The 131,929-nt window shown below is 43.6% G+C and overlaps 3 protein-coding genes across 5 annotated transcripts; all 3 read left to right on the top strand.

Moving 5' to 3' along the window:
• The first annotated feature begins 34,077 nt into the window (after positions 1 to 34,077).
• nck2a (NCK adaptor protein 2a) lies at positions 34,078 to 92,697 on the top strand. 2 transcript variants are annotated; one of them, XM_071354624.1, is made up of 4 exons: positions 34,078 to 34,305; positions 71,833 to 72,077; positions 90,080 to 90,879; positions 91,094 to 92,697. In XM_071354624.1, exons 2-4 carry the CDS (start codon positions 71,849 to 71,851, stop codon positions 91,310 to 91,312), a joined length of 1,248 nt encoding a protein of 415 aa, XP_071210725.1. In that variant the 5' UTR covers positions 34,078 to 34,305; positions 71,833 to 71,848; the 3' UTR covers positions 91,313 to 92,697. The 2 variants fall into 2 exon arrangements, with proteins under 2 accessions (XP_071210725.1, XP_071210726.1); XM_071354625.1 differs by lacking the exon at positions 34,078 to 34,305 and adding an exon at positions 65,471 to 65,656.
• Positions 92,698 to 97,245: 4,548 nt separating this feature from the next.
• LOC139547206 (otospiralin-like) lies at positions 97,246 to 105,834 on the top strand. 2 transcript variants are annotated; one of them, XM_071356292.1, is made up of 5 exons: positions 97,246 to 97,327; positions 102,211 to 102,346; positions 104,197 to 104,274; positions 104,472 to 104,510; positions 104,778 to 105,834. In XM_071356292.1, exons 2-5 carry the CDS (start codon positions 102,211 to 102,213, stop codon positions 104,978 to 104,980), a joined length of 456 nt encoding a protein of 151 aa, XP_071212393.1. In that variant the 5' UTR covers positions 97,246 to 97,327; the 3' UTR covers positions 104,981 to 105,834. The 2 variants fall into 2 exon arrangements, with proteins under 2 accessions (XP_071212393.1, XP_071212392.1); XM_071356291.1 differs by lacking the exon at positions 97,246 to 97,327 and having other exon boundaries at positions 102,063 to 102,346.
• Positions 105,835 to 125,188: 19,354 nt separating this feature from the next.
• On the top strand, positions 125,189 to 131,168 carry ecrg4a (ECRG4 augurin precursor a). The gene is made up of 4 exons (XM_071354623.1): positions 125,189 to 125,435; positions 127,752 to 127,799; positions 127,896 to 128,065; positions 130,511 to 131,168. The coding sequence occupies exons 1-4, from the start codon at positions 125,366 to 125,368 to the stop codon at positions 130,658 to 130,660; spliced, it is 438 nt and encodes a 145-aa protein (XP_071210724.1). The 5' UTR covers positions 125,189 to 125,365; the 3' UTR covers positions 130,661 to 131,168.
• The last annotated feature ends 761 nt before the right edge of the window (positions 131,169 to 131,929 follow it).

Here is a 131,929-nt window from a genome sequence, read left to right as displayed (position 1 = left end):
TACGTCGGGACTACCGGCCGTGGTGACTCCTTGCTGTCCCCAGTCCGCCTGGCCTTGCTGCTATTCCAGTTTCAACTGTTCTGCCTGCGGTTATGGAACCCCTACCTGTCCCAGACCTGCTGTTTTCAACTCTTAATGATCGGCTATGAAAAGCCAACTGAGATTTATTCCTGATTATTATTTGACCATGCTTGTCATTTATGGAAATTTTGAAAATCTTGGCTCTCTCTAATTTTCTCCTTCTCTCTTTCTTTCTCTCGGAGGACCTGGGCCCTAGGACCATGCGTCGGGACTGCCGCCCGTGGTGACTCCTTGCTGTCCCCAGTCCGCCTGGCCTTGCTGCTATTCCAGTTTCAGCTGTTCTGCCTGCGGTTATGGAACCGCCACCTGTCCCAGACCTGTTGTTTTTCAACTCTTGATGATCGGCTATGAAAAGCCAACTGAAAATTATTCATGATTATTATTTGACCATGCTTGTCACTTATGAACATTTTTGAACATCTTGGCATAGTTCTGTTATAATCTCCACCCGGCACAGCCAGAAGAGGACTGGCCACCCCTCATAGCCTGGTTCCTCTCTAGGTTTCTTCCTAGGTTTTGGCCTTTCTAGGGAGTTTTTCCTAGCCACCGTGCTTCTACACCTGCATTACTAGCTGTTTGGGGTTTTAGGCTGGGTGTCTGTACAGCACTTCGAGATATTAGCTGATGTACGAAGGGCTATATAAAATAAAATTGATTGATTGATTGTAGCCCCCTTTCTCTCCCTATATCCCCCTCACTGTATCCCCCTCGCTCTCCCTGTAGCCCCTTCACTCTCCCTTTAGCCCCCTCTCTCTCCCTGTAGCCCCCTTTCTCTCCCTGTAGGCCCTCTCTCTCCCTGTAGCCCCTTCACTCTCCCTTTAGCCCCCTCTCTCTCCCTGTAGCCCCCTTTCTCTCCCTGTAGGCCCTCTCTCTCCCTGTAGCCCCTTCACTCTCCCTTTAGCCCCCTCTCTCTCCCTGTAGCCCCCTTTCTCTCCCTGTAGGCCCTCTCTCTCCCTGTAGCCCCTTCACTCTCCCTTTAGCCCCCTCTCTCTCCCTGTAGCCCCCTTTCTCTCCCTGTAGGCCCTCTCTCTCCCTGTAGCCCCTCTCTCTCCCTGTAGCCCCCTCTCTCTCCCTGTAGCCCCCTTTCTCTCCCTGTAGGCCCTCTCTCTCCCTGTAGCCCCTCTCTCTCCCTGTAGCCCCCTCTCTCTCCCTGTAGCCCCCTTTCTCTCCCTGTAGGCCCTCTCTCTCCCTGTAGCCCCTCTCTCTCCCTGTAGCCCCCTCTCTCTCCCTGTAGCTCCCTTTCTCTCCCTGTAGGCCCTCTCTCTCCCTGTAGCCCCTCTCTCTCCCTGTAGGCCCTCTCTCTCCCTGTAGCCCCTCTCTCTCCCTGTAGCCCCCTCTCTCTCCCTGTAGCCCCCTCGCTCTTCCTGTAGCCCCCCTCTCTCTCTCTCCCTCTATCCCTGTATCCCTCTCTCTCTGCCTCTATCCCTGTATCATTCTCTCTTTCTCTCCCTTTATCCCTGCATTCTCCTCTCTCTCTCCCTCTATCCCTGCATCCTCCTATCCCTCTCTCTCGATCCCTGTATCCCCCTCTCTCTCTCCCTCTATTCCTGCATCCTCCTCTCTCTCTCCCTCTATCCCTGCATCCTCCTCTCCCTCTCTCTCGATCCCTTTATCCCCCTCTCTCTCTCCCTCTATCCCTGCATCCTCCTCTCTCCCTCTATTCCTGCATCCTCCTCTCTCTCTCCCTCTATCCCTGCATCCTCCTCTCCCTCTCTCTCTCTCGATCCCTTTATCCCCCCCTCTCTCTCCCTCTATCCCTGCATCCTCCTATCTCTCTCTCTTTCTTTCTCTATCACTGTATATATCAGATCTATCAGATCCAGCTCTACTTATTCCCTCCCTTTTTTAATATTCTGATCCAGTAACCCTCTCCATCCCTCCCTCAATCCATCCCTTTTCCCTGCCTCAATCTAATCCCAACATCCTTTCATCCCTCCACTAACTCTGTATCCCATTTTTCATTTAAACAGTCATTTAAACAGTTTAGTCTTGCTTCTAATGGTGTATAATATACCACCAACACTGTCCTCGTCTGAGAGAAAATCTCTCTCTCTCTCTCTCTCTCTCTCTCTCTCTCTCTCTCTCTCTCTCTCTCTCTCTCTCTCTCTCTCTCTCTCTCTCTCTCTCTCTCTCTCTCTCTCTCTCTCTCTCTCTCTCTCTCTCTCTCTCTCTCTCTCTCTCTCTCTCAATTCAATTCAATTCAATTCAATTCAAGGGGCTTTATTGGCATGGGAAACATGTGTTAACATTGCCAAAGCAAGTGAGGTAGATAATATACAAAAGTGAAATAAACAATAAAAATTAACAGTAAACATTACACATACAGAAGTGTCAAAGCAATAAAGACATTACAAATGTCATATTATATATATACAGTGTTGTAGCAATGTATAAATGGTTAAAGCACACAAGTTAAAATAAATAAACATAAATATGGGTTGTATTTACAATGGTGTTTGTTCTTCACTGGTTGCCCTTTTCTTGTGGCAACAGGTCACAAATCTTGCGGCTGTGATGGCACACTGTGGAATTTCACCCAGTAGATATGGGAGTTTATCAAAATTGGATTTGTTTTCGAATTCTTTGTGGATCTGTGTGATCTGAGGGAAATATGTGTCTCTAATATGGTCATACATTGGGCAGGAGGTTAGGAAGTGCAGCTCAGTTTCCACCTCATTTTGTGGGCAGTGAGCACATAGCCTGTCTTCTCTTGAGAGCCATGTCTGCCTACGGCGCCCTTTCTCAATAGCAAGGCTATGCTCACTGAGTCTGTACATAGTCAAAGCTTTCCTTAAGTTTGGGTCAGTCACAGTGGTCAGGTATTCTGCCACTGTGTACTCTCTGTTTAGGGCCAAATAGCATTCTAGTTTGCTCTGTTTGTTTGTTAATTCTTTCCAATGTGTCAAGTAATTATCTTTTTGTTTTCTCATGATTTGGTTGGGTCTAATTGTGCTGTTGTCCTGGGGCTCTGTGGGGTGTGTTTGTGAACAGAGCCCCAGGACCAGCTTGCTTAGGGGACTCTTCTCCAGGTTCATCTCTCTGTAGGTGATTGCTTTGTTATGGAAGGTTTGGGAATCGCTTCCTTTTAGGTGGTTGTAGAATTTAACGGCTCTTTTCTGGATTTTGATAATTAGTGGGTATCGGCCTAATTCTGCTCTGCATGCATTATTTGGTGTTCTACGTTGTACACGGAGGATATTTTTGCAGAATTCTGCATGCAGAGTCTCAATTTGGTGTTTGTCCCATTTTGTGAAATCTTGGTTGGTGAGCGGACCCCAGACCTCACAACCATAAAGGGCAATGGGCTCTATGACTGATTCAAGTATTTTTAGCCAGATCCTAATTGGTATGTTGAAATTTATGTTCCTTTTGATGGCATAGAATGCCCTTCTTGCCTTGTCTCTCAGATCGTTCACAGCTTTGTGGAAGTTACCTGTGGTGCTGAGGTTTAGGCCGAGGTATGTATAGTTTTTTGTGTGCTCTAGGGCAACGATGTCTAGATGGAATTTGTGGTCCTGGCGACTGGACCTTTTTTGGAACACCATTATTTTGGTCTTACTGAGATTTACTGTCAGGGCCCAGGTCTGACAGAATCTGTGCAGAAGATCTAGGTGCTGCTGTAGGCCCTCCTTGGTTGGTGACAGAAGCACCAGATCATCAGCAAACAGTAGACATTTGACTTCGGATTCTCCCTCTCTCTCTCTCTCTCTCTCTCTCTCTCTCTCTCTCTCTCTCTCTCTCTCTCTCTCTCTCTCTCTCTCTCTCTCTCTCTCTCTCTCTCTCTCTCTCTCTCTCTCTCTCTCTCTCTCTCTCTCTCTCTCTCTCTCTCTCTCTCTCTCTCTCTCTCTCTCTCTCTCATTTATTTATTTATTTATTTATATATATATGATGATGATAGCAGGTTTTCCTGGTCACTGTCCAGAAGGGAAGGAATGGGATCCCCTTGTGTGACTCAAGTGCTATATTTGTAAACTACTTGTGGGGCTTATAGATGTTAATCAACAGGAGGTGTGTGTGTGTTGATTATGGCCAACAGTATCACTGATGGACCGTGGGAGCGTATCGGGGAGGTAATGTCCAAATAGAAATACTAAGGTTCCAAAAACAAACCCACGTTTTATTCGTAAGAGAAATTTGAAGTGTTTAAATGAGCAGGCTTTCTTTCATGATTTGTTTTATTTTGACTGGAGCAAGATTGAGCTTATCCCTGATGTGGAAACTGCCTGGATATTCTTTCATGATGTTTTTTTCCAAATAGTAAACAAACATGCCCCATTCCGCAGGTTCAGGGTTAAAGGGCGGGATAATCCATGGTTTTCTTCTGAGCTGTCTTGTATTATTCACGACCGTAATCTAGCCTGGGCTAAAGCAAGGAAATCTTGCTCCTCTGTCTCTGTACAACCCTGTGTGGATGAACCAGTGTCCTCTGTCTCTGTCCAACCCTGTGTGGATGAACCAGTGTCCTCTGTCTCTGTACAACCCTGTGTGGATGAACCAGTGTCCTCTGTCTCTGTACAACCCTGTGTGGATGAACCAGTGTCCTCTGTCTCTGTACAACCCTGTGTGGATGAACCAGTGTCCTCTGTCTCTATACAACCCTGTGTGGATGAACCAGTGAGAGCTAGTCAAACTTTTAGCTTTTTGCCATTCTCAGTGCAGGTGGTACATAAAGCCCTGAAATCCTTAGATCAAAGAAAGCCTGCATCTTTTGGATCCCTGCTTTTTAAATCTGGCAGCTGATTTCATAGCTGAACCACTTACATATCTGTTCAATCTAACCCTGGAATGTAATGAAATTCCAAAGATCTGGAAATCAGCATTTGTCCTACCACTTTTAAAAGGGAGAGATCCAACTCTTTTAAATAATTATAGGCCAATCTCAAAGCTGTCACCCCTGGTGAAAATACTTGAAACCCTTGTAAGTGAACAGCTAAAAGAGTTTTTATTTACTAACTCTATTTTATCAATGTACCAATCGGGCTTCAGGAAGAAGCATAGCACAATTACAGCAGCCATGAAGGTTTTAAATGATATCACTGAAGCCCTTGACAAAAAACAGCACTGTGTCTCACTTTTTATTGATCTCTCTAAGGCTTTTGATACAGTTGATCATGCTATACTAAGGCAGAGATTGTTGAGTGTAGGTCTTTCGGAGCATGCAGTTGCATGGTTTGCTAACTATCGGTCTGATAGAACTCAGTGCACTCAATTTGATGGGCTTATGTCTGTTAAATTGTCTGTCCTTAATGGTGTGCCCCAAGGCTCTGTACTTGGTCCTCTCTTATTCACTATTTATATAAATGATTTAGACACAAATGTCTAAAATGCACAACTTCATTTTTATGCTGATGATACTGTTATTTACTGTTGTGCCTCGTCTCTTACAAAAGCTTTCCAGAACTTGTAAACTGCTTTTTATACTGTTCAACATACCTTGTGTCAATTGAAGCTTATCCTCAATACTGACAAAACTAAACTAATAGTGTTTTCTAAAGCAAGAAATAGATCTCTGAACCTTTCACCTATTACTACCTGTCAGGGCAAGGAGATTGAAGTTGTAACCTCATATAAATATCTTGTAATTCTAATTGATGACGGCCTCTCTTTTAAATTGCATATTCAACAACTTACAAAAGAATTGAAGCTGAAATTGGGATTTTATTTTAGGAATAAGGCCTGTTTTTCTTTTGAAGCCAAGAAGGAGGCTAGTATCAGCTACATTTATGCCTTTACTAGACTATGGGGATATTTTATATATGAATGCTTCCGCTCAGTGTTTGAGATCAATTGACACTCTTTACCATGGCACTTTGAGATTTATTTTAACTTCTACTTGCTACCAAACCCGGATCCGGGAGCACCACCCACAGTAAAAAAGCTGACTAGCATAGCCTAGCATAGCGTCACAAGTAAATACTAGCATCTAAATATCATTAAATCACAAGTCCAAGACACCAGATGAAAGATACAGATCTTGTGAATCCAGCCATCATTTCTGATTTTTAAAATGTTTTACAGGGAAGACACAATATGTAAATCTATTAGCTAACCACGTTAGCAAAAGACACCACTTTTTTTACTCCACCAGTTTTTTACTCCATCAGTAGCTATCACTAATTTGACTAAATAAAGATATATATAGCCACTAACCAAGAAACAACTTCATAAGATGACAGTCTGATAACATATTTATGGTATAGGATATGTTTTTTTAGAAAAACTTGCATTTTTCAGGTATAAATCACAGTTGTACATTGCAGCTGCAATCTGAAATAGCGTTGGAAGCAGCCGGAATAATTACAGAGACCGACGTCAATTACCAAAATACTCATCCTAAAACATTTCTGAAAAATACACAGCCTACAGCAATTGAAAGACAAAGATCTTGTGAATCCAGACAATATTTCAGATTTTCTAAGTGTTTTACAGGGAAGACACAATATGTAAATCTATTAGCTAACCACGATAGCAAAAGACACAACTTTTTTTCTCCACCATTTTTTTCCTGCATCAGTAGCTATCACTAATTCGACTAAATAAAGATATATATAGCCACTAACCAAGAAACAACTTCATAAGATGACAGTCTGATAACATATTTATGGTATAGGATATGTTTTTTTAGAAAAAATTGCATTTTTCAGGTATAAATCACAGTTGTACATTGCAGCTGCAATCTGAAATAGCGTTGGAAGCAGCCGGAATAATTACAGAGACCGACGTCAATTACCAAAATACTCATCCTAAAACATTTCTGAAAAATACACAGCCTACAGCAATCGAAAGACACAGATCTTGTGAATCCAGACAATATTTCAGATTTTCTAAGTGTTTTATAGCGAAAACACAATATATCGTTATATTAGCATACCACATGAGCTAACATCACACCAGCATTAAATCAAGGCAAACCCCTAAAAAAATAAAAATTAAAATAAAATTTAAAATTAAAAAGAACAAAAAAAATCAAGGCAAAGGGGGCGATAACGTTATTGCCACCAAAATATATTAATTTTTTCACTAACCTTCTCAGAATTCTTCAGATGACAGTCCTGTAACATCATATTACACAATGCATATAGAGTTTGTTCGAAAATGTGCATATTTAGCATCACAAATCGTGGTTATGCAATGTAATCTGTCAAAACATGGCATGCATTCGGGCCGGCGCCATCTTGGAAAGGCACCTATGTTTACGATTATTTATCGATTAGATTGACTAAAAAAATACAGGTTGGACAGCTAATGAAAGATGCATTGGTTATTAATGCAACCGCTGATTTAGATTTTTAAAATGTACGTTACTAGACATACATTGTGAGTTACAGCCAGACTAGTGCCGCAAAAAATGGCTGACAACTGCGTTTACATTTTTCCACATAAATACGGAATAAAATCATAAATAACTCTTACTTTTGGACGAGCTTCCATCAGTATCTTGGGCAATGTGTCCTTTGTCCAAAAGTATCGTTGCTTTGTTGTAAAACGACCTCCTCAACTTCAGAACTAGCAGCTAACGATAGCTACACGGCACACACATGCCCAAATCGTCAAACGCAATACTAAGGAAATTCAGAAAAATAGCAATATACTCGCATAAACTGATATAAATCGGTTTCAAATAACTTCGTTATGATGTTTCTAACACCTATATCGAATTAAATCACAGACGGATATATCTTTGATCAATAACGAGAGCTTTTGAGCATGCAATTCTGATGTCCTCCCTTGCGTCCTGGCGAGCGTCAAAAAGAAGGGTCATCTCACTCCATTCCCTTTTATAAACTCTGAGAAACACCTAGAGACACCATTCCACTTCTCATTGGTTACTGACATCCAGGGGAAGGCGGTGCAGTTCATTTCGATCCATAGGGCATACACAGAGCTTAAAACTGATCCGAGATCAGAGACTATTTTTCAGAGCTTCGCATGTCCTGTCATGAGTTTCGCTGTAGAAAGAGTTCTGGTTCACCCACAGACATAATTCAAACGGTTTTAGAAACTAGAGATTGTTTTCTATCCAATAGTAATAATAATATGCATATTGTACGAGCAAGAATTGAGTATGAGGCAGTTTAATTTGGAGACGATATTTTCCAAAGTGGAAACAGCACCCCCTGTATTGAGAAAATTAAACTGCAAAACCCTTTTGCACCACTGCACTTTGTATACCAGGGTTGGCTGGCCTCTAGTCACTCGTAGGCTCAGTCACTGGTATACTTTTATTTACAAAGCCATTTTGGGTTTACTACGTTTTTATTTGGGCATTTTTATTGTTCAGAAATGTGGTGGGTACTCTCTTCGTTCGTTGGACTTTATCCTGCTAACTGTTCCAAATGTCCGAACTGAATTTGGTCAAAGGGCTTTTATGTACTCTGCGCCATCATCTTGGAACACCTTACAAAATAATTTTAAACTGGAAGAACTTGTCCCGATTGGTGTTTTTAAATCACTGATGAAGGATTTTGAGGCCGATTCCCTGACCTGTCAATGTTTTTAATTTGCTGTTTTTGATTTTGTTATACTCTTGTGAATTCAATGGTTTTTACTAGATTACTTGTAGTTTTTCAATGCAAATAGTCTGGGTAGCCATTTGATTAGCTGTTCAGGAATCTTATGGCTTGGGGGTAGAAGCTGTTGAGAAGCCTTTTGGACCTAGACTTGGTGCTCCGGTACCACTTGCCGTGCAGTAGCAGAGACAACAGTCTATGACTAGGGTGGCTGGAGTCTTTGACAATTTTTAGGGCCTTCCTCTGACACTGCCTGGTATAGAGGTCCTGGATGGCAGGAAGCTTGGCCCCACTGATGTACTGGGTCGTACGCACTACACCACCATGTTGAGGATCAACGTGGCGGATGTGTTGTTACCTACCCTTACCACCTAGGGGCGGCCCGTCAGGAAGTCCAGGATCCAGTTGCAGAGGGAGGTGTTTAGTCCCAGGGTCCTTAGCTTAGTGACTAGCTTTGAGGGCACTATGGTGTTGAACGCTGAGCTTTAGTCAATGAACAGCATTCTCACATAGGTGTTCCTTTTGTACAGGTGCGAAAGGACAGTGTGGAGTGCAATAGAGATTGCATCATCTGTGGATTTGTTGGGGCGGTATGCAAATTGGAGTGGGTCTAGGGTTTCTGGGAGGATGGTGTTGATGTTGGCCATGACCAGCCTTTCAAAGCACTTCATGGCTACAGACCTGAGTGCTACGGGTCGGTAGTCATTTAGGCAGGTTACTTTAGTGTTCTTGGGCACAGGGATTATGGTGATCTGCTTGAAAGATTTTGGTATTACAGACTCAGACAGGGAGAGGTTGAAAATATCAGTGAAGACATTTGCCAGTTGGTCAGCGCATGCTCGGAGCATACGTCCTGGTAATCCGTCTGGCCCTGCGGCCTTGTGAATGTTGACCTGTTTAAAGGTCTTATTCACATTGGCTATGGAGAACGTGATCACACAGTTGTCTGGAACAGCTGATGCTCTCATGCATGTTTCAGTGTTACTTGCCTCGAAGCAAGCATAGAAGTAATTTAGCTTGTCTGGTAGGCTCGTGTCACTGGGCAGTTCGCAGCTGTGCTTCCTTTTGTAATCTGTAATAGTTTGCAAGCTCTGCCACATCCGACGAGTGTCGGAGCCGGTGTAGTATGATTCGAACTTAGCCCCTTATTGACGCTTTGCCTGTTTGATGGTTCGTCGGAGGGCATAGCGGAATTTCTTATAAGCTTCCGGGTTAGAATCTCGCTCCTTGAAAGCGGCAGCTCTACCCTTTAGCTCAGTGCAAATGTTGCCTGTAATCCATGGCTTCTGGTTGGGGTGTGTGCGTACAGTCACTGTGGGGACGACGTCATCGTTGCACTTATTGATGAAGCCAGGGACTGATGTGGTGTACTCCTCAATACCATCGGAAAATCCCGGGAACATGTTCCAGTCTGTGCTAGCAAAAGAGTCCTGTAGCTTAGCATCTGCTTCATCTGACCACTTTTTTATTGACCAAGTTACTGGTGCTTCCTGCTTAAATTTTTGCTTGTAAGAATTATGGTCAGATTTGCCAGTTGGAGGGCGAGGGAGAGCTTTGTATATGTCTCTGTGTGTGGAGTAAAGGTGGTCTAGAGATTTTTTCCCTCTGGTTGCACATTTAACATGTTGCTAGAAATGAGGTAAAACAGATTTAAGTTTCCCTGCATTAAAGTCCCCGTCTACTAGGAGCGCCGCCTCTGGATGAGCGTTTTCTTGTTTACTTATGGCCGTATAGAGCTCATTGAGTGAGGTCTTAGTGGCAGCATCGGTTTGTGGTGGTAAATAGACAGCTACGAAGAATATAGATAAACTCTCTTGGTAAATAGTGTGGTTTACAGCTTATAATGAGATAGGAGCATATCAGTGAGGTAACGTGGTGTGTGTGATGGAGCGTATCAGTGAGGTAACGTGGTGTGTGTGATGGAGCGTATCGGAGAGGTAACGTGGTGTGTGTGTGATGGGAGTGTATCGGAGAGAACTTGGTGTGTGTGTGCTGTGGGAGCGTATCGGAGAGGTAACGTGGTGTGTGTTTGATGGAGTGTATCGGAGAGGTAACGTGGTGTGTGTGTGTGTGTGTTATGGGAGTGTATTGGAGCGCTAACTTGGTGTGTGTGTGTGTGTGTGATGGAGCGTATCAGTGAGGTAACGTGGTGTGTGATGGAGCGTATCGGTGAGGTAACGTGGTGTGTGTGTGTGTGTGTTATGGGAGTGTATTGGAGCGCTAACTTGGTGTGTGTGTGTGTGTGATGGAGCGTATCAGTGAGGTAACGTGGTGTGTGATGGAGCGTATCGGTGAGGTAACGTGGTGTGTGATGGAGCGTATCAGTGAGGTAACGTGGTGTGTGATGGAGCGTATCGGTGAGGTAACGTGGTGTGTGATGGAGCGTATCGGTGAGGTAACGTGGTGTCTGTGTGGAATTAAAGTCACTGTGTGGAATTAAAGTCAACCCGACTACCACACTCACTAATAGATGTTCTGTCATGTTTCATTGCTGCCAATGCCAGGATGCTTATGTTGACATTATATTATATTGACACAATTCATCTCGCTGTCACTCCTAGCCCCAGCCCCAAGCTCCAGCTCCGGCTCTGGCCCCAGCGCTTGGCTCCAGCCCCATTCCCGGCCCCAGCCCTTGACCCCCTTCCCAACCCTCAAATCCCCATCCCCACCCCATCTCTTCGCCCAGCCCAATGCGTCCTCGTTCCAGCCCTAATTCCCTCCCCACACCATCCCCTTTCCCCCATGCTACTCAAACCCCCCTCAACCCCCCCCATCCCATCCCTGGCCCCCATGTATCCTCATCCCTGGGCTACCAGCCCAGTCGATAAGCCCAGCCAGGGGGCGGGGGGGGGATAACGCTGCAGCTGTCTGGGCACTACCAGGGTCCATGGTGCTGTTAAAGCCTGGTGCTTACCGATGCCGCAAATACAGGCAGGACGGAAAGGTCAGGTCGCCCAGCCCCCGTCATCACCAGACCACCGTTAATAATTTCCCCCCCAACAGGCCCATGGAGCCAGACCCTCCCTGGGTTACACCAGAGCCCAGCTGATCCTTTGAACCGGCCAGAGCTCCAGCACACTGACATGGATCCCTTGATAGAGATTGCTTTGATGGACCGGCCGTGACACAAGGTCACCAGGAGGAGGGACCCAAATGAGCAATCAGAGGTAACGGAAATTGAGGGAGACATTTTGGAGAACATTGAGAGAGCTGTTATGGATGCAGGCTTTTGTTCTAGCCAAGCATTAACATACACACAGTATTAGTCAAAAGGTTGGACACACCTACTCATTCAAGGTTTTTCTTTATTTGTACTATTTTCTACATTTTCTACATCTCCTCTCCAGGGTTGACCACAACAGAGAGGACATCAATACTGAAATGGGTATACCCAAGAGGATACTCGTATATCATATACATACATCTCCTCCCACCGGCTTCCTCTGGTGTTAATGCATACTGAGCATGTTATCCACCTCTCGCTTCATGCCATAGCTGTTGTTCTCTCTGTACAAATGTGTCTCATAAGTTTAGAGGGAGCGTGCAATTGGCATGCTGACTGCAGGAATGTCCACCAGAGCTGTTGCCAGAGAATTGAATGTTGATTTCTCTACCATAAGCCACCTCCAATATCGTTTTAGAGAATTTGGCAGTACGTCCCACCGGCCTTACAACTGCAGACCACGTGTAACCACGTCAGCCCAGGGCTTCCACATCCGGCTTCTTCACCTGCTGGATCGTCTGAGACATGCCACCCGGACAGCTGTTGAAACTGTGGGTGTGCACAACTGAAGAATTTCTGCACAAACTGTCAGAAACTGTCTCGGGGAAGCTCATCTGCGTGCTCGTCGTCTTCACCATGGTCTTGACCTGACTGCAGTTTGCCATTGTAACCAACTTCAGTGGGCAAATGCTCACCTTGTGGCCATTGGCACACTGGAGAAGTGTGCTCTTCACGGATGAATCCCCGTTACAACTGTACCAGGCAGATTGCAGACAATGTTTATGGCATCGTGTGGGCGAGCGGTTTGCTGATGTCAACGTTTTCAACAGAATGCCCTATGGTGGTGGTGGGGTTATGGTATGGGCAGGCATAAGCTACGGACAATGAACACAATTGCATTTTATTGATGGCAATTTAAATGCAGAGATACCATGACGAGATCTTGAGGCCCATTGTTGTGCCATTCATCTGCCGCCATCACCTCATGTTTCAGCATGATAATGCACTGCCCCATGTCGCAAGGATCTGTACACAATTCCTGGAAGCTGAAAATCTCACAGTTCTTCCATGGCCTGCATACTCACCAGGCATGTCACCCATTAAGCATGTTTGGGATGCTCTGGATCAACATGTACGACAGCGTGTTCCAGTTCCCACCAAATATCCAGAAACTTCACACTTCCATTGAAGAGGAGTGGGACAACATTCCACAGGCCACAATCAACAGCCTGAGCAACTCTATGCGAAGGAGAGGTCACGCTGAATGAGGCAAATGGTCGTCACACCAGATACAGACTGGTTTTCTGATCCACGCCCCTATCTTTTTTTTTAAGGTATCTGTGACTAACAGATGCATTATCTGTATTCCCAGTCATGTGAGAACTAAAGATTAGGGCCTCTTGAATTTATTTCAATTGAATGATTTCCTTATAGGAACTGTAACTCTGTAAAATCATTGAAATTGTTGAATGTTGCGTTTATGTTTTTGTCACGATGGAAGCAGCCAATATGGGCACCTCATATGACTGCCTTCATTGAATGTAACTTGATTTAGTTTTATCTGTAAGAATGTGTGCCATATATAAACAATTGAATTACCTTGTTTCCAAGGATAACTCCTAATCATCTTACAAACACAACACAAACTAATGTGACAATTAATTCATTCATTATGGAACTTCCTCTAAATGTCCCTAATAGAAATTCTCTAACAATAGATTTGAATGATATCCTTATCATTGAATGTATGTATGCTGTAAATAAACTGTGCTTTCAGGGTTGAAATGGGTATACCCAAGAGGATACTCATATATCATATACACACATCTCCATATCTGTTTTCTAGTCAATCCTGTTGTTGTGACGATGCAGTAAAGTGATGTAGGTCTATGAGGCAGCAAAGCCCTGGTCATTTAACCCAGTGTTGCGTTTCCTGCCTTAAATCCCTGGACAGGTTGGTGGAATGGTTCCCCCAGACTTCTATCGTTGGTTTGGGTGCTTTATTTGGAAACCACAGGGCTGATAATTACTGTAGGTTTGTTCCCTTTGTCAGATTCAAGAAAGAGGTCCACATGTATTAGGACATCTCTCTCTCCTCTGTCTATATCCCTGTATCGTCTCTCCTCTCATTTCTCCTCTTCCCTTTCTCGCTTCATTTCCACTGCCCCAGTCCTCCTCTCTCTCCCCTTCCCCAGTCCTTGTCTCTCTCCCCTTCCCCAGTCCTCCTCTCTCTCCCCTTCCCCAGTCCTTGTCTCTCTCCCCTTCCCCAGTCCTTCTCTCTCTTCCCTTCCCCAGTCCTTCTCTCTCTCCCCTTCCCCAGTCCTTGTCTCTCTTCCCTTCCCCAGCTTTCTCTCTCTCCCCTTCCCCAGTCATTCTCTCTCTCCTCTCTCCCCTTCCCCAGTCCTTGTCTCTCTCCCCTTCCCCAGTCCTTGTCTCTCTCCCCTTCCCCAGTCCTTGTCTCTCTCCCCTTCCCCAGTCCTTGTCTCTCTCCCCTTCCCCAGTCCTTGTCTCTCTCCCCTTCCCCAGTCCTTGTCTCTCTCCCCTTCCCCAGTCCTTGTCTCTCTCCCTTCCCCAGTCCTTGTCTCTCTCCCCTTCCCCAGTCCTTGTCTCTCTCCCCTTCCCCAGTCCTTGTCTCTCTCCCCTTCCCCAGTCCTTGTCTCTCTCCCCTTCCCCAGTCCTTCTCTCTCCCCTTCCCCAGTCCTTGTCTCTCTCCCCTTCCCCAGTCATTGTCTCTCTCCCCTTCCCCAGTCCTTCTCTCTCTCCCCTTCCCCAGTCATTGTCTCTCTCCCCTTCCCCAGTCCTTGTCTCTTTCTCCTTCCCCAGTCCTCCTCTCTCTCCCCTTCCCCAGCCCATTTCGCTCCCCTGTCCCAGACCCCAGCTTTCTCTCTCTCACCCTTGCCCCAGTCCCTCTGTCTTTCCCCTGTCCCAACCCTCTGTCTGGGCCAGCAGCACTACAGCACTGCCGTCCCATCTGACCCATCTGTCTGGTCCAGAGGGTAACCAGGCCCCTTCGCTTCGGCCTGAGTTTATCTAACTAATTCTGTCTGCTGGAGGGCGAGGACAGCTGGTGCGGTGACACGTGGGGAATGGGATCCAACGCAGAGGATATGGATCCCCCAAAGCTATGGCAGTGATTAGAGAAGGGGGAGGAGGGGTGGATGAGAGAGAGGGGCAGGGAACTGGACAGGGGGTGAGGGGTGCCATTTCTTGTGCCTGTCATCGAACGACTACCCCTCTTAACTCCCCTGCTATTTTAGTGGAGGGTGTGGAGGATGGTCTGGGGGGATAGTTTTGGCCTCAGACCACCCCTCATTATTATAATGTTTCTTTGTGTTCTTGTGGTGTGATATCAGCACGTCATTGGAGACTGAAACACTGTATTGTTGTTGCTTGAGAGTCTTACCCAACAGAAAATCAATGACAGATGAGATACTGTGGTCCGGGAGGTCTGCTGCTGATCACATTAAGTCTGCCTCTCCATTGGAGGTAAAAACACCACCATAAAGGTCACCATTGATTAGGATCACCACCCTAATTATTGGTCAGTCATGGGGGAGAGCTCAAATGGAAAGGTCACATACAGTAGCATAGCATTTCCCTTTTCCTCAAGTCCTTACCCTATCCCCATCCCCCTCTCACTAAACAGACACCACGCTTCAAAGCATTGTGTGGATGCAACGTCTTTGTGCATGACTGATTGATCCAGTGTAGGGTCTGTTGTGGTGTATTCATGTATGGACCATCGACAGTCTTCAGCCATGTTTCAGTACTTTCAGAAGTCATTTTTCTTTCTCCCCTCCTGGTTGTTACTGGTCCAACATGATTGAAGAGTTGTAACTAAGGATTCCAATACATAGTGTCATGACAGTAGTTGTGGAACTTGTATGGTCAATCCTTGGCTTCTAGAACTTTTTTTGTTCCAAGAAAATAGATTTGAGCACGTTCAGGAGAAAACATTTCAGACTGAACCTGCTGACTATCCCCCTGACCAGAAACTGGTCATTTCAACCCTAAATAATCTGTGATAGTACCTTTTTTTCACCCAACTTTTAATCAATGACATGGTGACATTTTTTGTTGAATTCAATAGTTGAAAACTCAACCAAATGTAAATCAAAACTAGACGTTGAACTGACGTCTGTGCCCAGTAGGATGTTACTATTGTTCTCCTCAGAATGCCACATTTACTGTGCAAGTGCACCTGAATCCAGTTCCTACAGGGGCCCAAACTAATTAAAGGTCTAGACAGGTTTGCTGAAAAATAACCCTACCCCTAACTCTCATCAGCTAATTAGTCTTGTTTTCTTGGAGCTAAAACACCGTCACATTTTACCAATGTCTTATCACTTTTGAAGAAAAGGTGGCCACAAGCGTGTGACAATTTATGTTCTAAAGTCATGTGTCTGTGCTTGCGTGATGCCTAGTTCGTTCAACGCACTATTGGTGGCCTATTTAGATGATGGTCTCTTTGTTTGATGATCTAGTTGTTTGTTTACTTGTTTTGATGGGAAGCACTCACTCACTGACTAGGGGAAGTATTCTGACTCCAATTATCTTTAGTTTCCCATTGATGTTGATGAATGATTTCCAAGAAAGTCAGAATCAGCCCCCAGGAACATAACAACGGCTGTCTTATAGTTATACAGTTGACTGACACTGCTTTTCCTAACTATGTAACTTTCCTACTGAGTTCCACTCATTTTGATTTCATGCTTTTCAGTCTTCAAGAAAGGCCTGGTCTTGATAATTATATTACAGGTCTCATGTGCTTCTCATATACAGTACCAGTCAAACTTTTGGACACACCTACTCATTCAAGGGTTTTTCTTTCTTTATACTATTTTCTACATTGTATAATAATAGGGAAGACATCAAAACTATGAAATAACACATATGGAGTCATGTAGTAACCAAAAAAGTGTTAAACAAATCAAAATATAGTGCTTGATTTTTGCGATTGGACTTGAAGAAACTTTCAAAGTTCTTGACTGACCTCCATGTGTTAAAGTAATGATGTACTGTCGTTTCTCTTTCCTTATTTGACCTGTTCTTGCCATAATATTTATTAGTATTTTGTTTAACTAGGCATGTAGTCGTGTGTGATGGACAGACACGGTTTGGACATAGAAAAGACAACCACCTTAACATTATGTAAGTGGGCCAGAAGCAACACTGTCACGTTCGTCGTTTGGATGAAGAGAGGAGGACCAAGGCGCAGCGTGATATAAATACATTCTTCTATTTATTATAACGAAACGAAGAATACTTAAACAGACTTACAAAAACAACAAACGAACGTGAAGCTATATCATGACAAGTGCAGACACAGGCAACTTACACATAGACAATCACCCACGAACTACCTAATGAATATGGCTGCCTAAATATGGTTCCCAATCAGAGACAATGATAAACAGCTGCCTCTAATTGAGAACCAATCTAGGCAACCATAGACATACAAACACCTAGACATGACAACGCCCCATAAACATACAAAACCCCTAGACAATACAAAAACACATACATCCCCCATGTCACACCCTGACCTAACTAAAATAATAAAGAAAACAAAGAATAACTAAAGCCAGGGCGTGACAAACACAGACACATGCACAGCCAGTGAAGTATATCAACTTCCCTTCTTTTCCATTGATTGACTCCAATCAGTTCCGTCTCGATTTAATGAATGAATAACGGAAATATTCCAATCACTGTAGTTGATAATATTGGACTTGGTGTAATCAGATATGCAATATTATCCAACCTCGAGGACCAATTTTACATAAAGACTTCCATGAATGAGTGTTTTGTGTGAGCAACTAGACTTTCAACAGAGCCTTTTACCGTGCACTCTAGACTCCAAATTCCTACATACTTTTATTTACATTTTATTTATCCAGGCGAGTCAATTAAGAACAAATTCTTATTTACAATGACGTCCTGAAACGGACATTCACATGATCCTATTGGTTGCTTCATATGTGTACACAGCCACACCATATTGGCGTATAGCCTCTGCAACCAGAGGAGCTCACTGACACTAGAGCTTAAAATGAATTGATATTTTCCATCTGCGCAAGGACAGCCATGGGATCCCCTCCTGCAAACCCACAGAGGGGCGGAGACAGGAGGTGATCATTTGAGGCCATCCCTGGAGATGAGGGTTAAGGAATGGGGTGAGTGGGGTACTGATGGATGGGATTTGGAGGGTTGTGGTTTCATATTGGAGTACATTTCCAAGGAGATCTTATTAAGAGTTCCCCAGAGCAGGAATAAGACTGGGGTAGAACCATAGACCTCAGAACAGGATAAAGACTGGGGTAGACCCGTAGTCCTCAAAACAAGAATAAGACTGGGTAAACCCATATACCTCAGAACAGACATAAGACTGGGGTAGACCCGTAGTCCTCAAAACAGGAATAAGACTGGGTAAACCCATATACCTCAAAACAGGAATAAGACAAGGGTAGACCCATAGACCTCAGAACAGGAATAGGACTGGGTAGACCCATAGACCTCAGAACAGGAATAGGACTGGGGTAGATCCTTAGTCCTCAGAACAGGAATAGGACTGGGTAAACCCATATACCTCAGAACAGAAATAAGACTGGGGTAGACCCATAGACCTCAGAATAAGAATGGGGTAGACCCATAGATCTCAGAACAGGAATAGGACTGGGGTAGCCCCATAGCCCTCAGAAAAAGAATAAGACTGGGGTAGACCCATAGACCTCAGAATAGAACTGGGGTAGAACCATAGACCTTAGGACAGGGGTAGAACCATAGACCTTAGAACAGGAATAGGACAAGGGTAGACCCATAGACGTCAGAACAGGAAAAAGACTGGGGTAGACCCATAGACCTCAGAACAGGAATAAGACTGGGGTAGACCCATAGACCTCAGAACAGAAATAAGGCTGGAGTAGACCCGTATGACTCAGAACAAGAATAAGACTGGGGTAGACCTCAGAACAAGAATAAGACTGGAGTAGACCCATAGACCTCAGAACAGGAATAAGACTGGGGTAGACCCATAGACCTCAGAACAGGAATAGGACAGGGGTAGACCCATAGACCTCAGAACAGGAATAGGACAGGGGTAGACCCATAGACCTCAGAAATCCCTTGCTATGGTGGTATTGTAAGATAGAGAAGAGGAGTCTGAGATGGGGGAGAGGCGTTGATATTTTACTCAAGGAGGTATTTCACACCATTTTATTCTCCTCCATATTCATCCCCATTCTCCATCTCGCTGTACAGATAAGTGGAGTGACGACAGGTATGAGGGTAGGTATGGAGTTACAGAATATTCTGGTCTATTTTGATGTGTAGCTCATAGTGGATATGTTAGTCAAAGTCAAGGCTGTCACATAGGGCCACACTAATGATCCTCACTATCTCATGACAGAATGAAACACTCTTATAGTTACAAACTGTTGACTGTATGTAGGCAAACTCTGTTTTAGTGTAGTTTTTCAGTTCCATTTTAATTACATAAACTTTATCTGCTCCTAATAGTGTCACGCTCCAATTTAGTGCACACTATCACAAATCCGGACAGTCCCGAGACGTTGATCACGAGTCAACTTTACTGATAAACGTTTAAAACAAAGACAGGAACGGTTCTAAATCTCTGAATCAGAGCAATCAAGTACAATATGTTACTAGTCTAAACTTCGCCCAGTAATGTTTTTGTTGTTGTTGAGGGATTGGAAGTACCCCCTTTCATCAATTGGAGGTACCCATCAGATATCAGTCCTATGGTTTTGTTTCCTGAGTTGTTTGTACTGTATGTATTTTGGCCGAGCCTATAGATGTGGTATGATACCTTATCCAGGAGCATTCACTTGGTGACCTGCCACAAGACATTCTTAAGTTGGAACACTATTCAATTACCAAATTAAATCTTGTGCTAAATTTAATTTCACCCAGTCCTTCCCAAACAAATAATTCAGAGAACTGCAGTACCAAGTAATTGTGAGACGGGTTGTTCCAGGAAATGCCTGCCTTTTGCATCACTTCGATATTGTAGTCCTTTCCTGCAGTCAAAGGACCAAGTCGCCCTCTAGTGGCCTCATGGGTGGAACGTTATTCATAATTAATTATTTCATAATTAATCAACTATTTTTTACAAATAAATGCCCAAAATCTGGTGTTTCTATGTCAAACAGTTTTGTTATATTTCAGTTTTCTGTGATGTAAATAAAGTGTAATATTGGGTTGCAAACTCAAAATGTAATACATGTCTACTCTATATCTGACATGGTATAGATTTCTTCTTTTTGTTAAACCCATAACCATGTGTGTGAGGTGTATACTTTTGTTTCAAAGTAAATTTGTTTAAGACTACCAAGAAACACTCTGTGAGACCCCGATTTACCCCACTGCAGTAAACGTTTTAAGTGGAAATTGTACACCAATACTGCATTATAAAAGCCTGTTATATTAAATGAAGTGTCAATTAGTATTAACCACATGGAGAATTAAATACATGTTAAATATGAATAAAGGCTAAAATACATGTCCCTCCTTGCACCCGCTGTGACTTTTAGGAACATTTTAACCCACTTAACCCAAGTTTTCACCTTCATTGTAAAGCCCTAGTTTTGTTGAAGGCAGCAGCACACCACCCTGCATCCCACTGCTGTCTTGCCTCAGAAGCTAACCAGGATTGGTTCTGGATGGAAGACCAGATGCTGCTGGAAGGGATGTTGGAGGGCCAGTAGGAGGCACTCTTTCCTCTGGTCTAAAAAGATATCCCAATGCCCCTTTAATTTTCTATTTAATTATAACCCATTGAGATGGGAAAACTTGTTTTTTTAATGAAGTTGAACATGTGCTCTTTGTGACAGGATGTTAAAATGAAGTGAAATCAAACTTTTTTTTCTCTGGATTTTCACTTCTTACTGGACACTTTGTGACCTTTGTCAGTCCATAGCTCAAATGTATGCTTTACATCAAATATTCTGCCATGTGCCGTTTGTCATTACTGGGAACTGGAGAAGGATCCTCCTCCAGTCCAGTAAATCCTATCATATTCAGTCAGTTGTTCCCATTGGGACAGGGTGTCACCACCCAAAGACATATGGGTGCCTTGGTGCCAAAACAGGGGCCCAGCCTGCCAAAGCAATATGTCTAGCTGTAGTTAGCCGCTGGACTCCCAGAAGTCAGTGAGGTGATTTGGAAAAGCTGCTGACTGAGTGATGGATCGTTGGTCTGAAATGGAAGACATCCTACTATAATACAGTCATGGGAAAGCAGGTGTTGACATGGGTCAAATTAGTTATTTAACTATGATTAATTGGTTGATCCCTGACAGGTTCCTCAAGATAGAGGGCTGAGGGGGGTGAGAGGGGCCACCTTTATGACTCTCACAACACACCAACTACATCAATATTAATTTATGTTCATGAATGTTTCATGTGTTTCGTCCCAAAATGAACATAGTTGGTTCAGAGCTTGTTTGGACATTTCAACCTGTGTGTCCTGATCTTGTCTGGTGTGGATGGACAGAATCAACAGGTGCGCTATGTGCACCCGCGTGCCCGGTCTAGTCATCATGTAAGCACACACACCAACTACACACCAACTACACAGAGTCGTGGGTAGTAGTTTGGGGGTGGAGGTGCTGCGATGTTTTTAGTCTGGGGGGGAGAACGAGTGGAAAAATAGTTTTGCCTGCACTGCAGACAGTTATATCGGTCTACTAATACAGGACTATTAAAGGGCCAGTGCACTACTTTTGTGAAAAAAATATCCATTTAGATTTGTTTGATTTTTCAGGGGGTGCTGTAGCAACCTCTGCACCCCTACTTCCCACGGCTATACAGCTACATCAGTATTAGTTTGATAAATCAACCAATTATTTGCTTTAGTTGTCGCTCTATGAAACTATTGTAGTAAAATTACCTCTAGAAAATATGCAACAGGACATGGAAATAAAAGGACATAGAAACAGCCCAATGATAACAACAAGATCTAATCATCCTAGCCTTCCCTGTCAGTGATTCTGGTATACCTGTCAGTGATGTATCGTGTGCAGAGTGAGCTGGTCCAAACGTTGCTTTGTTATGCTTTAATAACGTTTACTCTTTCTCTTTTCTTTTCTTTACCCCACCCTGAACAACTATAATCTCTGTTTACAGTTAAGAGTACAGCGCACTCTGAAGCCATTGGTTTAAATTATACCAAATATTGTAAATGCTCTTTCGAGTGTACGTATTATTAGTGTATTCTGCAGAGACTGAATAATGTAAAAAGGCATCAGTATGTTTCAAAGGTGCTGAGTTAATTGCATTGAGGTTCAATAGAAACAGAAAAAGTGTTGTGATGTTTTCGAATCATTTGATTGTGTGAATATAGCAGGTTCTGGTATATCTCCAGCCATCGCTGGTGTAAAGATGTATTACAAGTAGGGTCCTGAGTTTTTCCTGATCACATGACATGACCAGCGAAAACGGAAAGTTTTTTTTTTTAAAGCAGAGGCAAGGGACTCGAAAAAGAAGACACCGAGCATCACTGCAGGGAGGGGTGAAGGGGGGAAGGGGGGACGAGTGTGAGTATTTATTACAAACACATGTGGGCGCTTTTGGACAAGAAACATATCGGTAGGTGAGAAGCCAGGGTTGAAAAGTCACCTCTTTTTCAAAGTAGGCTACTGCAGTGTTATTATATTATATTTGGTGATAATGCTGTAATCAGAATAACTCCTCAGAACAACTAAAGTGTCATGTCACCCTAGTCAAAAAATCCTATAGGATCAACAAAAAAATCTAATTAGAATCCCCCAAAGAATCTGATCAGATTTTGGAGCCTATCCTTTAGGATTGTATTCTATAGGATATAATCATATAGGATAGGACCATTAAGGATAGCATCATATAGGATAGAATCATATAGGATAGGACCATATAGGATAGCATCATATAGGATATAATCATATAGGATAGAGTCATATAGGATAGAATCATATAGGATAGGACCATATAGGATAGGACCATATAGGATAGAGTCATATAGGATAGCATCATATAGAATAGAATCATATACAGTGGGGAGAACAAGTATTTGATACACTGCCGATTTTGCAGGTTTTCCTACTTACAAAGCATGTAGAGGTCTGTAATTTTTATCATAGGTACACTTCAACTGTGAGAGACGGAATCTAAAACAAAAATCCAGAAAATCACATTGTATGATTTTTAAATAATTAATTTGCATTTTATTGCATGACATAAGTATTTGATCACCTACCAACCAGTAAGAATTCCGGCTCTCACAGACCTGTTAGTTTTTCTTTAAGAAGCCCTCCTGTTCTCCACTCATTACCTGTATTAACTGCACCTGTTTGAACTCGTTACCTGTATAAAAGACACCTGTCCACACACAATCAAACAGATTCCAACCTCTCCACAATGGCCAAGACCAGAGAGCTGTGTAAGGACATCAGGGATAAAATTGTAGACCTGCACAAGGCTGGGATGGGCTACAGGACAATAGGCAAGCAGCTTGGTGAGAAGGAAACAACTGTTGGCGCAATTATTAGAAAATGGAAGAAGTTCAAGATGACGGTCAATCACCCTCGGTCTGGGGCTCCATGCAAGATTTCACCTCGTGGGGCATCAATGATCATGAGGAAGGTGAGGGATCAGCCCAGAACTACACGGCAGGACCTGGTCAATGACCTGAAGAGAGCTGGGACCACAGTCTCAAAGAAAACCATTAGTAACACACTACGCCGTCATGGATTAAAATCCTGCAGCGCACGCAAGGTCCCCCTGCTTAAGCCAGTGCATGTCCAGGCCTGTCTGAAGTTTGCCAATGACCATCTGGATGATCCAGAGGAGGAATGGGAGAAGGTCATGTGGTCTGATGAGACAAAAATAGAGCTTTTTGGTCTAACTCCACTCGCCGTGTTTGGAGGAAGAAGAAGTATGAGTACAACCCCAAGAACACCATCCCAACCGTGAAGCATGGAGGTGGAAACATCATTCTTTGGGGATGCTTTTCTGCAAAGGGGACAGGACGACTGCACCGTATTGAGGGGAGGATGGATGGGGCCATGTATCGCGAGATCTTGGCCAACAACCTCCTTCCCTCAGTAAGAGCATTGAAGATGGGTCGTGGCTGGGTCTTCCAGCATGACAACGACACGAAGCACACAGCCATGGCAACTAAGGAGTGGCTCCGTAAGAAGCATCTCAAGGTCCTGGAGTGGCCTAGCCAGTCTCCAGACCTGAACCCAATAGAAAATCTTTGGAGGGAGCTGAAAGTCCGTATTGCCCAGCGACAGCCCCGAAACCTGAAGGATCTGGAGAAGATCTGTAGGGAGGAGTGGGCCAAAATCCCTGCTGCAGTGTGTGCAAACCTAGTCAAGAACTACAGGAAACGTATGATCTCTGTAATTGCAAACAAAGGTTTCTGTACCAAATATTAAGTTCTGCTTTTCTGATGTATCAAATACTTATGTCATGCAATAAAATGCAAATTAATTACTTAAAAATCATACAATGTGATTTTCTGGATTTTCGTTTTAGATTCCGTCTCTCATAGTTGAAGTGTACCTATGATAAAAATTACAGACCTCTACATGCTTTGTAAGTAGGAAAACCTGCAAAATCGGCAGTGTATCAAATACTTGTTCTCCCCACTGTAGGATAGAATCACATAGGATACCATCTTATAGGATAGCATTATATAGGATATAATCATATAGGATAGAATCCGAGGGGGCATATGTGAGGAGGAGTCGGGTGCTTAGACCAGGACACTGATACGATTTGTTCTATATTCTTGTATATAAAATCATATAGGATAGAATCCTATAGGAGTCCAATAGGATTGGTTCCAACATCTGATATGATTTTTCTATTGGATTCGAAATGGATCCTTGTATTGGAATCTTATAGATATTTACATTACATTCTAAAGGATTTGTCCACCCTTGAAGACATTTTTTTTGGTTCCAGGTAGAACAGTTTTGGGTTCCAGGTAGAACCCTTTCCACAGAGGACTCTACATGGAACCAAAAAGTGTTTTCCTTTTTTCTAAGAGTGTAGTTAACTTGGCTACTTAATATATGGAGCACCCATCCTCCAAACCTCCAACCTCCAAACCAGACAATTACCTATGAAGGTGGACATTGAAATAAAATTGAAATATGACATTTACATAAGGTTTCAGACCCTTTACTCAGTACTTTGTTTAAGCAAGTTTGGCAGCGATTACAGCCTCAAGTCATCTTGGGTATGACGCTACAAGTTTGGCACACCTGTATTTGGGGAGTTTCTCCCATTATTCTCTGCAGATCCTCTCAAGCTCTGTCAGGTTGGATGGGGAGCGTCGCTGCACAGCTATTTTCAGGTCTCTCCAGACATGTTTGATCGGGTTCAAGTCCGGGCTCTGGCTGGGCCACGCAAGGACATTCAGAGACTTGTCCCGAAGCCACTCCTGCGTTGTCTTAGCTGTGTACTGGGACCTCGCCCCCAGTCTGAGGTCCTGAGCACTCTGGAGCAGGTTTTCATCAAGAATCTCTCTGTACTTTGCTCCATTCATCTTTCCCTTGATGTTGACTAGTCTCCCAGTCCCTGCCGCTGAAAAGCATCCCACAGAATGATGCCGCCACCATCATGCTTCACTGTAGGGATGGTGCCAGGTTTCCTCCAGACGTGACGCTTGGCATTCAGGCCAAAGAGTTCAATCTTGGTTTCATCAGCCAAGATAATCTTGTTTCTCATGGTCTGAGAGTCTTTAGGGGCCTTTTGGCAAACTCCAAGCGGGCTGTCATGTGCCTTTTACTGAGGAGTGACTTCCGTCTGGCCACTCTACCATAAATGCCTGATTGGTAGAGTGCTGCAGAAATGGTTGTCCTTCTAGAACGTTCTCCCATCTCCACAGAGGAACTCTGTAGCTCTGTCAGAGACACCATCGGGCTCTTGGTCACCTCCCTGACTAAGGCCCTTCTCCCCCGATTGCTCAGTTTGGCCGGGTGGCCAGCTCTAGGAAGAGTCTTGGAGGTTCCAAACTTCTTCCATTTAAGAATGATGGAGGTCACTGTGCTCTTGGGAACCTTCAATGCTACAGAAATGTTTTGGTACCCTTCCCCAGATCTGTGCCTCAACACAATCCTGATTCTGAGCTCTACGGACAATTCCTTCTACCTCACGGCTTGATTTTTGCTCTGACATGCACTGTCAACTGTGGGACCTTATATAGACAGGTGTGTGTGTGCCTTTCCAAATCATGTCCAATCAATTGAATTTACCACAGGTGGACTCCAATCCGATCAAAAACCTATAGGATCCAATAGGATTACTTTTGATTTCCAGTAGGACAAAAAATAGTCCAATAGGATTCTGATAGAGGTGACACAAAATCCTATAGGATTTTTCTTGACGAGGGCAAGTTTCTACACACTGTACTACCACTACTGAAAACAAGCTAAAAATGCAGGGTTCTGACAAATGCTCAGTGCTATTATCGAGAAAACTTCAAATATGAACTGAAGATGTCAGCTGAAAAAGAAAACAGAAGGTCAGATCTGTTCATCCAAGTAACAAGGAAAACAGCTACTTGTTTTTCTCAGACGGTTGAGATTCAGCGCATGACGGTCACAGAATACATTACATTGTCATAGCAGATGCTTTTATCCAGCAAATTCCTTTGTATTAAATTATGCCTTAAAGGGATACTTCGGGAATTTGGCAATGATGCACCTTCATCTACTTCTCCAGTATGAAGGAAATAAGTTAGAGGTAGTTTCATGAGCCAATGCTAACTAGCATTAGCGCAATGACTGGAAGTCTATGGGTATCTGCTAGCATGCTAGGCATTGTGCTAACGCTAGTTAGCATTGGTTCGCAAAACTACCTCTAACTTCCTTCATACTGGACACCGAGACATACAAATGGTATCCACAAGTTCATCCGACTCCAGGGAAGTAGATAAATGGCCTCATCGTTAAATTCCCGAAGTATCTCTTAAAGAGACCAGTTGATCAGTTACCAGTATAGATTGTTATTCTGTCTGGAAAGTAACGGTAGTAAAGAGACCAGTTGATCAGTTACCAGTACAGATCGTTATTCTGTCTGGAAAGTAGCGGTAGTAAAGAGAGATCTGAAGCACTCTTCAAATCTAATAGTCTCCTCAATCAATTCTTCAAAGCACTTATTATCTGTTGGCCCTATATTGCCACAATAGGGATCATTCATTAAGGAGAGAACTGGTTCAGTCTAATTGAACCTAATGAATTGTTCTCCCATTTTGGAATGGCTGCATCCACATTGTCTTCCTTAGAGGAATTCACTTGTTTCCTTCCTTTTGCATTGTATCATTGTCATGTCTGTTTAAGCTTTGAGGTTAAAAGGAGCATGTAATGCAATTACTTACTTCTAAAGTACCAAAGTCAAACCAGAGAGAGAAATGGAAGGGCAACAGAGAGATAGAGTAGTTTGTTGTTTTGTATTTACACAGAGAAAAGTTGACTTACTGGAAGTAAGCTGGTCACAGGCAGCTACTTTGTCCCTCTATGGTGATGTCGCTTTACCTTCCTGAGACCTGGGTCACATTCAGCGGCGAGAAAAGTAAAACATTTTGAAACAGGGAGATACAACACCTGAACTTGTTGTTTTTGTTCAACATTGCAAATCAATTTGCTCAGGTACCCTAGTACTGAAGATCCCTGTGGGTTACATTCAGTGGGAACAAGCTCCCTTTAGTTGGTTTATTAAAATCAAACTTCCTCAAAATAACGACTGATAAAGGTTTCATAAGGAAACAGAACTGCAGAATAAACATTGAACAAAGGTCAGATTGGAGTGTTTGTCCTGGCTTCCAGTCAAAGGCAGCAACGTGTCCTTTACACAGCAACCTGGAAGCTCAATATGTCATGCATAAAGCAAGTTGTTATATCACTGTGTAAATTGATTCCATTCCAGATAAGACATTTAAATCTCGGCTGTTTGAGTTGGCTCTTTGACTCAGGCAACTTCTGAATGAAAAAGAACCAGTCACTAGTCAACAAGGTATATGAGTAATAGAAGTGTCACACCACCCATTGTCCCTTGACTCTCCATCACAGCCAAGCCAAGCCGGCAACACCCAGTTTTAACTAAATGTTAGAATTTACTTTTCGTAGCAGGGTAGGAGAGCTTTCTGGCTAACACCTAACTCAGAGTCTGAAATGGCTCTTTGATGTTGTAGGCACAATTGTCCATAATGAAGGGGGCTGTGCTCTTACTGGTTGGCTTTCTCACTCAAACACCCACACACACGCAGAGCCCCCGAGCGCTACCCAGGTCCATTACAACAGTTGGCTTTCTCACTCAAACACGCAGAGCCCCCGAGCGCTACCCAGGTCCATTACAACAGTTGGCTTTCTCACTCAAACACGCAGAGCCCCTGAGCGCTACCCAGGTCCATTACAACAGTTGGCTTTCTCACTCAAACACGCAGAGCCCCCGAGCACTACCCAGGTCCATTACAACGGTTGGCTTTCTCACTCAAACACCCACACACACGCAGAGCACCCGAGCGCTACCCAGGTCCATTACAACGGTTGGCTTTCTCACTCAAACACCCACACACACACGCAGAGCCCCCGAGCGCTACCCAGGTCCATTACAACGGTTGGCTTTCTCACTCAAACACCCACACACACGCAGAGCCCCCGAGCGCTACCCAGGTCCATTACAACGGTTGGCTTTCTCACTCAAACACCCACACACACGCAGAGCCCACGAGCGCTACCCAGGTCCATTACAACGGTTGGCTTTCTCACTCAAACACCCACACACACGCAGAGCCCCCGAGCGCTACCCAGGTCCATTACAACGGTTGGCTTTCTCACTCAAACACGCAGAGCCCCCGAGCGCTACCCAGGCCCATTACAATGGTTGGATTTTGAAATCCAAACAATGAGAGGTCTCAACCTCTGAGGGAGAAAAATACATTTAAGAGAACCAATCAACCCCATCTCACAATTTCTGAGTGAATATTGCATTAACAAACGGCCTCCTTTCCAGACCAGTGTGGTCACAGCTCTCCTTGTGCTGAGTAATGTGGGTCGCATCAGCCGGGCTAGAAAGTAGGCAACAGGATGGGAAAATTAACGTAGCAGGTTAGGGGAATTATGTTAAGGCTAGGAAAAGAGATGGGTTACATAAAATGAAAAAATATATATATATATGTGCAGTAGCAGTCAAAAGTTTGTACACACCTAGTCATTCAAGGGTTTTTCTTTGTTTTTACTATTTTCTACATTGTAGAATAATAAGGAAGACATCAAAACTATGAAATAACACATATGGAGTCATGTAGTAAGCAAGAAAGTGTTAAACAAATCAAAATATATTTTATATTTGAGATTCTTCAAAGTAGCCACTCTTTGCCTTGATGACAGCTTTGCACACTCTTGGCATTCTCTCAACCAGCTTTACTTGGAATGGTTTTCCAACAGTCTTGACGGAGTTCCCACATATGCTGAGCACTTGTTGGCTGCTTTTCCTGATTCACGCAGTCTCCTCTGAACAGTTGATGTTGAGATGTGTCTGTTACTTTTCTGCATTTATTTTGTCTACATTTATTTGGGCTGCAATTTCTGAGGCTGGTTTGATTTGATTTGGATCTCTTTTAGTCCTCTTAAGTCTAATGAACTTATCCTCTGCTGCAGAAGTAACTCTGGGTCTTCCTTTCCTGTGGCGGTCCTCATGAGAGCCAGTTTCATCATTGCTCTTGATGGTTTTTGCAACTGCACTTGAAGAAACTTTCAAAGTTCTTGACATTTTCCGGATTGACTGACCTTCATGCCTTAAAGTAATGATGGGCTGTCGTTTCTCTTTGCTTATTTGAGCTGTTCTTGCCATAATATGGACTTGGTCTTTTACCAAATAAGGGTATCTTCTGCATAACACCCCTACCTTGTCATAACACAACTGATTGGCTTAAACACATTAATTCCACAAATGAACTTTTAACAAATCAAATTACATTTCATTTTATTTGTCACATACACGTGTTTAGCAGATGTTATTGCATGTGTAGGGAAACGCTTGTGTTTCTAGCTCTAACAGTGCAGTAATATCTAACAGTAATATCTAACAATTTCACAACAAAACACACAATTCTAAAGTAAAGGAATGGAAATAAGAATATATAAATATTGGGTGAGCAATGTCAGAGCGGCATAGACTTAGATACAGTAGAATAGGATAGAATACAGTATATACATATGAGATGAGTAATGCAAAATATGTAAACAATATTTCAGTGTCTAGTGTTCCATTATTAAAGTGGCCAGTGATTCCAAGTCTATATATAATGTACTAGTGATGACTATTTAACAGAATTGAACAGTCTGATGGTCTTGAGATAGAAGCTGTTTTTCAGTCTCTCATCCCAGCTTTGATGCACCTGTACTGACCTTGCCTTCTGGATGATAACGAGGTAAAAAAGGCAGTGGCTTGGGTGGTTGTTGTCCTAGATTATCTTTTTGGCCTTCCTGTGACATCGGGTGCTGTAGGTGTCTTGGAGGGCAGGTAGTTTGCGTTGGGCAGACCGCACCACCCTCTGGAGAGCCCTGCGGTTGTGGGCGGTGCAGTTGCCGTACCAGGTGGTGACACAGTCCGACAGGATGCTCACAATTGTGCATCTGTAGAAGTTTGCACTGTTGCGCTTTCTTCACCACACTATATGTGTGAGTGGACCATTTCAGTTTGTGGCGCCCCAGTGTTGATTATCAGCGAAGTGGAGGTGTTTTTTCCTACCTTCACCACCTGGGGGCGGCCCGTCAGGAAGTCCAGGACCCAGTTGCACATGTCGGGGTTCAGACCCAAGGCCTCAAGCTTAATGATGAGCTTGAAGGGTACTATGATGTTGAATGCTGAGCTATAGTCAATGAACATCATTCTTACATAGGTATTCCTCTTGTCCAGATGGGATAAGGCAGTGTGCAGTGCCGTGGTGATTGCATCGTCTGTGGATCTATTGGGCCGGTAAGCAAATTGAAGTGGGTCTAGGGTGTCAGGTAAGGTAGAGGTGATATCATCCTCAACTAGTCTCTCAAAGCAATTCATGATGACAGAAGTGAGTGCTACAGGGCAAAAGTTATTTAGTTCAGTTACCTTTTCTTTCTTGGGTACAGGAACAATGGTGGACATCTTGAAGCATGTGGGGACAGCAGACTGGGATAGGGAGAGATTGAATATATCCGTAAACACTCCAGCCAGCTGGTGTGCACATGCTCTGAGGACGTGGCTAGGGATGTCGTCTGCGAGGGTTAACACGTTTAAACGTCTTACTCACATTGACCACGGAGAACGAGAGCCCACAGTCCTTCATAGCGGGCCATTGGTGGCACTGTGTTATTCTCTAAGCGGGCGAAGAAGGTGCACTGTGTATCCTCAAAGCGGGCGAAGAAGGTGTTTAGCTTGTTCGGAAGCAAGACATCGGTGTCCGTGACTTGGCTGGTTTTCCCTTTGTAGTCCGTGATTGTCTGTAGACCCTGCCACATACTGTACGTCTCGTGTCTGAGCCGTTAAATTGCGACTCCACTTTGTCTCTATACTGATGCTTTGCCTGTTTGATTGTCTTATGGAGGGAATAACTACACTGCTTGTATTCGGCCATATTCCCAGTCACCTTGCCATGGTTAAATGCGATGGTTTGCACTTTCAGTTTTGCACGAATGCTGCCATTGATCCACAGTTTCTGATTAGGGTAGGTTTTAATAGTCACAGTGGGTACAACATCTCCTATACACTTCCTGATAAACTCAGTCACCGTATCAGTATATACTTCGATATTATTCTCGGAGGCTAACCAGAACATATCCCAGTCTGCATGATCAAAACAATCTTGAAGTGTGGATTCCGATTGGTCTGACCAGCGTTGAAAAGTCCTTAGCACGGGTACTTCCTGTTTGAGTTTCTGACTATAGGAAGGGAGGAGCAAAATGGAGTCGTGATCAGATTTGCCCGAAAGGAGGGCAGGGGAGGGCCTTGTAGGCATCCCGGAAGTTGGAGTAGCAGTGGTCGAGTGTTTTAGCAGCGCGAGTACTACAGTCAATATGTTGATAGAATTTCGACATTCTTTTCCTCTAATTTACTTTGTTAAAATCCCCAGCTACAGTAAATGCGGCCTCAGGATATGTGGTTTGCATAAAGTCCAGTGAAATTCTTTGAGGGCTGTATTGGTATCGGCTTGAGGGGGGATATATATGGCTGTAACTATTTCCGAAGATAATTATCTTGGGAGGTTATACGGCTGGCATTCGATTGTGAGGTATTCTAGATCGGGTTAAAAAAAGGACTTGAGTTCCTGTATGTTAGCACTATCACACCATGAGTCGTTAATCATGAAACATACACCCCCGCCCTTCTTCTTCCCGGAGAGATATTTATTCCTGCCTGCGCGATGAACTGAGAACCCAGCTGGCTGGACTTATTCAGACAGTATATCCCGAGAGAGCCATGTTTCTGTGAAACAGAGTATATTACAATCCCTGATGTCTCTCTGGAAAGAAATCCTTGCCCTGAGCTCGTAAACTTTATTTTCCAGAGACTGGACATTAGCAAGTAATATACTCAGAAGCAGTGGGTGGTTTGCGCACCTCCTACCAACAAAGCATCCAATTCAGGAAAGTCGTATTCCTGGTCGTAATGCTGGTAGTGCTGGTGAGTTACTGTCGCTCTGATATCCAATAGTTCACCTCGGCTGTATGTAATAACACACAAAAAAATCTGGGCTAATAATGTAAGAAATAACACATAAAAAAAACAAAATAGTGCCACGTTTCCTAAGAGCTAGAAGCACGGCAGCCCTCTCTGTCAGCGCCAGTTAACTTCTCTAGGGTAGGGGGCAGCATTCGGAATTTTGGATGAAATGCATGCCCAAATTAAACGGCCTGTTTCTTGGGCCCAGAAGATATGATATGCATATAACTGGTAGATTTGGATAGAAAACACTCTAAAGTTTCCAAAACTGTTAAAATAGTGTCTGTGAGTTTAAAAGAACTGATTTGGCAGGCAAAAACCTGAGAAAAATCCATTCAGGAAGTAGCTTTTTTTTTTGGTTTGTAGTTTTCTATTCAATGCCATTACAGTATCCCTTGACTTAGGACTCAACTTGCAGTTTCTATGCCTTCCACTAGATGTCAACAGTCTTTAGAATGTGTTTCAGTCTTGTATCCCGAAAAATTAGGAAGTAAGAGCAGTCTGAATGAGTGGACCCTAAAGTTTCACGGAGCTTTTTCCCGCGCAAGACCGAGAGAGTGCGTTTCTTGTTTACATTTTATATTGACAACGTTATTCTCCGGTTGAAATAGTATCGATTATTTAGGCTAAAAACAACCTGAGGTTTGAATATAAACATCGTTTGACATGTTTCTATGAACTTTACGGATACAATTTGGATTTTTTTGTCTTCCGGTTTTGACTGCGTTTCAGCCTGTGGATTACTGAAGAAAATGCGCGAACAAAACGGAGGTTTTTGGGTATAAAGAGACTTTATCGAACAAGAGGAACATTTATTGATTAAATGAATGCAACCATATGAACCATATGAATATCATCAAAGGTAAGGGATTAATTTTATCTCTATTTCTAAATTGTGTAACTGTTCTATCTGGCTGGCTACTGTTTGTAATGATTTGTCTTGTGGGCTATGTTCTCATAATTGTAATGTATGCTTTCGCCGTAAAGCATTTTTTAAAATCTGACATCGTGGTTGGATTCACAAGAAGTTAATCTTTAAACCTATGTAAAATATGTTTTGTTTTCTGAATTTTTATAATGAGTATTTCTGTATTTGAATTTGGCGCCCAGCAGTTTCACTGGCTGTTGAAGTGGTGGGACGCAACCGTCTCACGTGCCCAAGAGAAGTTAACACCTGTTAATTGAAATGCATTCCTGTTAATTAAAATGCATTCCAGGTGACTACCTCATGAAGATGGTTGAGAGAATGCCAAGAGTGTACAAAGCTGTCATCAAGGCAAAGGGTGGCTATTTGAAATAAAATAAATAAAATATATTTGATTTGTTTAACACTTTTTTGGTTACTACATGATCCCATATGTGTTATTTCATAGTTTTGATGTCTTTACTATTATTCTACAATTAAGAAAATAATAAAAATACAGAAAAACCCTGGAATGAGTAGTTGTGTCCAAAATTTTGACTGGTACTGTATATAAATATATATAAAATGTATTTTATATATATATAGACACAAGTTTTAAGTATCCCATCTAGCCATGAACGCAACACCCCCCGCAAGCCTGCGTTGGCAGCGGTGACGTCACTAGGTCGAGTGAATTGAGGTGGAGGCAGCTACGTGAAAGGAATTGTTTTGAGAAACCATAGAAAGTACGTGAATTAATTTTGTTGCGCTTTTGCTTACGACTCGACTGGTTTGTGGAAACGATTTATTTTCGTTCTTGTTCGAGTGTGTGTGCTTCGTCAGTCCCCGTTGCCAGTTCTCGTTGGAGTGAACACAAAGGTAAGGAAAAAATTAACTGAGCGTAAAGTTGGTGTGGTCGCCCCGGGTGATGTTTGTGGCGAGAACTATAGCCTATAGTCGCTGTATTTTCTTTTCACAAATGTAGCATTGCGAACCATGACAAGTCAGTGGTTATAAACATTATACACAGAAGCCTATTTAGCGTTTGGTACAAGGCCTAGACGTGGACAATATTCATGGACCATTTTGTCAGAACACTAAACTAAACGTCACTTTCTGATTCTTTCTTTCAGTCACTGTGTCGTCGTGTCCACACACTGGCGGTACAGTTGTTAGGCTATATGTGCGTTTTTACAGGATTGTTTAAATATGGTTAACGGGAATGCTATTTTTGTGTCTTTTTACATGAAATAATGCACTTATTCTTAGAAGTAGGCTAGAATATGCTAGTAGAGTATATCGTGTAAATTAACATTCGACTCATTCATTTGTATCTCTTGTGCTTCAACTGTTTGAAACCAATTATTGTCTGGTTTGTACTGTAGGCTGTTTTTCTTTTAAGAGTTCCTCTTACTTTCAGTTTTGTCTATTTGTGGTTTTCAGGTTCTCTCAATTGGAGAACTGCTAAATGCTATCCCGTAGCCAATAACCTTTTCCCACAATTGGTCTACAATCCAATCAAAACCTAGATTCCCGCACACATCTCATATTCGTTGGTATGAGCATTTTGCTTCAACAGCTTCGCTTAGACAATTAAACAATCTTCGTAGCAAACCTTTATCACACATTGAGGAAAAATATATTTTGTTGCCAGAAAAAAAAGGAGCTTCACATTGTAGGCTACGAGAGCCGACAGGGATTACATACAGTAGTAACCTGTTTTGCAGTCTGGAAGAATGGTTAATGAACTTCTTTCAAACACAGTCCAGACAAAAGAGCAATGACAGAAACAACTAAAGAAATATAATTTATAATCCACCACTCTTTTGTCTACTAGGCTACTGTTTAGAGACCATCATTTAGCCCAAGGCTGACATCTATGCAAATGAACGCACTCACACCACCACTCCACAGCACCCTTATGTTATTCCATCAGGCTTTCAGAGGTGTGAAGTGGTTCCATCGAGAGATACTGTACTTTACAGTCAGGCATTAATCCCATTTTTTACCGGTGCTGCAAATGTCACATAAATGCCAGAACTAACACATTTATCTCCGTGCTGCGGACAGTAATATGAAAAACGTTCCACTGATTAACAGACTCATAAGGACATTTAGCTTATCAGCTTTCTTGTCCTTATCAGATCAGTTTTATGTGACACGGATGAAGGTTCTGTATCTGGGACAGTCAGCGGGACAGGTGTAGTTTTGGGCCGCACCTAGCAGATACACCCCTTTGAGAGGTAGGTCACCATGGCAACCCCGTTTTTACGGGACATGGTTGGCTGCCCTTGTTGCAATGACAGGTATGTAAATGCAGGTTCTGGCATTCTCTGTAGGCTTGTTGTTAAAGGTCCAATGCAGCTGTTTTTACCTCAATATCAAATAATTTCTGGGTAACAATTATGTACCTTACTGTCATTGATTTCAAATAAAATGCACTGGGAGAAAAGGGTCAATATCAGGTGATAGCTATATTTATCCGGATACGCATGTCCTTAATTTCATATGGACCTTGGATATTCTCCGTAATGGGACAGTTTCTACATGCATCCAATCCGGACCTTAGAAATCTCCCTGCTACCTTATGAGTCCAGGGAGATATCTGGGATGAGCTCTCTTCAAGACATGCCCCTGATGCGTGTGCACCCTCTTACATATTGGTAGAATATTTTGATATCGCAAAAGGGTATGTGTCAACATGCTGACATATCTAAGCCTTTATACTTAGGCATGAACGAATCCACTTTCAGAAATGTATCATATCTGTAGTCATTATCTGATCATTCATGGATCCATATATAACATTTTTAACTGATTTCAATAGATATCCTTACATGATCTTCAAATGTCTGCTCAAATAGACTAAATCTGACTCATGATCAGTGTCCAGCCTCCCAATTATTTAACCTTTATTTAACCTTTTATTTAACCTTTATTTAACCTGGAAAAGCACACTGAGACCCAGAGTCTCTTTTTCAAGGGAGACCTGGCCAAGAAGGCAGAAACAATCAATACATTACATCATTAAAACATACAACACAACATGATCCAGCCTAAAAAAGCATTTACACTCCTCCGTAATTCTATCAATATTTGTAATTCATTCAGTGGCACTAACATATCTAGATGAAGCATAGATTGTAGACTATTCCATGCCTCTGATGCACAAGAAGAGAAGGTAGTCTTGCCTAATACTGTGAATGTCCTGGGGACTTTAAGTAGCAACCACCTAGCAGACCGGGTATGGTAACTGCTAGTAGTGAAGGAGACCAGACTACAGAGGTATAGAGGGAGTTTACCTGCTGGTAGTGAAGGAGACCAGACTACAGAGGTAGAGAGGGAGTTTACCCAAAAGGGCTTTGTAGATGAACACATACAAATGTATCTTTCTGCGCATATAAAGTGAGGTCCAACCAACCATTCGGTACAAGGTGCAATGCTGGGTGAGTGACTTGGCATTTGTAATAAAGTGCAAGGATGCATGATAAACAGAGTCCAGTCTCTGTAAGACGGAGGAGGTTGCATGCATATACAACAAGTCACCATAATCAATTACAGAGAGAAAAGTGGCCTGAACAAGCTTATTTCTAGCCATAAGCGGGAAGCAAGCCTTATTACGAAAATGAAAATCAAATTTCAATTTAAGCTTTGTCTCAAGATTATCCACATGAACTTTAAAGGACAACTTGTCATCCAACCAAATACCTAGGTATTTGTAGGATAACACGTTTTCAATGGATAAGCCACCATATGTGACAATGCTAACCTTCTCTGGCAGAGTTCTAGCTCTGGTAAAGGTCATGCATTTAGACCATAAAGCGAGGCCTGCAGTGACTAAAAAGCAGTCTGGAGCTCTTCAACACCCTGAACCAGAGAAGGAGCACATTAATATATGACTGTATCATCTGCATATAGATGGAACTTTGCTGGTTGCATCCCATTTCCCAAATCATTAATAAAAATTGTGAACACAGGAGCTAAAATGGAACCCTGGGGCACACCTCTATTAATCTCTAGAAAGCTAGACTTGTGATTGTCAGTATATACACATTGTGTTCTGTCAGAAAGATGGTTTCTAAACCAAGTTACTGCCCCTTCACTGAGAACAATGTTTCTGAGTCTAACTAGCAACAATTAATGGTCAACTGAATCAAAGACCTTTGATAAATCCACAAACAGAGCAGCACAATGTTGCTTTTTATCAAGTGCATTAATGATGTAATTTGCCACTGCCGTAGCTGCAGTTGTGGTGCTGTGCCCCGATCTAAAGCCAGACTGAACCCCGCTCAGTGTGTTCTTTTCAATTAACTTTTTTAACTGAGTTCACTAGGGATTCATAGACTTTGGCCAGGATAGGGAGTTTAGAGATAGGACAATAGTTATTAGCATCCAAGGGATCTCCACCCTTTAGCAGTGGGAGGACATAAGCTGATTTCCAAATGCTGGGTATGGAATTGGTCGATATTCAAGTTGAAAATGTGAGCCACAGGTTCAGTAATAATACCAGCTGCTATCTTTAAGAGGTAGGGATCCAGGTTGTCTGGACCTGTAGACTTTTTAATGTCTATTGCCTTTTAGTGCTTTATAGACCTCAGTATAAGAAACAGGCTCAAGGTTAAAATGGTTCACATGAGGGACTATATCGTAGTTGACTAACAGAGCTTGCATTAGAGTCCTGGGCCCCACCATTATCAAAAACTGAACCAGCAGGTATGAAGTGCTTGTTAAAAACCCCTACAATATTGGCTTTATCCTTCACTTCATTAGAATCCATCATTAAATGGTCAGGAAGGCCAGAGGATACATTATAACCTGACACTGATTGGATTAGCTTCCAGAACTTGGTAGGGTTGTTTAGGTTCTGTGACTGCATTTAAATAGTAATCTGATTTGAACTTCCTGATCAATCCTGTGCATTTGTTTCTTAGCGCTCTGAAGGAGGCCCAGTCAACAGGAGCATTTGTATGTCTAACTTGAGCCCAAGAGATATTTCTTTCTAATTCATTCTGCCAAGTTATCTGAAAACCAGGGATTGTCTGGTCTGTGCGGTGCAGACACTAGAGAAGAAAACACATGATCGAGAGGAATAGGAAGCAGTTGCTTCGCAAGCCTGATAATACATGATCTAAGTGATTTATATTTGGTATTAAGCAGTCACAGAAGTATGCCTTATTTATTTTGAGATACAAAAATAGTGGTTTTGTCAGACAGCATAGGCAGCAGCTCTGTAGAGATGAGGCGATGACTCTGTAGAGATGAGGCGATGACTCTGTAGAGATGAGGCGATGACTCTGTAGAGATGAGGCGATGACTCTGTAGAGATGAGGCGATGACTCTGTAGAGATGAGGCGTTGACTCTGTAGAGATGAGGCGATGACTCTGTAGAGATGAGGCGATGACTCTGTAGAGATGAGGCGATGACTCTGTAGAGATGAGGCGATGACTTGGAATGAAATAAAGATATCAGCAATGTGAATAACTGATGGTTAATTAGTCATAAGCGATAATAGGCAGTCACTATCATCATATGACTTTTATTCAGTGTTACACCATTCAACCCAAACAATGCATAGTGCATTTAATGTAAACAAATATATATTTTTTTTTAAATAATCGGACCGAAACAACAGAACTGACCTCAAAAAGCACTAATCGTTCAGCAGTATTTAGTGCTGATAGTAGAAATCCATAGTCTGTTAGCTAGAGCGAAAATGTAGCCTATCCCAGAATGGTTTTTCTATGGCTGACTCAACCGTCCAAGAAAGGTTGATGCAACGGTCATAAACTCAATCACATCAGGTCTGATTTAAAGTCTGTCCAGTCACTTGGAAACTAAAGACATGTCATCTATGCATAGCCACTTTAACTCTACCTAAATGTACATTAGAGTTCGACCGATTTATGATTTATCAATACCGATTATTGGAGTACCAAAAAAAGCCGATGCCGATTTTAAAATAATAATAATAAATTGTTATTATTTAAAAAAAAACAGTGGGGAGAACAAGTATTTGATACACTGCCGATTTTGCAGGTTTTCCTACTTACAAAGCATGTAGAGGTCTGTAATTTTTTATCATAGGTACACTTCAACTATGAGAGACGGAATCTAAAACAAAAATCCAGAAAATCACATTGTATGATTTTTAAGTAATTAATTTGCATTTTATTGCATGACATAAGTATTTGATACATCAGAAAAGCAGTACTTAATATTTGGTACAGAAACCTTTGTTTGCAATTACAGAGATCATACGTTTCCTGTAGTTCTTGACTAGGTTTGCACACACTGCAGCAGGGATTTTGGCCCACTCCTCCCTACAGATCTTCTCCAGATCCTTCAGGTTTCGGGGCTGTCGCTGGGCAATACGGACTTTCAGCTCCCTCCAAAGATTTTCTATTGGGTTCAGGTCTGGAGACTGGCTAGGCCACTCCAGGACCTTGAGATGCTTCTTACGGAGCCACTCCTTAGTTGCCATGGCTGTGTGCTTCGTGTCGTTGTCATGCTGGAAGACCCAGCCACGACCCATCTTCAATGCTCTTACTGAGGGAAGGAGGTTGTTGGCCAAGATCTCGCGATACATGGCCCCATCCATCCTCCCCTCAATACGGTGCAGTCGTCCTGTCCCCTTTGCAGAAAAGCATCCCCAAAGAATGATGTTTCCACCTCCATGCTTCACGGTTGGGATGGTGTTCTTGGGGTTGTACTCATACTTCTTCTTCCTCCAAACACGGCGAGTGGAGTTTGACCAAAAAGCTCTATTTTTGTCTCATCAGACCACATGACCTTCTCCCATTCCTCCTCTGGATCATCCAGATGGTCATTGGCAAACTTCAGACAGGCCTGGACATGCACTGGCTTAAGCAGGGGGACCTTGCGTGCGCTGCAGGATTTTAATCCATGACGGCGTAGTGTGTTACTAATGGTTTTCTTTGAGACTGTGGTCCCAGCTCTCTTCAGGTCATTGACCAGGTCCTGCCGTGTAGTTCTGGGCTGATCCCTCACCTTCCTCATGATCATTGATGCCCCACGAGGTGAAATCTTGCATGGAGCCCCAGACCGAGGGTGATTGACCGTCATCTTGAACTTCTTCCATTTTCGAATAATTGCGCCAACAGTTGTTTCCTTCTCACCAAGCTGCTTGCCTATTGTCCTGTAGCCCATCCCAGCCTTGTGCAGGTCTACAATTTTATCCCTGATGTCCTTACACAGCTCTCTGGTCTTGGCCATTGTGGAGAGGTTGGAATCTGTTTGATTGAGTGTGTGGACAGGTGTCTTTCATACAGGTAACGAGTTCAAACAGGTGCAGTTAATACAGGTAATGAGTGGAGAACAGGAGGGCTTCTTAAAGAAAAACTAACAGGTCTGTGAGAGCCGGAATTCTTACTGGTTGGTAGGTGATCAAATACTTATGTCATGCAATAAAATGCAAATTAATTATTTAAAAATCATACAATGTGATTTTCTGGATTTTTGTTTTAGATTCCGTCTCTCACAGTTGAAGTGTACCTATGATAAAAATTACAGACCTCTACATGCTTTGTAAGTAGGAAAACCTGCAAAATCGGCAGTGTATCAAATACTTGTTCTCCCCACTGTATATATATATACTGTATTTATTTTTTTTAATAAAAAATGCTATATATATATACATTAAAAAAAATATGTGTAATAATGACAATTACAACAATACTGAATGAACAATGAACACTTATTTTAACTTAATTCATAAATAAAATCAATTTAGTCTCAAATAAATTATGAAACATGTTCAATTTGGTTTAAATAATGCATAAACAGTGTTTGAGAAGAAATAAAAGTGCAGTATTGTGCCATGTAAAAAAGATGACGTTTAAGTTCCTTGCTCAGAACATGAGAACATATGAAAGCTGGTGGTTCCATTTAACATGAGTCTTCAATATTCCCAGTTAAGAAGTTTTAGGTTGTCGCTATAGGCATTATGATGTGTCGACTATTTCTCTCTATACCATTTGTATTTCATATACCTTTTGACTATTGGATGTTTTTATAGGCACTTTGGTATTGCCAGCCTAATCTCGGGAGTTGATAGGCTTGAACTCATAAACAGCGCTGTGTCTCAAGCATTGCTAAGAGCTGCTGGCAAACGCAGTAAAGTGCTGTTTGAATTAATGCTTACGAGCCTGCTGCTGCCTACCACCACTCAGTCAGTCTGCTCTATCAAATCATAGACTTAATTGTAAAATAATAAACACACAGAAATACGAGCCTTTGGTCATTTATATGGTCAAATCCGGAAACTATATTTTCGAAAACAAAACGTTTATTCTTTCAGTGAAATAAGGAACCGTTACGTATTTTATAGAACGGGTGGCAACCCTAAGTCTAAATATTGATGTTACATTGCACAACTTTCAATGTTATGTCATAATTATGTAAAGTTCTGGCAAATGAATTAGTCTGTGTTAGGAAGAAATGGTCATCACACAGTTCGCAACTAGCCAGGCGGCCCAAATTGCTGCATATACCCTGACTCTGCTTGCCCTGAACGCAAGAGAAATGACAATTTCTCTAGTTAATATTGACTGCTAACATGCATTTCTTTTAACTAAATATGTAGGTTTAAAAAATATATATTTCCGTGTATTGATTTTAAGAAAGGCATTGATGTTTATGGTTAGGTGCATTTGTGCAACGATTCTGCTTTTTTCGCAAATGTGCTTTTGTTAAATCATCGCTCGTTTGGCGAAGTTGAAGTAGGCTGTGATTCGATGATAAATTAACATGCACCGCATTGATTATATGCAACGCAGGACAAGCTAGTTAACTACACATGGTTGATGATATTACTAGGTTAACTAGTGAATATGTTAAGATAGTTTTTTTTATAAGATAAGTTTAATGCTAGGTAGCAACTTACCTTGGCTCCTTGCAGCCGCAGGTCCCTTTGATGCTGCACTCGCGTAACAGGTGGTCAGCCTGCCACGCAGTCTCTTCGTGGATTGCAATGTAATTGGCCATAATCGGCATCCAAAAAGGCCGATAACTGATTTTTATGAGAACTTGAAATCGGCCAAAATTAATCGGCCATGCCAATTAATCGGTTGACCTCTAATGTACATACTACCTCAACTAACTGGTGCACCCGCACATTGACTCTGTACCGACACCCCCCTGTATATATTGTTATTTTTTACTGCAGCTCTTTAATTACTTGCTACTGTTATCTCTTATTCTTATCCATATTTTTTGAAACTGCACTGTTGGTTAGGGGCTCGTAAGTAAGCATTTCACTGTAAGGTGCATGTGTTGTACACCTGTTGTATTCGGTGCATGTGACCTAATAAAATTTGATTTGATTTTAAACCTGCTTTGTAATATCACACCAACTATGGGACGTTGTTCTGTCTTAAATAGCTGTAGGACTAAATGCTCTGGCTATGTCTGTGACATAGGCTACCACCATCCTACCCTTCCCTAAGATAGAATTAGTTGTGTACACACTTCAGTACCAATCTCCTTCAGTACCAGTCTCTGATTTTAAACAAAAGAGCTGTATGGAGCTCCAGGGTAAATCCATTCGCTGTTTGTTTGTAGACCGGGTGTATTAACCACCGTGTGAGACAGTCAACTATTTGTCCGTTGAAGACGCAGACTCTTTCAGGCGCCTAAACGTCCCCAAACCTCTAGTGCAAGGGGTCTCAACTACTGGAATCTTGCATTTTTAACAACTGTATTTAAAAAAAAAACATTTAGTCAATTTGGGGACTTGTTGGTAGGTACTTCTAAATGTAGGCAACATGCAATGGTGAGGAAATTCGTATTTTTCCGTCTGTGCTGTTCAGTTGGTAGCATACGTTTTCTCAAGCATGAATACTTCTCCAGGTTCCGTGTTTGATCTCTTCTCAGTATTTCAGATATAAATCTAACAGTTCCTCTCTCTTCATATCCGTGTTTCATATATCTCTACATAAGTTTCTCTGTCTTGATCTCAGTGTTTCAGATCTCTATATATTTCTCTCTCTCTCCATATCGGTGTTTCAGATCTAAGTTTCTCTCTCCATCTGTGTTTCAGATGTATCTAACAGTTTCTCTCTCCATATCAGTGTTTCAGATCTTTATATATGTTTCTCTCTTTCTCCATCTGTTTCAGATCTGTATATCTATAACAGTTTCTTGTTCTCTCTGTCTCTTTGGAACACTGACCTAAATAGACTTGAATGTCTCTCTAAAAAGGCTATAATTATAGTGTTCAAGACTTGGTGGAGCCTTGCAAGCCCATAGCCCATCCCTTGATATTTAGTGGTTTCTCATTCCACTCAAACATATTGTTTTATCATATGTTATACGTTTGACAATTTTCTGACTGGCCATCTGTAGAAATAGGAAATAGAACACGTGTAATCATACACATTTATAGCTAGGCTACACAATAAATTGTGACTTCCACTGTGACGTGTAAAACTGACCCAGAATCACCAAGACGTCATCATTCCTCATCTGTTGTGCTTGTTAGAGAAAAGAAGCCGTGTTGTAAAACCACCCATTCACAACACCACTGATTTGGTAGCACAGTAGCTGGTCCTAAACCACAACACCACTGATTTGGTAGCACAGTAGCTGGTCCTAAACCACAACACCACTGATTTGGTAGCACAGTAGCTGGTCCTAAACCACAACACCACTGATTTGGTAGCACAGTAGCTGGTCCTAAACCACAACACCACTGGTTTGGTAGCACAGTAGCTGGTCCTAAACCACAACACCACTGATTTGGTAGCACAGTAGCTGGTCCTAAACCACAACACCACTGGTTTGGTAGCACAGTAGCTGGTCCTAAACCACAACACCACTGGTTTGGTAGCACAGTAGCTGGTCCTAAACCACAACACCACTGGTTTGGTAGCACAGTAGCTGGTCCTAAACCACAACACCACTGGTTTGGTAGCACAGTAGCTGGTCCTAAACCACAACACCACTGGTTTGGTAGCACAGTAGCTGGTCCTAAACCACAACACCACTGGTTTGGTAGCACAGTAGCTGGTCCTAAACCACAACACCACTGATTTGGTAGCACAGTAGCTGGTCCTAAACTCTCTGTGATCTTTCTCCTACTGCAAAATGTTCATCTGCCCAATAGAGGACTAGATGGACACAGACCCAGATGGTTGGAGATGTATTATGTAATGAGGGATGGGGAGGTCCAAAGGTTAGCTCATTGTTATTCTCCCTCTAATCATGTTGTAATCAGGAACAGGGCAGCTGTTAATCGTGGCAGCAGTTACAGGGTAAATTCATTTGAATTCAATCACTTTTTGACGGCACCCCTTTTCGATTTGAACAAAACCTTCCATACGTATTTGCCTGTTGTAGAAGTGCTCAGAAAGTGACTTTTTTTGGACCTGAATACCAAAACATTCAATAGATAAATGTGCTCAAAGGGGACCTATTTAGCATAACCCACCATACCATGAGACTTTCATGTCTTTATCACTGGAAATTATAAACAGTTGAGATTGATATAATTTAAAAGCGTACAAACAGGCTTGTCAAACAATAAAAAATAAAAGTTAATAGAAAAAAAAGAAACTAATTGTTTTATCTTAAACGTCAATGCATATGTTGTACCTTAGACACTATTTTACATCATCTGAGGTGTGACCGCCATTGGTTGAGACAACTTTCTCTTGAATACAGGGTGGGTGTCAAGTTTTGGCTGGTAAGTGCTAAAATGGGAATAAAACTGACATTTAAAATGGTACCACAAAGATGGTTGGAGGTTCACACATCAGAGAATGTTGACTTGAATGTGAATCTGTTTTAAATGATACTGTCAATGCTCCGTAGGAAATCGTATCGATGAGAATAGACATGACATGTGTGTCTCTTTCTGTATGCCATATATCTGCATACACATTGCAATCCTACTTATAACATAGTGAGAGCAAATGTTGAAGAGATGTATGTCATTATAGGCACACAGTACATGATCATCAGAAACGTCCCTTCCAACTTGGCGCTCTTTAAGTTAAGAGTTATCCGACATGGACAGTCCAAGGAGACTTTGTCCTCTGACTGAACCTTCTATTTCTGCCCTCTCTCATCAGTGATTGTTTTACAGCCTTTTCTTTCTTCATTTCATTACACAGTGTACCAGCTCTCCCACTTTTCCTCACTCACTCTCTTTCTCCTTCTCACTCATTTTAAGCTGTTTATCTCACTTCTGTCTCAACGCTCCCACTCCGATCCTCCCTTCCCTCTCTCTCAGGTCCTCACTCCGCTTGCATCCAACAACTGAACCAACAGTCTGTCAGCTCAGCTCCAACGGACTTGTGTCACCACTGGGCACCCAGCCTAATCCTGTTCTGGGCTGCAGATACGGACAGAGAGGGGGACAGATAGAGGGGAGGGGGAGATGACACTAGTATGTCTCTTTCATAGCCCATCCACTCCCTGTCCACAAGCCCTGACCCCAGCCCCATATGGTTCCGTAAGGCCCTTAAAACAGGCCCTTTAAAATACCCACCTTTCCCCTGGATGCTGGGGGAGATGGAGGACGTGGGAAAGAGAAGGGAGTATGTTTCAGTGACTCCCATCCAATCAGTTAACTCGGTTCATCATGAAAACATGAAATACAGCTCCAGTGTATAGCTTTAGAGACACTCCACAGGGCTGGGACCAAGGGGGGCTGGGACCAGGGGGCAGGATTTCTGTTGGGACTATGAGTTCACACCACTGCCACTCTCCCTCTTTCTCCCCTTCCTCACCTCACCCTCTTCCCCCAGACAGACAAAAGAACCCTCAGAAGTGCTCGTTAAAGAGTAATTAAGGGTGGATGGCACTCCCACGCCATCTCCCAGTCTGCATGGCTGGCTTCAAATTACCCTGGTGAAAATTGGCACTTTGGGGCGAGGGGTGAAACCCAACACCCCCCTGAGTGAGAGAACGAGAGCGGTACAGACCTCAGTTCATGACCTCGTCTGAAACAAAAACACACATCTGACAGAAGCAGTTCGGTAATGTCACCGCATCAAGGTTTGAATTCCCTTAGCTTGCTATCTGGTCACTGGAAATACAGTGGGTGGTGGGATTCTCTGTGTTTGCCTGCTGCCCTAGGTGTAGCCTGTATGTGAGTTGAAAATTAAATCCAAAGGCATCATTTAATTCCCTACTACTTGTGCACTCTCGCTGACAACTCATTGACACTTCCGTTTTGTGAAAGTTGTCAAAGTTCCTGTCAACTTGGGGTACCAGTGTAACGCCCCCAGAGGCGGCAGGCGCAGCAGTCATATGTTAGTGCAAGATTAAAGCAGCCAGTCACAGAGAGCAGGCGTGTTGCCAGCAGTAGCATGAAGCCGTGATTCCCTCTCTGCCTCCTGGCTTCAGTCATGTTCAGATAACAACCCAGATCGCCAGGGTGTTCTGAGGAGAGGTTAAACCCTCATGGCGCTGGACTGCCATTGTGGAGAGAGGGGGATGGGAGAGAGAAGTAGGTTTGGGCGGTATCTAGATTGTCATACCGGGATATACGGTAATACCGGCTCTGAATACAAGGGGGGATTATTTTCAAACCCCAGTGAGTCTATGTAATCCGAAAGTTAGCAATGCTAACAAGCACATATAAATCCCATATAGAATCCTAATGAGTGCATTGTGAACATTTTATACAGTCTCTGACCTAAACTATTTGCAGGACAGACATCCCAACTCATAAAGTTATACAAGTAAAAAAAATGCGACTCAGTTTGCTGTACACACTAAACAAATATTAGACAGCAAGACTCTTGATCCAGGAGGGTCTTCTCTGATGTTACCAAGAGAAGATTGATTTTGGAAGAAGTTAGTCATCTAGCTATGTGGTTAACTAGCTACTTAATTAGCAAATCAAATGCACACTTGCAAAGCACAAAAACCTATGGCGTACTTCAGATGGCGTACTTCATTAGCATCGAATAGCCCCTGCGATATGCAACTTTTCAGGGAAGTTAGGAACCAATATACACAGGTAGTTAGAAAAGCAAAGGCTAGCTTTTTCAAACAGAAATTTGCATCCTGTAGCACAAACTCCAAAAAGTTCTGGGACACTGTAAAGTCCATGGAGAATAAGAGCACCTCCTCCCAGCTGCCCACTGCACTGTGGCTAGGAAACACTGTCACCACTGATAAATCCACGATAATTGACCATTTCAATAAGTATTTTTCTACGGCTGACCATGCTTTCCACCTAGCTACCCCTACCCCGGTTAACAGCCCTGCACCCCCCACAGCAACTTGCCCAAGCCTCCCCCATTTCTCCTTCACCCAAATCCATATAGCCAATGTTCTGAAAGAGCTGCAAAATCTGGACCCCTACAAATCAATCTGAACCCTCTCTTTCTAAAATGATCCGCCGCAATTGTTGCAACCCCTATTACTAGCCTGTTCAACCTTTCGTATCGTCTGAGATCCCTAAAGATTGGAAAGCTGCCGCGGTCATTTTTTGCCGGTATGGAGAGAGAGAATCAACTACTTCCCCATTACTGTGTAAGATGTGATCCTCTGTCCCCCTGTCCATGCATGGCTCCCATAGCCCTGATGGTGACACAGCTCTCAGGGTCGGAGGTTGCTGCTATATCGTAACCTATCCCTGATTTTTTCGCTGGTAAGACTGGTAGAACTACCCTATAGCACTAGGTGACAGTTTTAAAATAGTACTTTATAATATCAATAGAGCCCCTAGAGATTTCCACCAGTTAGGACTGTGCTTTTAACAGATTAGAATGTGTCTCTCAGGCCACTGAGAAGTTCTGACTGAACTACCCAATCACCCATCTCGGCATCGCTCTAGCTAGAGGAAACCTCGAGCTGTGATGTGCTATTTAACATCACCTGTCAATCAATTAATATAATATGCCTTCTGTGTGTGATTGTTCATCATCCGAGTTCATAGTGTGCCATTGATTAAAGCAGTTACTGATTTATCACGTATCACATTTCCTCTGGATTGGTCTCAATGGGTTAGTGTCAAAGAACCCCTTCTCACCCCTTCTCCCCTCTATTAGTACGCACCAATAGCCTGACAAGCTGCAGTGTGCCGCAGTGTTAATTCACACACACACACACACACACACACACACACACTGAGGGTGCACTATGAAACTGTTTTATTTATTTATGAGATAGATGGCTTAAGAGTGACTGGGGTCCTAACGAGATTACCAGGGCCAAGCAAATACATGGCCACGCACAAGCAGATGCCTGTTGAATGTTGGTGTTTTGTTTTGGAAGGAGTGACATCAGAATTCTGCCTGTTTGGGAAAATAGAAACACTTCTGTTGCGTAGCAATGGGTTGTTTTGGCTTCCATTTTCTAAAAGAACATCTATTATATTTGGTGTTGGTGTGTGACAATGTGTCATAGTTGGTAGTGTCAGGAGTTTTGTCTTGACCAAGAAAATGTCAGGCTCACACACACGCACAGCACACACTGGTTAATGCTGTGTCAGCCGGTCGTGACAGTGTGATTGTTAGTCTTGGGCCAGAGATGATCCTCTTCACACAGGCTGCTTCCGTTTCTCTCCTCTGATTGTGCGTCAACCTTACTTCCTGGGGCTGGGAGCATTGTCACGACGTCAGAGCAGGGCTTATATAACATGCACGCTTGGGCAAGGCAAGCAGGAGAGAAGTGACTCACCCCCAGCATATACCTGCAGCACACCAGGCCAAAGGCCATGGCAGCCACACTGACTATCTCTCTGTGTGTGTGTAGAGGGGGAGAGAGAGAGAGAAAAATAATAAGCTGTCTTGTGGCATGCCAAAGACCAGCAGGTGGGTATGGTAGTGTAATGACGTAAACCCACTTTCTTCACTCCAAATAGTTCTCTCTTCACATTCTCTCTTTCTCCCTGTACTGTCACTTTGGTGCCATTGGGTTGCTCTTCATCAAAGAGAATAATTCAGCTATTCAGAGCAGCTGTGGAGGAGAGAAGAGCAGGAGGTACAAAGAGAAGGTTAAGCACACGCTGAAAGAGTCAACAGCACTTTACATTACTGGAGAAAGAAAAGGGGCAGAGTAAGAGAGAACAAGAGACAATTTTTACTTAACATTATGTAGTCTCTTATTTGCATATGTAGCGATTTTGGTTAAGTTAGCATTAAGCAGTGATGTCTACTTCCTGAGACCTTGAAGTACAGGTGCCAGGACTCATGAATGCCTTGGCTTGTCAGACGTACAGAGATCGGCTCCGTTACACATGCTAATCTGAATTCCCTGAAGCCAGCCTGAGAGACACAGCCAAGAGAATCTCATCCACATGTTATGCTCTGGTTCTTGACTCCACACCTAATGATGCCCACGGTGACTGCACAACACCATGTCTGTGTAGGCAAAGCTCTCCTCTCTCCTCACTCTCACTCACAATATAGTTTATGTAGTAGAGAATAGGCATGCTTCTTTCCAGGGTAGCTCATTAAGAAAATACCATGCCTGCCTTCCATTGCCTTGGAGGGATTACACACATATGGTCATGCATGTATAATTACACATCTACATTAACAGAATTACATGAATGTACATGGGCAACGTTGTCCAATGTTTGAACCCATCATAGTACCAGCCCCAGAGACGTCTTCAACCCTCTCCTGTCATAGTACCAGTCCCAGAGACGTCTTCAACCCTCTCCTGTCATAGTACCAGTCCCAGAGACGTCTTCAACCCTCTCCGGTCATAGTACCAGCCCCAGAGACGTCTTCAACCCTCTCCTGTCATAGTACCAGCCCCAGAGACGTCTTCAACCCTCTCCTGTCATAGTACCAGCCCCAGAGACGTCTTCAACCCTCTCCTGTCATAGTACCAGTCCCAGAGACGTCTTCAACCCTCTCCTGTCATAGTACCAGCCCCAGAGACGTCTTCAACCCTCTCCGGTCATAGTACCAGTCCCAGAGACGTCTTCAACCCTCTCCTGTCATAGTACCAGCCCCAGAGACGTCTTCAACCCTCTCCTGTCATAGTACCAGCCCCAGAGACGTCTTCAACCCTCTCCTGTCATAGTACCAGCCCCAGAGACGTCTTCAACCCTCTCCTGTCATAGTACCAGCCCCAGAGACGTCTTCAACCCTCTCCTGTCATAGTACCAGCCCCAGAGATGTCTTCAATCCTCTCCTGTCATAGTACCAGTCCCAGAGACGTCTTCAATCCTCTCCTGTCATAGTACCAGTCCCAGAGACGTCTTCAACCCTCTCCGGTCATAGTACCAGCCCCAGAGACGTCTTCAATCCTCTCCTGTCATAGTACCAGTCCCAGAGACGTCTTCAACCCTCTCCTGTCATAGTACCAGTCCCAGAGACGTCTTCAACCCTCTCCGGTCATAGTACCAGCCCCAGAGACGTCTTCAATCCTCTCCTGTCATAGTACCAGTCCCAGAGACGTCTTCAATCCTCTCCTGTCATAGTACCAGCCCCAGAGACGTCTTCAATCCTCTCTTGTCATAGTACCAGTCCCAGAGACGTCTTCAATCCTCTCCTGTCATAGTACCAGCCCCAGAGACGTCTTCAGCCTCTCCTGTCATAGTACCAGCCCCAGAGACGTCTTCAATCCTCTCCTGTCATAGTACCAGCCCCAGAGACGTCTTCAATCCTCTCCTGTCATAGTACCAGTCCCAGAGACGTCTTCAATCCTCTCCTGTCATAGTACCAGCCCCAGAGACGTCTTCAATCCTCTCCTGTCATAGTACCAGCCCCAGAGACGTCTTCAACCCTCTCCTGTCATAGTACCAGTCCCAGAGACGTCTTCAACCCTCTCCGGTCATAGTACCAGCCCCAGAGACGTCTTCAACCCTCTCCTGTCATAGTACCAGTCCCAGAGACGTCTTCAATCCTCTCCTGTCATAGTACCAGTCCCAGAGACGTCTTCAACCCTCTCCTGTCATAGTACCAGCCCCAGAGACCCACTTAAATAATTCATTTGATGTTACAGAAGTAGCAATACAAGGACATAACATCTATAGAAGAGACAGGAATGCTTATAGGGGAGTTGTTGCTGTATCTATTCAGAGCCATATCCCTGTAATGCTTAGAGAATATCTTATTTCGAGTGTTATTGAAGTGTTGTGGTTGCAGGTTCACTTGGCACAGCTAAAGCCTTTTCTTTTTGGGTGTTGCTATTGGCCACCAAGTGCTAACCGTCAGTATCTAAATAATGTACGAAATGCTTGACAGTGTATGTGACGTAAACAGAGGTCTACTTTCTTGGGGACCTGAATATTGACTGGTTTTCATCAAGCTGTGCACTCAAAAGGAAGCTTCTCACTGGAACCAGTGCCTTTAATCTGGATCAGGTTATTAATCAATTTACCAGCGTGTTTACAAACACTACAGGAATAAGATCATCCACATGTATACACATTTTTACTAATACTATAGAACTTGGTTCTAAAGCTGTATCTGTACCCATTGAATGCTGTGATCACTATAGTGGCTATATCCAGGAAAGCCAAAGTTCCGAAAGCCGGGCCTAAAATAGTGTATAAGAGATCATACAAAAGATTTTGCTGTGACTCCTATGTGGATGATGATAACATTTGTTGGTCTGATGTGATTAATAAGGAGCATACAGATGCTATGAAATTGCTTCTTCCAATTATTGATAAACATGTACTTGTTCAACTGACTAAGCCTGACATTTTCTTGGTCAGAACAAACTCCTGACACTGTTCAACTGACTGTCGCCCCATAGCACCCACTTCTGTCAGCATGAAGTGCTTTGAGAGACTAGATTAAGGATCGTATCACCTCTACCTTACTGACCGCCCTAGACCCACTTCAATTTGCTTACCGCCATAATAGATCCACAGACGATGCCATCACACTGCCCTATCCCATCTGGACAATAGGAATACCTATGTAAGAATTCTGTTCATTAACTATAGCTCAGCCTTCAACATCATAGTACCCTCCAAGCTCATCATTAAGCTGGGGCCCTGGGTCTAAACCCTGCCCTGTGCAACTGGGTCCTGGACTTCCTGATGGGCCACCCCCATGTGGTGGAGGTAGGAAACAACTACTCTTCGCTGGTCCTCAACACAGGGGCTCCACAAGGGTGCGTGCTCAGCCCTCTCCTATACTCCCTGTTCACCCATGACTGCGTGGCCATGCACGCCTCCAACTCAATCATCAAGTTTACAGTTGACAGATGAGTAGCAGGCCTGATTAACAACAATTACGAGAGAGCCTACAGGGAGGAGGTGAGGGCACTGGCGGAGTGGTGCCAGGAAAGTAACACCCCTCTCATCGTCAATAAAACGTAGGAGCTGATTGTAGACTTCAGGAAACAACAGAGGGGGCACACCCTTATCCATATTTACGGGACCACCGTGGAGAAGTAGGGAAGCTTCAAGTTCCTTGGCGTACACATCACTGACGATCTGAAATGGTCCACCCACACAGACAGTGTGGTCTTCAACCTCAGGAAGCTGAAGAAATTTGGCTTGGCCCGCAAGACCCTCACAAACTTTTAGAGATGCACAATTGAGAGCATCCTGTCGGGCTCGATCACCACCTGCTACAGCAACTGCACTACTGTCTGGTACTGCAACGCCCGCAACCGCAGGGCTCTCCAGAGGGTGGTGCGGTCTGCCCAACGCATCACCGGGGGCACACTGCCTGCCCTCCAGGACACCTACAGCACCCAATGGGAGACTAGTCAGGATTGAGGCAAAGATGAACAGAGCAAAGTACAGATATTTTGATGAATACCTGCTCCGGAGCACTCAGGACCTCAGACTGGGGGTAAGGTTCACCTTCCAAAATTACAACGACCCTAAACAAACAGCCAAGACAATGCATGAGTGGCTTTTGGACAAGCCTCAATGTCCTTGAGTGTCCCAGCCAGATCCCAGACTTGAACACAATAAAACAACTCTGGAAAGACCTGAAAATGTCTGTGCTCCCCATCCAACCTGACAGAGCTTGAGAGGATCTGCAGAGAAGAATGGGAGGAAACTCCCCAAATACAGGTGTGCCAAGCTCCATACCGTCATACCAAGAAAATGTTAAGCTGTAATCGCTGCCAAAGGTGAAAAGTTCTGAGTAAAAGGTCTGAATACCTACAGTTGAAGTCAGAAGTTTACATACACTTAGGCTGGAGTCATTAAAACTCGTTTTTCAACCACTCCACAAATTTCTTGTTAACTTCTCTTGGGTAGGGGGCAACATTTGGAATTTTGGATGAAAAGCATGCCCAAATTAAACTGCCAGCTACTCATCCCCAGAAGATATGCATATATTAGTATAATTATATTTGGATAGAAAACACTCTGAAGTTTCTAAAACTGTTTGAATCAATACTGTGAGTATAACAGATCTTATTTAGCAGGCGAAACCCAGAGGGCAAACCATTTAGATTATTTTCTTTTTTTGAGGTCACTCTCTTTTCAATGAGTTTTCATTGGGAAACCAGATTTCTAAGGGACCTTCTTGCAGTTCCTACCGCTTCCACTGGATGTCAACAGTCTTTAGAAATTGGTTGAGGTTATTCCTTTGTGTAATGAAGAAGTATGGCCATCTTGAAGGAGGGTCACTCGAAGTGTCCTGTTTGTTAGAAGCGCATGACCAAAAAACTAGCTACAGTTGGTTTTAATCCTGTATTGAACACAGATCATCCCGTCGTTAATTTGATCGATTATTTACGTAAAAAAATACCTAAAGTTGTATTACAAAAGTAGTTTTGACAAAGTTTACAGGTAACCTATGAGATATTTTGCAGTCACGTTTCACAATTTGGAACCGGTGTTTTTCTGGATCAAACGTGCTAAATAAATGGACATTTTGGATATATATATTGACGGAATTAATCGAACAAAAGGACCATATGTGATGTTTATGGGACATATTGGAGTGCCAACAACAGAAGCTCGTCAAAGGTAAGGCATGAATTATATTTTTATTTCTGCGTTTTGTGTCGCGCCTGCAGGGTTGAAATATGCTTCTCTCTCTTTGTTTACAATGGTGCTATCCTCAGATAATAGCATCGTTTGCTTTTGCCGAAAAGCCTATTTGAATTGACATGTTGTCTGGATTCACAACCAGTGTAGCTTTAATTTGGTATCTTTCATGTGTGATTTAATAAAAGTTATATTTTTATAGTAATTAATTTGAATTTGGCGCTCTGCATTTTCGCCAAGTGAGACAGTAGCGTCCCACCTAAACTCAGATTTTGGATATAAATATGAACTTTACCGAACAAAACATACATGTATTGTGTAACATGAAGTCCTATGAGTGTCATCTGAAGATCATCAAAGGTTAGTGATTCATTTTATCTCTATTTCTGCTTTTTGTTAGTCCTCTCTTTGGCTGGAAAAATGGCTGTCTTTTTCTGTGACTTGGCTCTAACATAATCATTTGGTGTGCTTTCGTCTAAATTTTTTTTGAAATCGGACACTTTGGTTGGATTTACAACAAGTGTATCTTTAAAATGGTGTAAAATACTTTTATGTTTGAATTTAAATTATGGGATTTATGTTGTTTTGAATTTGGCACCCTGCAGTTTCACTGGCTGTTGACGAGGTGGGACGCTACCGTCCCACATACCCTAGTGAGGTTAACAAACTAAGGTTTTGGCAAGACTGCTAGGACATCTACTTTGTGCATGACGCAAGTAATTTTTCCAACAATTGTTTACAGACAGATTATTTCACTTATAATTCACTGTATCACAATTCCAGTGGGTCAGATGTTTACATACGCTAAGTTGACTGTGGCTTTAAAAAGCTTAAATTCTAGAAAATGATGTCATTGCTTTAGAAGCTTCTGATAGGCTAATTTACATCATTTGAGTCAATTGGAGGTGTACCTGTGGATGTATTTCAAGGCCTACCTTCAAACTCAGTGCCTCTTTGCTTGACATCATGGAAAATCTCAGAAAAAAGATTCTAGACCTCCGCAAGTCTGGTTCATCCTTGGGAGCAATTTCCAAATGCCTGAAGGTACCACGTTCATCTGTACAAACAATAGTACGTAAGTATAAACACCATGGGACCAGGTATCCGTCATACCGCTCAGGAAGGAGATGCGTTCTGTCTCCTAGAGATGAAGTATTTTGGTGCGAAAAGTGCAAATCAATCCAAGAACAACAGCAAAGGACCTTGTGAAGATGCTGGAGGAAACCGGTACAGAAGTATCTAATTCCACAGTAAAACGAGTCCTATATCAACATAACCTGAAAGGCCATCTGAGCAAAGAAGTCACTGCTCTAAAACCACCATTAAAAAAAGACAGACTAAGGTTTGCAACTGCACATGGGGACAAAGATCGTACTTTTTGGAGAAATTTCCTCTGGTCTGATGAAACAAAAATAGAGCTGTTTGGCCATAATGACCATTGCTATGTTTGGAGGAACAAGGGGGAGGCTTGCAAGCCGAAGAACACCATCCCAACTGTGAAGCACGGGGGTAGCATCATCATGTTGTGGGGGTGCTTTGCTGCAGGAGGGACTAGTGCACTTCACAAAATAGATGACATCATGAAAAAGGAAAATTGTGGATATATTGAAGCAACATCTCAAGACATCAGTCAGGAAGTTAAAGCTTGGTTGCAAATGGGTCTTCCAAATGGACAATGACCCCAAGCATACTTCCAAAGTTGTGGCAAAATGGCTTAAGGACAACAAAGTCAAGGTATTGTAATGGCCATCACAATGCCCTGATCTCAATCCTATAGAAAATCTGTGGGCAGAACTTAAAAAGCGTGTGTGAGCAAGGAGGCCTAACAACCTGACTCAGTTACACCAGCTCTGTCAGGAGGAATGGGCCAAAATTCATCCGACTTATTGTGGAATCTTGTGGAAGGCTACCTGACATGTTTGACCCAAGTTAAACAATTTAAAGGCAATGCTACCAAATTTGAATTGAGTGTATGTAAACTTCTGACCCACTGGGAATGTGATGAAAGAAATAAAAGCTGAAATAAATCATTCTCTCTACTATTATTATTCTGACATTTTACATTCTTAAAATAAAGTGGTGATCCTAACTGACCTAAAACAGGGCATTTTTACCAGGATTAAGTTTCAGGAATTGTGACACTGACACTTAAATGTATTTGGTAAAGGTGTATGTAAACTTCCAACTTCAACTGTATGTACAGTGGGGCAAAAAAGTATTTAGTCAGCCACCAATTGTGCAAGTTCTCCCACTTAAAAAGATGAGAGGCCTGTAATTTTCATCATAGGTACACTTCAACTATGACAGACAAAATGAGGGGAAAAAATACAGAAAATCACATTGTAGGATTTGTAATGAATTTATTTGCAAATTATGGTGGAAAATAAGTATTTGGTCAATAACAAAAGTTTATTTCAATACTTTGTTATATACCCTTTGTTGGCAATGACAGAGGTCAAACGTTTTCTGTAAGTCTTCACAAGGTTTTCATACACTGTTGCTGGTATTTTGGCCCATTCCTCCATGCAGATCTCCTCTAGAGCAGTGATGTTTTGGGGCTGTTGCTGGGCAACACGGACTTTCAACTCCCTCCAAAGATTTTCTATGGGGTTGAGATCTGGAGACTGGCTAGGCCACTCCAGGACCTTGAAATGCTTCTTACGAAGTCACTCCTTCGTTGCCCGGGCGGTGTGTTTGGGATCATTGTCATGCTGAAAGACCCAGCCACGTTTCATCTTCAATGCCCTTGCTGATGGAAGGAGGTTTTCACTCAATCTCACGATACATGGCCCCATTCATGTCACGGACCCATTCACTAGCCACTTTAATAATTCAACATGAGTCACTTTAATAATGTTTACATACATACTGCTTTACTCATCTCATATGTATCTACCGTATTTTAGTCAATGCCACTCTGATGTTGCTCGTCCTAATATTTGTTTCTTATTCCATTTCGCTACACCAGCAATAATGTGTGTTTGACCGATTTTGATTTAGAACTTTTAATTCCCCATGGGTTGATGAGAAATTGAGAAACAGTATGGTTGAAAGAGATGGAGGGGGGTGTAAGGAGTGGCTAATAAGTCTGACTGCACATCTTACTGTAAATTGAGAAATTATGACTAAACTCAAAAAGAATAAACTGTTTTGAAGCGAAGATCAATAATATAAAGAGTGATGGAAAACAACTTTGGAATACTTTTAATGAAGTTATCAGTAGAAAGACAAATTCAACTCCATCTTTCATTGAATCAGGTGGCTTATTCATCACAAACATTTTAATGATTACTTATTTGGGGAAATTAACAGTGAGCCATTGTATTCGTGTGTATAAAAAATGAAAGATAAGCATTGCAAGTTAGAATTTTGTAAAGTTAGTGTGGGAGAGGTGGAAAAATTATTTGCGCTATGTTATGACAAACCTCCTGGCGTTGACAACTTAAATGGAAAGCTACTGAGAAAGGAGTAGCTATATAGTCAGCTACCAATTAGTCATATCTTTAATCTGAGCCTAGCAGAAAGTCTTGGTCCTCAGGCATGGAGGAAGCCAAAGTCATTCCACTACAAAAGAGTGGGGAAGTGGCCTTTACTGGTTCTAACAGCAGACCTATCAGCTCGCAAACTTTTGGATTTTTTTGGGGGGACCACATACAATGCTGTCTCTGAAAAAAATTATGTTTTTAAGACTTTCAGCATGCTTACAGAGAGGGGCACTCAACATGTACTGCACTGACACATTACTGATGATTGGTTGAAAGATTGTGGGAGCTATACTGTTAGATTTCAGTGCAGCCTCTGATATTATTGACCATAACCTGTTGTTGAGAGAACTCGTGTTCTCTGTTTTCAACAGCTCTGAATCAACAATATGGGAGAGATCTATCTAATAGAACTGAGGGTTTTCTTTAATAGAAGCTTCTCTAATGTCAAACATAAAGTGTGTGGTGTACCACAGGGCAGCTCTCTCGGCCCTCTACTCTTTTCTATTTTTACCAATGACTTGCAACTGGCATTTAACAAAGCATGTGTCCATGTACGCTGATGATTCAACCATATACCCATCAGTAACCACAGCTAATGAAGTCACTGAAACCCTTAACAAATAGTTGCAGTCTGTTTTGGAATGCGTCACCAATAATAAACTGGTCCTGGAATAATAATAAACTGATCTCTAAAACTAAGAGCATTGTATTTGGAACAAATCGTTCCATAAGTTCTAGACCTCAGCTGAATCTGGTAATGAATGGTGTGGCAGAACAAGTTGAAACTAAATTACTTGGTGGTACCTTAGATTGTAAATTGTCATGGTCAAAACATATAGATTCATTGGTTGTAAAGATGAGAAGTCTGTCCGTAGTAGTGAGGCTGTGCTTTTTTGACACCACACTCAAAAGCAAGTCCGACAGGCTCTAGTTTTGTCATATCTTGATTATTGTCCAGTTGAGTGCGGCAAAGAAAGACCTAGTTAAACTACAGGCGGCCCAGAACACAGTGGCACGTCTTGCTCTTCATTGTAATCAAAGGGATAATTTAGATACTATGCATGCCAGTCTCTCTTGGCTAAGAGTTGGAGAGGGCTGCATCACTTGTTTTTACAAGAAACATTAATCTTTTCATAGTCCTCACATCCAGAACAAATTCAAGAAAGCGTACAGTACTATATAGAGCCGTTATTGTATGGAACTCCCTTCCATCTCATATTGCTCAAATGAACAGCAAACCTGGTTTTAAAAAAACAGATAAAGCAACAACTCAAGGCACAACCCCTCTCCCCTATTTGACCTAGATAGTTTGTGTGTATATGTTGATATGTAGGCTACGTGTGCCTTTTAAAAATTGATGTAGTTCTGTCCTTGAGCTGTTCTTGTCAAATTAACTTCTGTTCTTGTCTATTACTGTTCTGTATTATGTCATGCTTTCGCAACAGCTAATGGGGATGCTAATCAAATACCAACCCTCGCCTATCATAGTACCAGCCCTAGAGACCTCTTCAACCCTCCCATCTATCCGCCCCCACCTCTTAAAATCACCACACACACATTTCTGCAACTGATCTCCCAGGTGTGCACAGCACTGGGACTAATGAGAGAAACAGGAGAAGTTCAATAACGAGTATCCTGGAGGTTTGTGAGTTTCTGTTTGCTTGTGTGATGAGCGAACAAGAGTTTGTTTGTTGCATCTGAAGCTAAATTTAAATCCACATTGATTCTGGGGTTCAGACTATGGTTTCCCCCCTTCTATACACAAGTGTGTGTTCAATTCACCTGGCATTGTGGGTGTCATTTGTGTTGAGTGACATAGTTAGGAGCTCTACTGCTAAACCAGAGATCCATGCATCAGTGTTTGTTTTGACAGGTGTTTTAGCAGCCAGTCACTGTGAAAAGGACACATCCTGACCTGTAGTGAATGGGAGGATAAACGTTAGCTGAGGGGAACCTGCAGGTAACAGCAGACCAGTGGCATCACATTTCCTCTGTGTGCTGAGTGTGTACTAGAGGTCGACCGATTATGATTTTTCAACGCCGATACCGGTTATTGGGGGACCAAAAAAGCCGCTACCGATTTTAATCGGCCGATTTTTATATAATTTAAAAAATATATTTTTTGTAATAATGACAATTACAGCAATACTGAATGAACACTTTTTAAAAACTTAATATAATACATCAATAAAATCAATTTAGCCTCAAATAAATAATGAAACATGTTCAATTTGGTTTAAATAATGCAAAAACATTGCATAAAAGTGCAATATGTGCCATGTAAGAAAGCTAACGTTTAAGTTCCTTGCTCAGAACATGAGAACATATATGAAAGCTGGTGGTTCTTTTTAGCATGAGTCTTCAATATTCCCAGGTAAGAAGTTTTAGTTGTAGTTATTATAGGTCTATTTCTCTCTACGATTTGTATTTCATATACCTTTGACTATTGGATGTTCTTATAGGCACTTTAGTATTGCCAGTGTAACAGTATAGCTTCCATCCCTCTCCTCGCTGCTACCTGGGCTCGAACCAGGAACACATCGACAACAGCCACCCTCGAAGTAGCGTTACCCATGCAGAGCAAGGGGAACAACTACTCCAAGTCTCAGAGCGAGTGACGTTTGAAACACTAATAGCACGCACCCCGCTAACTAGCTAGCCATTTCACATCGGTTACACCAGCCTAATCTCGGGAGTTGATAGGCTTGAATTCATAAACAGCAGAGCTGCTGGCAAAACGCACGAAAGTGCTGTTTGAATGAATGCTTACGAGCCTGCTGGTGCCCACCATCGCTCAGTCAGACTGCTCTATCAAATCATAGACTTAATTATAACATAATAACACACAGAAATACGAGCCTTATGTCATTAATATGGTCGAATCCGGAAACTATCATCTCAAACAAAACATTTATTCTTTCAGTGAAATACGTAACCGTTCCGTATTTTATCTAACAGGTGGCATCCTGTGTCATCACGCACTCCACGCAACAAACTGTTCCTGACTGGGAAATTTGGAATGCAACCTGTTTTTGAAATAATTATACGGTTATAGTTGATCAGAAACAAATTATAGTTGCATTTGTTTCAATAGCGCAAATTATTAATGTTAGCTAGCTACGTTAGCATCTAAGCTGGCAAGCTAACATCACCATCTCCCGCCAATGAATAATGGTGTATGTTTCTCATATCGAAATTAATGACCGTCCTACGCATCCTAAAAATAGAATCTCAGAGTTGGGAGTGTGATGTCATATCAGTGCTTCCAATAATATCGTGTGACAGCTGTGAGCAGCCAGCCGCATCCCCTAACCAGCCATTAGTCTACTCAGCCACTTCTCTCCAGACCCAGCGCCAGGATAAAGTTTCCATGGGGGCAGTTGAAATCGGCGAGGGGGCACATTTTTGGGGAGTTCTTGCATTGGAAATATATTGAATTTTGCTATAACACAAAATGCAAATGCCGACACTGAGACCATTGAGTGCTTTTGAAGTGAATCTCTGCTGCGCTGTATCAGCAGAATGGACAGTGCCCTACACACTAAATCAAGGCCGTTTTGGTAATGAATATAAGCTATAAGACAGGCTGTTTGTAATAGGTGAATTACCCTTTTTATGTGAATGCAGCTGTCTTACCAAAATAATGCAAAATTAAAAAGTAGTAGCCTAGTTATTCATGCATGCAAACAGAAACACTGAATAGCAGTTTGGCTTAGAATACTGACACGACTGCGAACGCAAACAAATGAATGCATCAGAACAAAACAGCGGTACCTAGTAGACAAAACATCAGATGGATAAAGGCATGACACAATCCTATACTTAGGCCAGTGACATTAACAGTAAACAAACGTTGAATGGAGATCCAAATAATGAAAACACAGCCTACTACAGTGAGATGCAGCCATGACCAGCTGTCTTGCCAAACAAATAGGTCCTCTTCAGACATGGAGAATCCTGCCACACTACACTTCAGTGGATTTAAATTTGACCCTTGTAATGAATTAAGCAATGTCAGCATACCATAAACATGTTTCCTGAGTATTGAGATTGTTCAAATATGTATTATGTACTTGTTGTTATATGCAACTGTATTACCTTTTTGGACCGTCACTAGTTATCATCCCTGCTTGTGGGAGGCACTATGATTGCTGGTGTGTTTATGTCTGTGTGCCATTGCTACACTTCAGATGTCCATTTAAGTTACACACAAACACATGACCTTAAGTAACCTAAGGAAATGTGCATCTCGTGTGACACAATGGCAGATGTATTTGAGTTGGGGAGAACCCAAAATATTTGACACTTTTTTTTCGTGATATCCAATTGGTTCCATCGCTGCAACTCCCATACAGACTTGGGAGAGGCAGCGGTCGAGCCATGCGTCCTCCGAAACAACCCTGCCAAGCCGCACTGCTTCTTGACACAACCCGGAAGCCAGCCTCACTAATGTGTCGGAGGAAACGCCGTACAACTGGCAACCGTGTCAGCGTGCATGAACCCGGCCCGCCAAAGGAAACATGTTAGCACCCGGCTAGGCAATGCGGATGCTCCAGGAGCCATGTTAGCCCCAGGTGGTTGTGCCACAGAACCCTCTCCAGTACTGTAACTGACACCAACATAAAGGACAGTTTGCAGAAGTACAGTCATTGTGAATGAGGATGGTCTTGGAGTTGCCTGGGGGGAGAGAGTGTAGTACAATAATCAATGATGATGTTCAGTACACTGCTTTAGCCCACAGCCATGTGTGTTGTATTTTACCCTTTGGTTGACCATATGGCTGATTTACATTGGCACTGTGACGCACGCACACACGTACGTGTTCACCTCAGCATTACCCTCACTCCTCCAGACGGTGCTAAACAAACTGAGCTGTAGATCAAAGCTCTTGTTTTCTATGCTTTGTATTGTGTGCCCAGGAACATGGAGGAAGGGACCATGCTGTCATCTCTCCTGGGGTAAAAATAGAGGATACGTGATTAACACTGTAGTCTGGTGCACTTCCATTGAAGCGGTGAGAAATAAACAAAGGGAAGAAAAAAACATGCCAGTCACAAAACAATGGTAGTACAGTAGGAACCTGAGCGAGTCAAAGGTCCCATCTAGAGACAGCAGGAGCGGTAGAGATACTCTCAATGATCGGCTATGAAAAGCCAACTTTTACTCTTGAGGTGCTGACCTGTTGCACCCTCGACAACTACTGTGATTATTATTTGACCATGCTGGTCATTTATGAACATTTGAACATCTTGGCCATGTTCTGTTATAATCTCTACCCGGCACAGCCAGAAGAGGACTGGCCACCCCTCATAGCCTGGTTCCTCTCTAGGTTTCTTCCCAGGTTCCGGCCTTTCTAGGGAGTTTTTCCTAGCCACCGTGCTTCTACACCTGCATTGCTTGCTGTTTGGGGTTTTTAGGCTGGGTTTCTATACAGCACTTTGAGATATCAGCTGATGTAAGAAGGGCTATATAAATAAATTTGAGTAAGTTAGCCCAAGAAGAGGGAGGGGTTAAGATGGTCGTGGGACGGACTACATTAAAATAAAATAGGACACTTACTGCAATGCCTGTACCTATTGCTTGACAACATTTTAAATCTAGACAGATTTCAAGCCAACTCCATCTTGAGTACTATGTGAGTGTCCAGGCATTTTATTCTACTACACATTTTTCTCGCTTTGTTGCAGTCTGACCGGTGAGTAGGGGTGTGTGTGACCACCACGCCAACCGTAACCATGGAAACTCGCTAAACAATGTCTCTCCCACTCGGGGGGGGGGGGGGGGGGGAAGGGAAAGAAATGACAGAACCAGAGTGAAGTGAGTAATTGCTTGAAAATTTGGGAGTGAATGGAGTAAAGACTGGGTGGATGGAGAAAGAGAGGAATTCCCAGTTTGTTTAGTGAAGATGGACATACGTGTGAAAGCGCTGTCCAAGGCGGCTGACTGGGACTGGGTGGACCCAAGATGCTGCTTAATCTTCTCTCTGAGTGGAGAAGATGATGGAGAGGACAGCGATACTGTCTGAAAATAATGACCTCCCTGCTTTCTGAAGCACTGAGGTGGAGGGCTGTCACAAAGTCAACTATATATACTTTAGAAACGTTTTACACAGCACATTAAAATGTAGTCGTTTAGCTTTGGTGTATAACTTTTTTGTAGAAATGTCATTTTCTGGAGCTGAAGAGAAGGACATGTAGAGCAGGTGTTCTTAATCCTGGTCCTGGGGACCTAACGGGCGCACGGTTTTTCCATAGCACTACCCACCTGAATCCATTAATCAACTCATCAAACCTTTAATTAGTGATATCAGATGTTTGTCCCCAGGACCACGATTAAGAAACACCTGGCATAGAGTATGGTTATTTCAGTCTTAGCGCTTACTTATACTCTCAGTCCATTTTGCTGTACAGACTTTTGTCAGCGATATAGTTTAATCACAGTAGCTTTGATCAGGACTTACAATAGCTTAATTCGATAAGTCCCTGTTCCTACTGTATTTTATCCCCATGAAGTAGCCGGCTGAATAACTGCAGGCCTGGGCCTCGTTCTGTGGTCTGAGAATTCTGTCAGTAGCTCAAGCTAACTCCTCAGGGTCTATTTTGAGCAGGCACTTGAAAGGACGGCATGATGTCTTCCTTTCGGGACCTCCCTGAGCCATCAAAGTCTTGGGTCTGTTGACAGTGTTTAGCCTGTCCTCTTTGATGACATCAAACATGGTAGTAATTTTCTTCCGCTCAAAATGAAGAGGAGCACGCACCAACATCAGAGAGAGAGATGGGTCTAGCCAACTGCATTGCATACCACACCCCTGATGTGTGCACACACACACACACACACAAACACACACACGTGTCCCGTTTAGTGTTTCAGGCCAGGCGTGAACAGAGTGGTAGGGCATGACTGTGGCAGTGGGCTCACTATAAAACACATCATTAACATTGACAGTGTTCCAATGAATTTGGCCACGATGACGAGGGCTTTGACCTGCTTTCAGCACCCATTGCCAAAGCAGTCTGTTGTGGGTGCTGCCAGTAGGCCCCTCCAGATCACAGTGAACCGATGGGTCTATAGGAGTACCAGGAGCTGTTTCCTTATCCTGCGGTGTATTCATTCAGGATGCTTCAAAGGCCCCAGCCACCCTGAGTTCTCAGTGCTAGGAGCTGGTCACTGGCTGGAGATCAACCAGTTTCCTCTACCTCAGTTTTAGAAATGACCCAGCGAAAACACCACCAAACAAATCAAAGTGTTGGGAAAAGGGCAGAATAGTTTGTTGTTCCCCTGGCTCTTCCTCTGGCTGTGTTTTTGACCTGAATGCCAAATGCGGAGAGCTGTGCCAGTCTTGTCTTTTTTTTAATCCTCTTTTACTATCGCTTTGTGTTGTGATGAAAAGGCCTGGGAGTTTTTTTTTTCTCTCCCCGTCAGTGAAGAACTGAAGTGCTGGAGTAGTTCAATTCAGCACTCTGTCACTTCTCTTCGTCTTTCAATTCTCAATAGAGGGATGGAGGGTCAGGGGGGAGCAGTCTCCCTCTTTCTCCTAATCTCCCTTATTTTTAACCATGTGTCTTCCCTGTTTCTTCCCAATTTTATCCTTTAAAGGCAATCTGACAATAGCAGGCAGGCATAAATGATAATGCAGCTAGAACTTGAAGGCTGTAGGGAAAGAGTAATGAAATAAATGTAGTTATATACTAAAGCTTTGCCTGGAGGGCGGACGTCAGCTGTAACACATCTAGGCCAGAACTGAGGTGCGTCAGTGCTGTAACGCATAGAACTGAGGTGCGTCAGAGCTGTAACGCATAGAACTGAGGTGCGTCAGAGCTTTAACGCATCTAGCACAGAACTGAGGTAAGCTGATAGGTGTGGGGCACAGTAGTATGTGTAGTAATGGGGGGGGATCTATACAGTTTTGGTCAAAATGCTATATTGTCAATCGCAATATTATCTTTGTGCTAGTTGGCTGTACCTGCACCAGAATGCTAGTATTTTTCCTTCATAGCTTGTTCTCCATTTTTTTCTTTTTAAATATTGAGTAAAAAAATGTTTTCCTTGACTGATCAAAACTTGTCTCATTATTCTCTCGTCTCTGCAGCAGACATGGTGAGCAATATGTTTGGAACATCGAATTGCATTAAAATCACAGTATCAAATTGCAATACATATAGAATTGTGAGAATCGTGATACATATCGTATCGGCCCCAAAGTGATATCGTGTCGTGAGGTCCCTGGCAATTCCCAGCCTCAAGTGAGAGTGCTGGTATGTTTTAATGTGTAGCATGTGTTTAGTGAGACTGTTGGGGTGACTGTTGGGGTGTGTGGGGTGAGAATGTTGGGGGGTGTGCTGTCTGTGTATTTAGAGAGACTGTTGGCGTGTGTTTAGTGAGACTGTTGGCGCGTGTTTAGTGAGACTGTATGCGTGTATGCTGACTTGGCGTGTGTTTAGTGAGACTGTTGGCGTGTGTGTTTAGTGAGACTGTTGGCGTGTGTGTTTAGTGAGACTGTCGGCGTGTGCGTGAACGCCCAGAGAGGAGGGTTAATCTTATTATAAGTGGCATCCTCATCACTCTCCCTGATGAGCACGGTCGTCGGGGGAGACTGAATAATCACCATGGATACAGAGGTAGCGGGGCCATCACACTCTGAGGGAGAACGAGAGTCATCTATCAGAACGCTGATGAACTGGGGAGGGAGGGTGGATGAGAGAGGTGAGACAGACTACAAGAGAAGGGAGGGAGGGTGGATGAGACAGAGGTGAGACAGGTGGTTATTATCATACTCTTCTTACCGGTCTCATCCTTGTGTGTGGGGTTGATTTGGGATTGGTTGTGTGTGTAATTTCGATAGCAGACACTACTGCCCAATGATAGCCTGTGGACGAGGTTAGATGTGTATGTAACTGTGTATACAGCTGTTCTGTAAGCCACGTTGGTAACACCTCACCCCTCTCACTCAATCTTCTGCATTGTTCCCAAGGCAAGGACAGGCTCACAGGCAAGATTTGGCCTGCTCCTCTGCTCCTCCTATCCGCTCTACCTCCTCCTATCCGCTCTACCTCCTACCCGCTCTACCCCCTCCTTTTCAAGTCTAACCGTGTCCAGGCCTGTTGGAGAATCCTGTTAGGCAGCTTTAGTGCATGCAAGCAGGGGCACATTCATTATATTACAATGGTTCTGATGCTACACAGATGCTTGTGTGGCAGTAGTCTGTCTTTTCTCTCCAGTGACTGTGAGAAGAGACTAATGGGACAGTAAAGCGTCTTGTACTAGAAATGAGTGGCACTGTGCTAAAACATCCATATACTCGGCGGTGCATTAAGAAATGAGCCTGTGGTGGATAGTTTAATATCTTGTCTTTTTAAAAAAACAGCATTTATGAAATACAGTGGGCTATATCTGAAGATCTAAATCTTTCCAGCGTTAATGGGATCTTTTTATGTGGTGTAAACGTGTGGCTCCGCTTCTTGTGAGTTATACGGTCCTGTGTGGCAGAGCTTCATCAGTGAATTGCCCTCTCATTAAAGAATAATGTCGAAGACGATATGCGAAAGGAAATGTGTGATCCCAAGTGTCTTTCCCCCTGTGGGCCGGGGTATTTTACCATTTATCGAGATGTCTGTCTCTAGAACACTCCAGTGTTTTGACTGACTGACTGCCTGCCAGCCAGCCAGCCAGCCCTATGTTTAACCACCGGCCATTAGCTAAGTTTCACACAGCAAGGGTTTAGCAGTTGTCTGTCTCGCTCTCTGTCGCTCTCGCACTCTTTCACCATGAATATGTAATCAGGCCATTACTATGCAACGTGCATTTTTAAACAACGACTACCTCCTCACAGTAGAATAGTGTTACTATACTATTTACCTGCAGGTCAGGACTTCAACAGAAGGGAGACTGTGATTGATTGAGTCAGGCACTTGTTTATTGCTCCTCCAGGTTTAGATTCAGAGGTGTTGAGAGAGCCCAGGTCTACAAGATGTAATGCATCAAAAGTAGACTGTTTTTTTTAGTATTTCACTTTTTTTTTTAAATGATAACATTTGGAGACGAGGTTGACTATTGTAGAACATTAGTGTTATTGTGTGAATTACTTCTCTTCCTCTTCGCGATCATCTCCGTATCATGTTTACAAGGCGGCGCTTCCGTTATTTATTTGCCGGTTGTTTCCCAGCAGCATTGGTTGAGCTCCGGCAGAACGTTCTAAACATAGACGCTGAATTGGGATGTTTCATTCCACTGGCATGTGGGACCAGAGAATTTCATTAGGCTGTTATGGGAAGGCTTGATGGAACAACACTGATAGACTGAGCACACCTGACCGGCTCTCATAAATATAGTCATTTAATATGGTGTTGTGTTCATAAATATAGACTTTTAATATGGTGGTGTGTTCATAAATATAGTCATTTAATATGGTGGTGTGTTCATAAATATAGACATTTAATATGGTGGTGTGTTCATAAATATAGACTTTTAATATGGTGGTGTGTTCATAAATATAGACATTTAATATGGTGGTGTGTTCATAAATATAGACTTTTAATATGGTGGTGTGTTCATAAATATAGACTTTTAATATGGTGGTGTGTTCATAAATATAGACTTTTAATATGGTGGTGTGTTCATAAATATAGACTTTTAATATGGTGGTGTGTTCATAAATATAGACTTTTAATATGGTGGTGTGTTCATAAATATAGACTTTTAATATGGTGGTGTGTTCATAAATATAGACTTTTAATATGGTGGTGTGTTCATAAATATAGACTTTTAATATGGTGGTGTGTTCATAAATATAGACTTTTAATATGGTGGTGTGTTCATAAATATAGTCTTTTAATATGGTGGTCTGTTCATAAATATAGACTTTTAATATGGTGGTCTGTTCATAAATATAGACTTTTAATATGGTGGTGTGTTCATAAATATAGACATTTAATATGGTGGTGTGTTCATAAATATAGACTTTTAATATGGTGGTGTGTTCATAAATATAGACTTTTAATATGGTGGTGTGTTCATAAATATAGACTTTTAATATGGTGGTGTGTTCATAAATATAGACTTTTAATATGGTGTTCACCTCATGCACTCAGTCACACACAAACACTCCCCAACACGCAGGCAGTCAGTCACACACACAGAAACACTCCCCAACACGCAGGCAGGCAGTCACACACACAGAAACACTCCCCAACACGCAGGCAGTCAGTCACACACACAGAAACACTCCCCAACACGCAGGCAGGCAGTCACACACACAGAAACACTCCCCAACACGCAGGCAGGCAGTCACACACACAGAAACACTCCCCAACACGCAGGCAGGCAGTCACACACACAGAAACACTCCCCAACACGCAGGCAGGCAGTCACACACACAGAAACACTCCCCAACACGCAGGCAGGCAGTCACACACACAGAAACACTCCCCAACACGCAGGCAGGCAGTCACACACACACAGAAACACTCCCCAACACGCAGGCAGGCAGTCACACACACAGAAACACTCCCCAACACGCAGGCAGGCAGTCACACACACAGAAACACTCCCCAACACGCAGGCAGGCAGTCACACACACAGAAACACTCCCCAACACGCAGGCAGGCAGTCACACACACAGAAACACTCCCCAACACGCAGGCAGGCAGTCACACACACAGAAACACTCCCCAACACGCAGGCAGGCAGTCACACACTTAGAAACACTCCCCAACACGCAGGCAGGCAGTCACACACACAGAAACACTCCCCAACACGCAGGCAGGCAGTCACACACACAGAAACACTCCCCAACACGCAGGCAGGCAGTCACACACACAGAAACACTCCCCAACACGCAGGCAGGCAGTCACACACACAGAAACACTCCCCAGCACGCAGGCAGGCAGTCACACACACAGAAACACTCCCCAACACGCAGGCAGGCAGTCACACACACAGAAACACTCCTCAACACGCAGGCAGTCAGTCACACACACAGAAACACTCCCCAACACGCAGGCAGGCAGTCACACACACAGAAACACTCCCCAACACGCAGGCAGGCAGTCACACACACAGAAACACTCCCCAACACGCAGGCAGGCAGTCACACACACAGAAACACTCCCCAACACGCAGGCAGGCAGTCACACACACAGAAACACTCCCCAACACGCAGGCAGGCAGTCACACACACAGAAACACTCCCCAACACGCAGGCAGGCAGTCACACACACAGAAACACTCCCCAACACGCAGGCAGGCAGTCACACACACAGAAACACTCCCCAACACGCAGGCAGGCAGTCACACACACAGAAACACTCCCCAACACGCAGGCAGGCAGTCACACACACAGAAACACTCCCCAACACGCAGGCAGGCAGTCACACACACAGAAACACTCCCCAACACGCAGGCAGTCAGTCACACACACACACAGAAACACTCCCCAACACGCAGGCAGTCAGTCACACACACACACAGAAACACTCCCCAACACGCAGGCAGGCAGTCACACACACAGAAACACTCCCCAACACGCAGGCAGGCAGTCACACACACAGAAACACTCCCCAACACGCAGGCAGTCAGTCACACACACAGAAACACTCCCCAACACGCAGGCAGGCAGTCACACACACAGAAACACTCCCCAACACACAGGCAGGCAGTCACACACACATAAACACTCCCCAACACGCAGGCAGGCAGTCACACACACAGAAACACTCCTCAACACGCAGGCAGGCAGTCACACACACAGAAACACTCCCCAACACGCAGGCAGTCACACACACAGAAACACTCCCCAACACGCAGGCAGTCAGGCGCGCATACAATACATGTCTGAATGTACGGATACATGCACACCCTTCCATGTACGTTCAGCTGTAAAGTAGTGTGTGACTGTTCACCTGATTCCTGTCCTGCATGGTGAACTGGAGCATGCATACTCCCTGTCTCTCTCACACTAATGTGCTGGGCTGTGTGTGTGTATAGCCAGCACTCTCTTGTTAAAACCATCTAGTCTGTCAGAAAGACTGTCAGGGTTGCACGGCCAAACTGAAGGTGCCACAACATCGATGTTTTACTGCTTGACTTCAGGAGTTTCATTCAGTGACAGTCAGCGGTTTAATTAACCAATAAGGCCCGAGGGGGTGTGGTATATGGCCAAAATACAATGGCTAAGGACTGTTCATATGCACAATGCAACATGGAGTGCCTGGACACAGCCCTTGGTATATTGGCCATATCCCACAAACCCCCGAAGTGCCTTATTGCTATTATAAACTGGTTACCAACGTAATTAGAGCAGTAAAAATAAATGTTTTGTCATACCTGTGGGATATCCAGCTGTCAGCCAATCAGCATTCAGGGCTCAAACCACCCAGTTTATAAAAAGCATTATCCCGTAAGTCAGTATCTGTGAGCTCCAATCTCAGCTTCTGAGTTAGATCTCTGCTCTCTTTCTCTCTGAAGGGAGTACATTTTTTCCTTTATGTGAAAAACACCAATGGGCCCAGGAGTTTAACTGGCTTCACATACATCTGCCATGTTTCCGCCATCTGATCTCAGATCTGGCTGACGGGTGTTTCAGGATCCAGATTATCAGGTGCTTCCTGTTAGAGGTCAACCACAGTTTAATGAAAGCCTAACCACACTGGCTTGGTTTCAATAAGGAGTTCTCTTATGACTGCTGTTTGATATATGTGGTTTTTAGTTCATCACTGTTGCACAGTCTATCTTATTTTATAGTTGGATGGTGTTGTAGTGATATCTGATGGCATAATTACGGTGTGTTGTAGTGATATCTGATGGCATAATTACGGTGTGTAAAATGGAGGCAGGGTTGCATTAGTGTGATTATATGTATTAGGATGCTTTCCTGCTTTTTTTCCCCCTCACACATTTACCTCATTTGCGTAATTGTTAAATCATAGATTTTTTTTTGGGGGGGGGCTACCATGCAGACAATGTCTCTTCATCTTAGGTCTAATTTGAGGTTGATGTGTAACTTACTCTCTTCTCTCTCTTTCCAGGGGGACTCCATGAAAGATGACGGAGGAGGTGACAGTTGTAGCCAAGTGGGACTACACGGCCCAGCAGGACCAGGAACTTGACATCCGGAAGAATGATCGGCTTACTCTGCTGGACGACAGCAAGACGTGGTGGAGGGTGAGGAACGCCTCAAACCAGACCGGCTATGTCCCCTCCAACTATGTAGAGCGCAAGAACAGCCTGGTGAAGAAGGCCTCTCTGGTCAAGAACCTCAAAGACACACTGGGTAAGAGGGTTGGGGCTGGGTTTATCAGCCACCGATAACCGATAACTGTTGGTGACAGTGGTGGTAGTTTGTCAGTGTGTTGTTGGTGGTAGTTTCTGTGTGTTGTTGGTGGTAGTTTCTGTGTGTTGGTGGTGGTAGTTTGTCAGTGTGTTGGTGGTGGTAGTTTGTCAGTGTGTTGGTGGTGGTAGTTTCTGTGTGTTGGTGGTGGTAGTTTCTGTGTGTTGGTGGTGGTAGTTTGTCAGTGTGTTGTTGGTGGTAGTTTGTCAGTGTGTTGTTGGTGGTAGTTTGTCAGTGTGTTGTTGGTGGTAGTTTCTGTGTGTTGGTGGTGGTAGTTTGTCAGTGTGTTGTTGGTGGTAGTTTCAGTGTGTTGTTGGTGGTAGTTTCTGTGTGTTGTTGGTGGTAGTTTGTCAGTGTGTTGGTGGTGGTAGTTTCTGTGTGTTGGTGGTGGTAGTGTCTGTGTGTTGGTGGTGGTAGTTTGTCAGTGTGTTGTTGGTGGTAGTTTCTGTGTGGTGGTAGTTTCTGTGTGTTGGTGGTGGTAGTTTCTGTGTGTTGTTGGTGGTAGTTTCTGTGTGTTGGTGGTGGTAGTTTCTGTGTGTTGGTGGTGGTAGTTTCTGTGTGTTGGTGGTGGTAGTTTCTGTGTGTTGGTGGTGGTAGTTTCTGTGTGTTGGTGGTGGTAGTTTCTGTGTGTTGGTGGTGGTAGTTTGTCAGTGTGTTGGTGGTGGTAGTTTGTCAGTGTGTTGGTGGTGGTAGTTTGTCAGTGTGTTGGTGGTGGTAGTTTGTCAGTGTGTTGGTGGTGGTAGTTTCTGTGTGTTGGTGGTGGTAGTTTCTGTGTGTTGGTGGTGGTAGTTTGTCAGTGTGTTGTTGGTGGTAGTTTCTGTGTGTTGTTGGTGGTAGTTTCTGTGTGTTGTTGGTGGTAGTTTCTGTGTGTTGTTGGTGGTAGTTTCTGTGTGTTGTTGGTGGTAGTTTGTCAGTGTGTTGTTGGTGGTAGTTTGTCAGTGTGTTGGTGGTGGTAGTTTGTCAGTGTGTTGGTGGTGGTAGTTTGTCAGTGTGTTGTTGGTGGTAGTTTCTGTGTGTTGTTGGTGGTAGTTTCTGTGTGTTGGTGGTGGTAGTTTGTCAGTGTGTTGGTGGTGGTAGTTTCTGTGTGTTGGTGGTGGTAGTTTGTCAGTGTGTTGGTGGTGGTAGTTTCTGTGTGTTGGTGGTGGTAGTTTCTGTGTGTTGGTGGTGGTAGTTTCTGTGTGTTGGTGGTGGTAGTTTCTGTGTGTTGGTGGTGGTAGCTGAAGGGTTATCGGTGGCGGCGGGGTTATCGGTGGCGGCGGCAGGGTTATCAGTATGTTGGCGGTGGCAGGCGTGGTAGTTTATCAGCAGTAAAAAAGAGGAGCATTCTCTCGACTTCCTCCTCCTCTATTTTGTCAATCCCCTCTACACATCCGCTAGAAATGGATGAGCTCATTATTAACCCTTCTCCTGAATTGTATGTGTGTCCCACTCTGGTACTGGGGCTGGATGTAAGCCTCTGTCTTACTTTACAGAGCAGCTATCCACCAGCATCTCAGGGACAGTGTTCAGCTGGCCATCTCTGAGTCGCCACAGCTTGGTGTCTGTATGTCCTCACAGTGTTCAGCTGGCCATCTCTCTGAGTCGCCACAGCTTGGTGTCTGTATGTCCTCACAGTGTTCAGCTGGCCATCTCTGAGTCGCCACAGCTTGAAGTCTGTTTATCCTCACATTAATTATACAAGCACTCAGTCACGTGTGACCTGTGAGTGTAAAGGTCGAGCACCTGTCCCAGGTTTGTCAGCATTCCTCTTCACAGGTTTCCGGTTAGAAAGATTCCTAGTTTAGAGTTAAGGGTTCAGGATAATGCGTGTAACGTCATGAAAACTGCTCCACACACTACAGGATTATGGAAGATTAAATCTTATCTAAGATGTTTACTAAACATCCATGGATGATCAAACGTGAGCCTGTCTCTGGGCTGGTGGAGACTGAAGAGACGCTGGCATGTTCTGTCTCTCGCCATCTCCTTACTCCCTTTCTCCCTTTTTTATACTTTCTCATATACTCATATACATTTTGCTGAACTGTGAACTCTTGCGTGCACCAGAGAGAGAGACATTAGGAGTTGAGCACACAGGGGCATTAGTATGGAGTTGGTCCCCCCCCCCTTTTGTTGCTGTAACAGCCTCCACGCTTCTCGGAAGGCTTTCACTAGATGTTGGAACATTGCTGCGGGACTTGCTGCCATTCAGCCACGAGCATTAGTGAGGTCGGGCACCGATGTTGTGCGATTAACCCTGGATCGCAGTCGGCGTTCCAATTCTTCCCAAAGGTGTTTGATGGAGTTGAGGTCAGGGCTCTGTGCAGGCCGGTCAAGTTCTTCCACACATCTCAACAAACCATTTCTGTATGGAGCTTGCTTTGTGTGCTGGGGAATTGTCATGCTGAAACCGGAATGGGCCTTCTCCAAACTTTTGCCACAAAGTTGGAAGCACAGAATCGTCCAGAATGGCACTGTAGCGTTAACTAAGGGGCCTAGACCTTTACAGTTGGCACTATGCATTGGGGCAGGAGGTGTTCTCCAGACATCAACCAAATCATCACTCCAGAGAATGCGTTTCCACTGCTCCAGAGTCCAATGGCGGTGATCGTTACACCACTCCAGCTGACGCTTGGCATTGCACATGGTGATCTTAGGCTTGTGTGCAGCTGCTCGGCCTTGGAAACCCATTTCATGAAGCTCCAGATGAACAGTTCTTGTGCTGACGTTGCTTCCAGAGGCAGTTTGGAACTCAGTAGTGAGTGTTGCATCCAAGGACAGACGATTTTTACGTGCTACGCGCTTCAACACTCGTTCTATGAGCTTGTGTGGCCTACCACTTAGTGGCTGACCCGTTGTTGCTCCTAGACGTTTCCACGTCACAATAACAGCACTTACAGTTGACCGGGGCAGCTCTAGCAGGGCAGAAATTTGACGAACTGACTTGTTTGAAAGTTGGCATCCTATGACGGTGCCACATTGAAAGTCACTGAGCTCTTCAGTAAGGCCATTCTACTGCCAATGTTTGTCTATGGAGATTGCATGGCTGTGTGCTCGATTTCATACCGGTCACCAATGGGTGTGACTGAAATAGACGAATCCACTCATTTTGAAGGGGTGTTTACATACTTTTGTGCATATATAGTGTACGTCTTCTCTGCTGGTGGGAGAGCGAGAGAGAAGTTTAGATGGAGAGAGACGCACACAGACATACAGAGAAGGGGAGAGAGAGGGAGAAATAGTGGCGAGAGGGAGGGCGGAGAAGGCTATGCGAGGGGATGGGTAGTCTGTTTCAGACACACATATTCCCCTCTGCCCCGAGGGACGGCTCCATCAGACTGTGGGCCAACACTGCACAGCCTGTCACTTGTACTCGCCAGCACTGAGTCAGGACTGTGTGTGCGTGGGGAGTGCTCACGATGTGCACAGATCTGGCTTCTTTCTCTTGCCATGAATCTCAAAATATTTCTAGCAGTAAGAAAACGAATTCTAGAGGCACTGAACCAACACTCATCAACAATCATTCTCACCTTCTCTGCTATCCCCTACACACTGTTATTCTGACACCAATGTGAGTGTATCCATAATTAAAGGGATGTCTCTATATGCCCATTAAAGAGATGTGGCTGAGTCATTGAAGTCCTGTCTGCAGGCCAGTAAACCAGCTTCAGAGTGAGGTCTCTAACAAAGCAATACACTTCCCCACCCACCAACCATCAGGGCTTGACGCGCTAGCCTGATGGTGTTGCAGCCTGTGGTGAAACCAAGAAACGACTAACTATCCGCGTCTGTTATTGAATTTTACATTATGGCCAGGTTCTACTTCAACCCCTAGCATTTCAATATTTTGTATTTCATCATAAATCAATGTTTGGATGGTGAGGGTTCGGCAGTAACTTCTAATGTGTCTTATTTTGTGTGTGTGCACATGCATGCCGGCCCGCCTAGTAAAGTCAGCACTAAGTTATGGTTCCTCTTTTTCCAGTCAGGACTGCATGTTTCGCTGTGTCCTGGGTTGCTCTTCCTGAAGGGAGAAGCCCAGTAGCATTGACACAAAATGGCTGTGCAGGGGGCAACCATCTCCCCACTGACCCAAAAATGGCAATGCTCACTCATCCATTGACAGCTACTGCAGGCCAATAAAGGGCAAATGTCTCCACACTGAGCCAAAATGGCTCCCTCACTCTTTTTTTCTTGTCTTTTCTTTTTTTAACTTAATACCCATTTTTCTCCAATTGGCTTCACTCTCTGACAGATTTAGGGTGTACAGTACACACTGTCGTCGTGCATGTCTGCCCATAATGTTTGTGAAAACATAACTCGCTGGATGTTTGTACTGAGCGCATACAGTAGCACTGTGTGTTAATAGCACTATGCTTTTACTGTAGCAATGTTTGAAATATTTGACAGGCCACAACCTTACAATGGGGAAGGGAAATATATATATATATATATATATATATACACTGCTCAAAAAAATAAAGGGAACACTTAAACAACACAATGTAACTCCAAGTCAATCACACTTCTGTGAAATCAAACTGTCCACTTAGGAAGCAACACTGATTGACAATACATTTCACATGCTGTTGTGCAAATGGAATAGACAAAGGGTGGAAATTATAGGCAATTAGCAAGACACCCCCAAAAAAGGAGTGATTCTGCAGGTGGTGACCACAGACCACTTCTCAGTTCCTATGCTTCCTGGCTGATGTTTTGGTCACTTTTGAATGCTGGCGGTGCTCTCACTCTAGTGGTAGCATGAGACGGAGTCTACAACCCACACAAGTGGCTCAGGTAGTGCAGTTCATCCAGGATGGCACATCAATGCGAGCTGTGGTAAAAAGGTTTGCTGTGTCTGTCAGCGTGTCCAGAGCATGGAGGCGCTACCAGGAGACAGGCGAGTACATCAGGAGACGTGGAGGAGGCCGTAGGAGGGCAACAACCCAGCAGCAGGACCGCTACCTCCGCCTTTGTGCAAGGAGGTGCACTGCCAGCGCCCTGCAAAATGACCTCCAGCAGGCCACAAATGTGCATGTGTGTGCTCAAACGGTCAGAAACAGACTCCATGAGGGTGGTATGAGGGCCCGACGTCCACAGGTGGGGGTTGTGCTTACAGCCCAACACCGTGCAGGACGTTTGGCATTTGCCAGAGAACACCAAGATTGGCAAATTCGCCACTGGCGCCCTGTGCTCTTCACAGATGATAGCAGGTTCACACTGAGCACATGAGCACATGTGACAGACGTGACAGAGTCTGGAGACGCCGTGGAGAACGCTCTGCTGCCTGCAACATCCTCCAGCATGACCGGTTTGGCGATGGGTCAGTCATGGTGTGGGGTGGCATTTCTTTGTGGGGCCGCACAGCCCTCCATGTGCTCGCCAGAGGTAGCCTGACTGCCATTAGGTACCGAGATGAGATCCTCAGACCCCTTGTGAGACCATATGCTGACACATGCACATTTGTGGCCTGCTGGAGGTCATTTTGCAGGGCTCTGGCAGTGCACCTCCTTGCACAAAGGCGGAGGTAGCGGTCCTGCTGCTGGGTTGTTGCCCTCCTACGGCCTCCTCCACGTCTCCTGATGTACTGGCCTGTCTCCTGGTAGCGCCTCCATGCTCTGGACACTACGCTGACAGACACAGCAAACCTTTTTACCACAGCTCGCATTGATGTGCCATCCTGGATGAACTGCACTACCTGAGCCACTTGTGTGGGTTGTAGACTCCGTCTCATGCTACCACTAGAGTGAGAGCACCGCCAGCATTCAAAAGTGACCAAAACATCAGCCAGGAAGCATAGGAACTGAGAAGTGGTCTGTGGTCACCACCTGCAGAATCACCCCTTTTTTGGGGGTGTCTTGCTAATTGCCTATAATTTCCACCTTTTGTCTATTCCATTTGCACAACAGCATGTGAAATTTATTGTCAATCAGTGTTGCTTCCTAAGTGGACAGTTTGATTTCACAGAAGTGTGATTGACTTGGAGTTACATTGTGTTGTTTAAGTGTTCCCTTTATCTTTTTGAGCAGTGTATATATACTGCTCAAAAAAATAAAGGGAACACTAAAATAACACATCCTAGATCTGAATTAATGAAATATTCTTATTAAATACTTTTTTCTTTACATAGTTGAATGTGCAGACAACAAAATCACACAAATTATCAATGGAAATCAAATTTATCAACCCATGGAGGTCTGGATTTGGAGTCACACTCAAAATTAAAGTGGAAAACCACACTACAGGCTGATCCAACTTTGATGTAATGTCCTTAAAACAAGTCAAAATGAGGCTCAGTAGTGTGTGTGGCCTCCACGTGCCTGTATGACCTCCCTACAACGCCTGGGCATGCTCCTGATGAGGTGGCGGATGGTCTCCTGAGGGATCTCCTCCCATACCTGGACTAAAGCATCCGCCAACTCCTGGACAGTCTGTGGTGCAACGTGGCGTTGGTGGATGGAGCGAGACATGATGTGCTCTATTGGATTCAGGTCTGGGGAACGGGCGGGCCAGTCCATAGCATCAATGCCTTCCTCTTGCAGGAACTGCTGACACACTCCAGCCACATGAGGTCTAGCATTGTCTTGCATTAGGAGGAACACAGGGCCAACCGCACCGCAACCGTATGTCTTCCAATGGTGTGACTGCTGTCGGCATCCAAAGATCATACATACAACTTGAATAAACGCTTGGCAGTAAAGATGACAGCAGTGGTTTAGCCTACAGGTGATACTGCATGGCAGTGGAGGCTCCTCAGGAGGAAGAGGGCCATCCTCAGTGAATTTCATATAAATTGTGAAACAAAGTTATCATTTTTAGATAACTATACTAAATATATTCACGTCACCAAATTATTGATTAAAAGTTGTTTTTTTTGCAATGGTCTACAGTAGCCTCAGCAGCACTCTGTAGGGTAGCACCATGGTGTGGTCGGAAGACAGCTAGCTTCCGTCCTTCTCTGGGTATATTGACTTCAATACAAAACCTAAGAGGCTCATGGTTCTCACCCCCTTCCATAGACTTACACAGTAATTATGACAACTTCCGGAGGACGTCCTCCAACCTATCAGAGCTCTTGCTACATGAACTGACATGTTGTCCACTCAATCAAAGGATCAGAGAATGAATCTAGTACTGAAAGAAAAGCTACAGCTAGCAAGCACTGCAGTGCATAAAGTGTGGTTAGTAGTTAACTCGGAAAGACAATAGTTGAACAGTGAAAGGGAGAGAGCGAGAGACCCACAAAGAATAATTTGAAAACAAATTTGTTAAATTCCAATATCTATTGGGTGAAATACCAGTGTGCCTTCACAGCAGCAAAAACAAACCTGCTCCTACTGGCTTTTGCCAGATTCTGCCTTCACTCTCCTGAAGTTGCCGGTTATAGGCTGCATGAGGAGTCAGCAACCTTTCTCACCTGGAATGCTGGTTTATCTTAACATTTCTACCAATCTGCGTGGCATTTATGGTTTTCATAAGCACATTTCTGTCGAAGAGTTTCAATTAATTTGTCTTCCTATCTCAATCATTGTCATGTGGTTCATCAAAAATCTATCTAAATGATAAGGATACAAACCTAAAAAAGTAACTTCACTTCTATTGCCATTGCCAACTATGTAAAAATAGCCTACATAAAGCCAACAAATTAAAACATTGCGGCCTACAGGTAGAAAATACCCTGATAAAAATAAATATCATATTGGCTACGCATATACAATTTGAAACATTGTATAAAATATTCTGGGCCCTCAGAGTTTCCTGAGCTAGTGAGCTCGGGACAGACACAGCTGTAGGCTATTTGCGCAAGGGATAAGAGGTCATCAGGTAGGCCTGTTTTATGACATTTACACTGGATCAGAGCATGACATGTTTCTCTTTCACGCTGAGAGGTTACTGAAAGGGAGAGAGCTGGAAAGATGTTTCAAATACATTGAGGAACTGTTGTCATTCTCAATGGATGTAAAAACAGACTTCGTTTGCTTGCTGTCTGAGGTTACTTTGAGATGCTCCACTGCTCATTAGTAGTGCTGCGTTAAGCCAATCAGAAACACTATCTGATCCCCAAATGGGCACATTTATATGCCTACATTTGCATGCAGGACAGGTAGCCTATCGGCCTACTTCTACGTATAATCCGGTGCGTGTCCTTACTCAACATTGACAGAAGCGCTCCAAACAAAAGACCATACCTAAATTGGACTCCTAAAAGGAATGAAATAAATCAAAACTTGTTTCTCTCAAGCATATGTTGTGTGCTCTGCAAACAGCGTGTCCACTCCAACAACGGGAACTTTAGACTGGAATAATTATATATTGAATGCATTAACAGAAATGACTGTAATCTAACAAACATTATAGATTACAAATTATAGGAATTAATGGTAAATGTACTACTGGTGATATATGTAATGGGGAATTGACAGACACTAACAATCAAATACAAATAATTCACACAATGAAGTTGACTGTTCACAAATTGGCAGGAGAGAGCACATTCTGGAGAGAGACGTGCGTTGTGCGTTTTAGCCACCGCAATGGATTAGTGTCCTGAGATGGGCGCCAATCAGACATGTCTCCTGTGCCATAAAAAAATATATTTACCTACCTCATGAAGCTGGTTGAGAGAATGCCAAGAGTATGCAAAGCAGTCAAAGGCAAAGGATGGCTACTTAGAAGAATCTCAAATATTAAATATATATTTTGATTTTAACACATTTTTTGGTTACAACAGGATTCCATATGTGTTATTTCATAGTTTCGAAGTCTTCACTATTATTCTACAATGTAGAAAATAGTAAAAATAAAGAAAAACCCTTGAATGAGTAGGTGTGTCCAAACTTCTGAGTGGTACTCTATATTTGTTACGCAAATCTCGGTCGACCAACAGCCTATCGCCTAAACAATTGACCAGTCGACTAATTGGAGTCAGCCCTACTGATTTTCAATTGACAGGTAATTAGTAACTGTAACGTATTACAGTTTAAGTCTCTTACCTAGGGCTGTTGCGATGACCGTATTACCGCCACACCGACAGTCATGAGTCATAAGGCAGTCAAATTCCACGTGACCATTTAGTCACGGTAATTAGGCTTCTCCAAGCTCTGATGCTGCTGATGGTCATTAGTAGCCTACCAAACATCCTTAACTGCCTGATCTCAGCACTCTATTGTCCCTCTAATCACTGACATCAATGCAAATGTAATCAAAAATCTAATCAAACACTTCATGAGCTCATGTTGCGCAACATTTCTATAGGCTATGCAATTGCGTGAGAAAACAGAGTGATGGCCTCTGTTGAAAAGAGGATCCCATCAGCTGTCTATAGACTAGGCCTACTATATTTATTTCTCAACTTTCTTAATATTAAGCACATTGCTTCTCTTTACAACAGGAATATAGCCTACCAGGCTGGCATTAAAATGAACCACAGGAAAAGCTCCTCCATTCGCTATTTAAGTGCATAGATGACCTGTATTTTTATCTCTGCCCCTGTTTGGAGACAGGTGCATGATAATGATCCGTTCTAAATCAAAACAAATTGCACACATTATTTAGTATAATGTAAAGACAAGCTTAAATCAAGAATTGTCTGATGGGTGACAATATAGCCTAACTGGCATACATAAGCAGCACGTGAGTTTCAAGTTTGGGGAAGATCATTTTCACCATAAAAATGCACCTTTTTATAATAAATGCATTACATGCACAATCGCATTTGCGGTCACTTGATAATGGTGTTTTTCGCTAATGGAACATTCGTGCTTAGGGTGCATTACGGCCATACAAAGGGGATGCCGCCGTGAAATCCGAGGCATTATCAAGTGCTTGTCAAATTGTGAATGAGAGACTAATGAAGTTTGTACATCCTCCGCAAAAAACAAAGCAGAGCTCCTGCCTTTCAAGCTACTTTTTTCCAAATCGTTAGTCGCGTCATGCCGCCTTAATACAATGTATTAAAAACAAAACATAGCCCAACATTTGCAGAACAACTAAAGTTACATTAATAACTCTAAATTAAGCATATAGGAGTACCTATTTCTTTGTTAACCTCTCAACAAAGAATAGCCGCATGGTCGCACTCCCTCAAATCATGGAGAAAATGTTCTTTATTCAGCATTGTTCAATTGTATTCTTCATACTATAAAATAATGCCACGGAATTCTAAGCAAATCTTGTCTGCTAAATGAACTAGTGTAGCCCACAGCCATTTGGCAGAACCTAACATAAGGACAACAAGTATTCTGTTCTTCTGAAATAGACTACATTTTCTTCGTCATGCTTCTTTAGACCTGTCCCTAATAAATAATGGATTTATTGCGAAGTTGTAGGCTATATTTAATGGATTTATTAGACATTTTTAAATGTAGATGTTCCAAAGGTCTGCATCAGTGGCTTGTAGGTGATTAGTGGAAGCCAGGAGATGCTAAATGTGTTTGTTGATTTAACGATCAATTATCGTGAGACTGACCGTTATTTGCTTGACAATCACCGGCTGACTAAATTTTGTGACCGCCACAGCCCTAATCCTACCCACCCTGTTGATATGCCAACCTCTGCGTCGCTCTGGGTTGTTATTAAGACATGCTGAGGTAGGGTTGTCATGGGTCAGGCTCCAGTGCTGAATGAATAAGGATGGGGGGAGAGAGAGAGAGAAAGATGGAGTGTGGGAGGAGGGAATAGAGACTGTTCCGCTGCCAACCAGCAGACCAGAGCCTTGAAGTGGAAATGAGGGAGATGGAGAGTGTGTATGTTTCAGCTGAGCTGGGCTGTGTGGGTCTCGGGGGACTTTGTGTCTGCTGCCCTCGGCATATCTCTGCTCTCTACCCTGAGGCAGTCGACAGCTCAGTCTCTCCACGGGATGGCTTGAAGTAGGCCCAGGAGGAGAGGTTTCATGTTGTGTCACAACAAGTGGGGCAACACACACTAATGACTTGTTCCACCCATTCAGTGCCTTTTGAGAAGTGTAACTTAAAAAAATATATATACATTTTTCAAAGTTAATTTACACTTTGAATGCATATGAATCTAGAAGAGAAATATCTCTGCAATTGTTAATGTCATGCCCCCCCTCCGTTCTTGACTGTTCCTAAATAAGTATTTAACACACGTGTTAACATTAGCATTTTGATATCACAAACATAATTTGTGTTTATAGGCGGTTTTTAAGAGAACATTTTCCTGGAGCGCCAATAATTGGCTTTTTCAAATACTGCTCCAGAGTCACATGCAGGTAAGACGTTTTGGTATATACGTGTTCTATATAGTATCACAGAGCAGATTCGGAGGTTTCCAAACCACTTATAACTCTCAAATTGAAGAGTAACATAAATAACATTGCGTACTGTAACATAAATAATGAAAATGCTGTTGTGTTCCTTTGAGAGATATTTTTGCGTATTCTAGTGTTACCCAAGCTCTTCATAAACACATAAACAACATTAGCATACAGTGCCCTTGGAAAGTATTCAGACCCCTTTACTTTTTCAAATTTGTATTACGTTAGACTATTTCTAAAATGGTTTAAAAAAACAAACAAAAAACAAATCCTCAGCAATCTACACACAATACCCATAATGACAAAGCGAAAAAATATAATACAGAAATACCTTAATTACATAAGTATTCAGACCCTTTGCTATGAGACTCGAAATTGAGCTCTGGTGCATCCTGTTCCAATTGATCATCCTTGATCTTTCTACAACTTGATTGAAGTCCACCTGGGGTAAATTCAATTGATTGGACATGATCTGTCAACTGTGGGACCTATCTATATAAGGTCCCACAGTTGACAGTGCATGTCAGAGCAAAAACCAAGCCATGTGGTCGATGGAATTGTCCAGGATTGTGTCGGGGTACAGATCTGGGGAAGGGTACCAAAACATTTCTGTAGCATTGAAAGTCCCCAAGAACACAGTGGCCTCCATCATTCTTAACCTGTCCAGGACCGGGGGTTCCGCTAACAGCCAATGAAATTGCAGGGCGCCAAATTCAATCAACAGAAATCTCCTAATTTAAATTTCTCAAACATACAAGTATCAGACACCATTTTAAAGATAAAATTCTCGTTAATCCAACCAGTGTCCGATTTCAAAAAGGCTTTTCGGCGAAAGCAGAACATATCATTATGTTAAGTCAGCAACTAGTCACAGAAAGCATACAGCGATTTTCCAACCAAAGAGAGGAGTCACAAAAAGCAGAAATAGAGATAAAATGAATCACTAACCTTTGATATTCTTCATCAGATGACACTCCCGGGACAACATGTTACACAATACATGTATGTTTTGTTCGATCAAGGTCATATTTATATCCAAAAACCTCAGTTTACATTTGGCTTTGCCTCCAAAACATCTCGTGAATTTGCACAGAGCCACATCAATTTACAGAAATACTCATAATAAACATTGATAAAAGATACAAGTGTTATTCACAGAATTAAAGATATACTTCTCCTTAATGCAACCGATGTGTCAGATTTCAAAAAAACTTTACGGAAAAAGCACATCATGCTATAATCTGAGTACAGTGCTCAGAGCCCAAATAAGCCATAAAGATATCCGCCATGTTTTGGAGTCAACAGAAGTCAGAATAGCATTATAAATATTCACTTACCTTTGATCTTCATCAGAATGCACTCCCAGGAATTCCAGTTCCACAATAAATGTTTGATTTGTTCGATAAAGTTAATAATTTATGACCAAACACCTCCTTTTTGTTAGCGCTTTTAGCCCAGTATTCCAAATTCATGACGCGCGATCACTAGGAGCAGACGAAAAGTCAAAGTTCCGTTACAGTCCGTAGAAACATGTCAAACGAAGTATAGAATCAATCTTTAGGATGTTTTTAACATAAATCTTCAATAATGTTCCAATCGGAGAATTCCTTTGTCTTCAGAAATGCAATGGAACTCAAGCTAACTCTCACATGAACGCGCATGGTCAGCTCATGGCTCTCTGGGAGAGACCTTACTCAATCCCCTCTCATTCGCCCCCCTTCACAGTAGAAGCATCAAACAAGGTTCAAAGACTGTTGACATCTAGTGTAAGCTTTAGGAAGTGCAATATGACCCCATAGACACTGTGTATTCGATAGGCCAAGATTTGAAAAACCACAAACCTCAGATTTCCCACTTCCTGGTTGGATTTCTCAGGTTTTCGCCTGCCATATGAGTTATGTTATACTCACAGACATCATTCAAACAGTTTTAGAAACTTCAGAGTGTTTTCTATCCAAATACTAATAATATGCATATATTACCAACTGGGACTGAGTAGCAGGCAGTTTACTCTGGGCACGCTTTTCATCCAAATGTGAAAATGCTGCCCCCTATCCCAAACAAGTTAAATTGAAGAAGTTTGGAACCACCAAGACTCTCTTGGGCTCAAGTGGTGCAGTGGTCTAAGACACTGCATCCCAGTGCAAGGGGCGTCACTGCAGTACCTGGTTTGAATCCAGGCTGCATCACATCCGGCCGTGACTGGGAGTCCCATAGGGCGGCGCACAATTGGCCCAGCGTCGTCCAGGGTAGGCCGTCATTGTAAATAAGAATTTGTTCTTAACTGACTTGCCTAGTTATATAAAAAATAATTACAGCTGGCCACCCAGCCAAATTGACCAATCAGGCTAGAAGGGCCTTGGTCACAGATTTCCTCTGGACATTGGAGAACCTTCAGAAGGACAACCATCTCTGCAGCACTTCACCAATCAGTCCTTTATGGTAGAGTGGCCAGACGGAAGCCACTCCTCAGTGGCTTGTTGTACATGGACCTTGACTCTTCTTTTAAACATTATGGTCTGTTCAATATTCCTGTCTTGTTTGCATTTTTCATCCCCTTCTGTCTTTCTCTCTCTCTTTTTTTCCTCGATCACGCCCTCTTTTTTGCCCTCTTTTTCTGTTTCGCTTTTTCTCTCTCGCTCTCTTTCTCACTCTCTCCCCCTCTTTTCTGTGAGTTCTGTCCTGTGATGTCTGGTCTTATTTGTGTGTTAGTAACAGCTGCCAAGGGAGCCTCCTCCCTCCACCTCTCCTCACCCATTTCTCTCTCACACAACAAAGCAGGAGGAAAGTTTAGTGCCACTCTGTGTGAACCCAATAACTTTCTGAGTTAGCTGTCATCTACAGAGCTGTGACCTGGCTCTACACTGCAACTCAAACACTGACACACAGTTGTCACTTTTCCCTGTGTTGTGACTAAACAAATTACAACATTGGGAATGTGTTTGCAGTGGAATGTAATTGTACTTACTGCATTACTGCATAACTAACAGAACAACTAAAGTATGTTTGGTGACTTTTATTTAAGATGTAATTGGTTTGTACAGTAAGAGCTGCCCTGATGGGGTCTGTCTGCACAGCATCCAACCACCGGAGCTATTAGTCATCTGTATGTCAGTCACCCATCTCCCTAGGTGTGACAACTGAAAGCATCAGAACAACTCTTAGTTGGCCCTAGCTAGCGCTCAACATGGGTTACAACAGGTAAATAATCAACATGGAGGAGACAGGAGAGAGCTCGCTGTCTTCGTTGTGCAGGAGATGGAGGCAGGGAGAGGAGACGGGTAGGTGTAGAGGCACCTTTGATCCACTGCCTGCCTGTCAGTACCACAGCAGAGCCACGCACCAGGCTGTCTGCTCCACTTTCCTCCCCAGCTCGAATGTACTATTTTCAGCTTTTTGAGGGGACTCGGTTAGCTGAGCTAGAGCATGTCGGTGGTGCTGAATGCCTGGTTTAATGAGGAGATGGGAGTTGTGACAAACACACTAGCAGTTGTGATGGAGGGAGTGTGTGTGTGTGTGTGTGTGTCACTTCGGTGTGTTTACTGTATGTGGGTTTGAGAGAATTACTGTGTATGTAGTGTCTGTGCATGTGTGTGCAATCTTGTATGTACATGCATGTGATTGTGAACATTAGTTTGAAGCTGTTCTGGCTCGTGGTGCCCTATTAAGATTGTTGGTGTTTCCTTTATTCTGGCAGTTACCTGTATGTGTTTGTTTTGTCCTCTATCTTACGTGTTTACTCCCCAGCTGGGCCCAGAGTGCAGCCTGAAGCCTCAATTTAGTGCCCCCCCCCCCCCCACTGTCTCCCAGTGTGTGTCCCCCCCAACTCCTGCCTTGTCTCCCAGTGTGCCCCCCCCCCAACCCCTGCCTTGTCTCCCAGTGTGTCCCCCCCCCCAACTCCTGCCTTGTCTCCCAGTGTGTGTTCCCCCCCAACCCCTGCCTTGTCTCCCAGTGTGTGTTCCCCCCCAACCCCTGCCTTGTCTACCAGTGTGTGTTCCCCCCCCAACCCCTGCCTTGTCTCCCAGTGTGTGTTCCCCCCCCAACCCCTGCCTTGTCTCCCAGTGTGTGTTCCCCCCCAACCCCTGCCTTGTCTCCCAGTGTGTGTTCCCCCCCAACCCCTGCCTTGTCTCCCAGTGTGTGTTCCCCTCCCAACCCCTGCCTTGTCTCCCAGTGTGTGTTCCCCCCCCCCAACCCCTGCCTTGTCTCCCAGTGTGTGTTCCCCCCCCAACCCCTGCCTTGTCTCCCAGTGTGTTCCCCCCCCCAACCCCTGCCTTGTCTCCCAGTGTGTTCCCCCCCCCCCAACCCCTGCCTTGTCACCCAGTGTGTCCCCCCCCCCCCAACCCCTGCCTTGTCACCCAGTGTGTTCCCCCCCCAACCCCTGCCTTGTCTCCCAGTGTGTGTTCCCCCCCCCAACCTCTGCCTTGTCTCCCAGTGTGTGTTCCCCCCCCCCAACCCCTGCCTTGTCTCCCAGTGTGTGTTTCCCCCCCCCAACCCCTGCCTTGTCTCCCAGTGTGTGTTTCCCCCCCCCAACCCCTGCCTTGTCTCCCAGTGTGTGTTCCCCCCCCCCAACCCCTGCCTTGTCTACCAGTGTGTGTTCCCCCCCCAACCCCTGCCTTGTCTCCCAGTGTGTTCCCCCCCCCAACCCCTGCCTTGTCTCCCAGTGTGTGTTCCCCCCTCAACCCCTGCCTTGTCACCCAGTGTGTTCCCCCCCCCCAACCCCTGCCTTGTCTACCAGTGTGTGTTCCCCCCCCAACCCCTGCCTTGTCTCCCAGTGTGTTCCCCCCCCCAACCCCTGCCTTGTCTCCCAGTGTGTGTTCCCCCCTCAACCCCTGCCTTGTCACCCAGTGTGTTCCCCCCCCCCCAACCCCTTCCTTGTCTCCCAGTGTCCTGAATCAGCTTCGGCTCCTGCTGTCTTATTTACTTTCTCAATACCACTGGAGTTATAACTTGTTTTCGGTTGTGGATATGAAAGATGTTAATATCATGGCATTGTTGAATACTTGTTTCTGATTGGCTGATTGGTGTTTGGAGGATACATTGGCATGGGGTTAATCGAGGGCATTATCACTTAAATATAACGGGTTACCAACATATTCAAATAATGATTGACATATTTTCATTACATTTTTATTTAGATTAATTTATTCATACTATTTCATCCTTCCACAAAATATAGTCCTGACACAAATCTAGGGTTGCTACCCAAGCCGGCTGGTCGTTCGTTCTATCAGTTCGGTTGCCAGACGCGACCGTCGTTCAGTCTTTTTGTTCTGTATCTATGGATGTGACCCAGTCGTTCATCCTAAATGTTCTATTGTCATACTAGCTGGCAACGTTCTTATCCCTTGCTTGCTAGCTACCCAACTACGACTAACTTAGTCACGTTAAACACCGCAGCCAGAATAACAGCAAAGTAGCTGCATGTTTAAGCTGTTTTCTAGTGACATTTATTTGGATACATTCATAAGAATGAGCTAATGATGAGCGATTTCACCTGGCATAGAAAATGTGTTCTCTCGTCAGGACACTGTTGTTCAGAGGAGCTAGCCAACAACACAGCTAATACAATCACTTCAAACTGAAGCTGGAAAGACTGCAAACTAGCTGCACTTAGTTTCGGTTGATCTGTTTTCCATTGAAATGTCTTTCGTATATGTCCTAAAATGATGCCTATTCCTGATTTCGACTGGCGTAGAAAAACTGTCTGTCCCGACTCCCGACCCCTACATGTTCATTACTATTGGACAGCTGGAGATTGTTTCAATATTGAAATGCAATGTTGGAAATGTCAGAGAGACCGACAGCAAGGTTTATGCAAATCGCTATTGAAAACCAATTGCTAGTCTAAAAGAAATGGGAGAAAATCTCTAGATGGTTTTTACAGTAGAGATCAAGTTTATAAATTGGATGGCTGGGCTGATGAGACAGTGGATTGCACAGTGAGATGGATCAGAGTAAATAGGCATAGCTTTAGCCGGTTGTCACTTCAAATTGTATTATACACATGGTTAGCAGATGTTAATGTGAGTGTAGTGAAATGCTTGTGCTTCTAGTTCTGACCGTGCAGTAATATCTAACAAGTAATCTAACGATTTCACAACAGGTGGAATAGACACAGGCTGGAATGCGGTTTTAACCAATCAGCATCCAGGATTAGATCCACCCGTTGTAGAATTAACTGTCTGTAGTTCATTCTTCCATGTTTGAGCTGCTTTTGAAAGCAAGTCAAATTGAAAACATTGGCATTGTGGTTTGGTTAGCTAAACTAGCAAGTCTGTGTTTGGTTACCAAGGCAACTACTGTAGCTTTCTAGTTAACTTGCTAGCTACTTTAGTGGATGTTGAACACATTTCTAGAGGCAACTGTGTTCAATTATAGCCATGAGGCAACTGTGTTCAATTATAGCCATGGTATAAAAGAGATAATCAGCTATGTTCTCTGGAAAATAATGCAACTCCTAGCTGTTTATTATTTTCCATAAGACGCATAACCCCTTGTTGATTATTCCTTAGTATCTGGTTATACAAGTGTTGGAGTACCAGTCCCTGCCAATGCTGCCAACTGGAAGAAATCCACAGTACTTTTTATTGGCAACACCAATAATGTTGTCTTTGACTGGCTGTCTAAAATAAAATGTCATGGTAGGTTAGCTTAACATACTGATGTAGTGATTTCTGTCTTTGTGTCTCAGGACTGGGTAAAGGCAGAAGGAAGCAGAGTGCCAGTGACGCCTTCCCCACGCCCAGCACAGATGCGGAGTACCCCTCCAATGGGAGTGGCGGAGGAGGGGCCGAGCGGGTCTACGACCTCAACATCCTGGCTGTGGTCAAGTTCTCGTACGTGGCGGAGCGCGAGGACGAGCTGACCCTAGCCAAGGGGTCCCGGGTCACGGTGATGGAGAAGTGCAGTGACGGTTGGTGGAGGGGCAGCCAGGGGGGCCGTGTGGGCTGGTTCCCCTCTAACTATGTCCTGGAGGACCCCGCAGAGGGTGAAGGGGGTAGAGGAGGAAGGGACTCCCCAGGTTATCCAGGGAGGGGCAGGGAGGCCACGATTACCAACGGGCGGGCGGGAGGTGGTGGCAGCCGGGGTGGCGAGGGCAGTGGTGCGCTCCAGCTGGTCCAGACTCTCTACCCGTTCAGCTCAGTGACGGAGGAGGAGCTGAACTTTGAGAAAGGAGAGGTGATGGAGGTTGTTGAGAAACCTGAGAACGACCCAGAGTGGTGGCGCTGCCGGAACACCCGCGGTCTGGTGGGCCTGGTGCCCAAAAACTACGTGCTGGTGCTGAATGACACCAACGGGCCTCCCGGGCTCCCCGCCCTTCCGCTGTCGCCCCCCGGCTCACCACAGATCGGCCATGTGGCCCCGGCGTGCGAGGGCAAGTTTGCAGGCAGGGACTGGTACTACGGAGGGGTGACCAGACACCAAGCAGAGCTGGTCCTCAACGAGAGAGGAGAGGAGGGGGACTTCCTCATACGTGACAGCGAGTCATCGGTGAGTGGGGGAGGAGAGGATGAAGGAAGGGGAGGGAGGTAGGAGTGTGTGAGAAGAGATAGACCAGGGTTTCCCATTGGCCTGTGATTTCTAAATGAAGTCATAGTGCCCTCTGCTGGTGGATAGTGAGTAGTGTTAGTAGGGTGTTGGAGATGCTTCATCTATGTTGTGTGTAAAGTGAACTGACTCTCGCTCTCCATCCTTCTCCCTCTAGCCCAGTGATTTCTCTGTGTCTCTGAAGGCGCCTGGGAAGAACAAGCACTTCAAGGTGCAGTGTTCAGAGGAGGTCTACTGTATTGGCCAGCGCAAGTTTAGCTCCATAGATGAACTGGTGGAACACTACAAGAAAGCACCCATCTTCACCAGCGAACAAGGAGACAAGCTCTACCTGGTCAAACCGCTGCCCGCACCCCAGCTATCCTCAACATGCTGAACTTGAGGAGAGACCTTACTGTCTGTTTTAGCCCAGTCACATAGTTCGTATTGGTCCTGTTTCCTTTGTTAGTTAAAAATAAAATCAAAATGTAAACCCTCCAGAGGTTCTGATGATTTCTAAAGGAAATAATAAGTTCACTAAGGGACCACTGTAAACACTCTTTAGATGTTTCCTTCTTCCTTTTGCCTAATCCTCATCTATCCTTCTCTTCCTCCACCTTCATCCTCATCTATCCTTCTCTTCCTCCACCTTCATCCTCATCTATCCTTCTCTTCCTCCACCTTCATCCTCATCTATCCTTCTCTTCCTTCACCTTCATCCTCATCTATCCTTCTCTTCCTCCACCCTCATCCTCATCTATTTCTTCTCTTCCTCCACCCTCATCCTCATCTATCCATCTTTTCCTCCACCTTCATTCTCATCTATCCTTCTCTTCCTCCACCTTCATTCTCATCTATCCTTCTCTTCCTCCACCTTCATCCTCATCTAGCCCTCTCTTCCGACGCCTTCGTCCTCCTCGGGACTCAATTTGAGAGAGAGATACTGTCAATGTGCCACCTGCTTACTGTATTGCTTTTCTATTGGCACTACACTTATTGTTCTGTTTTTCTATTGGCCGCAGCTCTACACTACTGCTATTTGATTGGCTCCTGCTGTACACTAACTGCACTGTTCTATTGGCTCCAGCTCTACACTAACTGCACTGTTCTATTGGCTCCAGCTCTACACTAACTGCACTGTTCTATTGGCTCCAGCTCTACACTAACTGCACTGTTCTATTGGCTCCAGCTCTACACTAACTGCACTGTTCTATTGGCTCCAGCTCTACACTACACTTAGTTCTCGTTTCAATCTGGATGGCTGAAGCGTTACAGATTGAACGCTAGAGATGTAAAGGTCATTTCTGATTGAGCTGACCGATGCAGCGTTTTACCGTGAATGCAGTCTCCGCTAACACGAGAACATATTCTTTCAATTTAAATCACGCTTTAATGCTGAACTTTCACTATATGAATTGAGCCCTTATTGTACTGCTCTTCATTGGCCATAGTGCTGTTTTCCAATGAAATCAGGTCTTCAGGCGTTCTACTCTCAATATGTAAATGATGGATGACACTAATTCAAGAGTAATATGTTTTTTGTTTTTATTGACTTCTTGCTACGTTTCGATCATGGGGTTCTCAGCTTTTATTAGATATAATATATCTGAATGTCATTGAGCATTGTTATTTAATTCTTGTTCCCACTGTATGTATATATTCAGAAGATGTGCATATATGAATCGTTTTGATCCAACCTATGGTACTGTACCGCTGATCACGTGATGAGAATTGAAATGCGTATGTTCAATAAAAGTTTTTGCAGAATAACTCAAATCATAAGCCGTCTGCCCTTTCTGTCTCTGATGCTGTATTGTGAGACAAGTGGTAATTGCTGCTGGTGTCTGGGAGTGGATGTTATTATTCTACACCATAGTTAATCATAGTCAGAACTGTCTGGCTGTTGAAATGCAGTCTGGCTGCTGAGTGACAGCGTCGTCGTCTGTTTGAAATCATGGCGGTCCGCAAACAATCGTTTTAAGTACTGTGCTGGAATGTACGATCAATCATGAGCTGGCGAATTCTGTACTACCATGAAAATAAAATGAAAACCAATTAAATCCCTACTAACTTCTACCAAACCCAACCCCGTTAACGTTTATCTATATCATGCTGAAACACTCCACCCTTGGGATTGTTCAGCATGTCCCACGTACATGGCCTTTAATCTTCTCTCTGTGTAAGCTTTTCCATTTTCAGAATCTTCTCTTGCTGAACCTGGCTACCACAAAACATGAACAATCTACCATTTCCAATGAACTGAGCTAATTTCACTTCCCCTACCTCTTTCTCTACGGCATTAGTTAGTCAGATAGCTGTGTTCTCATCAAACACTATCACTATTTCCACTCCAACACATTACTCTTGATTCATACCTTGGCCCTCTTTATGCTTTCTGTATCATGATCTCTCTTCTTATGTCTTTCCAGTACCTACCATTCTCGTCCTTGACCCTCATTCTGCAGCTCCATACCACCAGAACTGACACCTATTGCGTTCGCATTCCAGCACAGCTGTTGCTTCACCAACTTTTCCTTCATTTCGTCCGCGTCTCGTTGCATCATTGGTTAACACCATCTGCCACAGGTCTGATGACACCTAGCTGTCAACATGCAGAGTTTGACAGATTGATTGAACCGGATCGACTGGCTTGTCTCAATCTGATCAGAGTATATCATTAATAGCTCCCTCACAGACAGTCTGTACAAATGATGCAGATGATTGTGAAAGCGTAAACAGACTTCTGATTTGTCCTACGCTGACACCCACAATGACAACCTTGTCAGACATTGATTAAGGGCTCGATTCAATCAGATCCGCTTTAGCCAGCATCTGCATAGAGATTGTTTTGATGGTGTTGGAGGTGGAACTACGTTAGAGCTGTCAAATCCACTAGTGGCTCCTGTCATACGTAAAGCTGACCACGAGTCGCACTACAAGTTCGAACACTGGAATGTGAGATGTAATCTACACCTCCATTAGAATGATATAAATCCTCATTATTTTAGTTTTTAATGATTTTTTAATTTAAGCGTAATTATTCTATATAGGCTACATATTCTCGTTCTGAACTTCTAACACGAATGGGGTGGGTATGGCTTCTTGAAAATGATCGCAAGAGCAGCTGATCACTGCTATACAGTTAAACCTCCCACACCGCCAAAACATCCGCTATGTGGGCAGGGCAGTGGTTGTTCTACCGCCCTAGGACAGATAAAATAAATTGCTGCCCCCGACAAAACTAGAATATTCCCAGTAAGTAAAGGACGTTGAAAATAAAATGTGTATTTTTTGACGAAGTTGAAGTTATGTTCATTTTAGGTTCTGAATAAAATCTGAAAATATAGATTTTCCGGACATTGAAATAAGGTTCATTTTCGGTTCAGAATGAAAGCTGAAAATACCAATTTTAAAGATGTTGAAAATACGTATTTTCTGTATGTTGAAATCCGGTACATTTTTGGTTCTGAATGAAAGTTGAATAGACGTCTATGTTTTGGACCAAATCAAGGTCGGGTTGGACTAAAAACCAACGTCCGTGGAAATCAAGGCAAAGTCAGATAGAAAAAAACGTCCAAAAGGCGTCGGCATCGTTCCGTGCATACTGAGGTGTTGCCTCAAATTGAATTTTATGAGTGCCAATCTATGCGGTAAACCTTTCCAGCCTCCAGACAGTGGTGAAAGGAAAGAGAAATCTGTTACCAGGGGTGTAACTTTCACTGGAGACGTGTTTGTCAGTGATGTGTACACCGAGGAACTATTTCACCTCCACTGCGGTCCCGTCGATGTGAATAGGGGTGTGCTCTCTCCGTTGTCTCCTCAAGTCCAAGATCAGCTCCTTCGTTTTGTTGACGTTGAGGGAGAGGTTATTTTCCTGGCACCACTGCCAGGGCCCTCACCTCCCTGTATGCTGTCTCATCATTGTTGGTAATCAGGCATACTACTGTTGTGTCGTCTGCAAACTTAATGATTGAGTTGGAGGCGTGCATGGCCACACAGTCATGGGTGAACAGGGAGTACAGGAGGGGTCTGAGCATGCACCCTTCTGGGGCCCCTGTGTAGTGGAGGTGTTGTTTCCTACCTTCTCCACCTGGGGGAGGCCCGTCAGGAAGTCCACGACCCAGTTGCACAGGGCGGGGTTCAAATCCAGGGCTCCGACCTTAATGATAAGCTTAGAGGGTACTATGGTGTTGAAGGCTGAGCTATAGTCAATGAACAGCATTCTTGAATTAAGGTATTCCTCTTGTCCAGATGGGACAGGGCAGTGTGCAGTGCAATGGCGATTGCATCGTCTGTGGACCTATTGGGGCGGTAAGCAACTTGAAGTGGGTCTAGGGTGTCAGGTAAGGGGGAGGTGATATGATCCTTAACTAGACTCTCAAAGCACTTCATAATGACAGAAGTGAGTGCTATGGGGCGATAGTCATTTAGATCAGTTACCTTTGTGGACATCTTGAAGCAAGTGGGGACAGCAGACTGGGATAGGGAAAGATTGAATATGTCCGTAAAAACACTCCAGCCAGCTGGTCTGTGCGTGCTCTGAGGACGCAGCTAAGGATATAGTCTGGACCGGCAGCCTTGCGAGGGTTAACACGCTTGAATGTCTTACTCACTCAGCCACTGAAAAGGAGAGCCCACGGTCCTTGGGAGCGGACCGCATCGGTGGCACTGTGTTATCCTCAAAGCGGGCGAAGGTGTTTAGCTTGTCCGGGAGCAAGACGTCGGTGTCTGTGACGTGGCTGGTTTTCCCTTTGTAATCCGTGATTGTCTGTTGACCCTGCCACATACAGCCTAGTTTTAATGATTGTGCATGTTTTACCCTGGCTTTATCTGCTACATGGTTCATGTTAGATCATTTTTTGGATGGAACGTTGGTGGAGCGCCACAGTGATGCCTCCGACAGAGAGGCGCGCTGGGAAATGACAAGCAAAATATTTTGCTCCCCTGCCTTTGACAAGGTGGGCACTGCTTATCACAGGGCTGTATCAGCTCTCACCTAAAAAGCCCATATGCCACTGGTTGAGAGAAATTGTCATTGTTTTTGAGCAGAATTATGTGATGTTTTATGTGTTGTTGGGTGTGCATCTTGGTCAGTTTAGCTCAGTAAATGCCACCCTCGTCAATCTGCAACCATAGGCAGCGGCCTAATCCTGCCTGTTAACACTTTATCTGATTGAATCTTGGCCTAAGGGTGTGTTAGTAGTCAATAACATGGTGTGAAATTGTAGCTTTCTTTCAAAATATTTCTAGTAACAACTGTATCACTACAGCAGGTAAATCCCCCTGTTAAGAGAAAGTGGGGGAGAGGATGATGGAAGGAGGAGATGTGAGCTAGGGGAGGAGAGGATGAGAGAACGGTAGAAGGAGAGCTGTTAGGGGACAGGGAAGTAGAGGATGAGTGTGATGGAAGGGGATGAGAGAAGAGGAGTGGAGGATGGCAGGAAGGATGAACAAAGAGGGGAAGAGAGAAGAGTCTGAATGAGAAGATGGTAGAAGGCAGGAAATATGAGCGGAAAATAGGATATATTGTCCCCTACCCCCGAATCTCCTTTAGAGGGCACTGGTCCTCTAGCTCAAAGAGATGCACTGTGAATGCCTGCCTATGTAACATGTCTAAACTTCCCTATTATCTTACTTTACTACCTTAATGTCTGCTGGTGTAGAAACATGACCAATACATTAGATAACATGGTGGTGGTGAAGCACGAAGGACATTAATGACAGAAAGTCCTATACTCTAGTCTCTGAGAGACAGCCAGGCTTTGATAACCCTGATGAATGTGTGATCTGTTGGTAAGGACCTGTCTTTTTTTTTTTTTTTAATTAATTTTCACCTTTATTTAACCAGGTAGGCAAGTTGAGAACACGTTCTCATTTACAATTGCGACCTGGCCAAGATAAAGCAAAGCAGTTCGACACATACAACAACACAGAGTTACACATGGAGTAAAACAAACATACAGTCAATAATACAGTAGAAAAATAAGTCTATATACAATGTGAGCAAGTGAGGTGAGATAAGGGAGGTGAAGGCAAAAAAAAAAGGCTATGGTGGCAAAGTAAATACAATATAGCAAGTAAAACACTGGAATGGTAGATTTGCAGTGGAAGAATGTGCAAAGTAGAGTTAGAAATAATGGGGTGCAAAGGAGCAAAATAAATAAATACAGTAGGGAAAGAGGTAGTTGTTTGGGCTAAATTATAGATGGGCTATGTACAGGTACAGTAATCTATGAGTTGCTCTGACAGCTGGTGCTTAAAGCTAGTGAGGGAGATAAGTGTTTCCAGTTTCAGAGATTTTTGTAGTTCGTTCCAGTCATTGGCAGCAGAGGACTGGAAGGAGAGGCGGCCAAAGGAAGAATTGGTTTTGGGGGTGACCAGAGAGATATACCTGCTGGAGCGCGTGCTACAGGTGGGTGCTGCTATGGTGACCCACGAGCTGAGATAAGGGGGGACTTTACCTAGCAGGGTCTTGTAGATGACCTGGAGCCAGTGGGTTTGGTGACGAGTATGAAGCGAGGGCCAGCCAACGAGATGTTACAGGTCGCAGTGGTGGGTAGTATATGGGGCTTTGGTGACAAAACGGATGGCACTGTGATAGACTGCATCCAATTTATTGAGTAGGGTATTGGAGGCTATTTTGTAAATGACATCACCGAAGTCGAGGATTGGTAGGATGGTCAGTTTTACAATGGTATGTTTGGCAGCATGAGTGAAGGATGCTTTGTTGCGGAATAGGAAGCCAATTCTAGATTTAACTTAGGTTTGGAGATGTTTGTTGTGAGTCTGGAAGGAGAGTTTACAGTCTAACCAGACACTTAGGTATTTGTAGTTGTCCACATATTCTAAGTCAGAGCCGTCCAGAGTAGTGATGTTGGACAGGCGGGCAGGTGCAGGCAGCGATCGGTTGAAGAGCATGCATTTAGTTTTACTTGTATTTAAGAGCAATTGGAGGGCACGGAAGGAGAGTTGTATGGCATTGAAGCTCGCCTGGAGGGTTGTTAACACAGTGTCCAAAGAAGGGCCAGAATTATACAGAATGGTGTCGTCTGCGTAGAGGTGGATCAGAGACTCACCAGCAGCAAGAGCGACATCATTGATGTATACAGAGGAGTCTAATGGAGTTAATGACAGACGTGGTTTACTGTGAGAGGTGGAGATGTGTGTGACTATGATGCAGAGAGGAATGGGCAGTCTAGTGTTTTTGCTGCAGTGTGGAGCAGGGTCTCTGCTGAGTAAGGGAGGGTGTTAGTCCTTCCAGCTTTATCTCAGGGAATGGCTTGGCCAGACACACTGTTTGGCCAAGCCATTCATTCTTCACATTACATTGAGTAAATCCTTCAGCCTTTTGATTGACCAGTGGCAAAACATCACACCGTGTCTGTCTGGTGAGGAGCACCCTTAGCAGAGATACCAACAACCGGATTCATTTGGTTTTCAAGGATACAGCTATCTTCAACCTAGCTTCCTTTTACGCTGAAAACCGGATGTGGAAGCTCCACTCAGGCATCTTTTTACACCTGCTACGTTAGATTAGGTGAGGAGGAGTGGGCTAGACACACACAAACCATACGGGCCCTGACAGGCTAGTGGTAATGGCTGGAGTAGAATGAGTGACGTCGTTTCCATGTGTTTGATGCCATTCCATTCGTTCTGTTCCAGCCATTATTAAGAGCCGCCGTCCTCTCAGCAGCCTCCTCTGGTGTGTACTGTACATATTGTTGTGCAGTGGTTGATTGAATAAACTCCCTCAAATTGCTGATTGATCGCTGGTCTGATCCACTGCTCTCTGAACTCACAACTCTTCTCTCCTCCTCCATCTTGTCATTCTGCTGCTTCATCGCTGCAACCTGCTCTCAGAGCATTTTGTATTGTTCTGTAGCAGAGAGAACAGTCTATGACTAGGGTGGCTGGAGTCTTGGACAATTTTTAGGGCCTTCCTCTGACACCGTCTGGAATAGAGGTCCTGGATGGCAGGAAGCTTGGCCCCAGTGATGTACTGGGCCATTCGCACTACCCTCTAGTGCCTTGCGGTCGGAGGCCGAGCAGTTGCCATACCAGGCAGTGATGCAACCAGTCAGGATGCTCTCGATGTTGCAGCTGTAGAATCTTTTGAGGATCTGAGGACCCATGCCAAATCTTTTCAGTCTCCTGAGGGGGAATAGGTGTTGTCGTGCCCTCTTCACTAGAGATTACATCATCTGTGGATCTGTTGGGGTGGTATGCAAATTGGAGTGGGTCTAGGGTTTCTGGGAGGATGGTGTTGATGTGAGCCATGACCAGCCTTTAAAAGCACTTCATGGCTACAGACGTGAGTGCTACGGGTCAGTAGTCATTTAGGCAGGTTACCTTAGTGTTCTTGGGCACAGCCACTATGGTGGTCTGCTTAAAACATGTTGGTATTACAGACTTGGACAGGGAGAGGTTGAAAATGTCAGTGAAGACACTTGCCAGTTGGTCAGGACATGCCCGCAGTGCGCGTCCTGGTAATCCGTCTGGCCCTGCGGCCTTGTGAATGTTGACCCGTTTAAAGGTCTTACTCACATTGGCTACGGAGAGAGTGATCACACAGTCTTCCGGGACAGCTGGTGCTCTCATGCAGGTTGCAGTGTTATTTGCTTCGAAGCGAGCATCAGTAGTTTAGCTCGTCTGGTAGGCTTGTGTCACTGGGCAGCTCTTGGCTGTGCTTCCCTTTGTAGTCTGTAATGGTTTGCAAGCCCTGCCACATCCGACGAGCGTCAGAGCCGGTGTAGTACGATTCAATCTTAGTCCTGTATTGAAGCTTTGCCTATTTGATTGTTCGTCGGAGGGCATAGTGGGATTTTTGATAAGCTTCCGGGTTATAGTCCCGCTCGTTGAAAGCGGCAGCTCTAGCCTTTATCTCAGTGCGGATGCTGCCTGTAATCCATGTTTTCTGGTTGGGGTATGTACGTACGGTCACTCTGGGGACGACGTCATTGATGCACTGATTGATGAAGCCAATGACTGATGTGGTGTACTCCTCAATGCCATCGGAGGAATCCCGGAACATATTCCAGTCTGTGCTAGCAAAACAGTCCTGTAGCCATTAGCATGATATATTACGTTTTGTATGTATTCATTTGTGGATGTCCATCACCCATCTCGTATGATATGCTACGATTTACAATTTGTATTATATGTTACGAATTTCAAAGCGTACAATATGTTATGAATTTGAAAAACGTACTATATGTTTTGAATTTGCTACATGTAGTATGATATGTTACGATTTCTAGCTAGTTGGCTAAAATGAGCTAGCTGGCTAACGTTAGCTTGGCTAGGGGGTTAAGGTTAGGGGAAGGGTTAGCTAACATGCTAAGTAGTTGCAAGTTGCTAATTAGCTAAAATGCTATAGTTGTCCGTGATCTGATTTGAAGACACAACCTTTGGGTTGCTAGACATTCGCGTTAAATGCACATCCATCCACCCCGAAAAACCACTCTACTTTTGTTTTGGCCTTAAGTAACCATCTGTCTTATGTAACCAAACATAACATATCACTCTAATTTGCCTAGGTACATCTAATTATGTCTAGTCTATGAGACCAGGCTGTTTCATCTCATTGTGTTTGTGAAGGTGTCAGATCATTGTGTGTGTGAAGTTATCAGTGAGAGGACACTGTTCATATAGAAGGCTTTCTCCGTCTCTGTACATAATTCCACTCCCCTCTCAATGATGAAAAAGCATTTTACACTAACACACACACACACACACACACACACACACACACACACACACACACACACACACACACACACACACACACACACACACACACACACACACACACACACACACACACACACACACACACACTCCCCATCTCTTTTACACATACGTACAGTACACACTCTCTCTTTTACACACACATACAGTACACACTCTCTCTCTTTTACACACATACAGTACACACTCTCGCTCTCTTTTTCTCTCTCTATCTACTTTCTCACAAACACACACACCTCTTATGATGTGTCTCAAAGCCTGGAAAAACAATTCAATTAAACATTGAATGGTTATTAAACACCAATTTAAACACCAGCCAAGCACTCAAAGCCTTGAATGAAGACTTGATTAGTACTGATTGATTAGTACTGATTGATTAGTACTGCTTGATTAGTACTGCTTGGCTGGAGTAAAAGGCAGCAACCCACCAGCCCTGGCAGGGGAAGTTTACCCAACCTTGGTCTAAACATCAGAACAGTAGCTCAGTCTCAGTCTCAGGCTTACATCCTGGTGCTAGCCTCCCCCAAAGAGAATAACAGATGGAAGAGAGAAATTACAGGATGCTCTCTCATGACCCGTGCCAGTCTCTGTTTGTCTGTCTGGTCTCTGTGTCTCATCCACTCTGTGGGCTCTTTCTCTTTTCCCACAATAAATCTGTTAAATATTAAAATACTGCAGCCGGCTGCTGTCTGGATACAAAGTGTGAAGAGTTCTGGACTGGCTGTGTACCGATCTCTCACAGCTCTCTCTCTGTCTCTCTCTCTCTCTCTCTGTCTCTCTCTGTCTCTCTCTGTCTCTCTCTGTCTCTCTCTGTCTCTCTCTGTCTCTCTCTGTCTCTCACAGCTCTCTCTCTCTCTCTCTCTCTCTCTCTCTCTCTCTCTCTCTCTCTCTCTCTCTCTCTCTGTCTCTCACAGCTCTCTCTCTGTCTCTCTCTGTCTGTCTCTCTCTGTCTCTCTCTGTCTCTCTCTGTCTCTCACAGCTCTCTCTCTGTCTCTCTCTCTCTCTCTCTGTCTCTCTCTCTCTCTCTGTCTCTCTCTGTCTCTCTCTGTCTCTCTCTGTCTCTCACAGCTCTCTCTCTGTCTCTCTCTGTCTCTCTCACTATCATGTATGTCTCTATTTCCCCCCTGGCTGCCTTTTCCGCCTGTCTATATTTTGATCCCATTTTTCTCCCTCTCTTCATCTCCCTTCCTGTTCTTTCGAAACAGATATGTTTAACCCTGAGGTGGTACACTGTATTTGATGCTCAGTGCCAAATGTTTATTCTTCACGATAGATTTCCTTGACGCTAAACCGCAGCTTGGACAGCATTTATAGTAATGCATGGTTGATGCTGTAGTCTACCTAACTAACGTTACAAATTCAGTGTTGTCAGCATTATGCCTAGAGTCAGGTAGTAAAGAGTTTGTATCACAGATCACTGTGTGTGCGGGTGTGTAAGGTGTGTGAGAGAGATCCAGTGAAGTATGTTGTGGTGGAGGTCAGACATACAGAGAGGAAGTGTGAAAAACAAATATGTCTGCCCTTCTTCTGTCTCCTCCTCACCTGAAGATGGACAGAAACCCCAGAGCACAGGACAGGGACCGTTCAACGGGTACAGACTACAGTACAATCAAAGAGGAGAAGGTAGCTGTAGTTTACTGTGGTCAAATACGGGCAAAGTCCTTGGCTCAGTCATCTCAATCAGGTAAGGTTTTCTTCCTGATATTGAATATTTCTAGTATCATTTTTTCTTCTCTACATTGGTTGGTTAGGTAGTGTACTCTAGACTAGGGCTTAGATTCAATCCGTAGCGTGGAAGATCTACACTGTAGCTCAATTTAGATTTAAAGGCAATGTTCCTGCGTTTGCGGATACTGCATGTTTGTATAATTAAAAAAAAAAAAAATTTAGGGGATGGATCAGCTTTAATATTGCAAATAGATTGTGGCTTCTATGAATGTGATTGTCTGCATCTTTTATAATCCCCCATATATATTTTTTATAAATATATATGTTATTTTAAATATATATATTGTTTTGAAATATATTTTCCTTTATTATTGTCCCCTCCCCTAATTGGAGTAAACTAATGGACAACAACACTTAGGCTTTTACTTCCAGCTTATACACACTATATACATTTTACATTTTACAGACACAGTGCATTTTACATTAGTTTTTTGTTTGTTTTTAGTCCCATCCTTCTGCTACCCTTAACCCCTCCCATCTATCGCTAAAGACCATCCATATATTTTTCAACTGTGCTGTGATGTTTCACAAAAGTTCTGAACCTTTCTATTCTCATAGTTTCTACAAATTGTAAATTGAAGATGAGCATTTTTACTAAGAGTATTATTATATTATTGATCGATTGACTCTGACTTTTCCGATCACCCAGCAGTGCTATTTGCAGAGTTAACTCCAGGTAAATGTTGCAATTCTTCAGCCATTCCTGAACCTGCGACCAAAAACAGCTACATATGGACAGTACCAAAATAAATGATCTAATGAGACTCTTCGCAGCAAAATCTGCAGAGCTGGGATGGTTGTGTCCCCCATATATATGACATCCTATTGGTCATTTGTATCAGTTCATAAACCATGTTCCATGGATTTGGTACATCGAAAATCTCTTCCCAACTATTTTCCAACCTGTATGTCACACCTGTCAATTTTTGGTCCTTAAATTAAATTGGTATACTTTTTTATTTATCACAATTTTCTTTAACCAATTTTGGCCTTTAATGCATGGCCGACAGGCAAGTTCTTTACTTTCTCAGCCTTCCAATTGCTTCTTCTATTTTTGTGGTAATGCTGAAATCAGTTGGTTGTAATTTTGGGTAGAGCAGACACTTCCATATATCTTTGTTAGCTGCATGTGTGATATAACTCCACCAGTCTTATTTATGATATCATTTACAAAGAAAATATAATTTGTTTGTTTTTCTCTCCAAAAAAAAATGTTTTTTAAAATCAATTAGTATATTTGAGTTTAACCATAATATTTGTTGTAATATTTGTTCTTTCTTTTCTGGTGGATTAAACTGAAATCGCAACCAATTTTCTATGGCTTGTTTTAAAAACAGCGATATTTTGGAGATTTCATTTTCAAATAACCAAAAGCGAGAGGTTGTAATCTGAATAAAGAGGGAAAGGCCATTCCTGAAGGCAATGTTCCCGCGTTCGAGGGACCGCATTCACGGTAAACGCTGCATATGTCGGCTCAATGGGTAACTACCTTTCCATTTAAATGCGCCACAACGTGGATCTTCTGGCTACAGACTGAATCCAGCCCTCGAGCACTTGTTGACTTGGTAACAACATTGGAAGCACAATAGACAGATATTTTCCCTTTGTATTTATTTCTGCCTTTCTTCCAGTTTCTATTTTCTCTGGGTGGTTTGAGGAAATGAGTATTTTATAGTTCAAGGTACACTGAGCATTTTTTCTTGCTACTGTATCTGCCTGCATGTGTTTTTTCTGTGTCTCCTGGCCTCTCTGCCTATTCAGTTCCACTGAATAGTGTTTCTGTGTCCCTCTGTCCATCTCTGATAGCCTTGTCTGACAGCATGCATCGTCTGCGTGTCTCAATGTTGGTCTGCTTCATACTCCTGGGATTCCTCAGTTTCACAGGTAGGTGAACACCTTTGAGTATACCACTCATAGGCTGTGTTTTTCACAGGCAACCCAGTTCTGATCTTTTGCCCAGTTATTGACAAAGGATCTGATCGGTCAAAAGACCAGAATTGGGCTTGCTGTGTAAATGCACCCATACTAAACTTTGACTTTGGTCTGACTCTTTCCGTTTCCCTTCACTGTGTCTTATCCAGGAGCAGAAGAGACGGAGACTGCCACAAAGGAAGGCAAAGGTGAGCCAGAAAGAAGGATGGATGAATATGTTTTATTATAGGGCGGCAGGGTAGCCTAGTGGTTAGAGCTTTGGACTAGTAACCGAAAGGTTGCAAGATTGAATCCCCGAGCTAACAAGGTAAAAATCTGTCGTTCTGCCCCTGAACAAGGCAGTTATAACCCACTGTTCTTAGGCCGTCATTGAAAATAGGAATTTGTTCTTAACTGACTTGCCTAATTAAATAAAGGTTAAAAATAAATTATTGATTGATTGATTTTGCCCCTAGGCAGGGAAAAACGTGAAATGCCCAACTGGGCCCTGTGGTCGTCAGACTTCACAGGCTGGTTGCAGGAGCTGACTGCCCAGGCTGGTTACGATCGGATCCAGGACCTGGCCAGAACCTACTGGGCCCACTTCCCTATTGCCAGTTACCTAGGTTACGACAGCCCCGACCAAGACACAGAAGAATCTAAGGGGGTACCGGAATAAAGTTGGGGTCAAATGAAATCTTTGGAGAAGTTTTAAAATCACTGCCTTTTAACTATTGTCTGACTGTTGCATTGATCAAACTATACCCTGAACATATTTAGTAGCAGTCAGGCATGCATGCATGCACACACAGTTGATGCTATAAATCTCCTTTAAACAAATTGATGGCTTATTGCGCTTTTCTTTGTCATCTAGTCAAAGCAGGAAAGCTTGCAAAGTTATTATCTTTGAACAGTTTGATTCTCTAACATTCAGATTCTTGCATCAGAAACCTGACTTTTTGATGTAAAAACTGATCTTGCGTGGCTTTGATCAACAATTTTGATTAAGACACAGCACAGTGTTGATTGATTTGGACAGAGAGCAATGGTGGTGGACAGAAGGGGGGGGACAGGTGCTGTCGTCGCTCTACGAGACATCTGTAGCTTCTGAGAGGAACGGAAAACTGAAATAAAACTTGTTGGAAATCTGCCACCTTTATCCTACCTTTGGCCAGCCTTTGACCAGGGCTCCATTAGATAGATCAGTAGTTCAAGTAAAGAAGTGAAGTGCTCAGTGAGTGTTATTGGAAGGGGCCCTATTCGACCTCCGTTCATAATATACAACAGAGCTCCTCATCAGAAGATTAGTTCTCAACGCTCTTGTGATACGGTACCACAGCAAGAATCCTCTCTGCTCTTTGCTCATCTGCCACAACACTGAATCTCATTTCATGGTGCAGTGTACTTACGGACCAGAATGTTCCTTCTCCTGGAGCGTAAGCTGCTGTGTCCAGAAATCCCCCACGCTTTGCTGTTCTACTGGAGCTGTAGAAAACCTCCTGGAGCCTTCTATCTGCACAACCTGGTCTCAGAGCATTTCGTAATATTCTGTACGTAAATCCGAGACACTCCATTTAGTATTATATGCTACGTTTTGTATAGTATGTATTCATTTGTGGATGTCCATCACCCATTTCGTATGATATGTTACAAATTTGCTAAACTTATGGTATGTTATGAATACTAGCTAGGTGGCAACGTTAGCTAGGCTAAGGGTTAGGTGTCAGGGTTAAACTTTTTGGTTGCTAGACATTCACGTTATACGCCAACCCATCCACCCCAACCAATCACCCTACTTTTGTTTTTGCCTTAAGTAACCATCTGTCTTATGTAACCATACCAAACATAACATATCACGCTAATTTGAGTGTGCCGGATTTACATTTACTATGTTACATCTATTCTATGAGACCAGGTTGATCTGCATGGTAAGGGGGCTGCTACGAAGGAGGTCGGTAAGCCAGCAGAAAGAAACAGAACAGCAGGGGGAATGGTCTAAAACCTCTGATTGCACATCCTTCTTTTGTGGACTGATTGCTGTGAGTTTGTGTGTGTGGGGGAACAAGGAGTGCCTGGTGAAGGAATGCAGCTACTGTAGGCTTCAGTCAGGCAGAGTGTGTGATGGGTTTATGTCTGGCTCAGTGTTGTAAAGAGAGGCGGTGGCACTTAAGCCGCTACTGAAGAAGAAACGACAAAGACTGTAACATGAGTCTGAAGTCTCCTGGGTCATCCATTTCTCCTCTCTGACATTTCTTCCTCCCTCTCTGCCCTCTGTCTATTCCCTCTCTTGCTTACAGTCTCTTTTTCTCACTTTCTATGAGTCCCTATATTTTCTCTCTCCCTATCTATCCCTCTTGCTTTGTCTCTCGTCTCTCTGTCTCCTCCCCCACCTTCTCCCTCCTTCATACTCTAGCACTTTTCTGCTTTAGCCCTGTGCCAGTTTTCTGTGTCCCTGTCCAGCTTGGGCAAGACAAGGAGCTGCTGTTTGCTTCTCCAAAATACACACACGTTGACAAGCCCTCATGTCCACTGTGTCCACATTGTGACCAGATTTCCTGGTCCCTCCCTGTATGTAAATTATTTGACGAATATTCTTTCAAAATAAAATGTATTTTCAATGATATTAGAATAGGATAATTATGAGTTAAATGGTTTCACTGTCCAGATCCGTTTACACTTGTGAGATATCCAGACACAATGCGTGCCTGACTACGTCCGGAGGTGGGCAGGAAAATCGGATCACAATCCAATCACAATGCGTTTTTTGATCATGTACATCAGTGGTCACCAACCTTTTCTGAGTCAGGATCACTTTCTGAGTCAAAATGCAAGCCGGGATCTACCGTTCAGATTTAACATGACTTAAAAAATGTAATCATCCTTTGCAACATTTAAGCTATTATTAAAAACAGTACTGGCAATGAAGTTTGTGCAATAAACTATAGGCCCAATATTTTATCACCGCTTATTGGCTTTGCATGAAAACTCAATGCGTTGTTGTTTGGACCAATTACATTTGGGTTATATGATCACACCGGTAATAGATCAGTTGTTTTTGTATTACTTGTGAGGCTCAGCTGAGTGGAGAATAGATTTAAATAATATGTTTTTATTTTTATTTTACTGGGCTGATGGTCAGTCTCAAAGGAGAGAGAGAGCAGCAGACTGAGGGTCCACCTCTCAACGTCCCTCTACTCTACCGTTCCTCCACTGACACTGACAGTCTCAGCAGAGGGAGAGAGCAGCAGACTGAGGGTCCACCTCTCAACGTCCCTCTACTCTACCGTTCCTCCACTGACACTGACAGTCTCAGAGGAGAGAGAGAGCAGCAGACTGAGGGTCCACCTCTCAACGTCCCTCTACTCTACCGTTCCTCCACTGACACTGACAGTCTCAGAGGAGAGAGAGAGCAGCAGACTGAGGGTCCACCTCTCAACGTCCCTCTACTCTACCGTTCCTCCACTGACACTGACAGTCTCAGAGGAGAGAGAGAGCAGCAGACTGAGGGTCCACCTCTCAACGTCCCTCTACTCTACCGTTCCTCCACTGACACTGACAGTCTCAGAGGAGAGAGAGAGCAGCAGACTGAGGGTCCACCTCTCAACGTCCCTCTACTCTACCGTTTCTTCCACTGACACTGACAGTCTCAGCAGAGGGAGAGAGCAGCAGACTGAGGGTCCACCTCTCAACGTCCCTCTACTCTACCGTTCCTCCACTGACACTGACCAAAAAGGGACACCGTCTTCCAGCTGTTGAAACTCCAGTCGCACTTTTCTGCCTCATGCACAAGTTCATGTTGTTACTTTTATGAACAGAAAGTGAAATAATTATTCCTCAATATTAAAAAGGACACAAGCTGCTAATAATAACAATACAAGCCCTATCGATACACGTTCCTACTCATTCATTACAGCTGCAGTGCTGGTTGTAGCGTGAGTGGAAGTACAAAGAACGCACATTTAAATATGACAATGCTGGTTAAGAACTTAAACTCATAAAAATAGTCACTCTTTGCTGTAATCGTTGACAGTCTCTCTCTAGTCATGGTTTAAAAAGTTTAGAAATCTCAACTTTGCTGTAGCTTTCTTTTATGCCTGATACTTTACTGCAGACAAGGTAATCTGAGCCATCCGATTGGCCAGCAGTAGGCCAATAGTGCACTTGATTTGCTCTCCAGGCTTGCAGGGAAGGCAGAATTTGTACCTTCAGAAACATGAAATGGTTTGAAATTGGAACACTTCGCCTACCTGGCGCGAAGGGCAGCTAAATCGGGTGCACCTACAGCCAACTGCGCAAGATGAATAAAAAAAATAGGAACACAAGGCTTTATCGTTGGGTTTTTTACAGAAATGTTCAGTGATCAACTAGAAATGCCTTGGAGATTGACCGGTCAATCACGATCGACCGGTTGGTGACCACTGATCTACAAATGTGGGCACAATCAGGATGTGGACACAATCAGGACAAAGGACGTATGTTAGCACCAGGTATAAACGTGGCTTCTGAATCTCACTTCTAAACAGGTCATTAACATTAACATTTACATTTACATTTAAGTCATTTAGCAGACGCTCTTATCCAGAGCGACTTACAAGTTGGTGCATTCACCTTATGATATCCAGTGGAACAACCACTTTACAATAGTGCATCTAACTATTTTAAGGGGGTGGGGGGGGTGGGGGGGGGGGGGGGTTAGAAGGATTACTTTATCCTATCCTAGGTATTCCTTAAAGAGGTGGGGTTTCAGGTGTTTCCGGAAGGTGGTGATTGACTCCGCTGACCTGGCGTCGTGGGGGAGTTTGTTCCACCATTGGGGTGATTGGGGTTAACCCTTCAGCTAGACAGTGGTAGCAGACAGTCTAGTGTGTGTTTGCATCTGCTGTGCTTGGTGTCTCTGACTGAGTGAAACAGTATCAGTTACCTTGGTTGACTGGGACACATGGATTAATTAGCAGTCAGTGGCTGTGATCTTGCCCTGTACTGTTTACACCTTGAAAAGTTGGGAAAGATGTAAGAATGAAAGAAGTTATTTCATAGGAGAGATGAGAGCGATATGCACGGGTCTTCACATTGGATGCCTCTATTCTGGTGGAAAATGTTTTTGTGAAGGTGTGTGTGTGCGTGTGTGTGTGCGTGCGTGCATGTCTAATGAGAAGAACAGAGACGGGGATGGAAAAATATTTATCAGAGGAGAGAGAAGGAGAGGGCAATAAGATATTTATCAGAGGAGAGAGAAGGAGAGGGCAATAAGATATTTATCAGAGGAGAGAGAAGGAGAGGGCAATAAGATATTTATCAGAGGAGAGAGAAGGAGAGGGCAATAAGATATTTATCAGAGGAGAGAGAAGGAGAGGGCAATAAGATATTTATCAGAGGAGAGAGAAGGAGAGGGCAATAAGATATTTATCAGAGGAGAGAGAAGGAGAGGGCAATAAGATATTTATCAGAGGAGAGAGAAGGAGAGGGCAATAAGATATTTATCAGAGGAGAGAGAAGGAGAGGGCAATAAGATATTTATCAGAGGAGAGAGAAGGAGAGGGCAATAAGATATTTATCAGAGGAGAGAGAAGGAGAGGGCAATAAGATATTTATCAGAGGAGAGAGAAGGAGAGGGCAATAAGATATTTATCAGAGGAGAGAGAAGGAGAGGGCAATAAGATATTTATCAGAGGAGAGAGAAGGAGAGGGCAATAAGATATTTATCAGAGGAGAGAGAAGGAGAGGGCAATAAAATATTTATCAGAGGAGAGAGAAGGAGAGGGCAATAAGATATTTATCAGAGGAGAGAGAAGGAGAGGGCAATAAGATATTTATCAGAGGAGAGAGAAGGAGAGGGCAATAAGATATTTATCAGAGGAGAGAGAAGGAGAGGGCAATAAGATATTTATCAGAGGAGAGAGAAGGAGAGGGCAATAAGATATTTATCAGAGGAGAGAGAAGGAGAGGGCAATAAGATATTTATCAGAGGAGAGAGAAGGAGAGGGCAATAAGATATTTATCAGAGGAGAGAGAAGGAGAGGGCAATAAGATATTTATCAGAGGAGAGAGAAGGAGAGGGCAATAAGATATTTATCAGAGGAGAGAGAAGGAGAGGGCAATAAGATATTTATCAGAGGAGAGAGAAGGAGAGGGCAATAAGATATTTATCAGAGGAGAGAGAAGGAGAGGGCAATAAGATATTTATCAGAGGAGAGAGAAGGAGAGGGCAATAAGATATTTATCAGAGGAGAGAGAAGGAGAGGGCAATAAGATATTTATCAGAGGAGAGAGAAGGAGAGGGCAATAAGATATTTATCAGAGGAGAGAGAAGGAGAGGGCAATAAGATATTTATCAGAGGAGCGAGAAGGAGAGGGCAATAAGATATTTATCAGAGGAGAGAGAAGGAGAGGGCAATAAGATATTTATCAGAGGAGAGAGAAGGAGAGGGCAATAAGATATTTATCAGAGGAGAGAGAAGGAGAGGGCAATAAGATATTTATCAGAGGAGAGAGAAGGAGAGGGCAATAAGATATTTATCAGAGGAGAGAGAAGGAGAGGGCAATAAGATATTTATCAGAGGAGAGAGAAGGAGAGGGCAATAAGATATTTATCAGAGGAGAGAGAAGGAGAGGGCAATAAGATATTTATCAGAGGAGAGAGAAGGAGAGGGCAATAAGATATTTATCAGAGGAGAGAGAAGGAGAGGGCAATAAGATATTTATCAGAGGAGAGAGAAGGAGAGGGCAATAAGATATTTATCAGAGGAGAGAGAAGGAGAGGGCAATAAGATATTTATCAGAGGAGAGAGAAGGAGAGGGCAATAAGATATTTATCAGAGGAGAGAGAAGGAGAGGGCAATAAGATATTTATCAGAGGAGAGAGAAGGAGAGGGCAATAAGATATTTATCAGAGGAGAGAGAAGGAGAGGGCAATAAGATATTTATCAGAGGAGAGAGAAGGAGAGGGCAATAAGATATTTATCAGAGGAGAGAGAAGGAGAGGGCAATAAGATATTTATCAGAGGAGAGAGAAGGAGAGGGCAATAAGATATTTATCAGAGGAGAGAGAAGGAGAGGGCAATAAGATATTTATCAGAGGAGAGAGAAGGAGAGGGCAATAAGATATTTATCAGAGGAGAGAGAAGGAGAGGGCAATAAGATATTTATCAGAGGAGAGAGAAGGAGAGGGCAATAAGATATTTATCAGAGGAGAGAGAAGGAGAGGGCAATAAGATATTTATCAGAGGAGAGAGAAGGAGAGGGCAATAAGATATTTATCAGAGGAGAGAGAAGGAGAGGGCAATAAGATATTTATCAGAGGAGAGAGAAGGAGAGGGCAATAAGATATTTATCAGAGGAGAGAGAAGGAGAGGGCAATAAGATATTTATCAGAGGAGAGAGAAGGAGAGGGCAATAAGATATTTATCAGAGGAGAGAGAAGGAGAGGGCAATAAGATATTTATCAGAGGAGAGAGAAGGAGAGGGCAATAAGATATTTATCAGAGGAGAGAGAAGGAGAGGGCAATAAGATTGCATCGGTTTAGGAACTAAAGCAGCAAAGCGCTTTCTTAATGCCACTGCGTTTTCCATTGACTTATTCAATATCGCTCCCTCTTTCTGTCTCTGTTCAATTACTTGCAGCCTGTCTCATGGGCAGTGATGTCAAGGTAAATGCTGATCTCAGTCTGTGCTGAATAACCTAATGGTCCCTATAAATTCAATGCAAAAGGTGGGTAAACGCTAGTGCAAAATAAAAAAGGTGGGTAAACACTAGCGCAAAATAAAAAAGGTGGGTAAACACTAGCGCAAAATAAAAAAAGTGGGTAAATGGCATTTAAGTGCATTTACCGTCCGCTACACTATTGTTTATGGGTCTGACATAACTGTTTGGTCTCTCTCTTAACCCTTGTGTAGTCTTAACATTCTGTATAGTCCCCTTGTCCGGAGGGTCAAAAATGACCCGCCGTCACTAAACCCCTAAAATAAAGAATTTTAAACCCCAAATCTGTTTGCATGAAGAAACAACCTGTCATTAATCACAAACTTTGTGAATATCTGGGTTTTCCCTCTTCACAATGCAGAAATACTGGATTTAATCATTGGATACCACTTGTTTTTATTACAACACAGCTGTCATAATTGTTTTCTTTACTAAAGTAGAGGTTTATTATTATTATGATTGTTAAAGGTACTGCATAGGTGTAAACACATTTTTTTGCAAGAGATAGCGCTTGTATAGCCTAAGAAAGTAGCAGAACTGTGCAGAAAGTAGTTTTGAATGCATTTTATTGAATCAACTCTAATTAGCACATGTAGGATAGTTTGCAAGTGTGTGTGCATGGACTTTGCCGATGTATTTCTCGTGTGCAGCACATAGTATTTGTTTTACAGTCCTCCTTTGGGGGACAAAATTGGCATCTCCTCCTCTTGCCTGCCCCAGCTGCAGCCTCAGGTGGATCAGGACAAGATTCAGCCCCCTGAACAGCTTTCACAAGCGAAGCAGAGGCTGCTGTGGGGGGGAGGGGCTCCCTTCTTTGAATGTGTGGGGTTACAATTGCCTTTCCCAGCTGCTCCAGGAACACCCTCCTCTTGTTCCGCTTCTCAGGCATCCAGGTAGGGTTGATCTTGTTCCATATCACGAAGGCATTGTATGAGGACACAGGTTGTCCACACCTACTATGTTGTGGTTGTAGTCCAGGATGATGGCTGGCATCCTGTCCTCACAATCACTGATCTCAGCTGTTTTGTGCAGTGTGCTCAGAAGGACCACATTCTTGTTCCTCTTTGGGATGTAAGAAACTAGAGTGGTGGTGGCGGTGAAGGCAAACTTTGATGAGAAGGCCTCTCTCCCCTTTGTTGTGAGGAGTGCAGGGGGAGCTCAGGCTTGTTCTTTAGAACTGTGACAACCATGGTGATCTTCCTCTTCAGGAGCTGCTGGCTGAGTTCAATCAGTAGCACACAATCTCAATTTCTCATTGGGTGTGTGTGTGTGTCTTTGTGGTTTTTGTGGTGTGTAAATGATTTTATAACTGCCGGGTCAAAAATGACAGTAAGACAATCTTTGTACCCCGGTGTTGTACAGCTTTCATGGAAATATGAACAAAGGTGATGTTTGACTTTTTCTAATGTTGGGGTCACTCTAGGAAAAGTAATAACATTTCAAGTTGAAAAAATATAATTTAGGGGGTTTTCTCTGCTGTTAAACAGAGTAGCGAGTCATTTTTTACACGTAAGGGTTCATTCAATTCAATGGCTTTATTGGCATGGGAAATGTGTTTACATTGCCAAAGCAAGTGAAAGAACTAAAACAAAAAACAACAAAGCAAATAAAATAAAAACAAAGACAAAAACAACCAGAAAATAACAATAAACATTACACAGATAAAAAAAATCACATTTACATTTATATTATTATGGATGTTTTCTGTTTTAGTGGATGTTTCATAATGTGTTGTGACATTGTGCAAATAGTAGAATGTACGAATAAAATAGGCAGATAAATATAGGTTATTAATATTAGTGTGGGGAGTTGGAACAGGCCGCACTGGCCTGTGCTGGCGAACTGGAGACACCGTGTGCAGGGCTGGTGCAGTATACACCGGGACGAGGAGACGCACTGGAGACCAGATGCGCTGAGCCGGCATCATCCCTCCTGGCTCAATGCCCACTCTAGCCCGGCCGATTCGAGGAGCTGCGATGTAGCGCACTGGGCTATGTGTGCGCACTGGGGACACCTTGCGCTTCCCTGTATAACACGGTGCCTGCCCAGTCACTCTCTCGCCACGGTAAGCACGGGGAGTTGGCTCAGGTCTCCTACCTGACTCTGCCACACTCCCCGTGTGCCCCCCCAAACATATTTTGGGGGGGCTGCCTCTCGGGCTTCCTTGCCAGCCGTGTTCCCTTGTATCGCCGGTTCCCTTTTCCTGCTGCCTCCTCTCTCCTGGCTGCCTCCACCTGTTCCCATGGGAGGCGATCCCTACCAGCCAGGATCTCTTCCCATGTTTAGGATCCCTTGCCGTCTAGAATGTCCTCCCAAGTCCAGGAGTCCAGACCCCTCTGCTCCTGGTTACCACGCTGCTTGGTCCTTTTTTGGTGGGTGTTTCTGTAACGATTCTCGTCTGGTGAAGGAGAAGAGGACCAAAATGCAGCGTGGTAAGTGTTCGTCATAATTTAATAGAAAACTGAACACTACACAAAATAACAACGAGGAGAAAACGAAACAGTTCTGCAAGGTGAACAGACACTAAAACAGAAAATAAACACCCACAACCAAAATGGGGAAAACACACTACCTAAGTATGATTCTCAATCAGAGACAACGATAGACAGCTGCCTCTGATTGAGAACCATACCAGGCCAAACACACAGAAATACAACAACCTAGAAAAAGAACATAGACTGCCCACCCCAACTCACGCCCTGACCAAACTAAAATAGAGACATAAAAAAGGAACTAAGGTCAGAACGTGACATGATGGCAATTTGCATATACTCCAGAATGTCATGAAGAGTGATCAGATAAATTGCAATTAATTGCAAAGTCCCTCTTTGCCATGCAAATGAGCTGAATCCCAAAAAACATTTCCACTGCATTTCAGCCTTGCCACAAAAGGACCAGCTGACATCATGTCAGTGATTATCTCGTTAACACAGGTGTGAGTGTTGACGTGGACAAGGCTGGAGATCACTCTGTCATGCTGATTGAGTTCGAATAATGGAAGCTTCAAAAGGAGGGTGGTGCTTGGAATCATTGTTCTTCCTCTGTCAAACATGGTTACCTGTAAGGAAACACGTACCGTCATCATTGCTTTGCACAAAAAGGGATTCACAGGCAAGGATATTGCTGCCAGTAAGATTGCACCTAAATCAACCATTTATCGGATCATCAAGAACTTCAAGGAGAGCGGTTCAATTGTTGTGAAGAAGTCTTCAGGGTGCCCAAGAAAGTCCAGCAAGTGCCAGGACCGTCTCCTAAAGTTGATTCAGCTGCGGGATCGGGGCACCACCAGTACAGAGCTTGCTCAGGAATGGCAGCAGGCAGGTAAGGTGTGAGTGCATCTGCACGCACAGTGAGGCGAAGACTTTTGGAGGATGGCCTGGTGTCAAGAAGGGCAGCAAAGAAGCCACTTCTCTCCTGGAAAAACATCAGGGACAGACTGATATTCTGCAAAAGGTACAGGGATTGGACTGCTGAGGATTGGGGTAAAGTCATTTTCTCTGATGAATCCCCTTTCCGATTGTTTGGGGCATCCGGGAAAATCTTGTCCGGAGAAGACAAGGTGAGCGCTACCATCAGTCCTGTGTCATGCCAACAATAAAGCAACCTGAGACCATTCATGTGTGGGGTTGCTTCTCAGCCAAGGGAGTGGGCTCACTCACAATTTTGCCTAAGAACTCAGCCATGAATAAAGAATGGTACCAACACATCCTCGGAGAGCAACTTCTCCCAACCATCCAGGAACAGTTTGGTGACGAACAATGCCTTTTCCAGCGTGATGGAGCATCTTGCCATAAGGCAAAAGTGATAACTAAGTTGCTCGGGGAACAAAACATTGATATTTTGGGTCCATGGCCAGGAAACTCCCCAAGACCTTAATCCCATTGAGAACTTGTGGTCAATCCTCAAGAGGCGGGTGGACAAAAAAAAAAAAAAAATTCTGACAAACTCCAAGCATTGATTATGCAAGACTGGGCTGCCATCAGTCAGGATGTGGCCCAGAAGTTAATTGACAGCATGCCAGGGCGGATTGCAGAGGTCTTGAAAAAGAAGGGTCAACACTGCAAATATTGACTCTTTGCATCAACTTCATGTAATTGTCAATAAAAGCCTTGACACTTATGAAATGCTTGTAATTATACTTCAGTATTCCATAGTAAAATCTGACAGAAATATGTAAAGACACTGAAGCAGCAAACTTTGTGGAAATTAATATTTGTGTCATTCTCAAAACTTTTGGCCACGACTGTATAGTGTATAAGAGGTCATACAATAAGTTTTGTACTGATTCATATGTTGATGATATAAAGAATATTTTCTGGTCTGTGGTGTGTAATGAGGAGTAACAAGACGCTGCACTTGACCCATTTATGAAATTGCTTATTCCGGTTACTAATAAGTATGCATCCATTAATAAAATGACTGTAAATACTGTTAAATCCCCTTGGATTGATGAGGAATTGACTAATTGTATGGTTGAGAGGGATGAGGCAAAAGGTATGGCAAATAAGTCTGGCAGCCCAACTGATTGGCAAACGTACTGCAAAGAATGTGACTAGACTAAATAAAAATAAAAATAAACTACACTATGCAACAAAAATTAATTATATAAAGAATGATAGTAAAAAGCTTTGGAGCACCTTAAATTACATTTTGGGAAAAAAGGCAAGGGGATCAGATGGCTCATTCATCACAATACCCACTGATATTGGCAACTTTTTAAATTACTTTTTCATTGGCAAGATAAGCAAACTTAGGTATGATATGCCAGCAACAAACGCTGACTTTACACATCCAAGTATATCTGACCAAATTATGAAAGACAAGAATTGTACTTTTGAATTCCGTAAAGTCAGAGGTGAAAAAAATATTGTTTTATATTACTGGGGATAATAGCGGACGATATGTCCACGCCTATTTGCCACGTCTTCAATTTAAGCCCACTAGAAAGTGTGTGCCCTCAAGCTAAAGTAATTCCTCTACCCAAGAATTGTAAAGCCTACTTCACTGGCTCAGACACCCGACCAATCAGCCTGTAACCAACCCTTAGTAAACTTCTGGAAAAAATTGTGCATGACCAGATACAATGCTATTTCACAGTAAACAAATTGACAACAGACTTTCAGCACGCTTATAAGGAAGGACACATAACAAGCACAGCACTTAAACAAATGACCGATGATTGGCTGAGAGAAATTGATGATACAATTATTGTGGGGGTAGTCTTGTTAGACTAGTGCAGCTTTTGACATTATTGATCATAGTCTGCTGCTGGAAAAATGTATGTGTTGTGGCTTTACACCCCCTGCTATAATGTGGATAAAGAGTTACTTGTCTAATAGAACACAGAGGGTGTTCTTTAATGGAAGTCTCTCCAACATAATCCAGGTAGAGTCAGGAATACCTCAGGGTAGCTGCTTAGGCCCCTTACTTTTTTCAATCTTTACCAATGACATGCCACTGGCTTTGAGTAAAGCCAGTGTGTCTATGTATGTGGATGACTCAACACTATACACGTCAGCTACTACAGCAACTGAAATGACTGCAACACTTAACAAAGAGCTGCAGATAGTTTCGGAATGGGTTGCAAGGAATAAGTTAGTCCTAAATATTTCCAAAACTAAAAGCATTGTACTTGGGACAAATCATTCACTAAACCCTAAACCTCAACTACATATCGTAATGAATAATGTTGAAATTGAGCAAGTTGAGGTGACTAAACTGCTTGGAGTAACCCTGGATTATAAACTGTCATGGTCAACAGTAGCTAAGATGGGGAGAAGTCTGTACATAATAAAGCGCTACTCTGCATTCTTAACAACACTATCAACGAGGCAGGTCCTACAGGCCCTAGTTTTGTCGCACCTGGACTACTGTTCAGTCTTGTGGTCAGGTGCCACAAAGAGGGACTTAGGAAAATTGCAGTTGGCTCAGAACAGGGCAGCACGGCTGGTCCTTAAAACTACACGGAGAGCTAATATTAATGACATGCATGTCAATCTCTCATGGCTCAAAGTGGAAGAGAGATTGACTTCATCACTACTTGTTTTTGTAAGAGATGTTGACTGTACCGAGCTATCTGTTTAAAATACTTGCACACAGCTCAGACACCCATGCATACCCCACAAGACATGCCACCAGAGGTCTCTTCACTGTCCCCAAGTCCAGAACAGACTATTGGAGTGGCACAGTACTACATAGAGCCATGACTACATGGAACTCTATTCCACATCAGGTAACAGATGCAAACAGTAGAATCAGATTTAAAAAACAGGTAAAAATACATATTATGGAACAACGGAGACCGTGAAGAGACACACACAAAGGTACAAACACATGCATACGCATACATTGTGATATTGTTGCATGGTGGTATTACATTTTTAGTTTTGTAGATATGTAGTGGTGTCATAATGTTATATGATGTACTGTTTTATCTTTTGTTTTAAATGTAATGTAAGTACTTTAATATGTTTGGAGCCCAAACCTTTAGTTAACTAGGCAAGTCTGTTAAGAACAAATTCTTATTTACAATGACGGGCTAATGGGGATCCCTAATAAATACAAATACACTGCGGTATTTCACCTAACAGACATGGGAGTTTGTCAAAATTAGATGTGTGTTTGAATTCTGTGGGTTTGTGTAATTTGAGGGAAATGTGTTTCTCTTATATGGTCGTACATTTGGCAGGAGGTTAGAAAGTGAAGATCGGTTTCCACCTAATTTTGTAGCCAGTGGCCACATATCCTGTTATCTCTTGAGAGCCAGGTCAGCCAACTTCTCTCAATAACACAGCTATGCTCACCGAGTCTGTACATAGTCCAGGCTTTTCTCAGTTTTGGGTCAGTCACAGTGGTCAGGTGTTCTGCACTGTGTACTCTCTGTTTAGAACAAGGTAGCGTTCCAACTTGCTCTGTGTTTTGGTAGATTTTTTCCAATGTGTTAAGTAGTTCTCTCTTAGTTCTCCCATAATTTGGTTGGGTCTAATTGTGTTGCTGTCCTGGGGCTCTGTGGCATCTATTTGTAAACAGAGCCCCAGAACCAGCTGGCTGAGGGGACTTGACTCGGTTAATCTATTTGCAGGTTAAGGCTTTGTCATGGAATGTTTTGGCATCGCTCTCCTTATGGTGGTTGTAGTGTTTAAAGGCTCTTTTCTGGATTTTATCATTAGTGGGTATAGTCCTAATTCTGCTCTGCATGAGTTATTTGGGATTTTGCATTGTACTTTGAGTATATGTGTGTAGAATTCTACATGCAAAGTCTCAATAGGGTGTTTGTCCCATTTTGTGAATTCTTGGTTGGTGAGCATACCACAGACTTCACAACCATAGAGGGCAATGGGTTCTATAACTGATTGGATATTTTTTTATCTAGATCCTAATTGGGATGCCAAATGTTATGTTCCTTTTGATGGCGTAGAAGGCCCTTCTTGTCTCTCAGATTGTTCACAGCCTTGTGGAAGTTACCCGTGGTTGTAACGTCAATGCAGGGAGTCAGGAAGCAGGTGCAGTTAGTGAGGTTAATATTAATGAACATAGAATGATACAAAACAAGAGAAACATCTGAAAAGGAAACATAACCAATACAACAGTTGAAGTCGGAAGTTTACATACACTTAGGTTGGAGTCATTAAAACTAGTTTTTCAACCACTCCACAAATGTCTTGTTAGCAAACTATAGTTTTGGCAAGTCGGTTAGGACATCTACTTTCTGCCTAACACAAGTAATTTTTCCAACAATTGTTTACAGACAGATTATTTCACTTATAATTCACTGTATCACAATTCCAGTGGGTTAGAAATGTACATACACTAATGTAACGGATGTGAAATGGCTAGCTAGTTAGCGGGTACGCGCTAGTAGCGTTTCAGTCAGTTACGTCACTTGCTCTGAAACCTAGATGTAGTGTTGCCCCTTGCTCTGCAAGGGCCGCGGCTTTTGTGGAGCGATGGGTAACGACGCTTCGTGGGTGTCAGTTGTTGATGTGTGCAGAGGGTCCCTGGTTCGCGCCCGAGGTCGGGGCGAGGGGACGGTTTAAAGATATACTGTTACATTGGTACCGTGACCCGGATCACTGGTTGCTGCGGAAAAGGAGGAGGTTGAAAGGGGGGTGAGTGTAACGGATGTGAAATGGCTAGCTAGTTAGCGGGTACGCGCTAGTAGCGTTTCAATCAGTTACGTCACTTGCTCTGAAACCTAGATGTAGTGTTGCCCCTTGCTCTGCAAGGGCTGCGGCTTTTGTGGAGCGATGGGTAACGACGCTTCGTGGGTGTCAGTTGTTGATGTGTGCAGAGGGTCCCTGGTTCGCGCCCGAGGTCGGGGCGAGGGGACGGTTTAAAGATATACTGTTACACTAAGTTGACTGTGCCTTTTAACAGCTTGGACAAATCCAGAAAATTATGTCATGGCTTTAGGAGCTTCTGATAGGCTAATTGACATAATTTGAGTCAATTGGAGGTGTACCTGTGGATGTATTTCAAGGCCTACCTTCAAACTCAGTGCCTCTTTGATTGACATCATGGGAAAATCAAAAGAAATCGGCCAAGACCTCAGAAAACAATTGTAGACCTCCACAAGTCTGGTTCATCCTTGGGAGCAATTTTCAAATGCCTGAAGGTACCATGTTCATCTGTACAAACAATAGTACGCAAGTATAAACACCATGGGACCACGCAGCCGTCATACCGCTCAGGAAGGAGAAGCATTCTGTTTCCTAGAGATGAACGTACTTTGGTGCGAGAAGTGCAAATCAATCCCAGAACAACAGCAAAGGACCTTGTGAAGATGCTGGAGGAAACAGGTACAAAGGTATCTATATCCACAGTAAAACAAGTCCTACATCAACATAATCTGAAAGGCTGCTCAGCAAGGACGAAGCCCCTGCTCCAAAACCGCCATAAAAAAGCCAGACTACAGTTTGCAACTGCACATGGGGACAAAGATCGTACTTTTTGGAGAAATGTCCTCTGGTCTGATGAAACAAAAATAGAACTGTTTGGCCATAATCACCATCGTTATGTTTGGATGAAAAAGGGGGAGGCTTGCAAGCCGAAGAACACCATCCCAACCGTGAAGCACGGGGGTGGCAGCATCATGTCGTGGGGGTGCTTTGCTGCAGGAGAGACTGGTGCACTTCATAAAATAGATGGCATCATGAGGTACAAAAATTATGTGGATATATTGAAGCAACATCTCAACACATCAGTCAGGAAATTAAATTTTGTTTGCAAATGGGTCTTCCAAATGGACAATGACCCCAAGCATACTTCCAAAGTTGTGGCAAAATGGCCTAAGGACAACAAAGTCAAGGTATTGGAGTGGCCATCACAAAGCCCTGACCTCAATCCTATAGAAAATTTGTGGGCAGAACTGAAAAAGCCTGTGCGAGCAAGGAGGCCTACAAACCTGACTCAGTTACACCAGCTCTGTCAGGAGGAATGGGCCAAAATTCACCCAACTTATTGTGGGAAGCTTGTGGAAGGCTACCCGAAACCTTTGACCCAAGTTAAACAATTTAAAGGCAATGCTACCAAATACTAATTGAGTGTATGTAAACTTCTGACCCACTGGGAATGTGATGAAATAAATTAAAGCTGAAATAAATCATTCTCTCTACTATTATTCTGACATTTTACATTCTTAAAATAAAGTGGTGATCCTAACTGACATAAGACAAGGAATTTTTACTAGGATTAAATGTCGGGAATTGTGAAAAACTGAGTTTAAATGTATTTGGCTAAGGTGTATGTAAACTTCCGACTTCAACTGTACCTAATAACTGATAACAAAATAGTGCTATATAAAGGGTAAGTAATCAGGAATTAATGAAGTCCAGGTGTGACTGATGATGAGACGCAGGTGTCCGTAAAGATGGGTTGCCAGGACCGGTGCTTAGTAGACCGATGACGTCGAGCGCCAGGGAGCGGGAGTAGACGTGACTGTGGTGTTGATGTTTAGGCCAAGGTAGGTATAATTATTTGTGTGCTCTAGGGCATCGGTGTCTAGATAGAATTTGTATTTGTTGTCCTGGCAACTGGAACTTTTTTGGAACACCATTATTATTGTTTGACTGAGATTTACTGTCAGGGCCCAGGTCTGACAGAATCTGTGAGGAAGATCTGGGTGCTGCTGTAGGCCCTCCTTGGTTGGTGACAGAAGCACCAGATCATCTGCAAACAGTAGATATTTGATTTCAGTCTAGCAGGGTGAGGCCGGGTGCTGCAGAATGTTCTAGTGCTCTCGCCAAATCATTGATATAAATGTTGAATAGGGTGGGGTTCAAGATGCATTCCTTTGGGAAGAAATCTGTGTGTTTATTGCCAATTCTGATTGCACACGTATTATCTGTTAAGATTTCATAATATCGTAGGTTTTCTCCCCAACACCGCTTTCCATCAGTTTATACAGCAGGCCCTCTGCAAAATTTAGTCAAATACTTTTTTGAAATCAATAAAGCATGAGAAGACTTTGCTTTGGTTTTGGTTTGTTTGTCAGTTAGAGTCGGCGAGGTGAATACGTGGTCTGTTGTACGGTATTTTAGTAAGAAGACAATTTGACATTTGCTCAGGACATTGTTTTCACTGAGGAAATGTTGGAGTCTGCTGTTGATGATATCAAATCAAATCAAATTTATATAGCCCTTACATCAGCTGATATCTCAAAGTGCTGTACAGAAACCCAGCCTAAAACCCCAAACAGCAAGCAATGCAGGTGTAGAACCACGGTGGCTAGGAAAAACTCCATAGAAAGGCCAAAACCTAGGAAGAAACCTAGAGAGGAACCAGGCTATGAGGGGTGGCCAGTCCTCTTCTGGCTGTTCCGGGTGGAGATTATAACAGAACATGGCCAACATGTTCAAATGTTCCTAAATGACCAGCATGGTCAAATAATAATAATCACAGTAGTTGTCGAGGGTGCAGCAAGTCAGCACCTCAGGAGTAAATGTCAGTTGGCTTTTCATAGCCGATCATTAAGAGTATCTCTACCGCTCCTGCTGTCTCTAGAGAGTTGAAAACAGCAGGTCTGGGACAGGTAGCACGTCCGGTGAACAGGTCAGGGTTCCATAGCCGCAGGCAGAACAGTTGAAAGTGGAGCAGCAGCACGGCCAGGTGGACTGGGGACAGCAAGGAGTCATCATGCCAGGTAGTCCTGAGGCATGGTCCTAGGGCTCAGGTCCGCCGAGAGAGGGAAAGAAAGAAAGAGAGAGAGAGAAAGAGAGAATTAGAGAGAGCATACTTAAATTCACACCGGAGAAGACAGGAGAAGTACTCCAGATGTAACAAACTGACCCTAGCCCCCCGACACATAAACTACTGCAGCATAAATACTGGAGGCTGAGACAGGAGGGGTCAGGAGACACTGTGGCCCCATCCGATGATTCCCCCGGACAGGGCCAAACAGGAAGGATTTAACCCCACCCACTTTGCCAAAGCACAGCCCCCACACCACTAGAGGGATATCTTCATCCACCAACTTACCATCCTGAGACAAGGCCGAGTATAGCCCACAAAGATCTCCGCCACGGCACAACCCAAGGGGGGGCGCCAACCCAGACAGGAAGATCACGTCAGTGACTCAACCCACTCAAGTGACGCACCCCTACTAGGGACGGCAAGAAAGAGCACCAGTAAGCCAGTGACTCAGCCCCTGTAATAGGCTTAGAGGCAGAGAATCCCAGTGGAGAGAGGGGAACCGGCCAGGCAGAGACAGCAAGGGCGGTTCGTTGCTCCAGAGCCTTTCCGTTCACCTTCACACTCCTGGGCCAGACTACACTCAATCATATGACCCACTGAAGAGATGAGTCTTCAGTAAAGACTTAAAGGTTGAGACCGAGTCTGCGTCTTTCACATGGGTAGGCAGACCATTCCATAAAAATGGAGCTCTATAGGAGAAAGCCCTGCCTCCAGCTGTTTTCTTAGAAATTCTAGGGACAATTAGGAGGCCTGCGTCTTGTGACCGTAGCGTACGTGTAGGTATGTACGGCAGGACCAAATCGGAAAGATAGGTAGGAGCAAGCCCATGTAATGCTTTGTAGGTTAGCAGTAAAACCTTGAAATCAGTCCTTGCCTTAACAGGAAGCCAGTGTAGGGAGGCTAGCACTGGAGTAATACCATCAACATATATATACACTGCTCAAAAAAATAAAGGGAACACTTAAACAACACAATGTAACTCCAAGTCAATTACACTTCTGTGAAATCAAACTGTCCACTTAGGAAGCAACACTGATTGACAATACATTTCACATGCTGTTGTGCAAATGGAATAGACAACAGGTGGAAATTATAGGCAATTAGCAAGACACCCCCAATAAAGGAGTGGTTCTGCAGGTGGTGACCACAGACCACTTCTCAGTTCCTATGCTTCCTGGCTGATGTTTTGGTCACTTTTGAATGCTGGCGCTGCTTTCACTCTAGTGGTAGCATGAGACGGAGTCTACAACCCACACAAGTGGCTCAGGTAGTGCAGCTCATCCAGGATGGCACATCAATGCGAGCTGTGGCAAGAAGGTTTGCTGTGTCTGTCAGCGTAGTGTCCAGAGCATGGAGGCGCTACCAGGAGACAGGCCAGTACATCAGGAGACGTGGAGGAGGCCGTAGGAGGGCAACAACCCAGCAGCAGGACCGCTACCTCTACCGCTATTTTCTACATTGTAGAATAAAAGTGAAGACATCAAAACTATGAAATAACACATATGCAATCATGTAGTAACCAAAAAAGTGTTAAACAAATCAAAATATATTTTATATTTGAGATTCTTCAAATAGCCACCATTTGCCTTGATAACAGCTTTGCACAATCTATCATGTATATGCTTTTGCTCTTGTCCAAAAAGGTTGGAGAAGTGGTTTATCCATAGTTCTCCATTTTGCATAGCTAGTTCTTTGTGCTGTTATTCTCTCTCTCTTTCTCTTTCCACACTGGGTTCCCTTACTCATTCCACCACTACAGCCTCCATTTTGACACTTTCTCAGCAACGTTAATTCAGTCGACTTAATTGGGTGGTAATAATTCAGAGGTTTATCGTTGGCTCAAGTTTGCAAGTTCACCTTTGGTATACACTGTATAGGGAGAACAGCAGCTATACGGTTAAAATTCCTCTCTCTTCCTCTCTCACTGCTGCTGCTGTACTTACTGGATGGAAAAGAACCCCAGGCACACATGAACATTCCATTAGAAGAAAAAACACTACTTCAGTCAGGCCTGTTTCTGTGGGTTGGATGTTGGGATAAACGACATTAAGCCACTACGGGCCAGTTTCCGATCGGAACGTTTGGCTCGCGGCCCCAACTGCGCTCCCTGTATCTGTGTGTTTGTGGTGTGTGTTGCCATTAGACGGGTCAGAACGCGAGAGCGAAGGGGACACCATGGCTTCTCAACGGCTTTATCTGAGGTTGGTAGGGCTCACCGCTCTGCTCACATTGCTGGCCCTCGCAGGTGAGGTAACTCTCGCTTTCTCTTCCTGTCTACCTCTCTCTCTAGCTCCTTTCTTTCAACGATCGTTCTGTCTCCATCTCCTCCCATCTATCATTCTGTCCCCCCAAACCTCCTACTATGCTAGATAATTTGATTTCACCCATATGGAACCAAACTTAGATTAACAAAGCTTCTGAAGCAACATCTGATACACTGAAGTGTTAATTCATATAGGTATGTAAGAACTTCAAGTTTGAAGGTTGATGGTATGTTTTATTAAGTTTTATGGGGTATTTGAATTATCTAAGGTGAGTGCTGAGTTATTTTTGCATAATGCATGAATGCGTAACACATTTCTTTCTCTTGTGTGATTGTGGAATCTAGCTTTAAATAAATACTTATTCATGTTACTATACTAGAACTAGTTAACATGTTAATACAAGGGTGTGTATGGTCAGATCAGGTCAGATGAAGTGAGAAGGAACAGTCCTATGACACACATATAGGAGGCAGGGCCATGACTACACCACTGAGAGGAACCAATTAATTTCCTGACTTAGCAGCAGAGATGGATTGGCTGTCTAGATGTGCAAGGAGTTGACTCCTCCTAGTAGGAGGGTATAAATATAGGTGCTTGTGTAAACATTTCTCTGTCTTTGCAGCTGTTTGACCCAGTGGGGAATAAACTTTCCTGCTGAAAGGTGAATTTGTCTCCCATTGTCTGTTGGAAAGCAGACTGAACCAGGTCTTCCTCTAGGATTTTGCCTGTGCTTGGCTCTATTCCATGAATTTTTTATCTTAAACAAACTAACTTGTCCTTGCCGATGAGGAGCATATCCATAACATGATGCAGCCACCGCTATGCTTGAACATATGAAGAGTGGTACTCAGTAATGTGCTGTGTTGGATTTGCCCAAAACATAATGCTTTGTATTCAGGATAAAATGTTAAATTCTTTGCAGTATTACTTCAGTGTCTTGTTGCAAACAGGATGCATGTTTTTGAATATTTTTATTCTGTATAGACTTCCTTCTTTTCACTCTGTCATTTAGGTTAGTATCGTGGAGTAACTATAATGTTGATCCATCCTCAGTTTTCTCCCATCACAGCCATCAAACTCTGTAACTGTTTTAAAATCAACATTGGCCTCATGGTGAAATCCCTGAGCAGTTTCCTTCCTCTCCTGGAACTGAGTTAGGATGGACGTCTGTATCTTTGTAGTGACTGAGTGTATTGATACACCATCCAAAGCGTAATTAATAACTTCACCATGCTCGAAGGGATATTCAGTGTCTGCTTTTTTTTGTTATCTACCAATAGGTGCCCTTCTTTGCGAGGTATTGAAAACCTCCCTGATCTTCATTCACAGCTCGACTGAGGGACCTTACAGATAATTATATGTGTGGGGTACTGAGATGGGATAGTCATTTAAAAATAATGTTAACCACAATTATTGCACACAGAGCAAGTCCATGCAACTTATGTGACTTGTTAAGCACATTTTTACTCCTGACTGTATTTATGCTCGCCATGACAAAGGGGTTGAATACTTATTGACTCAAGACAGTTCAGCTTTACATTTTGTACTCATTTCTAAAAATGTCTAAAAACTCAATTCCACTTTGGCATTGTGGGGCATTGTGTGTAGATCAATGGAACAAAATCTAAATTTAATCAATTTTAAATTCAGGCTGTAACACAACAAAATATGGAAAAAGTTAGTGTGTGAATACTTTCTGAAGACACTGTATATTCTAAAACAGGAGACAAGCCACAATGGACTTAATGTGTCACTGAAAACTAGCTGGCCATGGAAATTCCATTAATCCCTTTCACCTCAAAAGGCTTTTCTAGCTGTCTCTTTACCACAATTTTGATGAGCGAGAAGGGTTGCCTAGACAGGGAAGAAGAGAGAAAGAGGGAGAGCGAGGTAGTTACAGAAAGCAGACCAGGCAGATCTCTCAGTGGAAAGTCTCATTCATCATTCATGTAAATGTGAGGCAGCAAATAGCAAACACCCCTCCTCCTCTCTAGACAGACTGCTACTGTAGGCGGGAAAAAAAAGTTTAGTGGGGAAATTGATAATTTGCAACTTAGACTCCTGCAAACCATTTCCTATAACCTCATTCATGTGCTCCACTTCTGGCTGTTTGTGTGTGTGTGCGTGTGTGTGCTAAGCCTCTACTGAATGAGCTGGGATTTATCACACCACAATCTAACTTTATAATCACAATGGACTTACACTACAGTAGTCTCCTCTCCCTTGCTAAAGGGATTCTAGGCTATACATTAACCCACATTAACCCCACTAAGTGTCCTATTGACTCTCTTTATCAGATGTTTCCAGTGAGAGCAGCCTTCACAAGATCCTGAAGAAAAGAGATGGTAATATTGACAGATGGCTTTTACATACACACATTAAACACTGCACTTACTTTACATAATCCTGCCATTACAAGTCTCCTCTCTGCCTCCCCCCAGTGGTGGGTGACGGTAGCGCTTCCTCTAAGTACAGGGTGGCTGTTGCTCCCGCCAAGGCCAAAGAGTTCCTGGCCAAGCTACGGCGGCCCAAGAGGAACATCTGGGACCGCAGCAGGCCAGATGTGCAGCAGTGGATCATGCAGTTCATGTACATGGGCTTCGATGAGACGGTGAGTGGGCCAAGAGGGTTGAATAATAAATAATAATAATAATTTGGCAGGTGCTTATATTTGCTGTATTTCACACATGTACATGTGTGTAATTGTGTGAAATGGGAATGTGTTTTTTTTTGCATTTTCCAACTCCCCCTGAAACAGTGAAGAGAGGGGTCACGGAATGGGGTAGGGTCTTGAGTTTAATCTGACACTGTGACCTAACCCTACTATGGGCCATTATCATAGTATTGCATATGTTATATGATTAGGTCACAAGGTTGTAAAAACTCTTGGCCCCAGATATGGGATAGGGTAAACAGTACTACGATCCGTAGAAGTATAGGCCTACGAGAAACAATCCACAGCTACATGGGGGAGAACAGCCATTATACAAAGCACTAAGATCTAAAGCATCTATGTGAGAAAAATGAATATTATGGCAAAATGCCAGTGTACAAAGTCAAATCAAATCTATTCATCTCATATACAGTTCCAGCGAAATGCCTATATGCTAGCCCCCTCAACAATGCAGTATATTAATCAATAATAGTAGTAGAAGAGGTAGCATAGTAATAATGGACTGTACTTACACACACAGTCAACAGTGCTGTTCAATTGTATTCTATTGATTCTACTACCCTGTGTGTGTGTGTGTGTGTGTGTGTGTGTGTGTGTGTGTGTGTGTGTGTGTGTGTGTGTGTGTGTGTGTGTGTGTGTGTGTGTGTGTGTGTGAGTGAGCAAGAGGGTTGGATGTGTGGTTAGTCAGTGCAAATCATTTGTAAGGTCTAGGTAGTCTCTAAGGTGCAAATTGTCTCTAAGGTACAGGTCTGTGCAGTAAAGCCATACTGCCCAGTCATAGGCTAGAGCATACACTACGTATGCATACACTACGATGACCAACCTGTGCAATGGAACACTTTCAACAACTAGGCAACACTGCAAACACAAACTACATCGCTATGTCACATGAGATGACGCTGGAGAGGCGAAGCAGGTACGGGGAGTAAAACATTTAATAACAACAACTAGGCAACACTGCAAACACAAACTACATCGCTATGTCACATGAGATGACGCTGGAGAGGCGAAGCAGGTACGGGGAGTAAAACATTTAATAAAGACGGATGTGGAATGAGACAGGAACAGCGTCAGTAAACTAATACTAAAGACAAAAACGATACAATGCAGCAGCGGGGAACAAAGCTGGGGAACTGACAAATATAGGGGAGGAAATGAACAGGTGATAAGTGAGTCCAGGTGAGTCCAATAACGCTGATGCGCGTGACGAGGAATGGCAGGTGTGCGTGATGGATGACAGGAGTGCGCGATGCAGGGCAACCTGGCGCCCTCAAGCGCCAGGGGGAGGGAAGAGCGGGAGCAGACGTGACACGCTATACAAAACATAAAAAGGGTGGGTGGGAGGGATAATGCCCAGGCTAATTTGTTGTCGTTATCAGACTAGATAAAAGCAGATGGATGTTTCTGCCACAGCAGGACCTAGAGACTCTATTCAAAGAAGATAATTATTCTCCACCACTATGGACATCACTGTGCCTGACACACCTTGAATACACACACGCACGCACACACTTTCAAGCTTTTTTTCCTCTCTAGCTATGTTTCTTCCAGATCAATGATTCCAATGGAGATCTTTAGAAACACCAGGAACAGGGAGAAAATCTTTGGCAAAAACAAATCAGAAAGAATGACAGAGAGTGGGGGAGACGAAACTGAGAGACAGACCGAGAGAGAGAAGTATTGAGAAGTAGAGGTTATGAATAAAGTAAAGGAAGGAGAAAGTTGTTTGCTCCTCAGTTTTGTAGACAGTTGACAGCTCCTGTAGACAGCTGACAGCTCCTGTAGACAGTTGACAGCTCCTGTAGACAGCTGACAGCTCCTGTAGGTCAATCAGTAGGATTGCTTTAATGACTTCCTGGGTATGTGTCATTTCCTGTTGCCTGAACCTGCCTCTCTTGCTGTTGGATCCGACAGCCTCTGCATTTTAAACCATGTTGGTCTATACTCTATGCATACCAGCTGTCCTGTTCAAATCATCTCCAAAACATCTGCTGACTAGCAAATCAACCCCATAGCCCCTTACCCCTTATCTCCTTACCCCCTAGCTCCTAAACCCTTACCCCTAACTCCTTACCCCCTAGTCCCTTACCCCCTAGCTCCTACCCCCTTACTCCCTAGCTCCTACTCCCTTAACCCCTAGCTCCTACTCCCTTACCCCCTAGCTCCTACCTCCTTACCCCCTAGCTCCTCTCCTTTACCCGCTAAGCAATCCAGTAGATCTGAAAGGATCTGATGGGTATGAGCAACAAGTTGATTGCATAACCCTGCTCTCTAATGAGCGGAGTGGAAATGTTACAATATTTCTTGCACATTTCCAATGTTTCAGATCTTTTGAGTTGGGCTAAAGTTGAGAGGTTGTGGTCATGTTTTTCCCCTCCCCAGAGACTGGAGACAGACCTGTCCTACTGGATGGACCACGCGCGGTCCAGCGATCAGGGTCGCCAGCACCATTATGACGAGAACTCTCCCATTGGACCCAGAGACAGAGGAGCACACCGTCACGGAGCCGACGTCAACTACGACTACTACTAACTGCACATGCTGTCTCACTCCCTCTCACATAGTGTAAGACTAACCTCTCTCTTCCTTCACTACTTCTAACCCCAGCCCCCTCTCTATTTCCCCCTCATATAGTGTGCAACTTCCTTTCTTTCTTTGTATACAGTTTACTTTCCGTTAATCAACACCTCAACAAACATTTTTGGGTGTGCATCAGCTCATGCTTTTCACTCGTTTCTAACCCATCCCTTAGGGCCAAGACATCCTGTGGCGTGGCACAGGGTTGGATAATGGGACCTTTGTTATTCCTAATCTATATCAATGACCTTGCTGCTGTGTCTTCTACCGTACTTCCCGTTCTCTTTGCTGAGGATACCAATTAGATTTTATCACACAATAATTTTTATTCACTAATTAACGAAGCCAACTCAGGCATGGACAGATTTTCTGAATGGTTCCAGATAAACAAATTATCTTTAAATGTAAAAAAATCTAACTTTATTTTGTTCACTAGTAAAAATAAAAAATATGGTTAAAAAAAGAGCCCGAATCTCAATTGGTGGGAATGAAAAGGAACAAGTCACATGCACTAGATCCTTGTAGTTTTAATTGATGAACAGTTGTCCTGGAAAGATCATATTCAGTTGATGAAATCTGTTGGTGTCATCAGAAAGATTAGTGGTTTGGTTCATCAGGCTAACTTCCTAACTCTATACTGTAGCTTAATTTACCATATCTCATTTACTGTAATATTGTCTGGGCCAGCACATATGCCTCCTATCCACACAAATTACTCATCATACAAAATACATTTGCAAGACTAGCCTCCTCCTCTAATTACCTGGCTCCATCTGCACCTTTGTTTAAGAAACTCAAGAACTTGTCTATTTACAACATTAACGTACGCAAAACATGCACTTTCATCTACAAATACTCAATCAAATTCAATCAAATGTATTTATAAAGCCCTTTTTATATCAGCCGATGTCACAAAGTGCTATACAGAAACTCAGCCTAAAACCCCAAATAGCAAGCAATGCAGATGTAGAAGCATGGTGGCTAGGAAAAACTCCCTAGAAAGGCAGGAACCTAGGAAGAAACCTAGAGAGGAACCAGGCTCTGAGGGGTGGCCAGTCCTCTTCTGGCTGTGCTGGGTGGAGATTATAACAGTAAATGGCCAAGATGTTCAAACGTTCATAGATGACCAGCAGGGTCAAATAATAATAATAATCACAGTGGTTGTAGAGGGTGCAACAGGTCAGCATCTCAGGAGTAAATGTCAGTTGGCTTTTCATAGCCGAT

Source organism: Salvelinus alpinus, chromosome 20 (genome assembly GCF_045679555.1).
Source record: "Salvelinus alpinus chromosome 20, SLU_Salpinus.1, whole genome shotgun sequence".
In the NCBI taxonomy this organism is placed as follows: domain Eukaryota; kingdom Metazoa; phylum Chordata; class Actinopteri; order Salmoniformes; family Salmonidae; genus Salvelinus; species Salvelinus alpinus.
This window is presented reverse-complemented; position numbering and strand designations above follow the sequence as displayed.

Excerpts from the sequence above, each read along its gene's own strand:
- nck2a (XM_071354624.1), top strand. The coding sequence starts at position 71,849 with ATGACGGAGGAGGTGACAGTTGTAGCCAAGTGGGACTACACGGCCCAG. Across the intron at positions 72,078-90,079 it reads GAACCTCAAAGACACACTGG|GACTGGGTAAAGGCAGAAGG; the intron begins GTAAGAGGGTTG and ends TTTGTGTCTCAG. Across the intron at positions 90,880-91,093 it reads TACGTGACAGCGAGTCATCG|CCCAGTGATTTCTCTGTGTC; the intron begins GTGAGTGGGGGA and ends TTCTCCCTCTAG.
- LOC139547206 (XM_071356291.1), top strand. The coding sequence starts at position 102,175 with ATGTCTGCCCTTCTTCTGTCTCCTCCTCACCTGAAGATGGACAGAAAC. Across the intron at positions 104,275-104,471 it reads GGGATTCCTCAGTTTCACAG|GAGCAGAAGAGACGGAGACT; the intron begins GTAGGTGAACAC and ends TGTCTTATCCAG. Across the intron at positions 104,511-104,777 it reads TGCCACAAAGGAAGGCAAAG|GCAGGGAAAAACGTGAAATG; the intron begins GTGAGCCAGAAA and ends TTTTGCCCCTAG.
- ecrg4a (XM_071354623.1), top strand. The coding sequence starts at position 125,366 with ATGGCTTCTCAACGGCTTTATCTGAGGTTGGTAGGGCTCACCGCTCTG. Across the intron at positions 127,800-127,895 it reads GATCCTGAAGAAAAGAGATG|TGGTGGGTGACGGTAGCGCT; the intron begins GTAATATTGACA and ends GCCTCCCCCCAG. Across the intron at positions 128,066-130,510 it reads ACATGGGCTTCGATGAGACG|AGACTGGAGACAGACCTGTC; the intron begins GTGAGTGGGCCA and ends TCCCCTCCCCAG.